At 43.8% G+C, this 144,179-nt stretch overlaps 2 protein-coding genes and 1 long non-coding RNA gene across 4 annotated transcripts; 2 read left to right on the top strand and 1 right to left on the bottom strand.

The window, feature by feature from the left end:
* Window positions 1-45,180: 45,180 nt before the first annotated feature.
* ATXN1 (ataxin 1) lies at window positions 45,181-59,549 on the top strand. The gene is made up of 2 exons (XM_065399574.1): window positions 45,181-47,123; window positions 58,899-59,549. Exons 1-2 carry the CDS (start codon window positions 45,243-45,245, stop codon window positions 59,427-59,429), a joined length of 2,412 nt encoding a protein of 803 aa, XP_065255646.1. The 5' UTR covers window positions 45,181-45,242; the 3' UTR covers window positions 59,430-59,549.
* An 11,385-nt stretch (window positions 59,550-70,934) lies between these two features.
* On the bottom strand, window positions 70,935-130,823 carry GMPR (guanosine monophosphate reductase). 2 transcript variants are annotated; one of them, XM_065398822.1, is made up of 9 exons: window positions 130,355-130,823; window positions 124,787-124,906; window positions 123,900-123,983; window positions 122,848-123,021; window positions 108,368-108,449; window positions 102,220-102,326; window positions 89,049-89,091; window positions 78,131-78,290; window positions 70,935-72,974 (listed from the first exon to the last, which is right to left on the bottom strand). In XM_065398822.1, exons 1-9 carry the CDS (start codon window positions 130,439-130,441, stop codon window positions 72,794-72,796), a joined length of 1,038 nt encoding a protein of 345 aa, XP_065254894.1. In that variant the 5' UTR covers window positions 130,442-130,823; the 3' UTR covers window positions 70,935-72,793. The 2 variants fall into 2 exon arrangements, with proteins under 2 accessions (XP_065254894.1, XP_065254895.1); XM_065398823.1 differs by lacking the exon at window positions 130,355-130,823 and adding an exon at window positions 126,047-126,087.
* An 853-nt stretch (window positions 130,824-131,676) lies between these two features.
* LOC135875162 (uncharacterized) lies at window positions 131,677-134,726 on the top strand. The gene is made up of 3 exons (XR_010561164.1): window positions 131,677-131,799; window positions 133,464-133,606; window positions 134,630-134,726. It is a non-coding gene; the product is annotated as an uncharacterized LOC135875162 (long non-coding RNA).
* Window positions 134,727-144,179: the final 9,453 nt, after the last annotated feature.

The raw sequence follows: 144,179 nt of genomic DNA, 5'->3' as shown, positions 1-144,179 counted from the left end.
ATCCGTTCTCACGGTAACGCTAATAGCACTTCTCTCTCAGTTGGTTGTGTGGTATCCCCACACTGCCACTGTCACAATTAACATTTTTTGCAAGGACTTCGAAATGTGTTGCCATAACAAGGTCGCTGTTCAGCAACCACAGAAATCCTAACAAGGTGGCTAATGGAGTTTTTTGTTTTCATTATTTCTGTATGTTCTGAAAAAGTCAGAAGGTTTTAACCCTGGCTTCAGCCAAGACACGCAGGCATGTTTAACTAATATTTCACTTGTACTGTGACTAACGTACACTAAAAGGGCTTGAAGACCCTCTAATGTACAGTCAGTCAAATTGGTGTCCAAAGTCAAAGAAAAACTTGCTTTCTTGAGCTAAAAAATGCACTTCATGTTGAACAGTCTCCCCCAAGTGCTGCAGTTAATAAGCCATGTTATGTTTTTACTGGAAAACCATGGTTCTAGCCAAGCATTCTTCACATTTTTCCCAGGATTTAGTCATAAAATCACTTTAGACATATTGCAAGTATGAAATGTGCACATATCAGATAAAGGGCAGCAGTTTTGTTTTGCTGTAAAACTCCATGGAAACATTTTTTGTCACTCTCAAATATGTTGCCCCAAGAACCTGCCTGATTTCTCTGCTAGTACATCTTATTGAGTAAGAAAATGCTGAACCACAGATTTCTCTGACAAACCTTAGCTTTGGCAGAGTGATTCAGATATAGAGCAGACAACACCCTCCCTGTGTGTATGGTGGGGATCCGAGTGTACCATGCTTTGCATACAGCATTAGACTGAGCTATACAGGCCTGGGTGCAGATATGTGTTCTCAATCTTGGATTCATAACTATGTGCCAGGAAAAAAGTGAGACACTTAAAGACTTACTGAACTATTTTAAGATTTATTGTTGCAAGAAATTATTTACGCAAGCGATAAAAGCCTCTAACACAGTAGGCAAGCTCACCCTTTCAGAGAAGAGGTTGCATCTCACATCACACTCTAGCAGCCCCCTCTGGCTGATGCTCAGAGCATTGTTGCAGAATCCAGTCCTGCTTGCTTGGAGGGAAACTTCGGAGATTAAAGAAAGGTAAAGGGAGCAGTATTGCCCCAGAGCCAGCTGATGCACCTGACAAGGTTGAGATCAACTTACATAGTGACCCCTCAATACACTGCTCCAGCACGCTCAGGCCTGATACTAGCAATACCAAATTCAGAGTAGAAAGATATTTAAGCAACAAACACTCATAGCAGTAGTGAGACTAGCTGGGATTGTTCTTGTGGGGATGTGCAGCAAAGATGAAGTGGGTATGCAAGTTCATTTGTGTTTTACCCTGGGTATCAGATTGCATTCAGCCTGGATCAGAGTGGAGTGAGTTTTTGCTTATTATAGATGGACCTGTGAATCTGTTTATTAGTTTTAATATCTGAAATATTTGACCACTTTTCCTTTTTGCCAAGGGGACATTTATTGCTTGAATTTACTGTAGCAGCTTGCCATAGAGGAAGAACTTCACTCAGCGGCTATCTTTCCAAATGCCCTTTTTCTTTGTACCTAATCAATCTTGTCATGTTACTAAGAACAACTTTCCTACTGGCCAATCAAGTAGCAGGACATCTTACATGCTCTGATGTGTACTAGGGGCACAATGCTCCCTTTCATAGGTTTGGCTGGCTGGATTCCCATAGATGCTGAGGTCATAGTACTGATAACATAGAATGCTGAAAGGCACTGAGAATTTCAGTCTTAATGTACTCTGTTAACATGAGTATTTTTGGACTGTTCCTGCTGTCGCTCATAATGGTTTTACAGCAGTGTAACTCCATTCAATTTAAGAGTTAGTTCTGATTTGTATCAACATGTCTGAGGACAGAATTGGGCTCTTTATATGGAAGGCAAAGAAGAAAAATCTTCTTGTCAACAATTATAAAATCTATATGTGCACACACACAAAGCTCTACCTTCTCTTAAACAAGAACTGTAAATGCATTGTATTATAGCCGTGCACACCAATGAAATACAAATATTTTAATCTCAGGTGCAAAATTGGTCAATATATTTCAAAGACTTCCTTAAGTGGTTGAAATACTGACCTCCTTTTTGCTTCACGGACACCCACAAAGGAAGAAACCTCTCTCCTATTTTTGGCTCAAAGAAGCCTTTTCATTTCTAGTGTGTGGGCCAGATTTTCAAAAGGAACCTTAACCTGTCTTCCTAATTTGCAAGCGCAACGTTCTGCTTTTCAAAGGTTTTGTGTGGGTGTATTTCCGAGTTTAAGTTTTTGCTCATGCAAAACCAAAGATGTAGAGAATTGTGTCCACAGTTTTAGTGGCAATTTTTGCAAATAAAATAACATAGGACATCTTATAATGTAATTATACTAAATGAATAACATCAAATGACCCTGAAATTACCGCACATCAAATTCACATTTGTGTAGAATTGCTGAGATACGAGCTATCATGCCAGGGGTGGAAATGCTTGTAATTCAGGGAGAAGAATATTTATTTTTGTGCATCTACAAACTAGAGTAAAATAACGCAGGCATTAATTACTTACAAGCAGTGTAGTACTTTGAATAGGACATGAATCTTAAGTTGCTTAATGTTCTTCTACTTGGGCCAATATCTTCAAACTTGGGTGGTTTAAGTTAGGCTTCATATTTAGGCACCTAAATAAAGCTGGCCTTATATTCAACAGTGCTGAGCAGCTGCAGTTCGCATTAAAGTACTTAGGAGCTGCAGTTGCGCCGCACATCCAAAAATCAGGTCACCCTTATTTACGTACCTAAATAAGGATTTAGGTGCCTAATTTAGGAATCCAAGGTTAGAAGATATTGGCTCTTGCATATTGTGAATTCTGCTCTGAATTCTGTAGAGCAGTGCTACTCAGATCTCAGTGGTTCAGGAGCCAAATTATACATGAATATCACTGCTGTAGAGGGATAGATGTAGTCTAAGCCAACATTTTTACAAAATGGAAGCCTCTGTTGTTTGTGTGGGTCCTTCACACAGAAACGGGACAGAAAAACATTCTTAATAATAGAATGTATTTGTAAAACCACAGTAATTGGCATAGGGATGTGAGTGGAGGAAGCACCTGAAACTACTGGAGTAGATTTCAAATTGGTGGTGCCCAGAAGTGAGGAGACCCAAGTTCTGTACATTTTGTTCTTGGAAAAGTGCCTTTGCTTCCCCAAGAAATAATGTTCGGACTCTTGTCGGCACTCTTTAGTATCCCACCTTTACTGTAGTATTGAAGGTGAAGGTGAGCTGGTCGGCATTGTGGATCAGCTTTCAGGTAGGACCAAACTCATCCTTTGTGTAGTTCAGTTAAAAACAGTGGAAAAACCAGGTGTAAATTTGGCCCATTGTCCTTTTGAGCTGAGCAGAGGTTGCAGAGAATCCTTGTCACAGTTCACATTATCTGGGGAAGACTCGATGGAAAAGAATGGGTAGTTTGGCAGTAAGTGACATTTCTTGTTTGCAAGTTGGTGATGTGACACCCTAAGGCTCTCTTTTTGTTGGTGAGTCTGTGATTTGAATGGGGTGGCTTCTAACACAGTATGCCATTGGCCATACCTTTCTATGAAGTAAAACCCCATCAGAGACGAGCTATACCACTTCTCACACTCTTGAGGTGTAGCCTCTGTCGCTTGCTGGTTGTGTGGGCTAGAGTGACTCTTCAGTGTGCACAAATTGAAGAGTGTTAGTTCACCAATATGTATGTATGTATTAGGCAGTATTTAAAGGTAGCATAACAGTGATTATTGGGCACATATGTCTAACAGCCAGCACCCTTCAACTCGTGTGTCGCATCATAGTGCTGGCTCATCTAAATGGTGAGCAGATGCTTCACCCAAGCAGCAGTGGAGTTTACATACCATTTGCACAGCACTGAAGTGTGAGATAACATGACACATGGATTAACTTTTTGTTCAATGACCGGTATGGACAGATTCCATGGTATATAACAAACCCTTCTTACTTCAGCTATGTGCCATTTGTCTTGTGTGGTCAGGTGTCTGACGTTCTGAAATGGCTAAGTGACCTGTCTAAATGCAGGATAAATTTGATTAATAGCACTGGATTAATTTGACATTCCTTTGGGCATGTGTTGTGTTACACAAATATTTTCTCAAGGGAGGCTGGCATGCTTAAAACTGTCCCATGTGTACTTTGGGGGATAAGTGTATGGCATTGATTGATTTCAGGGGACAGGTCCTCAAGGAACTGTGGAAAAATCATGTTTCCCAAATTGCTATTTGTGGCCTAAGCATCTCTGAGTAATTGAAGAAACGTGTGCATGGTCGAGTAGCCAGACAGGTTCCTAGCGTCAGTGCACTTACACGCATAAGTTACTCTAGCTAGGGCAGGCATTGACTTATGTGGCTGAGGTCTGCTTGTCACAATATAAGTCAGAGCTCTCTGATTTTGCCCTTTCTGCGTGCTTTTTTGAAACGTGTGTCCTGGCACGCAGCTCAGTTTTGAACAGGGCAGAATATCTTCAGATCATGGTCAGATGCTATAAAGGAAGAAACATACATTACATGCATACTTTAGTCTCCTTTTTGGAGAGGAGCTGGAAAGGTCTCAGGGCAAAATTTATCACAAAATGCTTACATTATAAAAAATACATATTATTTGCTTCTCTTGCCTACAAGCATTTTCTTTAAAATACTGAAAAAATTGTTTTAATGAAGCATAAAAATTGATTGTCTCTTGCCAGGAGGGATCTTCCTCAATCTTTAGATATTAAAAGACTTCATGAGAACCACAAGAATATCTTCTTGAATCATTTACATTTTTCCCTTTTACAGGCTTATGTAACCATGCAGAAAATCTAATAATAAATGTGCTATTAGTATACAGTGCGGTGCCTTCCTGCAAACTGAGGTGTCTTGTTATTACAAATAACAGTGCAGATATGTTAGTCTCATAGAGTTTCAGTACACAGCTTATTTGAGTAACCTTTATCAAAAGATCCTAGACTAATTGAACTGGTCTTTGCCTCTGTTCCACTGTTGTATTTCATATTTAGAAGGCAGTAGCACTGCTGCATGTTTTAGTTTCTGTAAATTGGGAGTGGCATGAGCATTGGTGAAAGGGATTGACTAGCAGTTTTGTGAGGTCCAGATGCTGGGCATTGTTTTACACGCGCATTCTCTCTCTCTCTCTCTCTCTCTCTCTCACACACACACACACACACACACACACACACACACACACACACACACACACACACACACACACACACACACACACACACTTTGATGCTCCCTCCAGACTTAATCATGACCTACAAGCACTCTTTTTGGTTCCAGCCCTGGCTCCCTTGAACAGGGAGAGTTAATCGTCTGGTGATAGTGAAAACAAGAATGAGACCATCAGATTGATTTTTTTCACTGATGACCTTACTCCAGGCTAGCTCACAAACCAGCCCTGTTCTCTAGTCATCACTCTTATCATGACTGCAAGCTTAGCTTTAAACAAGGTGTGCTGTGAAATAGGGGCAAGGGAGATCTGCACTGTCCTCTCTATCCCTTAGCACCTCCGCATTAGCAGCATCCATTCCACCACTCAGACAAGCACATGCCTCACGGAAATTTTTACTCTTTAACCTGTGCCCTTCCTTCCCATACTAAGACACCTCTGGTTCGATCTCAACCAATGTGCTAAGACCTTTGTAGACCTTTTTCAGTCCAAACAGAGCTTACATCAAAAGAATATTGTGATCATGAAAAGAAGCTTTCAAAAAATTGGAAATGTCGAAACAACAAGTTGCCTGCCCAGCCTTAACTTTGCTCCCTTGTGCATATGCATAATGTTATCATCTTTAATTACAGTTACATACTGTTTCCTCAAAGCTGCTGCCTCCTTCAGTGTGTGACCAAATGGTGCTTTGGGTAAGTGTGGCAGCTCTTAAATATTCAATTTTATTTCTCATGTTCAGTGTGTGTCTCTGTATCTAATTCACTGTGCACTAGAGTCCATAGAGCTCCTGCCTCATTCATTACATGCCACCCAGACTCTGTCGTGAATGAGGCAGTACACGCTTCCATGCCCCAGCCTCATTAACCACACAACCTAGTCTCATTCAGCATCCAACCTGCGCACTTCATAAGGCAGCAGCCTCTAAGGGGCGGGGGGAGAGAGGAGGGATGGGACGTGACCATGTAATTAAAAAAATTAATTTGATTTAAATTATGACACTAGAAAAATGTATGTAATAGTCTCAGTCTATTCCATAGTAGAATTTGGTGTATATTACAAAGCAGCCCACAGTTTGGCACAAATGACATTTTCTACTCAGGGGTTTTGCAGGTCATGATGGAGGTGCAGAATTTGGGATAGGCAACCGCTTGTACACCTAACTATTGCCTTAGCTAATAGACCAGAGGTAGGCAACCTATGGCACGCGTGCCGAAGGCAGCACATGAGCTGATTTTCAGTGGCACTCATGCTGCCCGGGTCCTGGCCACCGGTCCAGGGGGCTCTGCATTTTAATTTAATTTTAAATGAAGCTTCTTAAACATTTTAAAAACCTTATTTACTTTACATACAACCATAGTTTAGTTATATATTATAGACTTATAGAAAGAGACCTTCTAAAAATGTTAAAATATTACTGGCACGCAAAACCTTAAATTAGAGTGAATAAATGAAGACTTGGCACTGCACTTCTGAAAGGTTGCCGACCCCTGTAATAGACAATAAACTGCATCCTGTTGCACCAGAAGGTAAAACCACAACAAATAGCCGATTTGATTGTTACAGTCTCTCATAAAACAGCTAAGGAAAACTATGTTTTTTCAAAGCACTAAAAAAAATTAAAAATCAAAACCTACCTCACCATAGTCATTTCAATCTGGGGCATTGCAATAGCTGATATAGTTCAGTTAAGTTTTAAGGATCTGAATAATAAAACACTACAGGGTTGTTTTTCTGTTGTTTCCTTCTATGTGTTTTACTAGATATTTTAGCATGGTGTTATGGAACCTGGTCCTCCAATTTGCCAAGATGCCTAAAATCCAATGGAGGTCAATAGGAGCTGAGGGCGTTCAGCCCCTTAAAGGGTTGAGACCTTATTGAGTACAGTCTGTGGTGATGCTTTAGGAATAAATGTAAAAGAGTGAGCTATCGTTTAGAGGTAGTTCTGTTGTGAGAATCAATAAAACCATATCCAGGCAATAGATGTCTCCTAAATCCATACTTCTCTCTGATAGTCCTAGACACTTACTCTTATTTCTGTCTCCTTTGCTGTTCTTGCTCCAATGTGTACGTTTTTTCTTATAATGTATTTTCTCTTTTGGTCTCTCCCAGTCTCTCGGCCCTGTGGCCCTTCTCCTAATTTGTAGGTCTTCAGATTCCTTTGTTGTTTTAATTGGAGGTCATTTACAGTAGGTGTAAACTCTGGGACTTGTAGGCTCGCCATTGGTTGAAATGTTCATTCTGATTTGGAAAGACCATCATGGACACATTTCCTCCCCTATTTTCATTCTGTTTTCTTTTTAAACTCGTGATATAATTTGGTTCTGAAAGCTATCGGCAGGGATGTAGTGCAACAAGAAAAACTGAAGTGATGCTTTTTCACAGACCAGTACTCATGCAGGGAATGACTGACTTTGCATTAGTCTGCACTAGCAGGCTAAAACATGGTAGCATTGTTAGGAGGTGTTCGGGATCAGAGTTTTGGTTTAATACATTATGAAGAGGGGAACAATTCACCAGCCACTGGTGCTTCAGGCAGCGCGGTAAGGGGGCAGGGAGGAGGGGGGGTTGGATAGAGGGCAGCAGAGTTCGGGGTGGTGGTCGGGGGCAGCGGTGTGGATAGGGTTCGGGGTGGTCAGAGGGCGGGGAACAGGGGAATTGAATGGGTGCAGGAGTCCTGGGGGGGCAGTCAGGAAGGATGGGGGGTTGGATGGGGCAGCGGGGGGCAGTCAGGGGCAGGGGTTCTGGGGACAGTCAGGGAGAAGGGGTGGTTGGATGGGGCAGGGGTCTGGGGCAGGGGGCATTCAGGAATGAGAGGAGGGGTTGGGTGGGGGTTCCGGGGGCGGTCAGGGGACAGAGAGCGGGAGGTGGTGGTGGATGGGGCAGGGGTCCTGGGGGGGCCATCAGGGAACGGGGAGGTTGGATGGGGCAGGAGTCCCGGGGGGGGGGCCGTCAGGGGGCAAGAAGCGGGGGGAGAGGATGGGGGCGGGGCCGGGCCACGCCTGGCTGTTTGGGGAGGCACAGCCTCCCCTAACCAGCCCTCCATACAATTTCCGAAACCCAATGCGGCCCTCAGGCCAAAGAGTTTGCCCGCCCCTGTCTTAGGGGATGGTATTATGTAATGGTTACAGCAATAAGCAGTGTTTCAGTATCCTTTGGCTTTGTTCCCAGCTCTGGCACTGACTTGCTATGTGACCTTGGCCAAGTTACTTAGACCAACATTTTCAATAATTTTGGGTGCCTGTGGCTTGATTTTCAGAGGTGCTGAGCATCTGCATCTCCCAGTAACTTCACTTGGAGTTGTGAGTGCTATGCCTCTCTGAAAACATAGACCCCAGGGGTCTCAGGTGGTACCCTAAAACTGAGGCACCTAAAATTACTGGAAATTTGAAAGTTTGGGTCTTTAACCTCTTTGAGTCTCTACTTCACAAGGGTGTTGTGACACTTAATTGGTATTATAGATGGCTTGTCTGAAGAAAGTTGTTATATAAATACATTTGAATATTATCAGTATTTTATTTATCATTATTTTGGTATAAAATCAGGAAGAAGAGGCAGGCTTCTCCCTTTGCTTGTATCACAAACGAGAGCATTTCTCATGCTCTGTAATCATCATATTCTTTCTGGAGTGACATAGAAAGAAGCAGTTCCCCCTTCCATATCCCCCACTCATACGCTGTTTATTCATGTTATGTGATGACGAGGCTATATAATCCATACTTCTCAAGTAACGTTAGCTAACACAAGACTCTGTCCCTTGTATCACTGATTATTCGCTCACAGTTCCTACTTTTTAAAAGTATTCTCTTTATTTGTGGCTTTGTTGGCTATGTAATATTTTATTAAGGTCCGGAGATGCTTGTTAAGTTAAGGATTTGGATGGTGGAGTAGTTGTAGCTGATCATTTTGAACCTGAGAACGAGACCTGTGAAGAGTGTAATCTGAGGCCTCTGTGGATTGTTAAATTAAATGAATGGTTTTGTGATAAACAGTTTTTAAGTTAATCAGTTGTCTGAAACTAGGGAAGATGCCTAAGCCAGTGGTTCTCAACCAGGGGCACACGTACTCTTGGGGATACGTAGAAGTCTTCCAGGGGGGACATCAGCTCATCTAGATATTTGCCTAGTTTTACAACAGGCTACATAAAAAGCACTAGCGAAGTCAGTACAAACTAAAATTTCATACAGACAATGACTTGTTTATACTGCTCTGTATACTATACACTGAAATGTAAGTACAATATGTATTAAACCAAAACTCTGATCCTGAACACCTCCTAACAATGCTACAATGTTTTAGTCTGCTAAGGCATGAGAACAGGTCTGTGAAAAAGCATCACTTCAGGTTTTCTTATTGCACTACATCGCTGCCTATAGCTTTCAGAACCAAATTATATCACGAGTTTAAAAAGAAAACAGAATGAAAATAGGGGAGGAAATGTGTCCACGATCGTCTTCCCAAATCAGAATGAACATTTCAACCAATGGCGAGCCTACAAGTCCCAGAATATTTATATTCCAATTGATTTTTACGCGTTTTGTAGCTGCGGCTCCCCCAGCACCTGCCAGTGGTGGTAATAGGGATCCTCTGACCATAGCCCCCTCATTACTAGGCATAACCCCATTGGGGCATGCAGCAGTGGGTCTTCTTCCCCTTGATCTCATCAGTGTTTTCCAGCCAGCTTTATGAGTGCCTGCTCCAGGGGTAGGGACAGAAGTTTGGGCACACCGCATCCTCTCCCAGCTGCAGCTCATTCGCTTACTCTGGCCCCGGGGACGTATATATTTTCCTTTTAAGTATCTTTGTGCTGCATCAGTAAGCTGGACAAAGTGTGGACTTGTAGCATGGCGGTATGGATTCTAAAACTCAGTGCCTTTCTCTGCTGCTCTTTTTTGCTCAGAACCACTCTGCAGCCACTTTCAGGTTGTAGGAATGGACAAGTCAAATCAATTTAAAAAACACCCCGGATTGAGGTCATAGAAGAGTTTGAATTGGTGCCTTTTGTACCCAAAATAGGATCTGGTGCACTTTTGACCATCAGGGACAGATGCTAGATGCAGTATTTCCTCCACTTGAACTCAGAATTGTGTGCCCTGAGGTGAATGGGTGCTAAGCACTTTGATTTCAACACCGTTGCCTCTTTCCCTCCCCATTCAAGATATAACTTAATTCTAATGGTGCTCAGATACCAGGATGATCAGGGCAGTATCAGAACCTGAATAGAATAGAATAGAAAGAATAGAATGCTAACTGGAATTTTGAATAGGTTATGTTCTGTGTGTGACCTGATTTCTGTACAGTTATTCAGGTTTCAGTGCTCCTGTTTGCTTATGCAGCTGGAGGAGAGCAGTCACTATGGCTGACTGACCTCTTGTGCTTCAGTCTTCACTTAGCCAAAGCACATATAGTTCTGTGCTTAGATTAAACTCCTTGTTTTTTCCAGGAACATTATCGTAGCTGCAAGGGGTGATGACTGAAAACATGGGAATTCCATAATTTATGCTCCCCATGCAAATAAACACATACGTGCTGTTCACACCTTCATTGTATTTATAGTGGCAAAGCAATGTGATTTCTCCACAAGAATAATGAACCTGGCGAGGTTGTTTGAGGTCACCAAAGCTACAATGATATTTTACTGCACTGTGCGGGCGATAAGGTTTGTTGCTCTGGGAAGGTTTTTCTCAGGTCAAGAAAGACTAAGGGGGAAAAGCCATCAAAACGTTTCAAGTCTATACGTTTGATTCTAAGTAGTTGTAAGATCAGCCTGGAGAGGAAAGTGAATTCACAAGCTGAGCTGTGTTTCCTACTCTGTTGAAAACATGTTATCCATGGTGGACCAAATTTAAGTAACTAACTGAATTTATCCTACTCTGTTATATTGCGCAAGTCTCCATTGCGATGCACACTAGTAATAATAAATACACTTACTCCTGTGGAAGCAGAGAAAGAACTGATAGGAAGGGGATGCAATGCATGACACTCCCAAGTATCTGTAATTCTGCAGCAGCTATTCAAACCTCTGTCTTTCCTGCAGTGTTTTAGAAACGTGTTTTAATTAAACTGGTCTTCAGGATGGTTTTAGAAATGATCAGGGCCTAAAGGTAATTGGACAAGCTGTTTAGCGACATGAAGGCCGAAGGAGTTACAGTGCTTTGTATGAAACAACCTGAGTTTGAAATCTGTGTCCAAACTTTGAGGCACATAAGGGAAAAGCCCCTTGTGCAACAAGGCGAAGGGATCCCTCTAACATGTAAATCTCCTGTCTCTGACCCCATGTTGGGCACTATAGTCTCACTTGGGTCACTAGATACTTAGGCATGGATTTTACTCAGATACTACAGTTATGAGGCCATTATAACAACCTGGATGGATCTCCTTTTCCAGGTACACTCCAGAAGACTTTCAGGGCTAACAGAAACATGGGGCTGGAACAAGGTAATCTAGTCCAGCCCCTGCACTGAGGCAGGACCAACTAAATCTAGACCAGAGGTTCTCAAACGGGGGGTCGTGAGGTAATTACATGGGGGGTTGCAAGCTGTCAGCCTCCACCCCAAACCCCGCTTCACCTCCAGCATTTATAATGGTGTTAAAAATAGTAAAAAGTGTTTTTAATTTATAAGAGGGGTCGCACTCAGAGGCTTGCTGTGTGAAAGGGGTCACCAGTACAATAGTTTGAGAACCACTGATCTAGACCATCCCTGACAGGTGTTTGTCTAACGTGCTCTTAAAAACCACAGATGACAGGGATTCCACAACCTCCACTGAAAGCCTATTCCAGTACTTAACTATCCTTATAGTTTGAAAGTTTTTCCTTGTATCGAGCATGGGGAAACTGCTTTAAGTTGGTTTTGCAGAAAAGAAGAAAACCAGTGTCCTGATTGTTAAACCCCGAATAATGCAGTGGATGAAGAGCCAGAAGACTGAGGGAACAAACAATGGATAGAGGTAGGGTGCTGTGGACACACAAAAATAAAGCCATAACATCCACCTCCATCCTTAGCTACCCAGGTGATTAAATGCACACACATACCAGCCAGAATTATCTGATAAATGTGCAAGAAGTAGAGGAGAGCATAAGGCCTGGTCTATACTAAAAAGTTAGATTGCTCAGTTACGTCGCTCAGGAGTGTGAAAAATCCACCCCCCTGAGCGGTGTAGTTAAGCTGAGCTAACCCGCAGGCCAGACAGCGCTAGGTCTATGGAAGAATTGCTTAAACAGGGCAGATTTTTAAAGTTTTCGGCATCTTTTCATAACTTTAATTACTCACATGAAATTTGAAATGCATTAAAACATGAACCCCTATATGCCATTGAGTAACCTCTATATGCCAGAAGCAGTTTATTGGAGTGTTTAGGCAATGTACATTTAAAGCACGTTCAAAAATCAACCATAAGAGGGGGAGGTTGCGCGCATTGAATAAGTGACACTGGTACTTTCAGTAAAATTTAGTTAACAGTTAATATATGTTGTTAATTGTTCACAAAATGAAAAAACTAAAGATTCTCTGTAGAAACGTAAATCCCACGTTTTTCCGTGGCAAATGGATTTCTGCGATCCCTGGTTATCACTCTGAGCAAGTCACTGCTTCTGAAGTTTTACTGAGGGAACTTCACACCGACAGCAATGGCAAAATAAAGATGCTTTTCTAACATGCTTTGGAAGGTTAATTTGGCCTCACAACATGTTTTACATTGTGGGGGTTTACTGAACAGCTGCACGTAGGGTTTTAGGCCCCCAAATAGAGTATATTCCCTGCAAGCTAATAAGAGGGCGACCTTGTGAGAACATTTTCCCCACTAGCAAGTTTTCAAGCAAATAATTTCCTGCATTTCTTCCCATGTTTTTGTAAAGTTTTGCCTTTATCCTCCCCAAATGATGGGAATTAAACCTCCTTAATCCCTAGATTGCGTGGGAGATGACAAGAACAGTGTTAAAACTAACCAAAACTCGGATGATTTACTAGGATTGATGAGATAACGAAAATGTCAGGAGTGTTTCACAAACATGATGGGAGAAGATATAGAGTGAAATCTTCTCGTTTAATGAACCTGAAATACTGCATTGACCTGAAAGTGCAGAATAGGTCAGAAATTATAAGAGCATTTTGCATTAAGCAGGCTTTAGACATAATCATTATTATGATCATATATGTGCTGGTAGTGGGACATTAAAACCCTGAAACTGGAAAATAAATGCTAAACTGTCAAGTTCATTTGTTAAAGTCAGTTAGACACTGACACTGAATGATGTGCAAAGAAACCCACTGTGTTCTTAATTAAACTGAACACTGCTACCTGTGCAGCTGATCAAACTTAACCTTAGCCGCTACACAGAATTCTTTCTCTAGGTTTTTGCATTTGCAACCCAGAATTGATAATACTTTGTGTTTTCTATACAGCTCATTTCATCCAGGGATCTCAAGGTGATTTTCCCAATCTCTAAAGTGCAGGTAGTAATAGTGTTCCCTACTTCACAGCGAAGTGGTAAGGCTTAATTAATTAATCTTTCTAAGAAGCACCTAGGGGTTAAAGGGACTTGCCCAAGGCTACACACTAAGTCAGTGGAAGAGCTTGAAATCCCGGGTTCTAATCACAGGACCACACTCCTTCCAAATAGAAACTATTTCAAGTGCTCAGATATATTAAATGAAAACCAACAGGAGTGTGTGGCCAGATAAATAAAAAGAGCTCTGCTAATATCCCCTACATCAGTCAAGGCGTTGTAAAGGACTCACTGATTTTTGCCCTTCATCACCTGTGTGAATCCAAACTGGAATACTACATTGTATGAAATAGTGCTGAATAAAGAGTGTACTTGTTGCATATGTTTACTTATTTAAATATTAAAAAGCTGCTGTCCCATCTCCAGAAGGTTTATAGGCTGCATCAGGCATGCCTTTAGCTGTTTCCCAGGAAACAGTTACATCACCTCGCTATCATATTAATGCAGAGCACACAGGGGTTTCAACTCCCTGCCAGTATAGCAGTCTGCCACCTCCTGTGGCAGGTGAAAGAGCTTGGTATTTAGTTGAATTAAATTAGCTCTGCTGGGAGACCATATGATGTCAAAGTATATGAAAAGCCCCATGTATATGTGTACATGTACACAATGAGATTAACACAGCTGTGCATTTGTTTCAGCAGCATGTACATTTTTTGTACCTCCAGATTGCATTGAAATTGTACACAGTGAATTATGTTGGGTCTGCAGTGTCCAGTAACTCGAATAGGCGTTTTGCCTGAGTCCCCCTCTTCCGGACTTGAAAAAGGGTATGGCAGTGAATTTGAAGAACTCTGTGGCCCTAATCCATCAGAACACTTCACCATGAGCTTAAATAGTCCCAGTGACTTGACTTTAATGGGACTGTTCATAGGTAAAGTTAAGCAAATGCTAAATTGCTTTGCTGGTCCAGGACCTATGTAAACACGAAGTTCAATGAGTTAAAACTATTTTAGAAGCTGAAATGTGCATAGCATAAGGCTATACATGACTGGTTTTCTATTAGAAAATATTGTGTCTGGGACTGGGCAAAGATTTTAGGAATAAAATTCATTACTAGATAAGGAAAAGATCCTCAAACTAAAATCGAGAATCATTTTGTTTATACTCTAGGAGCTGCTATTTACTTTTATAGATTTGTTTATACAAGTTTTTAGGACAACTTGAATTTCTATCCTATTCATCTACCGCACTCCCAGCTGCCCCTAGACAAATCCCTCAGAGTTTTCCTGCAGGCTGTTAAAAATGGAAATAGTTTAAAAGATTATGTGTATTTGCAAAAGCATATTTGTTTTTGTTTTTTTAAAAAAACTTAAATAACTATAAATTAGCTAGGATAACAGATACTAAATAATGTGAATATAATTATATTTTGAACAATTTCAAAACTTACAGGAACATTAATGTCCTCCTATTCCATCATCCCCCATACCTCCTTTTCTCCATAATTTCTTACGGTTTCTGTGCCATTAACCTATCTTCCTCCTCCACAGGGCTGGCTCCAGCATTTCTGCTGCCCCAAGCAAAAAAAAAAAAAAAAAAAAAGCCGCGATCAGCGGCTGCAGTTCGGCGGCAGGTCCTTCGCTCCTAGAGGGAGTGAGTGACCTGCCGGCCCCAAATTGCCGCACATGCCGCCCCTCTCCCTTGGCCGCCCCAAGCACCTGCTTGTTAAGCTGGTGCCTGGAGCCGGCCCTGCTCCTCCAACCCCTCCCCCCCCCACAGTTTCCCTCTGCTTGTCTTTCAGGATATAGGTGTGTTGCTTACCAGTTCTGGCACTCTCTCTGTCTTGCTCGCTCTCTCTCTAACGGATCTCGGACCATACAGTTTTCTGATATAGTTATGAGATTTCTGCTGTGTGATTCTACAGGCTGATGTAAATTGAATAACAATTGTAAATTATAGGCTTCACTTTAAATGCAAAACTAAGGTGCTGCTGCAGCTTTACATTAATGGCCAAGAGCCTTTGCTCTTTTTTACCTTTTTTTTAACCTTTGCAATTTTTGAGAAATCTACCTCTTTGCAGTAGTGCAGCTCCACTGTTGATAGCAACATTGAGAGCAGCAAGTAGGTGACATGAGTGGAATCCTAGCCCCACTGAAGTCAATAGAAGTTTTACCTTTAACTTAATTGGAGCCAGGATTTCATCGATAGTTTTTATTGTCACTCTGTCATTTAACCCTAGAAGGGGTTAAAAAAAATGTACAAATCCTGTTGGCATTTTTAGTGTGTATCGTCTACTGGTTCTAAAGAGGTTTAAATGACATGGCAATGGTGAAGTCATCCACATCTTGTCTTCACTGGTGCTATCCGGCTCCTGAAGATTTCCTAAAAATTGCCATTGCAAACAGCATTTTAGTTCCATCTGCTGGATGGAAATTAATTCCCTTGCTTTGCTGTATGTGTTTGCATATACAGTACACTGAACTACAGCCATGTTTAAGCCCAGCTCTTAAATATGATAGTCCAACCATCAATTACTAACAGAGCTGGTTGAGAGCTGGAATTTCTGTTCCATAGAAATTCCAGCATTTTTTGGGGGGGAGGAAATTAGTTCCAAATTGGAACAAAAAGCCAAAATTTCAGTGAAACAAATTAAAAAATTTTTTGATTCAGGACCATCAAAATGTTTTGTTTTGACTTTTATTTTCAAATACTAAATACAATATATAATACATACATAATATTAAATATAATATAAATATATTACAATTAACATGTCATTGTAATGTAAAAGTCAAAACAAAATGATTCGACATATTCAAAATGGAACATTTTTACTTTTTCCCCATTGAAAATCTTGTTGAAGTCAACACATTCCCACAAAATGTTTAGATTTTGTTTAAACTAATTTTTTTTTTCTGGAAAGCTGTTTTGTAGAAAAAAAACTTTGACCAGTTCAGGTTACTAAATGGCCAATGGAACTGAGATGTGTGTTAGTAAAGAGAAATCACTTATTTCTCTAAGGGAATATGATGGGTTAGGGGGTAAACAGCAGAGGTCAGGAAAGAATTCTTACTCCTTCTGCAGCATTTTTAATTGGCTAGTTCCATTTTTAATTATAGATTTTATTATTTTGCTCTAAAGTATCAGGCATTGCCCACTGCCAGAGGCACAGGACACCAGATGTGCCAGAATCAGGCCATTGTGGGTTATTGCTCTGGAGCAGCATTTGATAATAACTGCACTGGAAGAAGGGAGCTCCAGTTTGCTGGATGAGAACGGAGAGGCTGCCCACACAGAGGGAAGGCTCTGTGAAGGCCTAAACAGTTACGGAGGGGAGCAGATAACAGTCACCCAGGCCAAACTGCTGCTGTGAAGTGGATTTCTTTTATAGAGGGAGTGAAAGTGTTTGGCATCCCAGAGTGGCCAGGTGGGTGCAGGACTGCACAGCTCAGTCTTCAGCTGCACAGACTGGACCGGAAAGCATTAGGGACTTCTGCTCTGGATCTGAATGGAAGAATGTGTAGCCACTGAAGGTGCCTATGGTTTTAGCTGTTGCAGCCTGCTATTCCAATTCCTACTGGTTGATACACACAGTGTGGTGGCCTGAGAATAGGAGTTGAAGCCAGAAACTCTGGAGTTCTAATCCTGGCTCCAAAACAGGAACCTCTATGGCCTTGGGCAAGTTGCTTAGGGACCTAATTTTCAAAGATTCGGTGCGTCCCGGCTCTCCTTGACTTAAGATGGAGTTCTGAAATCAGGCCATTAACCCTTTCTGACTCAGTTTCTCCATATGTAAATTGGGGATAATAACACTTACCTACCTCACAAGGGTGATACAAGAATTAATACATGTTTGTAAAGCAGTGAGAGGATTGAAGAAAAAAGTATTTTTACAAGGACATGATGCAGGAGTGTGCTGATGCCTCCTTGGAGGCGCTGAGCTCCTGTTGGCTTCAGTTGGCGTCAGTTCACTCGGTATTTCCTAGGAGGTACTTGGCACTTTGCATGGTAAGGAGTTGGCTTAACATTGTGAGGATCTGCAAGGGTCCCCGTTAGGGTGTTCAGCAGCAAGAAACTGTTCAGGCATGGATGAGACTACCCAGCAATAGCTTACTCTATTGATGTGAAAAGTGGAGGTGGGGATCTAGAAGCATTTAGATAACATTCTCTTGACGGGACACCATCAAGACTGACAGGCCCCTGATTAGATTTTCCAGCTTTGTTTTAGTTTACTCCTTAGTGACCATGATGTAAGCAGGCACACATCGCAGTGCCCTTACCCAGAATGTCTGCTCTGTTCTTGGGAGCAAGACTGAATGCTAACAATGTGTGTTCAAAAGAAACAAATGCAAAGTTGTTTAGCTGTAAAGGGACCAGCCGCTGTTCATATAAGAAGCCTGTGTAACTGTGAGATCTTGTTACTGTTATCCTCATCCTCCGTCCCTCCCCATTTCCCTCCTACTGTTTGTAGCAATAATCCATTGTGTCTTGTACAAATGCAAGCTGGAAACCCTTTGGGGGCAGGGAGCCTTGTCTTTCTTTGTTCTGTAAGATGTGTAGCACACTTTTGGACGCCAGGTTATTACTAATAATATGTAAATTTGTTGAAAACAAAAACCACACACACTTCAGAAATCTGTATTTCATCAATGTCGTTGTGTGCGGCTTGTTCCCCGGACAGGAGCAGACATGCTGGCGGCGGAGAGGGTGATGGAAGGGCAGTGCACAATGGCTGAGCACCCTTAGCCATAAGGGAACCAACCAGCACATTGGGTCTGGGGGACTATGTAAGCATGCAATTAAACATTGCCCCTATTTCTGAAGAAAAATAGATATTCAGAGGTTAGGCGGGACATTGTAAAAGGAAGAACTCCATTTTTATTACATGTAATATTTGGGGGTTCCCAAGCTGTGAACTAGGACATTGAGCTCCATCTTCAATAGAAGGGTTTCCTTCTGCTTTAGTGGATGGGGGGTGGGGGGAAGCTGTAGACGTGATCTGTCTGGATTTCAGTAAGGCTTTTGACACAGTCCCATGTGACATTCTCATAAAGTGGGGAGGTGTGGTCTAGATGAAATTACAATAAGATGGGTGCAAAACTAGTTGAAAACCCATACTGAAAGAGGAGTTATCAGTGGCTCGCTGTCAATTTGGAAAAATGTACTGTGACAGACCCAGACCAGTGGGGTACAGAAGTCTGGTAGAGGGCAAATATACTGGTCACTGGATGAGTAGTTTTCTGTTCCCTGAGTGACCAGAGCAGGGGCTGCACTAGAGTAATCAGGAACCTGCTAGAACCAGTTAAGGCAGGCAGGCTAATTAGGACACCTGGAGCCAATTAAGAAGAAACTGCTAGAATCAATTAAGGCAGGCTAATCAGGGCACCTGGGCTTTAAAAAGGAGCTCACTTCAGTTTGTGGTGGGAGTGTGAGGAGCTGGGAGCAAGAGGCGCAAGGAGCTGAGAGGGTGTGCTGCTGGAGGACTGAGGAGCACAAGCGTTATCAGACACCAGGAGGAAGGTCCTGTGGTGAGACTCAGGGCTGGTCCACACTACCCGCCTAATTCGGCGGGTAGAGATCGATCTTCTGGGATCGATTTATCGCGTCTCATCTGGACGCGATAGATCGATCCCAGAAGCGCTCCCCCGTCGACTGCGGAACTCCTGCTCGCCGAGAGGAGGAAGCGCTGTCGACGGGGGAGCCTGCCTGCGCCGCGTGGACCCGAAGTAAGTACTTTTAGTTCGATATAGGAAACGTCGACTTCAGCTACGCTATTCTCGTAGCTGAAGTTGCGTTTCCTATATCGATCCCCCGCCCCAGTGTGGACCAGCCCTAAGGAAGGTGTTTGGAGGAGGCCATGGGGAAGTAGCCCAGGGAGTTGTAGCTGTCATGCAGCTGTTACAGGAAGCACTATAGACAGCTGCAGTCCACAGGGCCCTGGGCTGGAACCCGGAGTAGAGGGCGGGCCCGGGTTCCCCCCAAACCTCCCAATTGACCTGGACTGTGGGTTCTTCCAGAGGGGAAGGTCTCTGGGCTGTTCCCCAACCCACATGGTGAATCTCTGAGGCAAGAAAATCCGCCAATAAGCGCAGGACCCACCAAGATAGAGGAGGAACTTTGTCACAGTACCTAGTGTGGTTCCGTAAGGGTTCTGTCCTGGTTCTGGTACTATTTGATATTTTCATTAATGACTTGGATAATGGAGTGGAGAGAATACTTACACAATTTGCAGATGACACCAAGCTGTGTAGTCCATAGAACTAGCTTAACCTTTTATTTTACTCAGCAGCGGGGGTGCTGGAATAGTTTTTATAGTGGGGGGAAGGGGGAGAGAGAAGAGGCTGAGAGCCATTGAACCAAACTGTAAACACTCTATATGATGGAATCTACTTCAAGCCAGGGGGTGCAGCAGCAGCCCTAGTTCCAGCACCTATGCTCAACAGTAATGTAAGGAACCTACAGGCCTGTATCAATTTTAATTTTGTGGAGCCTGATTCTGGGGCGAGAACTCTATTACCCCCCGCTCATGAATTAGTATCAATTGACAATCAACAAAATTATTATTAACCATTAAAAAGGATCCGGCAACAGCAGGGTAAGGTTGCAAGCACTTTGGAGGACAGGATTAGAATTCAAAACACCCTTGACAGATTAGAGAATTGGTCTGAAATCAGCAAGATGAAATTCAGTAAAGACAAATGCAAAATACTTTATTTAGAAAGGAAAAATCAAACACACAAGTACAAAATGGAGAATAATTGGCTAGGCAATTGTATTGCTAAAACGGTTCTAGGGGTGACAGTGGATTACAAATTGAATGAGAGTCAGCAGTGTGGTGCATTTGTGAAAAAGGCTAATATTCTGGGATTTATTAACAGGAGTGTCATATGTAAGACACAGGAGGTAATTGACTCAGTCTACTCAACACTGATGAGGCCTCAGCTGGAGTACAGTGTCCAGTTCTGGGCACCACACTTTAGGGAAGATGTGGATAAATTGGAGAGAGTCCAGAGGAGCACAAAAATTATAAAAGATTTAGAAAACCTGACCTATGAGGAAAGTTTAAAAAAACTGGGCATGTTTAGTCTTGAGAAAAGAAGACTGAAGGGGACCTGAGAACATTCTTCAAATATGTTAAGGGCTTTTATAAAGAGGACTGTGATAAATTGTTCTCCATGTCCACTGAAGGCAGGACAAGAAGTAATGAGCTTAATCTACAACATGGGTGATTTAGGTTAGATGTTAGGATAAACTTTCCGACTGCAAGGATAGTTAAGCATTGGAATAGGCTTCCAAAGGAGGTTGTGGAATCTGGCATTGGAGGTTTTTAAAAACAGGTTAGACAAATATGCACCAGAGATGATCTAGGTTTACTTGGTCCTGCCTCAGCACAGGTGCTGGACTAGATGACTTCTTGATGACCAGCCTTGCATTTCTATGATTTTATGTTACCAGCTTGTTCCCTCAACAATTTTCACAGGAACTGTTAAGAGAAGAGACTGATGGTGCTGGAAAGCATCTACACGTGGGCCATTCACTCGTATCTGCATCAAGTTCTTGGTCCTGAGTCACCACTGTGTTATTGCAGTTTCACACTGGCATAAAAGTGGAGTAAATCAGTGGTGAATCAGACTTCTGGGGTGACATCCAGCTTCCACTGAAGTCAATAGACACATTTCCATTGAATTCAGTGGGACCAGGATTTCACCAAGGAGTGTGCTTTGCTGCAGTTGTATGAGCTTGTTTTGATTAAGTTCATTGTGGAGAAACCCACGTTCTGTCAGTACAGTGCTACAGGACGATGAAAACAGTGTTCTCTCAAAGATCAATTTATCTGGAAGGCTGGCGGGCTGGTGATTAAAAACTTGGTTAAACATGCCACATTGTGGATCTGATGGTATTTAAGTGTAATCTTTACAGACCACAGCTGACATAGGCCACGCTCCTCTTTGTCTTCGTTCAATCTCTGTACAAAGTTGTCTAACAGACACTGGAGTTAACATACATTCTGATAAGAAAGATGATAAAACTATTAAAAACACATCTTGATACAGCTGGTAACTGAAGTCTTGATCCTGCACCATTAAAGTCAATAGTTTTGCCACTGATTGCAATGGGAGCAAGATCAGGCCCTAAGCCAGGAGCCCATTAATGCTTTATACCACACCAGTCCCCAGCTAGCACACAAAAAAGGTGACCTTACAAGAAGACATTAAAAGGGTCAGATTTGTAAAAGCTTCCTATAGGTGCCTGTAAATTACAGGTGCAAATACCTGTGGGCACAATTTTGCATCCACAATTATTTGCAGGCATCATTCGTTTATTTTACACATCTAAGAACTTGATTTGTGGCCACAAACAAGTACTTGGATGTCTGAATTACATTAGTTGTACCTACAATGATTCGGAAGGCCAGCTATAGATCAGTCTCAAAATCAGACCTGTATCCTACAAAGCAGCCAATGAAAAACAGTCACCTTTCACTTGGAGCTCCACTACTACAGGTGTGTCCAAGATAAAAGCTGTCTGGGCCAAATACTGTCCTTGATTATTTGAATGTAGCTGATGGCAGGGTCAGCAAAGAGAATAAAAACAGCGAGATGTGCAGACAGAAAGAAATTATTTCCACAAGCATATAATGTACCCATACAATACCGTGCTTGATAAACAGCGGAGATAAAATCTATTCTCAGGCATAAGATGAGTAGTGATAAACAACAGTCTTTAAAAGTAATGGAATGGCAATTACCTGAGATTGTCCATAATTACCATCATATTTAATAAAATATAGCTTTAATAATTCTATGTGGTCATCAAGCTGCTAGCACTCAAAGAAAATGGGGAATTGGCCTGGCTGGTTTGGAGGACAGATAATGAGATGGAGAGATTTTTCACCGCTACGTTATTGGCTCAAAGCCAGCTCAGGTTGGTAGTGAGTGAAAGTCATTATTGTTTGACGGTCTCTTTGAAGTGAGTTGGTGTTCTCAGTCCAGTTCCACATTCACATAGTAAAAATCATCACCATCATTATGTGTGTGGGAGGGGAGAGAGGAATTCTTTGAAAGTCAAAGTCATATCTTTTATGTTCTCAAAGAGTATCCTGAATGGCAAGCTTAGTCTGTAACAGGGATATTTATACTGGCCTACCCACACTAATGCAAACCTCCTTGTGCCCCAACCCCTTCTAGATGAGCTGCACTGGGGTAGTACAGGGCTTGCACTGAGGGGACTTACACCAGCTTGAAACCAGAGGAAGCATCTCTGGCGTACAAGCCCCATTTTACATGAGTGCGGCTCATTTATGCTGGGGGGCCTGCATTGTTGTAATGAGACAGATGCAATATAGACTGGTCCTTAGTAGAGATCAAGGGTTGAATAGGTTTCTAAGCACTTATACCACCCTGTAATAGCTGAGCACTTACCCAAACTGCTGAACTTTAAGGTGCATCCCCAGTCAGGATGAAAACTGCAGACCTAGTCTAGGAGCAGATTTGTAAAAAGGTTATGGCAGGTCTAGCCTTGTCCAGTAAACCATGTTTAAATCCCATTACTGAGAAGTGTGTAAACTACTTAAAACCAGTGGAGTTCATATGGTGTTCGGAGCAGTTTTGCAAATAGCTAAGCCACTTTTCTAAGGCTGGAGGGCATGGAGTCCGAATTACCTTCTTCTCCCTTCTTCTAGCAGAGGGTGAAGCGTATTAGTGAGATAAGGAAGCTTAGTGCTGTTGCCCAAACTGTGTCTGTTCTGTGGATAAATAGAGGATTTCAGTCTCCAGCACTGTTGATCCAAAACTTTTCATGAGCCCGAAAGTCACTTAGAAAAAAGAAGCAACAAACTACTGCAATTACAAATGAATGTCAAACAACGCGGGAAGCACCTTCCTAATTATTTACAATTTAGCCTTTTCATATGTGCTTATAGAAACAGCATAGATAATGGGTTAATTTTAAAATGTCATTTATCATCACTCATTGTGGATGACTTTGTACAGTTCACTTGTGTCTCCAGCACTCATGGATTTATGTATCATCCTCCAATTTGAGAAATAAAAGCAAAACAGCTCTACCCTGGTATGCTGACTGTATTTAAGCAGTACTGGCTAACAATAAGAACTCCTCAGCCAACTCTGTTGGCTTGAAGGGAGACCAGGAACAAAGCATGTTTATGGACGCAGTCACAATGAACCCTACAGAAACAGCCTAGACTAATCCTGTTCTGTAGATCAGCTCAGTATTTCATACCAGATGGATGTTATCCTTAACGTTTTTTAGGTTTTACTACTGTACTTGAATTTGAAATAAATTATTACATAGGCTCCGTTCTGACTCTGTTGGTGACAGTGCCACTTTAATTTATATTTAAGCAAGAACAAAAGTAAACATATAAGACCAAGAGGGAGTCAAACACATTAAAATCAAGAAAACAAAAATGAGAAACCCTAGAACAATAGTTCAGAACCAAACAAGCAGAGTGCAGAGAAATGATTTCAGACAAGCCACAGTAGGAACAGTACAGCCCCCAAATTAGGAAAGCCACAATTTCTGGTCAATCAAACTAAAATTTGAGTCTTAGTTATGCAGGGACAATTCCTTCCCCTCCTTCCCCCCCAGTCTGTTCATTTGTCTTTTAAGGGATGTCATCTGCATCTTTGTGATTTTTGATCTGAGTGGGATCTCATCTCTGTTGATATGTTCAACACCTTGCATGTAGAACGCTGCAGCTGCTGCTGGTGATCCCAGTGCTAATTTGTCTGCATCTTAACACTGGAAATATTTTCATAAATGAAACGGGCTGTGTGAGAAGGCAAACCTAGACTAATTGGAGCATTCTTTAGAGTCCTTTACTATACTTGATATCTGAAAAGTGTAAGGTCATTGCAGTCCAGTTAGCATTTTAGGTGCATTGTGTATGACTCTTATTGAATAGGAAGGTCCTTTCTATGTGTTCTAAGCAGGCAACAGGACCTGGGTGGTATATTTGAGTTGCAGGTCATGTAATCCACTAGGTTCTTGTTACTAAGTTTAGACTATTGAACAGATGCAGTCATTTAGAGCTATTTGTAAGATTCTTTGGTGTGTGGAAAGGATCCCAATTTTGTTGTGGCATTCTTATGTAAATTAATGGTACAGATTTCCCTGTGCAATGCTGCTGGTAATGCTATATCACAGTGGGACTTTCTCAGTATTCTGATGGCAGGGCTCTCAACCTGTGAGTCATGAACGGGTTCAGGAATATCACATCTTCCTTTCTTTTCTTCATGGGGTGGGGAGGTGTCCGAAACACTTTTATTTTGTAACATGGGATTTCCATGATGAGATGCATTCCTTTCACTTACACTGATGTTCTGTGTTCATTCCTTTCCAGGGATTATACCTGGAATCTAAGAACCCAGGACAGAAGATTTATAGCTACTTCTGCCTGACATGATTTCAGCATGGTTCTGCTGGCTAGCGTAAGTGGGGGCATAATCCAGTTTCATCTGTTAAAAACAAAAGATTTTTGAGAATCTACACTGGTTTTTTAAATAATAGGTGAAACAAGATCATACTCCCACCAACCTAATATTGCTGTGATACTGTTAAGTAGAAGAAGATTTAAAACTAGTTAGAAACTAGAACTGGGTGGGGGACACAGTTTTTCTTCTCCTGAAAGAATTTTTGAAATGTTGAACGTTTTTCCCCTCCCAAATAGGGATAAAAAGTTGAATTTTTGAAAAATTTTGTGAACTAAAAATTCAGGAAGAAAATCTGATCAGGTCAATCGAAATGTTTTGTTTTGGTAATTTCAAAACTTTTCTTTTCAATTTTGTCCTTTTTTTAAAAAGTCTTCTTTGCTGCTATAAATTAACTTAAATTTTTAACTGGAATGTTATTCTGAACTGAAAAATTGAACTTTTATTTTGCAGTACTGAAATGGGACACTTCGGTAATTTCAAAAAAATTTCAGGATTTTTTCAAAATGGGAAATTCATCTTAACTGATTCTTTCCTGCAAGTAGTTTCAGCTTTGACTAATTGGCATTTTCTGATGGACAAACATTTTGTTGAAAAATTCCAAACCAGCTCTATTAGAAACTGGTTGCCCTAAGCCAGTATCAACCCCAGTGTAGATAGGACCTGAGAGATCAGGGCTTATTTCAGTTTTAGCTTCTCTGTTTTCTAAAGCAAAATTGTTTCTGTGTCTTTCCACCTCAGTAGCTTTCTCAACAATAATTGGTGGTTTGGTTGTTTTATTCGCTCTTTGTGTGTGTTTAATGGTTGTTCCATATCTTTTCTAATATGCATCTGTGTTCGAAACAAATTAAATACCATCCATTGCAGTAGTTATCTCATGGCGCTAAGAAAACATAACATTTCATACATAAACACAAGAAGTGGAACAGGAAAAAAAAAAAAAGAGAGAGAGAAGGAACAATATTACTTTCCAGAACCAGAGCTGAGAGTCCACAAATTAAAACCCCCACAAAAAATTAGAGAGCAAAATCAGAGAAGGGAGACAGAAGAGAGCACTCAAAAAATTAGTGTCTCCAGGAACAAAGTGGGTGAAGTAATATCTTTTATTATACCATCTTCTGTTGATGAGAGAGACAAGCTTTAAACCTACACAGAGCTCTTCTCCTGAAGAAGAGCTCTTTGTAGCTTGGAAGCTTGTCTCTTTCACCAACAGTAGTTGGTCCAATAAAATATATTACCTCACCCACCTTGTCTCTCTAATATCTTGGGACTGACATGGCTACAACCACACTGCATAGTGTCTCCAGACACAGTTGTCAGTCAGTCTAGGGCTCCAATGTTGTTTTTATTCTGCAAGTTCCAATTAAGCACAAATAAAATTAATTCCAAAGAACTCCCTACCCGTATTACAGACATGCAAATATGTATGACACATTTCTGGTGATGATATCCACATGTTAACTTGTGGAACTATGGGGTACATTGCATTGCATTTTAGTTCCAAAGTCCAGAGCTGGTGCGAAGCACAGAGCTTAGAGAGAGAGAGAGAGAGAGAGAGGCTGGTCAGGCCTTCAACAGATTACCCCGGAACCGCCATGTTTGGGGTGGACTCCATGGCCTTTTCTGCGGGGAGGCAACCTCACCAACAGGATGATATTGGGGGATTTTCGCAAAAGAATCCTCACAGAGATTTCTTCCCTGTGGGTTCTAGCATGTCAGTGGATCTGTGTTAGTACCTATGGTAGGGAAAATGGTGCTTAAAATTCAAATAGACAATGCACAAAGTTCCTGAATATTTTAATCCCAACGTGGGATAACATAACCTCCCTGTTCTTAGTTGGGTTAGTGCTCATGAAAGTTGTTTAATTGACAGCACTGGAAACTGAAATCCTCACTTTATCCAGATACAGATACAGCATGGTCAGTTATAGTACAAACTTCTCACCAGGCCTTGCTTCTGTCCTGGTCTGGAAGGAACAATTCAAAACCCTGTCTGAAGTGGCCAATGAAATGTGTTGGCAAACTGTGTTTTAAGCATGTCTGTCACTATTAAGGGACTAATCCAGTCTCCCTGACCAGAGTGGGCAGGGACTACCTAGCCTATAGAAAGGTTTTGTACATAGAGGATACACAGTGATGTGATGTGGCATATTGATTTTTTTTTTTTTTTTTTTGGCCTGAGTCTGGGATGGCTGTATTACTTATGAATGCCATCATATATTTTGTTAATGACAAAGATGAAAAGAAGAGCTGTTATAGAAATGCATCAGATAGTACCTGATAGTTCCTGCATAACACAATATCATAACTTTAAAGGTTTGTTTTCTCACAATCTGTTAGGGTTACAAATAAATCCCTGGAAAGGGCAATTCCTGGGTTTTTACCACTATAAACCTCTCATTTCTAGCCCTGATGAGTCATGAGACACCAGACCTTAAACCTACCACTGATCTAGGACTAAACATTATCTATCCTGCACCTCAGACCAGCGTCATTTTGTGGGAGAAAGAACAACACATTTTTCTTTCAGGTTATGTTTTTATAAAAAGTTGCAAGTGTTTGAAGCTGCTTAGGGGTCTGGAATGTTACATTAATGATTATAGTGCAGGCGAGGTGGTCAGAAATGTACAATAAATGCCATTTATCACTTTGCACTGCAGCTTAGCCCATAAATATTGACATCATCAATATTTATTCTTTACACTGTATATGCAGTGCTTTATTATGTATATTATATGTAGCTATAATAGACTGGTTATACAGTTTATGTGCTTCAGCGTGTGCTTGAGACATGAGTCTGCTTCTCCAACAGGAATATTAGTTTTCCTTTCAGGGATTAGGTAAATCCCAAGAATGATGACAACGGAGAGAAGTGGGGCTTTCAAAAATGGAGAGGGGAAAATGTACTTGACACTTGGGAGGACCACGCTTGGAGATGGAAGCACGGTTAGACATACAAATTTCATTTCAGAATGTTGAAATATTGCATTCTCATTCTTTCGAATTTAATCATTAAACCTTCCACTCCTTTAGCGATCCTTTATCAAGGAGAGGTGAAATGAGTCAGAAAAAGATCCAGAATTGTACAAATCATATCCCTATCTCTTATCTGAACCAAATCAGAGCTTCTACTAAAGTTCAATTTGATTGGAATACAAAATTAAAAAGAGACACAAGGTGGATCAAGGTAATATCTTTTATTGGTCCAATAAAAGATATTACCTCACTCATCGTGTCTCTCTCATATCCTCGGAACAATATGGCTACAACAACACTACATAAAAAATTAGATACATTTATATGCTTCTTCCCCTCTCTTACCCCCCTCCCCGACAGCTTTTTCTTTCTACCTCAATCCTTTTCCTGAAGACCCTCTTTAAAAATAGTACAGCTTGCCACTGTGCCACAAAGGTACCCCACAATGTGTTCCCGCTTGGTGCTCTGTGTATTCTGAAGCATTTCACAGAAGTGGAAAGTGTCACAGAGAATGGAATCTCAGTGGTAAAAGGGGTTAATCAAAAAATCAGAGTAACTAATATAAGAAAGTATTATCCTTACTCTAAAGAATGGAAGGGTGACTGAGCAAGAGGGACAAAGATCAGATTAGTAGACCAGGGGAAAATTGGGGCAGAGTATGGAGTCAGGATTGTCTGTTGGGAAGAGAAGCCACTTGGGGATGCAGGTTAGGAAGGAAGGTCAGGTGGGTAAGTAGGTGGAAGAGGGCTCAAGCTCAGGGCTGTATTTATTTGGAAATGGAGATCAAGAGAAGGGTAAGCAAAAACCACTGTTTAAAGGGCTTGTACACACTACCGCTTATGTCGGAATAACTTGTGTCACTCGGGTGTGAATAAGCCGCTCCCTGAGCGACATAAGTTACACTGACCTATACGCCGATGTGGATAGCGCTATGTTGGCAGGAGAGCTTCTCGCAGAGGTGGTTTTGTTATGCCGACAGAAGAGCTCTCTCCCGTCGGCATAGGATAGGGCGTCTTCACCAGACGTGCCACACCTGCGCAGCTGCAGTGTAGATTAGCCCCAAGTGTTTGAATAATTGAAATGAGTTTTAACTGAGGAGTCAGTCTGCCTGGGAGGGAAATTTCTGAGAACTGTAGAATTTTCAGAGACTTGCCTGGTATTAAACGTGCTTAAGCATGCATATTCCTAAGAACTAAGGGGAGTGAAACATGTGGCTTTCAAGCAATACATTCTTTAGTCCTTTTTAAAGTCCCCTTTTTTTTTTTTTAGTCCTTTAATCCTTTTTTAAACAAAATCAGATCGCATTAGTAGTAGTAGTGTTCCTTAGGAGTTGTTGTGTGCAGTCAGTAGCAGCTAAAATATTCCAATATTAGCCCTGTTTCATTATCGCTTTCATCAGTGAGCATGGATATGTAAAGCTCATGCAGTTTTTCTGTTAAAGAATATTCGTGAACCAGCTTTTCTGTCTGACAGCTGCAGGGCAGAAATAATGTCCTTTGCAGACTTACATGCAAGGACTATGTAAAGAAAGTGCAAGGACTGTGCGATAAAAGGGATTCTTGTTTGATTCTTGAGCACTGCAGACCTGTGGAAGTCTCTGGCATGTTAATAGACACAAGGATCAGACAGAGAGTTTTATTACCAAATCCTTTAAACACTTTTTGTGTTGTTACCTTTCTTTCCCCTGCTCTTTTGTGTTGTTTATAGCCTTTATTTTAACTGTACCACATGTGTGGCATGTCAGAGAGAGACTCCCAGCAAAACGAATTAACGAATATTCTGGCCCTGCCATAATTGACAATTAATTAGTCCACTTTTCTGGTCCTGCACTGCCAGAGTGGGAAGCACTACTCCCTGCTGCTTGCTGGCTGCATTGACTTGAGGGGTTGCTCCCCATTCCCCCATCTCCTCAGCCAGCAGCTGCTCACACAGTAGCACCTAGGCCCTCGTTACTGGCAGTAGCTGTGACAAAGGTATGTGTGCAAAAGCCCCATGCAAAACTAAATTCATATCAAAGAGTGGCAAACATTCAGTTACCTACCTTTATCCCCTACCCAACCCCCTCAGGTTGATGCCGCTGATGTTAGTGCACTCCTTACATACGTGGCACTGGCTATCTGCCAGGGTTAGTGTAATTTTCTTTTTTGAATGAATGAATGAATGAATGAATACCTGATTAAGTTAATGAAGCTGATCCAATGGTGGGAGGGAGCGACTTGGCTGCTGAGTGCTCTAGGAGATCTGGCAGCGCATTAGACTTGCATAACGCTTTACAGCTCCATGCTGTGCTCCATATGAGCCACAGGAGAGGGCTGCAATAATTACTCGGCTTTTCGATTGAAAACAGCTGCAGGTAGCTAGGCGTCCCTTTGTCCATTTCACTGGTGTTTGTAAGCAACTTGTCTTAGTGCCTTGGATTCAAGTGGAAGACGGGTAAGATACTCTCCCAGAGGTGGTCACAATGGTGAGAAAACAAGCTTACCACTTAACCAGTTTTACAAAGGGCCCAGTCAGTTTTCCAGGCTGTGATTTGCTGGTTCGTTTGCTCAGTGCAACATATCTATTTTTTAATTTAAAAAAGCCCACTTTCCTTTTTTTTTTTTTTTTTTTTTAAGAAAAATGTATTTATCTTTACTGGATTTCTATGATTTTTCTATCTTCACTGGTCTGGGTAGAACAAACGTTTTTCATTTTTAAGAGAAACTGCTTCCAATTCCCCCAGAATGTTTTGATTGGATTTAATATACATTCACTCTGGTAGTCCTGGCTGGTATGTATTTTTAGTGGTGTAGTTAAAAGCAGATTCCTGGCACTGCATGTTAACACAACATGTTCATTTGTATTAGGTCCCTCATTTGAGAGGGACTCTGATGATTTGTAATCTTGGTTGGAATGTTTTATTTAATTGCAAGTGCGGTCTGTGACTATGTAGGGTGCTGCATTATCATAAACCCAGATTATTGCATTTTGTTTTAATTGATTCTCTTATCATCTTTAAGTTTAGATAGAACAGTAGGGGGACAATTTCACCCTAGTTGTGTTGGCAACAGTACACTAATGATGAATTTGGCCCGTCTTATCTGCCTGTAATACTGGCCATGAAAGGGGGAAGCTCCCTGCAAAGTATGAGACAGGAATAGCTGGCTGATTGTTTTGTCTGAGAGGGCGGGTAGCAGAGCCAGCCTAAGCTTTTTAGGGAGGGCCTGCTAAACAGTTTTTTAGTCAAACGCGCACACACCTCAGAACATAACTGACTCCTGTGATCACACCACTATGCAGAAGGCCAGGATTTGGGGAGGGTTAGTAGATGTTTCTTTAGGGCACACCCAACCTTAACTGACTCATTCAATAAAAAGAGTGGGCGGGGGAAACTTCAGTTCACCACCAGCCTCCTACGAGACAAATGAAGCCCAGCTGCATGTACTGGGGTCTGTGCAGAGTTGCCTGCATTTAAAATTTTTGCCAGTAAAAACTGTCAGGGGCCCTGATTCAGCAGAGCATGTTAGCGCACACTTAAATTGAAGCACATAAGTAGAGATTACGTCAGTGTGCTTCAGTCTAAGCATGCACTTAAGTGCTTTGCTGAATCAGGGCCTAAATAATCAGGGACATTCGACCCCATCACTGGGGAGTTTTGTGTGCATTCTGGTAAATTGTTAGCACTCATTTAGCCCTGTCCAAAATAAACTAAATAAGGCCTAATTAACTGATTCTTACCTTACACCAAGGTAAGTGAGATTGCTCGATGACAGCCCATTATTCATTAATGAACATTGAAGGGGGGTTTCAAGGACATAGAGGGCAGATAGGAGCTCATCTCCTATTGAAAGTCATTGGCATCTAATGTCTCATTTTGCCTTTGAAAACCTCCCCCTCAGACAATACCTCCAGGCTGCCCACATCCCCAGCTTATTCAGAAAATCACATTCTACTTTTGAACAACATCTGCTGTTATGTATAAACTGGCAGCCCCAAATTGGTTGCTTTATGCAACGAGCTAATGGCCTGATGTTCAGAGGTGCCAAATGCCCACAATTCCTATTGATACCGATGGGAGTTGTGGGTGCTCATCTCCTCTGAGAATCAGGCCAGACATTTTTAAAGCTTGTTGTGCCATATGTACATGGGTTTAAAAAAAGGAGACCCATTAATGAGCATGATCTTACATTGCACATGGAATAAGACTCACATGACATATGTAAAAGAAATGTGTATATCCACATGCATATAAAGATGGCAGTTTCTGCATCTTGTTAAGATGGATGGAGCATGGGTGTTGCTACAGTTTTAGTCACCCATGTGAAATTTTCAATGAAAAATCATGTAGGCAGCTCCCATTGTAGCTGGGTATGTTTTATTTAAATGAAAAGCATCAACAAAGTCATTTCTGCTATTCTGCATGTTTATAAATGAACTCTATCCACTCATTTAAGCTGCTAAAATGCCCCGGGAGGGTTGGTTTAGAAGCATAGTAGCAGGGGATTTGTCATGGCAGATCAGACCATTGGTCCATCAAGTCTGGATCCTGCCTTTGGCAATGGCCAGTACCAGATGCTTTAAAGGAATGTTTTAAAAAAAAAAAAAAAAAAACCACACACACTGCAGCTGTCCAATCGTGCAATACTAGAGATTGTCATATAGGTCAGTAAGGAATTATTTAGCCTATCAGTTTAAACTCTGATGCCTGAGATTTGATTATGCGTGGGAATAGAAGGAAGGCAGCCCTTAAAACGTCTGAAGGTAAGATCCCACTGAGGGCACATTTATACACGGGGTGCTCTCTGCTGAAAAGTGTGCTGGAATGAACTGTAGAACGAACTCAGACATTGACAGTGCCTCGGGCCCCAGTGCATTGCAGTCACTAACCTCCAGGACAGAAGGGATTCCCCATGGCCCTTTATGGCAGCTTTTGCTTGTTTCATGTAATGAGTCAAATTCACTAAAGGCATAAATGGGTGCAAGTCCATTGTTGTCAGTTGTAAATTTTGTGGGTGCAATGATGCTGCACAACAAACCCATCTGCTAGAGGCTGCTTATTATAATCCTTCACAAGTGGTTATCTTACACTATCATTTAGCATAACCACACATGTTGTTTGTGCGAAGCTGTTTTAGGTTGTACTATTGATGTGTCTCATCATAGGACTCCCAGCTCTGAAGTCCAGCCTCTGCCTACGCCCCTGGACACTCATCATCTAAGCGTAAGGGGCTGTAGGAAGACAGTAGTTTTCCTTTTTGTATTTCATGGAGGAACAAGGTTTAGACCTGTATGAGCCTGATTCTCTGTTGCATTGCATCCTGTGTAGCCATTTCCAGCTGGACAAAGTGGGTGTAAAAGGCTACCATTCTGTCCTGGAAGGGCTTACGTACATTTTGCATAGTGGAGAATCAGGCCCATTTGGGGCCAATCTTGCTCACACTCAGGTTAATTGGGATTTCATGATTAAATTCAGTGGAAACAAGAGCAAGGTTTTTTGGGTCTCTGTAAAGTCTGAAAAATCAAAACCACAAGAACTGTGCTTTAAATATGATAAAATGATGAAAAAATTCACAGCGGATTTAGTTCAAAGAGCATTCGCTTATAACTCACGATGAGCCAGAACTAAGACTCCAGATCAAAACTCTCTAAGTTGGATCCAAAATGTATAGCTGTGGCCTACTCAATTTAAAGTAGGGCTGTCAAGCGATTTAAAAAATTAATCGCGCTGTTAAACAATAATAGAATACCATTTATTTAAATATTTTGGATTTTAACATTGTCAAATATATTGATTTCAATTACAACACAGTATACAAAGTGTACAGTGCTCACTTTATATTTTTTATTACAAATATTTGCACTGTAAAAAACAAAAGAAATAGTATTTTTCAATTCACCTAATACAAATACTGTAGTACAATCTCTATCATGAAAGTTGAACTTACAAATATAGTACTATATACAAAAAAAAACTGCATTCAAAAATAAAACAATGTAAAACTTTAGAATCTACAAGTCCAATCAGTCCTACTTCTTCTTCAGCCAATCGCTCAGACAAACAAGTTTGTTTACATTTGCAGAAGATAATTCTGCCTGCTTCTTGTTTACAATGTCACCTGAAAGTGAGAACAGGTGTTTGCATGGCACTGTTGTAGCCGGCGTCCCAAGATATTTACATGCCAGATGCGCTAAAGATTCATGTGTCCCTTGATGTTTCAACCACCATTCCAGAGGACATGCGTCCATGCTGAAGGCGGATTCTGCTCGATAACGATCCAAAGCAGCGCAGACCAACACATGTTCATTTTCATTATCTGAGTCATATGCCACCAATAGAAGGTTGATTTTCTTTTTTGGTGGTTTGGGTTCTGTAGTTTCCGCATCAGAGTGTTGCTCTTTTAAGACTTCTGGAAGCATGCTCCATGCCTCATCCCTCTCAGATTTTGAAAGGCACTTCAGATTCTTAAACCTAAGGTTGAGTGCTGTGGCTATCTTTAGAAATTTCACATTGGTTTCTTCTTTGTATTTTGTCAAATTTGCAGTGAAAGTGTTCTTAAAACGAACATGTGCTGGGTCATCACCCAAGACTGCTATAACTGCTATTTATCCGAGAATGCAGGTAAAACAGAGCAGGAGATATACAATTCTCCCCCAAGGAGTTCAGTCACAAATTTAATTTAATGCATTATATTTTTAACTAGCATCATCAGCATGAAACGATGGCCGAATCATGAAGAGGCATATGAATCTTTAGCGCATCTGGCATGTAAATATCTTGCAACGCCAACTACAACAGTGCCATGCAAACGCCTGTTCTCACTTTCTGGTGACTTAATTAAGAAGTGGGCAGCATTATCTCCTGTAAATGTAAACAAACTTGTTTGTCTGAGTGATTGGCTGAACAAGAAATAGGACTGAGTGGACTTGTAGGCTCTAAAGCAGTGGTTCCCAAACTTTAACAACCTGTGAACCCCTTTCACTAAAATGTCAAGTCTTGCGAACCCCCTCCTAAAAATGAATATTTCCAGGGATTTTCAACTTTACCTGAGTATAAATTATAAAAGCAGTGATCTTGGAAATATAAAATTTGTTTTTATGACATGCTTATTACACACTATTTATTAATTATTATTTATCATTACAGTATTCTTATTACATTATGAAAACGGCAACACTCTTCCAAGATCTCACTTTCGTAGCTTGTATCACTTTGAATAAGCCTGTTATAAGACAAGGCTCCTATGTTTCATCAAGGAGTATCAGATGTGAAACAAGCATGAAGGTATTTAAGAAGCCAACTTACAGAGTTCCTCCTACACAAGCATTCAGGTCTTGAGCAATCCAGGCAAACAACACACGTTACAACAAAGCTTAACCTTGTTCTTCATAATAATTTTAAAAACAATACTAGCTGCCTATTTAATTTTAAAAACAGCAAAAAATATCTACCTCCCTTTCCATTTCTTATAAGGAGTCTTGAAGTTTAAATCTCTTCAGTGTGATAGATATGCTTGCTTTGATCTGCTTAGCTCTTGGAAGTCCAGGGGCTCCGGGCCCCATGGTGCCTGAGGTCCCTAGGGACAGCTCTGTCCGCCATTAGGGAATTTTTTCCCGAGAACCCCCTGTAACATTTCGCGAACCCCCAGGGGTTCACGAACCCCAGTTTGGGAACCACTGCTCTAAAGCTTTACATTGTTTTGTTTTTGAATGCAGTTCTGTAACAAAAAAAACTACATTTGTAAGTTGAACTTTCATGATAGAGAGAGAGATACTATTTTTGTTTATCATTTTTTCCAGTGCAAATATTTGTAATCAAAAATATAAAGTGAGCACTGTACACTTTGTATTTGTGTTGTAATTGAAATCAATATATTTGAAAATGCAGAAAAACATCCAAAAATATGTAATAAATTTCAAATGGTTTCTATTATTGCTTAACAGCGCAATTAATCAATCGCAATTAATTGTTTTAGTTAATCACGTGAGTTAACTGCGATTAATTGACAGCCCTAATTTAAAGCTATAGATGCTTATCCTAGGAGAATTAGTGGATGTACAGTATCTATTTCTCTATTTGCTATGCAGATGGAAAGCCATATGTGTAGTTATCCAGTTCTTTGGGTTACAGTAGTTCCTAGAGGTTGTGGCAGGCAGTTTACATACTCCTACTTAGACACGGTCTCTACCCCAAAAAGCTTACAGTAAGGCCTTTACTAACTGACATATAGTGCTGCTTCATTCTTCACAGGATTGGAAAGCCCTGGAGTCCATACCCCCTTGCTCGGAGGGGGCCTCCTCTCTTATCAGTGTTGCCAACTCTCACAATTTTATCACAAGTCCTGCAATATTTGGTGTTGTTTTTTTAATGTCTCAGCTCCTGGAGTCAGATGATTACGTGGGAATCTCAGCTTTCATTTAAAAGAAAAAGTAAGTTTCTAGCCCTTATGGTTCTCAAAGCAGGAGCATGAGAACCCTAACTACTTCAGCCCCCCAAGCAGCAGAAGCTAAGTAGTTGTAATTTACCTCCCTCAGAGGGAGATTTATTCACTCCGGTGAGCAACATAAGTTATTCCAACATAAGCTGTAGTGTAGACATAGGCTTTGTCTTCACTACCCGCCGATCCGGCGGGTAGCAATCGGTTTATCGGGGATCGGCTTACCGCGTCTAGTGAAGACGCGGTAAAATCGATCCCTGATCGCTCTGCCGTCGACTCCGGAAATCCACCTCGGCAGGAGGCGGCAGCGGAGTCGGCGGCAGCGCGGCAGCGGTCGACTTTCCCGCGTCCTCACCGCTAGGTAAGCCGACCTAAAATACGCAACTTCAGCTACGGTATTCACGTAGCTGAAGTTGCGTATCTTAGGTCGGACCCATAGCTGGAGAGAACACATTCCCTTCACAACTTGCTTACTCAGCCTGTGTGCAGAGAACAAGCTTTCCTCCAAAGTAACTCAGTGCAAAACATTCCAGAAAGCGACAGAGTCCTGTGGCACCTTATAGACTAACAGACGTATTGGAGCATAAGCTTTCGTGGGTGAATACCCATTTCGTCAGACACATGTAGTGGAAATTTCCAAAGGCAGGTATAAATATGCAGGCAAGAATCAGTCTAGAGATAATGAGGTTAGTTCAATCAGGGAGGATGAGGCCCTCTTCTAGCAGTTGAGGTGTGAACACCAAGGGAGGAGAAACTGCTTTTGTAGTTGGCTAGCCATTCACAGTCTTTGTTTAATCCTGAGGTGATGGTGTCAAATTTGCAAATGAACTGAAGCTCAGCAGTTTCTCTTTGAAGTCTGGTCCTGAAGTTTTTTTGCTGCAGGATGGCTATTGTGTGTCCAGGGAGATTGAAGTGTTCTCCTACAGGTTTTTGTATATTGCCATTCCTAATATCTGACTTGTGTCCATTTTTCCTTTTATGTAGGGATTGTCCAGTTTGGCTGATGTACATAAAACCAGAAAGGAAGTGTTAACATTTGTTAAGGGCTTTGACATGAGAAATGTGAGAGTAAGGACTCAGAGAATGTACGGCTAAGAATCCATGCTAATAATATTTGAAAATGGCAGTATAAAATTACTGTGCAATAGACATGTGGCTGCATGTCTAAATCTATGCACAGATAGTTGTGTTCTTCTGTTGCTGCCTTCAAAACTCATTGAATGATTATTCATACTCGGGGGTGGGGAAGGAACATCTTTTCCTTGCGCACAGAGATACAGGGTTATGTGGTAATCAGGGCCGGCTCCAGGCACCAGCTTGGCAAGCAGGTGCTTGGGGCGGCCACTCCGGAGAGGGGCAGCAGGTCCAGCTATTTGGCGGCAATTCGGCGGACGGTCCCTCACTCCCGCTCGGAGCGAAGGACCTTCCGCTGAATTGCCGCCGCAGATCGCAATCGCAGCTTTTTTTTTTTTTTTTTTTGGCTGCTTGGGGCGGCCAAAACCCTGGAGCCGGCCCTGGTGGTAATGCCCAAGTAAAACGACTTGGGAAGTCTGCAAACTTTTGAAAATTAAATCCACCTCTAAATTAATCATAATGCAGCAGGTTAATAATAGCACAGTGAGTAACTGCCACTCTTGTGCAGCTCACCAACATCCATCATATAAGATAATTAAGTCTACATAACTAAAGTAATTGTAGTAGAACATTGCCACAGGATAAGTGTGCCCTGCTTAGAAAATAAGGATCTCACCTTCATCTCAACAAATTCAGCACTTGGGTAACAGGAGCAGACAGTTATCCTGTGACAGTGTTCTCTTGTATTGACATTGTTTTCTAAATTATCTCTTTCTGTGACACACATGTATAAATGCCATAAAATAAGTGAATGACTCAGTTGGAACACCTGCAGTCCAGTGTTGTGAGTATACTGCCACTCACTCCCTTTGGAGATTGCTTTCCCTAAACCATCAGCTAATCACAACTCTGACCCCATGCATGCGCACGTACACACACACACATACCATAAAATATTGAAGCATCATTGAGCTATTGGACAGCTCACATCCAATGCTCTCCTGCTTCAAGTTGGCTTCTCTCAGTTGCTTTTTATATTGAGCACAGGAGATCTGACCTGGTGGGGGCGGGGGAGGGACGTTGCTCACTCAGCAAAAATGGTGTCAATTTGCTATGGTGGATTCTCAAAAATGTACTAAGTGCCAACACCGCAGTGGACAATTTCACACACAGACAGTGTTGATCAGGAATCTTTTAGTTCTGGGAAGAGATTTTCAAATTTTATCAGTGTTTTTTTATGTTTCTTGTTAATGGATCGCTGCAGCTGGCCCTCCTGGGAAATCTGCCAGAGAACTGTGAAATTGGTAGGGTTGGACCATAAACTTGCGTCGCTGTTGTTGGTCAGCACTAAGCTACACATGGCAAGGCTAATGAAATGTGTGCCAGTTACAACGATGAATATGTAGCTGGCAGATGTTAGTGCGTAGAGTTTGGGGAAAGCTGGCGTATAGATCTGAGAATCAGAACATAGCTTCAGAGTTGTCCACAACTTGGCCATCTTCTGATCTACACAAGCCCAAACCTGCAGGATGCTGGGCGGCTGACGTGGGCGGCTGACTTCTCTCTTCTCCTGTTGACTTCAATGGGAGTTGAGTGTGCTCGTTACTTTACAGGCTCAAGCCTTGCTTGTCTAATAGGTGTTATGGACACCATTGATGGGGTGTGCAGTTAATTCTACAGGGCTGTATACAGCATACCATGACAAAGTTGTGCCACACTTTGATTCAAGGGTCGGTCTTTTCAATGCACTGTTTGATTATTAAGTGGGATCAAACTGAATTGCTCTGCACTTGGCTGACAGAACATGGTGACTGGCAGCAGGCAGTGCATTGTGTATTGACTTGATGGGTGAATGTGAAACTGCCAGTCGTGGCTTGTGTGGGGAAAATGCAATACTAAAAACTGGTAATAACGTGTATTACCAGGATGGGGGTCTCCAGGGCCTTTTCTCTCTAGTACGCTGGTTTGAATACAGCTTAGGTTGATGACTGAAAGTTGTTCTCTTCTGATGACTGTTCTGTGGCCGATGTGAAAATGAGCTTGTGGCCTCAGTCCTGTTTCTAGTGCATAAGATTGGTACTACCTGATACCCTTGTTAGTAGTCTCAGCAGAAAGACCAGGACCTGGGGCCACACTTGTAACGGCAATTAGATACCTAAAGATGCAGGTAGGAGCACAGTGGGATTTTCAAAAGTGCCAAAGGGTCTAATTCCTAGTGGGAGTTGCAAATCCCACTAGGCATGTATCTACAGCCGTAATCACCTAAATGCCTTTAAAAGTCTGGCTCACGGAGTCTGAACTCCCCTCTGGCCCACAGAGTGGTTTCTTGTGTCAGGGATAAGGCATATTGTCAAGGCATTAAGGGAAGCTTGTATTGCTGTTATGGCCCTTGATGTACCTACTATATGGATATAGAAAGGATTTCGATTTCCAGAGATATCAGTCAAGCTCTTTTCATTAGAAAAATAACTATGAAAATACCATTCTGGTAGGTAGATGTGTTGAGGCCTTTGTGGAAACAGATTACAATTTAGCATGAAAGTGCATATTCTGAGCCCTACTGAACAATCCATTTGGGACCCGCACAGACCTAGATGGGAACTCCTCCAACTTGAGCCTTTCCAGGAATTTGAGTGTGGGCAGGCCGCCAGCGGACACTGGCTACCCAGACACTTCAGCAATGTTCCATGTGCACTAGCTGCCATGGATATCAAAGTCCAGCTGTTCTCGCCAATCTCCTCTGTCCCCTTTATCTCCTCAGCCTTCAACACACAGACACATTCGTATGTACCTCACACACACGCATGGTGGGAGTGATGATCATCCAGTGTTTACTGCTGTTTTATACATCCTGCAAATTGTGATTGAAAACTCTCAAGTTCAATGAGAAAAGGAAATCTAGGAGTCGGGAATGACTTACAATCCAACAAAGTAAACGTGTAAATAATAAATGTTAAACAAAGCCACACCTAGGGATGCAAGCAGGATGGAAATGTGACTCTAGGATAGCAAGTGAAAACGAATTAACTTCATCCTCCACCTCATTCCTTTGGGCGGTCCTTTTGCCCTCTTCACTTTGCCCAAACAGTCCCCGTTCTATCCTCGTGGTTGTAATTGAAATTATATTTAAAATATTAGGCCAAAGCTTACAACTCCTAAGTACCTAAGTAAAAAGCACCTAAGTAAAAAAGGGCTGATTTTTTGCTTCAGTGGGTGCCTGGCATTTCTGAGGATCCTGTCGCTTGTCTATACGATAAGAGTTAGAAGAGTAACTTTTAAGTAGCCAGGTTTGAGAATTTTGGCCAATATTTACATTTCACTTGAAATCTCCTTTCTATTATTATTTTGTAGTTTCCCTCTGTTAGCTTGTTTGTCTTCCATTCTCCAGAACCTGGACATTATGGGAAGCCCTTTTGTTGCCACTGCTTAAGAGCAGAATTGTATGAAATATTTGCAAAAAAGCAAAACAAAACCACGCAACCATGTGAAATTACCAGGTTTCAGATCTTATTACAAAGTCAATACCAGGTTGATCACAAAAAGGTTTGCTAAGACTCCGGGACCTTTTAAATGACTTTGGGCTCATTTATGATTTTTCCCTCATAATCAGAAATCCATAATTCTGCATAAATTCATTGCAAAAGCTCTTGATAATTGGCTGTTTTGATTGAATTTCGTTTTGCGCATCAGGGGTTTACTCAAACCCAAAACTCAGGTGTACAAACCTAAGTAGGGGGAAGCATAACAAAAACTTTCCACAGAGTCCTGCAAAGTGAAACTACACTGAGGTATTTGTAACACTGCCTACAACAAATTCGAGGTGGCAAATCTGAAACTTCCTCAAAGTTCTGGAACTCTAGATCTGGGGTTTGGTTCAGCCTATTATACCCAGAGGGCCCGACCACTTCTCTTCCATATACAAACTTCCCCAAATTGGAGTAGATTTAGACCTGAAGTTTTGCTTTAATCTGTTGTACACAAAAGTGCCAGTTCTCAGTTTCAGATTTGAATCCAAACTTTACCTTTAATTCAGTGTATTTGGAGCTCGGGGGTTGGTTCAGGCCCATCTCGAGAACAGATCAAAGGACAGGCCAATCCTGTCAACTACCCGAGTTCTGTCTGAGGTGGCTGTAAAAATGGAAGCAATACAAATGGATGTGTAAAACAGGTTCCACCCAGCGCCTCGATGCAGCTTCCTGAGTCAGGGAGAGCTTTTGCTTTACGTGCCAAAGTTTGATGCCCAGGATAGAACACTACAGTGAGCTAAAGTTAACTAACAGTGACTGCGCAAATGTAGCATGGCAATTTTATTTTTAGTTAAACTTAAAAATAAAAATCAATAAGTCAAATGTAATAGAATAATTTTAGCTGTTGCCAAAACAGACGGAGCAACGGTTATGAATAACGATAACAACAGTACAAATAAAGGGGCTGTTGATTCTTGCCTGTCCTTATCTAGCTAAAATTCCTACTGAGTCACAGTAGTAACAGATTTCTCTGGCTCACTGGCAAGTCCTTATAGCTGGGCATATCAACTGGTATTGTGCGTGGAACTGTTTCTGAAAAGGCACTCTCAATAAATTTTTTTTTTAAGCTTTGCATATGCTTTAATATAGTCACTTAAAAGCCATTTTTTTTCTTCTTGAAATTTTGTCCCTTTCTGCCTAACATCATCATCATCATACTTGGCACTTGTATAGGAAAACAGCTCAGGGTCTTAAAGAGTATTTAAAGAGATTTCAAGAATTAACAAAGCCTCTCAGGACTGTTGTACTATACCTGTTTTACAGATGGACAAATTGAGAGAGAGAATTTTTAAGTGAGTCATCCACAATCTGGCAGCAAATTAGTGTCAGCACTCAGGTTGGAGTAAAACCCAGGAGGCCCGACTTCTGTCCCCTGCTGTGGGCATTAGAGACCACGCTGTCCCTCGCAGCAGTATTTTTGCCTGGGTTTGGCAGAGAACTGAAGCTAATATAGCTGCTTTTGTTTAAGAACTCTAAAACCTACAAATAACTTGTCCACCTGCCAATGTCAGCTTAATTCTATCTAGCAGTAATTATTGCTATAAAAGCAGCAATGGAGAAGCACAACAGATAGTATTGTGTAGGGGCTATGCAACTAGTGGTGGTGGTTGTTTATTTTGGATTTAAAATGTTCAGAAATGGAATAATCAACTTAAAAAGGAGACTGCCCCGGACCGTAGCATACTTAAAGATTTTCCCCATAAGATTATAATAACTTGAAGGCACCTCAAATTTGGGCACATAAATCCAAATGATGGCCTTAAAGCGAGATTTAATCTCAGTCTGCCATGTCTCCAAAATATTATGCAAGAGTTATACAGCAGGTTTATTGTTCCATGCTTTGTACTAGAACCAAAGCAATGAAGGCAGGGGATATAAAAGAAATATTATTTGCTGTAAGATAAGAAAACTATTATTGATACGTAGTGTTCACATTTAATGTCTGTTACATCATCAGTTTCCACTAAGCAATCCTCTGACTTTGTGTGTCTCTCTCTCTCTCTCATAAGAAATGCGATTCTTGTTAAAAGTTCTGAGCGTGAGGCATAAGATTTCTGAACGCCCACCCTTGCATATCTTTAAAAAAACAACTTAGCAGTACAGATGCCAAGCAATGGCTGGAAGGGCGTGAGAAGAGTTTCATTTTCTGTAAAGTTTTAATTATAAAACAAGGCAAAGCAGGAGTTCATGATATCTGGGGGGAAATACTGTGACTATAAAAAAAAAAGTCAGGGATTAAACTGGTGTGATGTTATTTTCTTTAGAGAGACAAGGTGGGTGAGGTAATATCTTTTATTGGACCAACTATTGTTCGTGAGAGAAACAAGCTTTCGAGCCACACAGAGCTCTTCTTCAGGTCTGGGGAAGGAACATCAAGCCTCACAGCGAGGAGTGGAACAGATTGTTTAGCATAAGTAGTTAGCACATATTGTACGGGACCCGTCAAAATAGAGTGGGCCGTTAACACCTCTGCAGTCACTGGACAAAAAGGGGGGTTAGTGGGTTACAGATTGTTTTAATACGCCATAAATCCAGTGTCTCTGTTCAATCCATGATTTTTAGTGTCTAGCAGAATAATGAATTATTGAGTATTTTCTTTACCACGTAATGAAAGAATTAGAGAGACTTTGTTCCCTATATCAAGGATGGCAAAAATAATCTAGCTAGGGCAGAGGGAAGAGATGACATTTTGCTCAAACCCTATATAAAATCATGAGCCTTTGGGATTCTGTTATCTCTGCTCTAAAGATGGTCGCAAATCAAAACCCCACACCCTGCAACTTTGGTGAGTTCAGATTGGCATCCAGGTTTGCTGGTGGCCTCCATTCTGTCTTAACAGGAAGGGACAGACTGATACATCTCTGAACTCTGGGAACATTCAGACCCGAATTCTGATCTGAACTTTGCTGCTCTGCTTCTTGGCTATGAAATCCTCAACTCAAGCTGTGGCCTCCTAGGAAGAATATTTAATCTGCTTCTTGTTAGAGAGCAATTCCCATTGACTTTGTAAATGCTCTGTCCCTGCACTAGTGGAAATCTGTTTGTTACATACAGCAGCTGTGCCTCATAGTTCATTGGTTGCTAGGAAACAAGGGAATATGATCTAGTAGGAGCTATGTCTAGGGTCATCATCATGGTGTATAGTTTTAAATGCGTTTGTACAGTTTAACCTGTGCAGGCAGATATGCAGCAACCAATCATTTTTCCAGAGTAAAGATCTACATGGTCACTTTCCTCTGAGTGGCCAATAGCAGAGGGGGCTCAAAAAGCACCAGAAACCTCATGAGAAATCTGGCTCCCAGCCATCTTTGGCTTTATGCTACTGCTGTAAATAAATGGCTTGACTGAGTTTAATGCCAGACTAGTAGATGAAGGGCACTTGTGTCTCATTGTAATGAGCTGTGGCATGAGGGGAGAGAAAAAAGGTAACTGCTGTGTTTGCTGTGCAGACCGAAGCGAAATGAAGTCACTGTTGGTGACTCAGAGGCATAAGAGTTCAGAAGTAATGCACCTTACTTATACACTGCTAACAGCTACTTGTTGCTAATGTAAATATTTTCCATGTGAGTTCTTCAGATCTCCCTGTCATATAGCACGTGAGATAGTGCAGTGATCCCATGCTGTACAACACACTCTGGTGGATCATACAATCGTTTATGGGGGTTGGAGGGTGAGAGAGGAGAATGAAATATATATTTTGAAAACACAAGGCTTTTTCACAGAAGAAGAAAGAAGGAGCCTCCGGGTGTTAAGAAATAAGTTACCACTGTTAACTGTTGAAAATTATGTACTTTGAGTTTTGATTTGTCTTAATCATTTTCATGATGTGTTAATTGATATGTCCAGTGTTTAGCTGCTTTTACAGTATAGCAATAAACGGATCCTTGGAGTGCATGCAGCACTAAAGGTCTGGTCTTAATTTTGTAGAGCATTTTTTCCCCCCCAGTGCTAATACCTTGATTTCCCTTTCCCCCTCTTTCTCGTTCCAGAATCCAGAGCAGCTGCTGGAGCATTGTGCTCACAGGGAGATGATTCCTCATGAAGTCACTGGATCCCCTTCAGAAATCAAATGTGACTTTCCATTTATCAGACTGAAATCAGAACCAGCCAGACAGTGAAGCAAGAACAGTGGAGGGGGGACGGCGAAAGATGAAATCCAACCAAGAGAGGAGCAATGAATGCCTGCCGCCCAAAAAGCGAGAAATCCCCACCACCAGCCTGCCCTCCGAGGTGAAGCCAGTGGTCCTGCCGAACGAAAACCACCGCACGGACAACTTAACATGGCTCTCCAGTACACCCAGCAGCCAGAGCAGCATGGGTGGAAGGCACCGGACTGGAGGGAGTTCAGTGGAAATTGGCTTGCAGCAGGGTTTACACAAAGCACCGTCTACAGGAATGGACTATTCCCCACCGAGTGCTCCCAGGTCCGTTCCAGTCTCAACAACACTTCCCACAGTGTACTCGCCCGCACTCTCACAGTCAGGGACGCCTGTATCCCCGGTGCAGTACACGCACCTGCAGCACACTTTCCAGTTCGTTGGGCCCCAGTACAGTGGACCATACGCCGGATTCATCCCCTCCCAGTTGATTTCCCCGACAGCCAATTCCGCAACTTGTGCGGCAGCCTCTGCCACTGCTGTTGCAACCACTCCATCCCAGCGTTCCCAGCTGGAGGCTTATTCCACTTTCCTGGCCAGCATGAGCAGCTTAAGTCAGCAGGGGCACAAAGTTGAGCAGCATCTAGTCAGGACACCTGGATTGATTGCAGCAGGGTCTCCTCCACCGACCCAGCAAAACCAGTATGTCCACATTTCCAGCTCTCCCCAGAGCGCGGTCAGAAATGTGTCTCCTCCGACCATCCCAGTCCATTTGCATCCCCACCAAACGGCGATTCCACACACCCTCACCCTCGGCCCCTCCTCCCAAGTGGTGGTGCAGTACTCGGACTCCGGGGGCCACTTTGTCACGAGGGATTCTACCAAGAAAGCCGAGAGCAGCAGGCTGCAGGCAATGCAGGCGAAGGAAATACTGAATGGAGAGATCGAGAAAAGCAGGAGGTACGGCCTGTCGCCCTCTGGAGATGTGAGTCTAGTCAAAGCAGGCAATAAACCAGCTCCTCATCATTATGAGACCAGACATGTGGTGGTGCACTCAAGTCCTGCTGAGTACAGTGCACGGGATTCCTCAGGCATCAGGGCCTCTGTTATGGTTGTACCGAACAGCAGCACACCTATTACGGAGATGGAGGTACAGCAGGCCACCAACAGAGAAACTCCTCCCTCAGTCCTCAACGACAAGGGAAACCTGCATTTAGGAAAGCCAGCCCACAGGTCTTATGCTTTATCTCCGCAACAGACTATGGGCCACGAGGGGGTGAAAGCAGTCGCCACGCTGTCCCCCCACACTGTCATTCAGACCACCCACAGCGCCTCAGAGCAACTCCCTGTCGGGCTGCCTGCGACAGCCTTCTATGCCGGGACCCAGCCACCGGTAATTGGCTATCTGAGCAGTCAGCAGCAAGCAATTGGTTACCCTGGAAACCTGCCACAGCACCTGGTGATCCCTGGCACCCAGCCCCTGCTTATACCAGTTGGCAATGCAGACGTTGAATCATCAGGAGTAGCACCTGCTATAGTCACTTCATCTCCCCAGTTTGCAGCAGTGCCTCATACATTTGTCACTACCACCATTCCTAAGAGTGAGAATTACAGTGCTGAGTCGCTAGCAACCCAGCCGGCCTACCAGGCAGCCGTGGTGCAGGCCCAGATCCACCTCCCGGTGGTGCAGTCCGTAGCTTCTCCAGCCGCAGCTCCTCCTACACTGCCTCCTTACTTCATGAAAGGGTCAATCATTCAGTTGGCCAATGGGGAGCTGAAGAAAGTAGAGGACTTAAAAACAGAAGACTTTATACAGAGTGCAGAAATTAGCAATGACCTGAAAATAGACTCCAGCACAGTGGAGAGGATTGAAGACAGCCATAACCCAGGCATTGCTGTGATACAGTTTGCAGTTGGAGAGCATCGAGCACAGGTAATGAGCATTGCAAATTGTGGGCGTAGGTGGAAAGATACCAATTCTATCTTCCTGGAAACAACTTACCTTATGGCGCCTTCCAAGAGGGAGTTGTGTTCTTAGTTCTTCATCTGGCACACACCTAACAGCGCATGCCACGTTAGAGATCTCACTGGCCCAAAGTCACCCCTTGTACGGTGCCAGTGAAGTTATACCAGTAATAAATCAGGCCCATTTTATGCAATGGTAGATCTTGTTTTGGGAAACTACAGGACCTGATTCTCCTCTCACTACCAGTTTAAACTCAGTTTAAGTCGGTGAAGTTACACCAGAGTAACGCTGGGGAAAGAGGAGAATCATCTTATGGTTTGACTATGCCTGGGGGAAGGAATCATTTGTGTACTTGTTTCAAATTGTTAGCTCAACAACCCAGATCATATTGCAAATCTGTAGGCATTAGTACTATTACTTCTTTGTATTAGGATAATGCCACATGGTCCCAACCAACATTCAGAGCTGCACTGCACATAGTAAAAGAATGGTCCCCGGTCTGAATAGTGTGCAATCTAAATAGAAAGGATAGACAAAAGGCGGCAGGGGAAGCAGAAGCACAGAAGGGATTTGCCCAAGGTCACAAAGCAGGTCAGTGCCAGACGCAGGAATAGAATCCAGGTCTCTGAGTGTCTAATCCATTGCCCTATGCACTGGGACTGTAGGCAGTGATATTATTGGGAACAGGCCCCATTGTACTTTCTAACCAAAGAAAGGATCAAATCTGAGCCATGATCCTAGTGGTATTAAAAGGTAAAATTACTCAGTTTAAACCTCAAAAAGCATATGCTTTTCAATCTGACAGCTGAGTTTTAGTTTTGACTGATTCCTGCTTCAGAAGGCTCCAGTACCATTCAGTCTCAAATGAAAAACTGTCTCTGAGGGGTAAAGAGGGGACAAGGCTGTGAATTTCCATGGCTTGAAACGTGGAGCTTTCTTGGAATGCTTTCGCTCACACATTGAAGGCACTGAAACGCTACACAGAGTGTCATTCAGATTTTGGTTATGATGGTTGAAGTGCTGCAGAGCTCTCATGCTGTGTGTTCAAGGGAAATGTTAAAAGAAAAATCATCCCAGAACCTAGGCTACCCACACTTCTTCACTTTGCGTCATACTGGCTTGCATTGTAAAGAAGGAAATTGTAACTTTGCAACGGGCCTTTCGGACCCAGAGTTCAATGGTCATAAGCCGTTAATTTGATACTGTCCACTATCCAAGTAGCTCAGATTCCGCAGTGATGAGCAGGGGAATAGATGAGATCAATTAGATAGCAGTTTAGTTCAGAGAAGTATTTGGGTTATTTTTTGAAAAGCAAAACAAATCTCAGTGTAAGTGGTTTAGATTTGGTTTTAAATATTTCTCTGCGGTGTTCAGAACCCAGATGCTGCACAATGGTGGCTGGTCCGTGAGCATCACAAAGAGAGATGGACCAGAAACTAACTGGTTTAGTACAGTATTGCTTTCCAAAATGAGTGAGTTGTAGAAGGGAAACAAACAACATCATTGTTGAGGAGTAGATTAGAGCTCTGAAATTCTTTTGGTTTTAACAATCCAAGGCCTGTGCTTCCATAACTGCCTGCGTACAAGCGGGTTCCTATATATGATCCGCCACTCAGGTAACTGAGCATGCAAATTAGGTGTGCAGTTGTGTTCCCATTTATGCATTGGGGCTTCTGGTATTATCAGTAATCCATATAAGGAGGTGAGTATATTGTTTTTTTTATTATATATGTTTTTATATTAACAGTATCACTTTAAGAGACATAAGGAGGATCCACAGAATTGCTTTTCGTTTACAGCCTTCAAATCCCCAGTGATATCATTGCAGTGTAGGCTTAGAGCCTCACATCTCTTCTTCGGCTTCATGATCAGAAAAACAGTCCCTGGATCAGAACCGGTTATTATAATTTGTTTATAAATTGTTGCTTAGAATAATGAGATTTCAAAGATAGTAATTTCCCATCTGCAATTTTCATCTTGCTCTCATTTCTCTCCCTCTCCAGCCAGACCACTGGTCTCTGCACCAGCAGAAGAGGTACAAATTAGTAGGTAGCATTTATGTCATGTCTTGTTCACAGATATGTCAGTGTAGCCAATGTGTTGTAATGCTGCACACTGGGAAGAGCTCCCTTGCAGAAGGATAGAGTGCCATCATCTGGTAGAAACCATATTCAGTTGCTGGCTATAAAAACAAAACTGCAAGGCACAGTCTCATCCAGTGAAGTGTCAACTTCTCAAGAAGCCTATAAGAATCCGGCTGACGACATTCCAGTTAAAATACTCCACCAGCTGTGTTTCCCACAAGGGATGCTTCCAGAATTCAGAAAGAGTCACGTAGAGATAGGATTAAAATGTGGGTTTAATTTAGGTTTCCTGTAGATTCCAGAACTTGGGTCTCTTCCCAGATCAGCCGTGTCCCAGTATAGCAGCAAGTAATTCTCTGATTTGAATTTGCCTGGTTAGGGAGATGTTTCATCTCAGTGTGTCTGAAGTCTCTGATGACCTCATCCACAGTGTAACTTAGATATTTAAAAGCATTTTAACCTCATTAGTAGGTACACAACCATTACTGTTAGGAAATATACAATATGAAGAGGATTTAGTTTTGTGTTGAGAGGACAGAAGTTATTCTTGCTACATATATATAGAATAGTAACAGCCCCACATTCTGATATTCCTATATGTAGAATATATATTAGCTCCCAGAATACATTGGGGGAGTATATTTAAATAGGAGCTAATTATAATAAAGTATTATGACTGTAATATTTTTTTACAATTAGCTCTCATTTATAAGTATAGGCCCTCCAGTGTATTCTGGGGGCCTAATTATGATATTAATATAATTTAAAATATAGAGTATTAATATAATCTAAAAATAATGTTGTTATAATCAGCTGCCATTTAAATATACTCCTCCCGATGACTTCTGGGAGCTAATTAGAGTAATGGTGAATTCACATCTTCAGAGTCTGTACAAAAATTAACTAATCCTCGCACCATATCTGTGGAGTAGGTAATAAAGTATTTTTATCCTCACTTCGTAGATTTGGAAACCTGGAAAAAAAGATTAAGTAATTTATCTAGAGCTACACAGGAATGCAGTGGAAGAGCTGTCCTTAGAAATCCAGCATCTGTGGTTCCCAATATCATGCTCAATCTGCCTGACCACACTATTCTATTCTGATTACATCATTTCCTATATTTATTTTTATTGAACCAAGCCTGGAGATCCTTCCTTACTTTGTTTTGTGCAGTCCTTGTCACGCTGGAGTCAAATGGGAGTTTTGCCTGAAAAGAGACCTAAAGATTTGGAACATCATTTATAATTCTTAATGTTACTCTGTTAACAGCTCACACATCATCATAGCCTGTCTTTTTCCTTGCTGCAAGGAGCAGCCTTAGAAGGAAACAGAAGATGTACAGTAGTTCACCTGTACTTACACTAGATCAATACATACTGTGGAAGCAAAATAACTCTTCTAAAGTGCTGGCTTTTAAAAAAAAGGTTTTGGTTACTGATTATTGTTATGGAACAATGTGCTGCAATGTTGTCTCCTGAGGAAACTAAAGTACAGTTCAAAAGAAGAAAATGATGAACACATTCTTCACCATCTCTGGTTTTTAGTAGAATCATAGAAATTCAAGATGGCAAAGCCCTATTAGGTCATCTAGTCCATCCCTGCACCAGCGTAGCATTGTTCCCTTAAGTATATTTTAAGTGCTTCATCCAGTCTAGCTTTCCATCCATTTCTGCACACACAAATCAGTCACTATTTCTGTTGCTTTGCTCTCCACTTTCAATTAGCCTTGGCACACGGCAACAGAAATAAGAGGGAATTAGATTGTTTTCTGCTACAGATGGAGCGCGTTCTCTGTCATATGCTCCTGTGATCTGTACTTCATTGTTCTCTGGTCAGAGGGGCAGTAATTGTATATTCCTGTGAATGATAGGGAGGCTGTATTGCATGTTTAAATTTGTTACTCTGTTCTCTTAGCTTCTGAAAGGGCAGCACTCAAGGCCCTGTGTGGCACTGGCAAACAGAAGTTGCTTTCCTTGTGAATCATTGTTTAATTCCCCAGTGCTAGTCAGGTTTGGGATCACAGATTTGTGAAGAGCTCGATCTGTGATCCCTCCAGTGCTAGGGTTGTTTCTCTCTCCAGGATGCCACTCTTCTGACCCCGTCTGGAGAGCATAGTGGCACTAAGATTCCAGAAGTCACTGGGTAAGAAAGGTGTTGTAGGGCCCACATGTTAGAAAGGTTGGAGCAGAAACCACCATACCCATTGTGGATAACAAGGGCCCAGTAGAAGGAGGGCCTGTGTATCCTATGTCCACAGCAGACAACCATTACAAATTTGTAATCCACATACAAACCAATGAAACTGAGGGACGGATACTCTGTCTGGCAGAATTTTGCCACATGATAGCCAGAAAACTCCCTGACTTTCAGCCTCCAGACTTTTTTCCTAGTTGTTCTATCCTGGGGGGTGGGAGGGAGGGTTCCCTTCTTGGGCAGGCAGGGAATTTAATGTTCCAGAAACATTCATGTCTTGGGCCTGCACCCATCTTGGGAGACTCCCAACGGGCAGAGAGAGAGTGTGTGTGTGTGTGTGTGTGTGTGTGTTTGTGTGTGTGTGTGTGTGTGTGTGTGTGTGTGTGTGTGTGTGTGTGTGTGTGTGCGCAGACCCAATGCTTTCGCAGTGCAAGCTAGACCCCTTTCTCCCATGGCAGCACAGTTCCCTCAGAGTGGTGCTGCCATGCTCTTCTCACAGGCTGCTGCCTTCAATATCCTGCCGCCTCCTCAAGGGGAGAGGAGTGACAGTGCAGGGGGGGAATCCAAGTAAGGCTAACCCAGCTTGATCAGCTTCCTCAGCTCACTCCCATTTACTGTCCTCCACACTAGCTCTGCACTGACACCCTTCCTCAGCACTGAGAGGGTGAAGAGGCACCACTCCCCTCCGCACAGCCCCAGCACTGGGCTGGCGGAGAGCAGAGGGCCTTGCACTGCCTCTCTGGAACTGGGTGAATTACACTCTTGTATGGGATGCTGAGCTCCCCAAACCCCTATGGACTTTAATGGAAGATGAGGGTGCTCAGTCCTTCACAGGATTGGGCTCTCATACAGCAGCATAAGCGGAGAATGATGGTATGACACATATATTATCTTAAAGCATTTGTGCCTTTATTTTCCATGTTCCACGTTTGTAGCTGGACTGATCTTTGGGACCATTAAAAGTGGCCAAAGTAGCTCAATCAGGCTTTAATACACAAAGGAGGAAGAAACTTGGCCAGAAACTAGACATTCAGTCCACAAATTAACCAGCTGCACCCCTTGTACTAGGTAGTTTCTACTTTGTTTGTTAAAGGAACTATAGCAATGAGCCGCAAACCTAAAGTTCTTCCATGTCTGCGTTGCTGTGTAAAATCCACTGCAGTCTGAGTGATGAGGGTGACATTTCATCTAAACTGGCGTTCTCAGCGTGTATCACAGGCATTCCAGTGCCAGGGCGTGTTTCCTGAACAACGGAAATTGCTTCCACTAAAAAATGAGTCAGACTGTGAATTAAAACAATTACATGATTTAGATGAAACATTCAAAGATAACTTTTCAAGAGAGTCAAAGAATTTGACTGTTTTCATAAATGATTTTCACAACACTGGGATATAAAGAATCTCAGCAGCACCTTCAGATGTGCTTCAAGAGGGACGTACATTTTATTTTCTTGCTTTATTGTTTAAATGCTAGAAACATGGAGACATGATTTTAAAACAGTCTCGCTTCTCTCCTAAGAAAATACAGCAAGGCCGGGTGACTCAGATGGAGTCACCTTTTTAAAAAAAAATCTTATGCACAAGCAAAAAATGCAGGACATGTTCACTCAAGCCCCACTTTGGGGAGGGACTAAAGTTTCATTGCTTATGAAAATGGGCTATCTTTTTAACCCAGGTTTTTTTTTTTTTTTTTACTGGCAGTTGTCTAAAACAGAGGCAGTTCCTAGTTTTCTTCTTTCTTTCTAAAATGTGTCCCATCTGTAACAAAGAGCTATATCCTGTTTGTTTGAATATCATTACTGAACCACAGAAATACCTCAGTGGTTAGCATCCTGCCATCTTTGTTATTTAAGATCACCACCTGCAATTTTGGAGGGCGGTTTTAATGAATTACATGTTAAGTACATGCTTACATATTAAACCCTGTAGAAAGTAGTTAGACATGTAATGCAAGCATTGCTTACATCCAGCTGAAGATGGGAGTCAGTGAGCAGATATACGTTTCACTGAACAAGAAATACCCCTTTGGGGAGAGTACATGGGGCATGTTTGAGAGAAAATGAAAGAAGACCAAAAGAAATAGAAGAGAAGAAGGAAAGATATAGAGATGAGGTAGTAAAATCAAAGAGAACTAATAGACTAGTAGATTCAAAGTCAGCCGGTTGATCCACATCTAGATATGCACTGTACAGCCAGCAGCTTCCATTCAGGTCATCACAAGCTACTGGTCCCTCAGCACTGTTGAATTCCAAGCCACTTATTTAGTTCCTTGTATATAACCTTGAAAATCTTGGCTCTGGAATACTTTCTATATTCTGAAGTAGCAATGGTTGGTATATACCATCTATAATTCATTGATTGATAGAGTTTAAGGCCAGAAGGGACCATTATGATTATCTAGTCTGATCTCCTGCATAACACAAGTCATAATCCATTGATAGATGTTGGTTACACCTACAATTTTTGTTGTTGTTTGTAATTCTTTATTGACAGACTGCTCTAAAAAGTATTGTCAGACCTGTCAGCGGCATTTGGGATAGACTAGCGAGGAGAGAAGTGGAGATTACCAAGCAATATGCTGGTGTTGGGGCAGCTGGAATAGAACAAAGGATATTTTTGGAGATAATGGAACAGGAGAAGCAGGATTTGGGGGAGGGTTTACATGTGAGAGGAGAAGGAAGGAGGGTTTAGAGTGACAGCTCTCTCTCTCTGCATCACACTTGGGAACATGAGTTCATGACAGCTGTTATTGATACCATGCCATAAATTAGATTGTAAATCTGCAAATCTCAAACCATTGTACAAGGAGGGTAAATATCATTATACTTATTATTCAAATGGAGAAACTGGCACAGAGAAGTTAACTGACCTGTACAAGGTCGCCCAGCAGGTCAGTGGCAGAGCTGGGAATAAAACACATCTCTTCTCTCTCCATCCTATGCCCTAGCCATGCTAGTCTTCCTATAAACATTCATTTGGTTGACATTCAGGAAGATACCAGAGTTGTTCTTTGAATAGTGCCACTGTTAGTGCTCTACTTCAGGTGTGCGTGTGCTCTGGTAGCAATGTCTGTTCTGCTGGCACATGCGCCCTACACATCCTCCCGCCCCATACAGAGGCTATATAGGGCTGGCTGGGTGAACCATCCTCAGTTCCTTCTCAACCGTCTTTGGCCAGAGATGTAGTCTAGCATGTGACTGTTTGCTTTGTACCCGTTTCCCTCTTTTTATTAGTGTTTTGGCTTTATAATTAGCTCTTAGTAGTAATAGGCTTAGTACCTTATAGTTGGAACGTTTGTTCCGTTTTTCTTTTCTTAAAGTAAATAAATAGTACATTTTTGTTTTTTTGTTTTTCCTCTGTTGAGGGGTTGGAACAATTTTTCTTCCATCGGGGATGCTTTCTACCCGGGATTTAAACAGTGCCTCTCTTGTCAAGAAGTAATCCCTGCTAGTGACAGGCACTCCCACTGCATTTGTTGCTTGGGAGACTCTGCCATTCCCAGCAAGTGTAAAATCTGCTCTTCTTTTAAAGTAAGATCCAGTAAAAACAGGGAAATTAAGTATAGATTATTAATGATGGAGCAGGCTTTGGACCCAGGTACAGAGAACTTCCCTGTACAGGGACCCTCCATGCCTGTCTCATCATCATCGAGATCACAGTCACCAAGAACTTCCAAGGGGAAGACAGCACAAAAAATCCCTTTCACCTACCTCAACTGCTTCATCTCAGTCTTCAACATTGTCCAGTCATCAGTTTTGATGGTTTGGTCAAGTCCAGACCAATGGCCAGGTTTAATCAGCTGCACAACACAACCTCCCTTCCTCAATTTGGACACCACCTCTCTCTATTTCATCAAGCATGGGAGGCTGTAACATCGGACAGATGTGTATTGGAGGCCATTACTTAGGGTTATACTATCCAATTTTCGTCCACTCTGCCCTTCCAACCTCCTTCTCCATTCCTCTTTAGGGACCCCTCATGAGCAATTGCTGACACACGAGATCTCATCACTCCTCCTAAGTCTGGGAGCCATATAGCCAATCCCACTTCAGCACAGGGGGAAAAGGTTCTATTCAAGATATTTTCTGATACCCAAGAAAAAATGAGGGTTGGAGGCTGAGACTAGGTCTTAGGCAATTGAACAAGCATGTCAGACATCTGAAATTCAAGATGGTGTCCCTAGCAGCTGTAATTCCCTCCCTCAAAGATGCATACTTCCGCATAGCGATTCAGCCTTCTAACAAAAGATTTTTTCGTTTCACTCTCAATCATAATTATTACCAGTACCAGGACCTATTCTTCAGCCAATTATCCGCCCCAAGGATGTTTTAGAATCATGGAGGTCGTAGCTGCCTACCTCTGTTGTCTAGGATTGGCTTTCTTTCCCTACCTCAACAATTGGCTCCTCAAGGGTTGGTCATATCAGGAGATATGGTTGGCAGTTTGAACAACAACTTCACTAATCCGAAGTCTAGGCCTGCTGATAAAACTAGAGAAATCCATCTTGACTTCTACACAAGAAATTCTCTTTATAGGAGTGCTTCTAGATTCAATAATAGGCAGAGCTTATCTCCCTCTCGACGGGTTCTCTGCTCTAAAGACACTTATACAAAGAACGTAGCTCATCCCTCAAGTTCCAGCAAGGACATGTCTGCAACTCCTGGGACACATGACAGCTTGTGTTTTTGTGACACAAAATGCCAGGTTGCATCTTCAATGTCTCCAGGGGTGGCTCAGGACTGTTCATGTACCCAACAAACAGTCTAAACAAGCAGGTATCTGTACCCATTAAGGTCCTACAGTCACTCAACTGGTGGATGAATCCATCCAAAATTTGTGCAGTAATCCTGTTCAACCAGAATCCTCCTACAATCATATTAACATTGGATGCTTCCCTCTTGGGATGGGGAACACATTTGGGTCCTCACGCAGTCCAAGGAAATAGCCACAACAGGAACAGCACTTGCACATCAATCTGTTGGAACTAAGAGTGGTCAGAAATGCTTTCCTCCACTTTCTTCCTCTACTCAAAAACAAGTCCATCAGTATCATGACAGACAACATATCAATCGTCAGAGCAGAGCACATTCCCCCTCATTCTGCACTGAAGTGATAAATGTGTGGAACTGGTGCATAGCCAATTGGATAGTCATCTCAGCTTCTTACCTTGCGGGTATACAAAACACCATGTCAGATGACCCAAGGAAATAGTTCTCCCTAAATTACGAATAGGAGTTGGACTCTTGAGTCCTCAACAAAATATTTTTAGTTTGTGTATTTCCAGAGGTCGACCTTTTTGCCATGGCAGCCAACAAACAATGAAGGAAATTCTTTTCCAGAGGGGGGTTCAATTGCCAATCTCTAGGAGTTGTTTTCCTCATTACCTGGGCAAAGTGTCTTTTCTATGCATGTCCTCTAACTCCATTGCTCTTAAGGTCCTTATCAAAAATCAGACAAGACCGAGCCAAAGTCATTTTGATTGCATCAACTTGGCCAAGATAAGTTTGGTTTCCTTGTTTCATCAAACTCATCTTTTGCCCTCCCAAATAAACCTCAACTGTTGTCTCACGATGTGGGTCAGATACTTCACCCCAATCTGAACATCCTGCAACTACAAGTTTTGTTCCTCAATAGACCACATGTTCAGCAGAAGTACAAAAGATACCATTAAAGGAATTTACTAGACCTACCTTCAGAAATGGAGACGATATAACCTTTGGTGTAACTGGCACCATCTTTCTCCTATCCAGTCATCTCTTTCGTCAGTCTTGGATTTCCTATTGGAATTGAAATATCCAGGCCTTTCTGTGAGTTCCCAGCAAGGTTCGCCTAGCGGCAATAACAGCTTTCCATGTGCCAGTAGGTTTCTTAGTATTTGCTCATCTGACTGCAATGAAATTCCAGGACTTATCTATCTTTTTCTGCAAATTAGAGCCCCTACACTGCTTTGGGATCTCAACCCGTTTCTTAACCATCTCATGAAACAACCTCTTGAGCCATTAGCTATGTGCTTGCTGCTGCATCTGTCTATGAAGACTGCCTTCTTGGTGACCATCATTTCTTCTTGAAGGGTTAGGGAGATACGGGCTCTAATGGCAGATTCTCCCTTGTTCCCCAAGGAGAAGGTATTTTTATGACCTCATCCAAAGTTCTTACCTAAGGTTTCCTCTCAATTTCATATCAACCAAACTAGTCACCTTCCATTTTTTCCCTAAACCACGTCAGTTTGCTAGATATTAAGCAAGTGTTAGCCTTTTTCTTGGACAGGACTAGGCCATTCAGGAAGACCCCAAGCCTCTTTTTGTTTCTGTTGCAGATAGCATTAAGGGAATGCCTATCAACACTCAAAGACTTTCTAAACAGATTATTGCCTGCTGTGGCTTTGCTGAGGTTACACCTCCCCTAAAAGTGACTGCATGCTCTACTAGACCAGTCTATATCAGTAGCTCTACTCAAAGATGTTCCAGTTGCTGAAATCTGCAGGGCTCCAACCTGGTCCTCGGTGCACACGTTTTCCAACCATTGTGCCCTAATTCACACTGCAAGATCAGATGTGGTATTAGGCAATGCAGTTCTTTCTTCAGTGATGGACCCTTTCCAAAACTCCCACCTCCTTAAAGGGTTACTGCTTGGGAGTCACCTAAAGTGGAGCACCCACAGGGACACTTACTCAAAGAAGTTACTCACCTTGTGCAGTAACTGGAGTTCTTTCAGAGGTGTGTCCTGATGGGTGCTGTACTACCTGTCCTCCACCCTCTGCTTCGGAGCTGCCTCTGTGGCTTTACAGTAGAGAAGGAACTGAGGGCAGCTCGCCCACACAGCCCTGTAATAGCCTCAGTACTGGGCATGAGGATGTGTAGGGCACATGAACTGGCAGAACAGGCATTGCTACCAGAATGCTTCGATCAAAGGTGCAGGGGCGCATGCACACCTAAAGTGGAGCACCCACAGGGACACACATCTTGAAGAACTCCAGTTAGTGCACAAGGTGAGTAACCTCATCTTCTAAGGATTAAGGTAAATGTGAATGGCAGGCTATACAAAATAAATGCACAGTGAATAAAAGATTAATAAATGGTATCCGAACTGTTTATGCCCAAGCTTCATTGCATGTTGTTGAGCAGATGATAAAGATAAGGCTCAAACACTGTTGTGGTTTTGTGCTGTAGATTGGCCAGTCTCAGAGGAATTGTTTGTCCTTGTTAAAAGGGCATTAACCTTAAGTTTAATGTCCAGTGTAGTGACATTACAGACTGACACGGCTGCTACTCTGAAACCTGTCATTATGGATACTGAATAAGCTTTTACAGTGCACATATTTATCAGTCTCTCCAGCTAAAACTAAAGAGCTGACCTTAACTGTATGTGTACTGAGCACATACTATAGTGGATCAGTGTTTTCATATTCATGTTCTCTCTCTCTCTCTCTCTCCCCCCCCCCCTCTCGTTTTCTTCTCTTTCTACAGGTCAGTGTTGAAGTCTTGGTCGAATACCCTTTTTTTGTATTTGGACAAGGCTGGTCGTCCTGCTGCCCTGAGAGAACCAGCCACCTCTTTGATTTGCCATGTTCCAAACTCTCAGTTGGGGATGTCTGCATATCGCTTACTCTCAAGAATCTGAAGAATGGCTCTATTAAAAAGGGCCAGCCCATGGATTCAGCTAGTATCTTGCTGAAGCACTCAAAGAATGACAGTCTAGCTGGAAGTAGACACAGGTATGTGGAGCAGGAAAATGGTATTAATCAGGGAAGTGCACAGATGTTATCTGAGAATGGTGAACTGAAGTTTCTGGACAAAATAGGATTGCCTGCAGCACCTTTGCTCACCAAAACAGAACCCAGCAAGCCCACGGCGACGAGGAAGAGGAGGTGGTCGGCCCCTGAAACACGGAAACTAGAGAAATCAGAAGAGGAACCACCTTTGACTCTTCCCAAGCCTTCTTTTATTCCTCAGGAGGTTAAAATTTGCATTGAAGGTCGATCTAATGTAGGCAAGTAAAGGCTGTTTGGGGAAAGGAAATTAGGCTATCCCTTGTCATTTTTATCCAGATTACTGTACTGTAGACTAAATAACCCAGTATTTACATGTTATCATCTTATTTTAGGTTTATGTTATAACCTTGTTATAGTTGCAGCTGGTATTATGCAGGAGACAGGTGCATATGTTTTTCCACAAGTGTTTTGTCAGTGACTAGGTTTATTGAGAGCTACAGAAGGGGCAGTATCTGCTTCACGCACCCTTAGTGGAAATGAATGTGTTGTCATGGCTCCTGTTTTCTGTCACCTAGTGTAGAGCAGACTCCAGCTGTTCTTTTTTCTGTGAGGTGACGAGACAGGAACTGTAGCAGAGATAAACTGCACTGTATGCACTGTGTGTGTTTCAGTCCCAAGGAGGGATTGCAGCTCCCTGGCTGGGTCGTTAGGAGGTTCTCTCGCGCCAAGAGCACACTAAGAACCCAACACACACACATTATTAAAAAAGGATCAGACAGTCTTTGACACATTTCACAATCAAACCAACTTTTAGTCCAGGCTCTACAGTATATATATTTTCCCCCAGGGGGTCCGACTGCACTGAATTTTATTCATAAAGTGACTGCCACGCAAATGTTTCTTTTCGGCTTGCTAGTGCAGTTCCATTGCCAGAGTGTAACATTCAGTAAGGTTCTATGCTTGCATTGTTACACTGCTAGTTTTTCTTAATGACATAGCCAGGGTGAGGGAAGCCTAAAGTTCGTTGGGTCCCCTAGCTAAGGGGAAACTTCTGGTTCTGTGCAGTGTTAGATAAATTGATCAGGTTATGCCATTGACATTTGCTTCCACAAGGTAGACACGTACTGCCCCTTTGAGAGCGCAGAGATAAATTGTTTGCATTTAGGTTGCAAATCTTTGTCTTTAACTCTAGTACTGTTTTTAGTTCATGACGATGGACAACTGGTGCCACTTTTTTCAAAATTCAGTGTGACACAAGGAATCGGACGTTGAAGATGAACATAGAATGTCTTTAAGCACTTAAAATGCTGTTCACGCTTTCTTGTCGAGCATCCTGGTCTAACACTCAATAAGTACTGTATCTCACTTTAATCTGTTTGAGGGGGGAAAAAAGAATCTATTCAACACTGTTAACTACATATGACTATGTAGAGTTTTCTCACAAGCAAGATGTTGGAAATTTTAATGTGGTTTCAAAGGGATGAATGTGAATTATTGAACTAGTATGTGACAGTCATTGTCCACAAAGGACTACTTAATAGGAGGCACTTTTAAAACTTTAATGCTTGAGAAAGAGTTAAAGGCATATGCGAGCTGACAGATAATAAAAGAATAAGAGAGAGGAAAAAAGAAAGAGGAAAAAAATCATTATTGTCCAGTGTTTTTGAAAAAGATGGACTTTAAAGAATCTTGCAATTTGCACATCTTGAGTTTATCATTTGTGTGGTATTCCTGCAGTTTTTACCTAATAATGTTGTGGGGAAGGGAGGGGGACTGAGAGAGCATAAACAAATGTAGCAATTATTTACTAACCTGCCTAAGCTCTAGGCCATTTTATAGAGTTATGTTCCTTTTAAAGTTCATTTTTGGTCTTTCTGCCATATCTGTCGCACAGAACCAGGTCCTAGCAGGACAACTCGGAGAATTTTTCTTCAGATACATTGAGAGAGTTTTCCAGAAAAGACATCTCTATACATAAGAAGGATTTTATAAAAAAAAATATTATTTTATTATTATTATTATTATTTGTTGTTTTAATGACATTTTCCAGTTGAAATACAATCTTGATTTCAGAGTTTGGTACAAAACAGTAAGAGGGAATGGTGGTTTCAGACAGTTAAGTCTTTTTTGTTCCCAGTAATCTGAAACAAAGGTAGGGCCGGATCCTTAGAGGTGCTGTGCACCTTTGGTTCCTGTCAACGGGAGGTGCAAGTACTAAGCACTTCAGGTGTGAGCTGAAGCCCATTGCATTCAATCCCATTGGTTTCAGTGGGCTTTGGATTAGGCCCTCCATGATCAACCCTTTATATTACTATTACTTTTGTTTTGTAATTGAGTTTGCATCCTTCAAGTACTTTTGAAGAAGCTGTACTAATAGGGAGTTAGGCTATAAAAGTTCTTGATTAGAGATACAGTATCTAAAATGAACAAATTCCTTAAAAATCTCATTTTCCCGCTCCTAAAATACAGTATTTCCAGCTCCTTTATTTACAAAAAATCTGAAAACCCCCGAGCTTTTTGGTTCTTTTATTCATTACTTGAAATTTAGCTCACACCAGAACTAATTGTTTTTATACCATTTTCTGCGGTGCACCAAAAAGATTTAAATAAGTTTAAAATAGCTTGAAACTTTTCTTGAATTTCCTTGAATTTCATTAACCTCTCAGCAGGCTACCAAACAGCTGAGCAGGTTCATTCTCACGGTCACACTGCTTATCTAGTGCTGTACTTTTTTTTAACGTTTCTGCTCAGAGAACTTGCTTAATCTTCCATATACTCCGCTCAGGGCACTTGCAATTTATTGTTGTTTTGTTTGTTTTGTTTTTTGTTATGTTTTAACCTTTGATGGTAAGAGGAATAGAAAGATGTGGGCAGAATTAGATTTTAGTTCACATTAGAACCATTATATATTCATAATACACATAATCAGAAAATCTGAAATAAAACCACACACACACATCTTTTTGGCTAATAAAGAAGCAGGGACTCTTAAACTGACTGGATCTATTCTACTAACACTAACAATAAACAAATAAAAAAAGTTTGGAGCAATAGGAATGTATTAGTTCTGTGATTGTATTTCAGATTTAGGAATTCTGAAATAATTGGTTCCTTCCAAGCAATTGTCCCTTTTTGTGCTTTTGCTTTTTTAGGATGTGCAATACTTTATGTGCCAACGTAGACCCACCCACGCGGTGGTAGCTAGATCTCACACCCTCTTCCACTTTCACCTTTTTGTTTTCTTTCACTGTTTTCTCTACTCTCCTCCTCCCAAAATAAAAGTGTTTAGGGCCTTATACCTCCCTTGATTGGGGGCACAGAATCTGTATGTAGTTAACAGGTGTGGCACACATGGATCGATGGCCCTGGATGGTCCATATTCTTTCAAATGTAAGTCCCTGGCCTCCGCAATATAAAGAAGAAGATCCAGAAAAAGGCTTAGTGGATGTTCCCTCCCACAAAAAAAAAAAAGGATTTTTAAAGGGGGGGATAAGAATTTTGTGAATGTGAGGGACCTGTAAATCGCAAACAGTTCAGTCATGAGTAAATAACATCGTCTCTTACATGAGTGAAAGCAGCCTTCTACAGCATTATCAGTGTCATTTTCTCTTCAATCTATGCCTGTAACTGTTACTTTATATATATAATATACCTATACTTTACATGCACGTGTATATGAATGTTACCATCTGCTTGATGTACAATGTGGGTGAAATTCACCCCTGTGCAAAAAGCCAATACACCACTTATGTCACTAACGGGTGCATTAACTTGGTATTGGCTCTCTGTACAGGAGTAAATTTCACCCCTAAATAGACAGAAAGAGGTGACTACTTTCAGTTGGCTGAATCTGGAGTTTGGCTCCAGTTGCAATGAACTAGCAGGCCCATGACCCCTCATTCACATGAGTAAATCCTTAATCCAATGGGGTGAGTTGCCCCATTGATAGCTCAAAGGAGTAAGGGGATGTCTGCTCTCCAGCAGCATAGTTACAACTCTGCCACACTGTAGTGTACACACTTCCTACCTAGATGGAAGGGGGGTTTCCGTCAGTAGTGACTCCACTTCTCTGTCAGTGGAAGAATTCTAGCCACGTCTACGCTGGGGATTAGGTCGACCTAACTGTGGTACTCAGGGTATGACATTTTTCACAGCCCTGAGCAACATTGCTAGGTCGATCTAATGTTGAAGTGTAGATGTGGCTAGAATTCTTGTGGCTTGAGGTGCACAGTGAAAATAATAATCACAGGCATAGAAATATTTAGGTGAGTTCAGTGTAAAAGGATGAGTCATGTGCCTCTGTACAGTGTCCACTTTGCAATATTAACTGACAAGTCTTTTTTTTTTTTGTACCAGACCTGTTTAGTTTACAATGAAATGCATACAATCACCAAGAAATTTAGTCAGGGCAAAAGAAAAAAATAAACAAGAACCTCTTTATAGGGATTTCTAAAAAAACAATATATCTCTCTATATATAATGACTGTTCCTTATAGTGTTTAACTTAGGCATCGTTTCAGTTTGTCTGGGCCACATCATGGGGAATTTGGAGTTTGATGTCACTTACCTCAAGTCCTTTAGTTGAAACCCAAATTGGATTTTTGTTTGAACTATTTAATGATTTTGTACATTGTTGTTGTGGGGTTTGGGGGGGATTTTTTTTTTAATGTATGTTTGGGTGGGTTCCGTTTTTTTTAACCCTGTCGTCACTTCGTTAAACCATTGTTCTGTCATTTTCTCAGCACCAGGAAGTGACATCACTGCTCTTGTTTCCCTAAAGCAAGGAACATTTAGAAACCTTTCACACCTCTTACTCAGGGATGGGGCTGGCGTATGCGTGGTACACTGATGTGACCAGAAGCAGCACTTTTACTGCTCTGGAGTAGGGATGTACAATTTCAAGGACAAGTTTGGATTTCCTGCATCTCGTGGATTAACTTTGTAGATATCACATAAATTGCAATACAAAGCAGCAGATTCAAAGTGAACCGTAGCTGTTGGTTACCATGAGACTCTCTTGTTGCATAGAGATTAATTTTACCTAAGTATGTTGCCAATATTAAAGAAAACGATGAAATTCTCTGTTAATGCATGTGACTACTAAAATGAAAAAAAAATGTTTCAGGGAGAACGAATCTTAACTATTTAAAAAACACTAATAGTGTTATTTCACTAGGGTTCTTAGTATGTAATGCCATGGGCAGGAGGCCACAGTTCTGCAAACACTTATGCATGTGCTTAACTTTAAGTATCCGATTAGGCCTATGGAAGGCAGGGGGACTATACATGTTAATGTTAACTACATGGATAAGTGTTTACAGAAATTAGTGGCTCGATCGTTTAGAGCCAGATTGTGATCTTAGTTACAACAGCTATACGTTTGGAGTAACTATTGACATCAGTGGAGTTAGTCCAGACTTGCACGGGTGTAACTGAGATGAGAATCTGACCTGTTGTCACTTCTATTATGAAGCATACCCAAAAATGGGAAAGTGCAACCTGCACTCTTCTAAAATAATTTCCACTTCTTCCTTTCCCGTGACTGCGGACAGCACCAGACAACAGCAGAGTACAATCTGTGGACTTACCCAGTGTTGATGTGAAAAGCAAAGGAATTTTAGCAGAGTGTGGTCAGTGCTTTTCTTTTCATGGCTTTTTTTCCCCCCCAATCCCCAAAATCCTGAAATAAAAAAAGAGTCCACCCACAAACATAGAGGTGTATGTGTGCGTATACATGTGCACGCACGCACGCACACACACACACATAAAAGCAAATGATTATGTTCAGTTGATTTTGTATCCTTTTCAAGGACAGTGTTGTGTTTTCTGTTGATAAGGAAATTCCAAACAAGTTGCACACCTCTACTCCAGAGTTAATTTCTTTTACATAGACGACCTCGCTTCAGATGTGTTACCTTACTGATAGGATCTTTTCTTGTAGCACTATACCTTGTGGGAATATTTTTTTGATGTAAACCTAATTTGAGAAGCTTACCAAAAAAAAAAACCTTTTTGGAAGCACTCACATTGAGGAGTACAGGTAATGTTTTAAAAAATTGCACAAAAGAAAAATGAATGTTGGAATGATTCATTCAGTGTTTGAAAAAAAGATGGATCTGTTGAAACAGTGTGTTTCATACCTTGTTTGTAAAAAAAAAAAAAGATTTTTTTTTTAAAGTACAAAAGCAGAGAAAGGTTGAAAGTTACATGTTTTTTGTATATAGAAACTGTCACATTTAGATGATCTGATTTGTATTGGCTCTGGACAGGAAGAATTATATACTTAAAAGGCTCTTAAAGAACAACTATGCTCAATTTTCTGTTCATATCACATAAATCCCAATGTGGGGGAAGGGGGGAATGCTTCACACTGTTTGTTCCTGCGCTGAAAATATATCTTAAAGCACCCTGCATAGTTTAGATTTTGAAGCCATTGTAACTTCTTTACTCCCTCTGGGATGCTGTTCTACATTTTCAGCACTTCCTGTTCCAATCAACCCAAAGACTATAACTTGAACAAGAAGTGTTTATAACAAGGGATCCTCGCTTACCAGTAAATAAGAGTAATATCCAACGAGACATGGCCTTTTGTGTACACACACCCTCCCACCTCATTAAAACAGGGGGTAAAGACATGAATTTCAGTTTTTCCAGATGTGCTCTGAGCTTGGACAGGTTCTTTCTCATTTGATTTAGAGATTCATGTTATTCACAGGCCAAAATGAAAGAATCCTTGAGCCATTTCCAAGGAAAGGGCCCTTTCCTTGGCCAAAGGTCAAGTTGGACAGCTGGGAGCCTACGCACCGCCGGGATAAACAGTTAACTTTCAGAATCCTTCTCTCCCTCCCCTGACAGCCTGTAACGCAAGCTTCAGTTCTGATACCTAATGGTCACATGGGGGGGGAAATAATTACGTTAAAATGACTCCTTGACACCCAAAAGAATGGCCCCAAATGTATTAGAATGAAGTGCATTCAGCCAATAGGTAGTTATACAATAACAGTCTCTAAGATTGCTATAGTTTTACTCGTCGTTATCTGAAAGGACTCAAGTCTTCCACTGAGAATTAATTGGAGGCTTCATCCAAGTTTGGCTTTTTTGTTGTTCATTTGTTTGTTTCTATTCTGAGTGGTCAAAGCTCCTGTGCCCTTTCCCTTGACCATGCTGCAGGCATGCATTGGAAGTGTTGTTTGCATTAATCCTTACTCACTCTTTGAAGCTGTACTACTGGGTTGTGTGAAAACAGCAGCAGCCAGCTAGATCTGGCCCCTGATTTTTGCTTTAAAAATAAAGAGCCTGATGATTCTAGCTTTGGAGACACACACACACTCTCTCTCTCTCCAGTTGAAGTCAGTAGTTGCTGGATCTCTGTAACTGTGGCTGCAAGTGGTTGAATTCATGTCTTCTGTCTGGCCCTTTGGCTACTTAGCAAAGTTACTAATCTTATTAAGGCAGCAGGTATAACTTTTCGCAGACAGTCAGCTAATGTTGCAACTCACTAATGTATGTATTTCTGTCTTTGGCTTTTTTAAAATATTAACTTTTTGTGAACACTGTTCTCTCTGCAGTGTTTAAAAAGGGGAATTTCCAAACTTTTCCATTCAAATTAGCTACTGAAAATAATTTTGTAGTAGCAGTGTCACAGTCTTTGACAGCCAGCAGGCTTGGACGGGCCAACTAGCCATGGCACTTGAGGAAAGTCCTCGTGTGGGTAAGTCTAGTGATTCTACAATAATAGTCTCCAAGGTTTTCATTGCTTGGTATTTCTGAAGAGGGTTGTTGCAAATCACACTTCCAGTGTTGCGCCTAATGTAGGCTCAGAAAAAGGGATAATGCAGCTTTGTGTTGAGGAGAAATCAAGCTGACATGGCCAGTACAAAGGAGAAATAGGGAGGGAATAATGTTTTGCACCTTAATGAAAAGGAGAGAAAATTTTAAGTGCATACAGACATAGTTAAGAGCTTTTATTGTGACAGGAGAACTTTTTTCCATATGCGTGCATACTCTCTGTAATTCCAGTGTAAAATATTGTACTTGCACTAGCTTTTTTAAAACAAATATTAAAAAAATGGAAGAATTCATATTCTATTTTCTAATGGTGGTGTGTCTATTTGTAGGATACACTCGCGTCTGTTTATTGAATTTTATGGTCCCTTTCTTTGATGGTGCTTGCAGGTTTTCTAGGTAGAAATTATTTCATTATTATAATAAAACAATGTTTGATTCAAAATTTGAACAAAATTGTTTTAAAGAAACTGTCTGTATACCAGTACAAGTTTATTGTTTCAGTATACTCGTACTAATAAAATAACAGTGCCAATTGCAAATGTGTGTCTGTCTTTATGCGTTAAGAAAGAATGAGAGACAATTTTCCTATGAAAGAATAATTTGTCCATTTAATTTGTCCCCCTTCAGATTTAGCTTCAGCCACAAGTTTTTATGGAGTTTGTTTTTAGCACTATACATAGAAGTTTGCACATTCCCACATTCAGCATATAATCCTATGCAGTCCGCCAGAGTGAAGCCGTTTATTTCATAACAGACCAGCCAGGGTGCACAATATGATCACTTTATATGAGCAAGTTCATCATGGCAGACATATTCTCTGCACCGTTTTTTGGCTACAAATGAGGAAAGAAGATACCCATTCTTAATCATCTCCGCTGTGGCGCATGCAGTGTTATGGAAATGGTTAAAACTCACTCTTTTTTTAAAGACTTCATGTGTGGTCTTCAAAATTATCACAAACTTTATTTGTCACATAGGAGCTTTGGGCTATTTATTACATATGTTTGGAAATGTTATCCATGTCAGCGGTGTAATAGCTGATGCTGTGAAGTCACATCCAGAGGACAGGCCTAAATGTCTAAATGAATAAAAAAGAACTAAGTCTAAGGCAGATGCGGGGGACGAGGGGACCCTTATTATTAGTGGGCAAGACTGATTGCATTTAGGGCACTTCCAGCATAGAAGTCATGCAGCAGGTGGCAGTACCGCAAGCTTATTCAAAATTCTTAACCAACCAACCCCCAAAGAAAACACATTGCTTCTAGACAGAGAAAACAAGTGCCTTGCTGCAGATGGGCTTTAGCGGTGCAGTCACACTGCCACACCTAGGCCTTGTGATTTTCCCACTCTAACCCAAAAAGCCATATCCTGCAGTGTCTCTGAGGTCAGCTGCAAAATTCCCATTGACTCCAACAGCAGAGGATTTGGCCTAAATGCCCATCAGAGTTTGGCAAGAGAAGCCTGATTTAGCTCTCATTTACACTGGTGAAAATTAGGAGAGACTCCGTTGAAGTCAATGGGTTTATACCAATGTGAAACTGGTGCATGAGAGAATTAGGCCTAGCAGGAGTTTCAGACCACAAACGCCCATGGATTAAAACATTAATCGTGGATCCAGTGACGGTGTCATACTGTGTCTTGGAAGACTTGCAAAAGCTCTCACCTTTCACCATCCTCAGCAAACTTCCTGAAAGCCCTCCTACCTTGTGCTTCCTGGAACGACCCCTGCACACAACACCTGACAGCAGCAAGGGCAAAATCCAACACTTACCCACTCAGGGCGATGGGGGAAGGCACAGAAGTGTGCCAGTCACGTGGTGCTTTCCAGAGCCCCCCTGAGGATGCTGAGCAAGCTGAGGTAGTGGGCTGAGGACAGTGTGTACCTCTTCTTACCACAGACCATCCCCACCCCTGGTCCCAGCACATTCACTGACCACACACAGCACTACCTGTCAGACCACAATCCCTTGGTGCTGTGGTGTAGGCACCACTCCTACAGTAGTGCTCCTCGGCCTCCCCTGCTGTCACACGGGGGACATAGAGGTGCCTATGCCTTGTGCAGGCGTTGGCTTTAAATGTGTATTATCGTACCCGAACCTGTTAATCAGATTTGTTTTAACTAACTTCATTTTTTTAAAGCAATGTGGCACGTTAGCTACATCTTGATGGAGCCAGTGGGGCCAAATTCTAACTTTCCTCTTATGCAGTGATGTCAGTGGTGTTGCAAGGGTGTGGAAAGCAAGTCAGAATTTGGCCCCGTGTCATGGGTAGCCGCTGCTTAAGACACTTGCAATGTAGCGGGGGGGTGGAGGGGGCTCTTTTGGCAGCTGACCCGGTAGCAGTTCATGAAGTGCAGCACAATGCTAAGCCCCTGGGAAGGACACTAAGAACTGGAGAACCTTGTAAAATGATCAGATGAGGTAGCTCAAGTTAATTGCTTCGGGGCCTAATACTGCCAGGTGTAGCACACCCTCAACTTCCAATGACTTCAACAAGAGTTTGGCCTCTAACTGGAGCGGGAGGAGGAGCTGGGTCCTACAGACATTGAGGGCACCTGTCACCTCACCAAACTGGGTCCTGAGTTAGCCTCAGGCCAATCTCTTTGTTCCACCTGTACGCATACGTATTTGTACCGGGGGCATTGTGAAAGGAGCCATCTGACTGAAGGTGTCCTCTGAAGAAACACCCAGTTGAACCACACAGGGTGGGTCTCCGCCAGTTGAACTGCTCTACAGCTGGCTGCCTTCTGTTGCTTATTTCCCTTCCAGTGGAAGCTGCTGGTTACCAAGAAGAGGGTACGGTGCTATTAAAAATAATTCAGCATCATAGTGATGGCTTCTTTTTCCCCCAGCATCACATAGAACCTGTAGAACACACCAGGCTTCTAAAGCCTATGGGTACGTCTACACTGCAGCTGGGTGGTGAGAGTCCTAGTGCTACCTTAGCTTGAGCTAGTACACTAAATATAGCAGTGTGGGTGTTGCAGCATGGACTAGCCACCTGAGTCCAAACCCACCCAAAAACCTGAGGCCTTGGCTACACTCGGGACTTCACAGCGCTGCCGCGGCAGCGCTGTGAAGCGCGAGTGTAGTCGCGCCGCCAGCGCTGCGAGAGAGCTCTCACAGCGCTGTATGTACTCCACCTCTCCGAGGGGAATAGCTTGCAGCGCTGCGAGCGAGTGTGCAGCGCTGCAGGCTCTGATTACACTGGTGCTTTACAGCGCTGTACTCGCTGCACTCAAGGGGGTGTTTTTTCACACCTCTGAGCGCAGCAAGTTGCAGCGCTGTACACTGCCAGTGTAGCCAAGGCCTGAGTCTAAGCTTGGGTGGCTACATCCACACTGCTATCTTTAGCTCACGCTGAGCTAGCAAAAAAGTGTCCACCCACGTTGGACATCACACCTTCCAGCTGCAGTGGATATGTACCATGTAATGCCTCATTATCCACTGGTGGGACCTTTAGTAGTCTTTCACACCTGTGCAAAGTGGGTGTAAAATGCCATCAAGTCCGAATGGCTGCATTTTACATACTATTGTTTGCACAGGTGTAACTGACTCCATAATGGCCAAGGCAGGGGAGAATCAAGGAGTTTTCACTGCAGAAAAGAAGCCGTTCCAATGTGTACATTAAAGATCTATTCTTTTAAATGTGCAGAGGTTTAAAAAAAACTTTACATTTATAAATGTAGCCCCAAAAACCATATAAAACCAATTAGCATCCCAACCTGGGAGCATCTAGGGGACAGCCACACTTTTGAAGTATGAAGGCACAAGTATGGAAATGCACTGGTGGTATGAGTGTATATTCAGTATAACCTCATTCCTTGAAGAAGTTTTGATTTACCTGTATACAAATACACTTTTCTTATGGGTATGTGGCTGGGGGCAAAAGGGGGGGAGAGGGGAGACAGTCTACTCTTAGTTATACCTATGTAAATTCCAAGTAACTTCATAGATTTCAGTGGAGCTACTCTGGGTTTACATCAGTTTAACTGACAGCAGAATTTGGCCCACAATATTTTTATTTATTTTGTAGTAAAGAAAGCATTCGGCTGCCTTTTTAGAGTTCACTACATATAAATTCCAACTTCAGAAGGAAAGTTAATTTGCAGGGCCTGGGAGCCTGATTCTCATTTACACTTAAGTTTCTTTACACTACTCTGGCAGTGTAAATGGGCCTTAAAATCAGCGTACATGTAACCTATGCCCTCTTTAAGGCCCCCCTCCCCCGTAAAATACCAGGGCAGAGTCTTCTTGTAAATGAGAATCAGGTCCACAGTGTTTAATGGAGAATATTTAACATTTAATTGTAAACCACCTGCCTTCAGATGAAGGATCATCTAGGCTTTTCCCATTATGCATAATCTGATTAACACCATCAATGACTGATTTGGGAATTAGATTTGTTACTTAACATGTTCCATTGTACCGATTCTCCTTTATCTTTTCTAAACAACAAAGAATGCTAGAATAATTCCATTTGCTTTCCTGCCTGCCCCTCTTCCCACAGGTCACAGTTTTGCATTCCAAAGGAAGTCTATATCTTTCCATGGAAGGAAAAATAAGACTCTGAAGTTACTTCAGTTTCCAACTGTATTGATATCTCAGTAACACGCTAAAGTAAGTGGCCGGTCATTATTAATTCATTGGTATTCACTCTAATAACATTTGTCATAATGAACTACTGTGGTATTCCTGGGGATTCAATGTGTACTTCCAAAGAAATTTCATTGTGATTTATCAATTAATTACTCTACCATTACAGTTTATTAAAGTGTTGCCCAGAGTCTAAAATATTAATTATTGTCTTCACAGCAACTGCTTTAACTCAAGATCAGACAACTGGCTTCTTGCAACGAAGTCTTCAGCTGGTCTACTGCAGGCCATATTTTGCTCTCGGTTACACCTATGACTTCAAAATAGTTGCACCAGGGTAACAGAGAGATGGATTTGACCCCTTTAGCCTGATTCCCCAGGCCCTGCTCAATGTGTAATCATTTCTACACCCGGGTAAAGCAAGTGTGTATTCGTAGTCGCTTTGTGTCAGCTGAAATGACTATGCAAATCACAAGGCTGTGCAGAATCAGGCTGCTGGTGTTGAGTATTGCTGTGTGTCTACAGCTTCAAAACCTATTCAGAGATTATGTTAAAAACAGGACCCCTGAGACTCTGAGGATTGTATCCACCAAAAAACTGGTACCCTGTTAAATGTTCTGGGTGGGGGTGGGAGGAGGAAGCACTCACTACATTATAATGCCAGTGTCTATGGAGAGGTAAGTCCGTTAATATAGTGATTTAAATACAAAAGGCCTTAAAAGGCACATGAAATGCCATTGATACAGCTCCAGCATTTTTAACATCACAGTGAAAATGCAGCAGCAACGTTGGCTCATCCAGCCATCTGAAAGGTCAAAAAGTATGGCTTTGATCTTTGGTTACACAGATCAACATACTGAACATCAACATCCCCTCCCAGCCGGCAGCTCCTATAGCCCGTACTGCTGGAGCAGTGCTAGCAAGAGGTTGTGGGGATGTTTTAAAACTTGGTAACAGCGATCAGGGTCTGGAAGGCTAACTCACTGTGAACGGAGGCTTCTTTATCAGAGAGAAAAATAAATGGTGAAAAAAAAATAGATTTAAAACAAATAGACGTGACTTTAAAAGATGAGGCTATTGCATCGTGAACCAAAAGAATCCTACATGGCGCTGTTTGATGGCATGTCCTTCTGCTTAACCCTGTCACCAGTGGCAACTGACCCACCTACTTCCACAGCCTGGGGGGTTTGCCCCCATGAAGCTCTAACACAAAACACAGAGGAAGTGGGGAGTGCGGCAGACGCATTTCACAGGTCCCAGTCCTTGGTTAAGAAAACACCTGGCTGTGCTGCTGGGTGACCCGGATAAATGTCGCCCTCCTGCTCAGCTCTTTGAGCTTGGCAGCTCCCACATAGGTGCAGGTGGATCGCAGGCCCCCGAGGATATCAAAGATGGTGGTTTCCACGTCCCCTCTGTAAGGCACTTCCACGGTTCTGCCCTCCGAAGCCCTGCAGACAGAGAGTTGGAAGTAGCGTGGAATGAATTTTTCAACACTCAGCAGCTTATCGTTTTAAAGAACCTTCTGCTCTTTACTGATTGCTGCCCGTTCCTGTCAGGTGTTCAAAGGTTGTGCAGTGCATTGTACCAAAGTCATACCAAGTACTGTGAAGAGGAAGCGAATGCTTCTGGCAAATGCCCAAACAATGCCTGAGCGCATTATGGGCTTGATCCTTCCGTTTTTACTGAAGCAAAACTTTTGTTTATGTAAATGGCAGTTTTGCCCCAGGCTGTAAGATTGAGCCTTACCCCAGAAGACAGACAGGCCAAGGCAATGTTTAAAAATATTGGGGCTAATCCTCCACTGGTATAAACTGCCATAGCTTCAGTGATGTACCAGGGCCCGTGCTATGCCAGGGTTGAGCCCCGGCACCTCTAGGCTTGGCAGTTCATAGCCCCGGCACCTCTGGGCTTGGCAGGTCATAGCCCCGGCACCTCTAGGCTTGGCAGGTCATAGCCCCGGCACCTCCAGGCTTGCAGCTTCAGTTATGAAAGCAGAAAAATTGCTTGAGCCCCGGCACCTCATTGCCTGAGCCCCAGCACCTCTTTCATTACAAATTAAGCACTGAACAGAGCTACCCCCATTGACTTCAGCTGAGGCTCTGTCCCATGCACGGGAAGTGTGCATGGTGCATTACAGAACAGATAAAGATTAGGCTTCTCTGCCAGGAGAGTTTACAATGTACCAACCCAATTCTGCACTCCTCATTTGCACTGCAGGGGGCTTACTCCGATGAAAGCAAAATTAGAGCTATTCCAACCGGGCAGACTGCAGAAAGACTTTATATAGTGTAAATGACTGGCACATAGGCAAACGTCCTGCACTGTCTTTCAAAGCAGATTTTCTTTATTCCTCAGGAGGCAAAAAGAAAGAAGTTGAAGTCTGTGGGCTTAGGTCAGGGAAGAATTTGGTCTTGTGATTTTCACACCCATCCTTCCTGCCTCACTATCCCACCCTTTGCAGTCCCTGCTGTAATGGAATGTCCCCAGATGTCATCTGCTCTTTGTGTTCCTTTGAATAAGATGATTGGGCAACACGAGGCAAACATCTTCTTTGGGGCAAGGCAGAGGGGCTTAAAATGTGCATTATCCTGTGATTGCTGGGAAAAGGATCTTGTGCTTTAAAGTGGTTGGAAAGCTTCATTTGTGTCCAAAATCCTAAAGCCACTTCATAGTTAACGTGTTCAGAAAATGATCAAGCAGCAGTTGGTTATATAGCATGTTAGGAGAGTGCAACAATGTGTATTTTGGACAATATTTTACTATCTGTTAGGGTTTAGGGTTGGGTGTTTTTTTACAACAGGGTAGGTCAAAGATCATGATTTCAAATACGCTCAGGTTGTAACACCTCCAGAGAGCTACCACTACCTGGAGGAAAGTTTGCATATACTTGATCAAACTAGATTCTCCAGGGACCGACTGAGAAAGAAAAGCTATTTAACCAAAAATCCTTGAGTTTAACCTGACTCAGGGCCTTCTTTCTGCTCCAGCAAATGGCAGGACCTCTGGTCCAAGGAAGAAATAGCCCCATCAGGAGTGAGTGAGATGCCGGTCTCCATCCTAGAGAGGTGATGGCTGAGGAACCATGAGCCTAGAAGTGGTGCCCTTGGTGTACCACTAGGGGAAATACAGGTGCAGTTGCCCTGAACTGTGACAGGGTTCTCAAGGCAAAATTTTCAATTTTGAGAGCATAAATCCAGTGGCCTGATTTTCACAGTGGATGAGGGCTCCCAGATCCACAGCAGCTTGAATGGAAGTTGCGGGACTCAGCACTTCTGAAAATCAAATCACTTCTGTTGGTGCCTCAACACAGACTGATAGCTGGGATTTTCAAAGGAGTGCAAGGCACTCAACGCCCACTGAATTTCAATAGGTTTGGGGTAGCAGTTCCCTCTGGCGGCTTTGAAAACCCTAAGCAAGCCCTTGGCTTTAGGCACCCAACATTATAAATGCTGAGGTTAGACTGGACACTTTTTAGAGATGGCACTTTGGGCCAGATTTGGCTTTGGGCTAGAATTTGTGGTACCTCAGTGGAGTTAGTTTAGCTTTACACCTATGGAACTGAAGGCAAAATCTAACAGCCAGTGCCAATGCAGCAGAGTATTAGGCTGCTTGGCTGGATTCCAAGGTTTGCTGCTAGCAGGAATCCCCCGTACACAATTATGTAACCTACTACTTACGACACAGGAGTAGCAGCCTCTTATTGGCTATTGAAACTTTCAGAGGCTGAGCCCTCTCCCTCGTCCTCAGTTGCCTGGGAGAGTCGGAGAAGCTTGTGTAACACATTCCCTGAGGACTCTAAGCCTTCATAAATTAGGGAGTGGAAAAGAGGGGAGTGTGCATCTAACAGGATGGCAGCTTGTGCAGAATTTCTGGCAGGGGCTGAAAGCAACTAACCTTTATGTTTAAGTAGCTAAATTTCCTTCTGCACTCTTTATCCCTATGGGACACTGGACTTCAATGGTGTTATCAATTTACTCCACTGTCAGAACCTTAGCGATGAATCTTGCCCCCAGTTACACACACACACACACACACACACACACACACACACACTCTCTCTTTCTCGCTCTCTCTCTGTTGTAAGCAGGGGGTGGAATTTGGCCTTTCAGTTGCCACCCCAGCACCAGCATGTTGGCTTGCATTACAACAAGGATTTTCAAACTTTACCAACAACCTTCACCAACATCAGTGGTGGCCTGTCACTAACTGAATTGAGCCTCCACAGATTTGCTTGGGCTTGTTTGGGTGGTCTGTTCCATTGTGAAATGGTCATTAATGACACACTGTGCTGAACAATGTAATGGTTTAGACCTGCCCTGCTGTATACACGCTCCAGTCACCGACATAAAAAAGAGGGCAAAAGTAGAGTTTGTAATTGCAGCTCAGATGAAAGGCTGCCAGTGCCTGTGTGTAACTGGCAGCTGCCATTTTTAAATTATAAGATAATTGCTAGTGCCATCCACTCGGACTGTTAGTTCCAGATGCTTTGATGCCAAGCGGTGGCATGGGGGGAAAAATTAACAGCCTCTTGGGACTGGCATGAGATGTGATCGAGTGAATTACAACTCATGCAGGCATGCAGACTGCCTTGTGCAACATTTCAGCTTGTCCTAAACAGGGCCAGTCTCTTGTGCAGCATTTTAGCTGCAAAGAAAGACTCCCCACTGCTATTTGGCAGTGTTAGGGCACCCTAGACCTTGGGTCAGGGGGGACAAGTAGGGACTGCCTGGTTCCCCCACCCAACAGGTTGGGGAGGTGGAGTGGCTGATCGCAAGTAGGGGAGACTATATTACACTCAGCAACGTCCAAAAACTCCATCCCTGCCCAGGAGCAGAACCACAATTCTTCTCCAGGGCTCCTTCTGGGGAAGCACAGCTGTGTGCTGCCCCCTATCCAAGGCACTGAGCAAAGGCTTAATCTAGCCTGTGGTTTCTCAACTGGGAGGTTGCAGCCACCCTGCCCTTCCCATACTGCTAAATGGGAGGGGGGTAGGGGAGGGGGGGAAGAGCCTGCCTTGATCCAAATATTACCCGCTGGCTATGCCACTTGTATATTTTTATTTTTGCAGGATTAACCCTTTAGTGGGGACTAAATCGCACTGCATGCTTTCTCTTAGCTCTCTTCCCCCCACCCTCCCCTCTCTATTCCTTTGTCCTAAAGATGTCTTTTTACTTCTCCCCAAAAGGTTTCCTTAGGAAGTGGAGTAGATGCAGCTGTGTTCAGTATTTGGCCCAGATTATTGGACCAGTGAGTGGGGCAGCTCTGTCTCCTCGATGGGTCTGATTTCAGCCAGATCAGAAGGCAGAAGTGCCATGACCATGTCTGTGTTCAGCTCTTCCCCGATGGCTGCACTTTGCCTGCCACTAACTTTTTTGCTCTCCATTATTACAGGCATTTTGTTGCAACCCAATATATGATACTGAATAGCTCGGGAAATTTAGGCCAATGCCGCTAGACTTAAATGCCTTAGGGCGAAGATTGTATCTTACCTGCCTTCTGTAAGTACTATGTATGTCTATATGGCACTTTCTACATCTTTAAAAACAGTTGATAATAATAATAATAATATGCAGAAGTTCTGAAGACGGATCCAAGCTGCTAAATTTAGGCTTGGACCAAAGTTTGGGAGGCGTTTGCATCCTGGGTTGTGGCTTGGCCTGCTGCAAAATTAAGGGCTGTGCCAGAGTGGGGATATGTCTGTGAACTCCATTTTGTTTGGTCACCCCATTTTGTTCATTATAACCTTCCTTCTGGAGTGTGACCTTCGTGGTGTATTGTGAATTCCTTTGTGGATTAGAGTATCCATTTTATGGTAGGGGCTGGCTGGACCCCTCATGGAAAGACTATGTATGCGGAGGTATGACAGCACCATCAACACTGAATGATTATCCCCTACTGGAATAATGGGTTTTCTACTGGTATGGCCATTGACTATGAATAACTCTCTACACAGAAGCCAACTGGGGGAAGAAGGGGCCTGGAACCCACAACTCCCCCAGTTAAGTGCACAAGAACAAAAGGGGGACTAAGATAAAAGATGGGTGATTCTCTAAGGATGCTCATCAAACCCAGGATTCACAGCAGGGCTGATATCAGGGTGAGAATGTTGTTGTTGTTTTCCATAGATCTGTAACTCTCTAGTGCTTTCAAGAGTAAAGTGTCTGTGATTAAAAAATTCCTTTGTTAAGAGTGCCTTCCTTACCTTCCTGTCACATTGTCCCTGAAGACACCAGAGCTCCCACAGCCAGGTGCATTCTGGGGGGACTTGAGTAAGCAATGTGGGGCTCAGGCACTGGTTCCAGGAGGGGCTCAAACAGCTGGACTGCCAGGTTCCACTGCCCAAGAAGGGTGTCAAACAGGTAGTCTGTACCTCTGTTTGTGTGCCTGAGACACCCAGCGTTAGGAACAGTGCCCAGTCACTACCCGGACCCAGGGATCTTGAAAGCATATGGCCCCAGGAGTTGGGTCTGTTTACAACAGCCTGGTGCTCATCCAGAAGAGGGAACAAGCCCAGGTTGTAACAGGAGCCAGTTGCAAAATTCAGATCCAGAAGTAGGTTTGGTGGTGGTTCCAGCCCATAGCGAAATCTGAGTATAACTTGTACCTGTATTCAGCAACTCCTCCTACATGCTTCTTCATGGCCGTATCAGAGCTCATCCCATAGAACAGTTTCACCTTCTTGCCATTTTTTTCTAGAACCTCTCCAGCACATTGATCGTGGCCTGCAAACATTCCTCCAAGCATAACAAAATCAGCACCAGCTCCTGTGATCAGCAGAGAATGGGGGGGGGCGGGGGGGGGGAGAAGAGAGAGAGAGAGCAGGATGAAAGACAATGCAAAAACAGCCATGCAGCCAAAAATGATAGCCAGCCCTGAATGCTTCAGAGCAGGGAAACCACCTTAACTGTAACAGACACAACTGAGTTAAAAGACATTCTTTACCAGCGGGACCTATACACGCCAGTGTTGTATTCCCTTGATATTTCAAACAAGGAGCATGCTGAAATACTGTGATACTGTACACCACAGAAAGTGCTCTTTTTCACTTCCGTGTTCTCACTTTCAAATTCAGTTTAGTGCTTTTAACTCGCACTACAATCCAAACACATGGACAAGATGTCAGTCAGCTGCACGGCTCCCTAAATCCTCTCCCATCAGGTCATACACGTGAGTGGAAATACACATTTGGGAGGACACAGAAGAGGAACGTTCACCTTTATTTACTTTGTAGGCTGATTTCTGAAGTGAAAGATGTGATGGCTCTGAAATTTTTCCGCCCCGCACTCCCCCAGCCATGTAGTCATTCAGTGCAGTGCGGGGTAAACCGCAATGGGTGTGGGGTGAGTTTGTGTTTGGTTCAGATTACTGACATTGTAAACTCTTTGGGGCACGGACATTTTCTTTGTCCTGTGTTTGTAAAGCACCTAGCACACTGGGGTTCTAGTCCATCACTGGGCCTCCTCAGCGCTAGGGTTATACAAAATATAATAATAAACACCCTATTATCTGGAGGCTTATCCAACTCCCACGTCTCCCTTGGGTTTGCAGATCATGAGGCCTGTTCCACTGTAGTCAACAGGAGTAGGATGAGGCTTTGGGAATCTCAATAGGTTCTCTCAAGAGATTGGCCAGTTTTCCCATCTGTGCTGAAGTTATACCATGAACAGCCTCCCCTAGGGCTTCCAGTCTTGGTTGGAACCAGGACGTGCAGAATTCCAAGAAAATGAAAACTCATTTTTAAAACTGAAGCAAATGTTTTTGAACCAGGTAAAAGGGTTCAGATCTTGCTGTTTTCAGAACCTGTTGTGATCCATCCCTGAAACAAAACACTCTGTGGTCCAAGCTGACTGTTTTGTCTGTCTGTGTGGAACGGAGTTACAGGTATAGACAGCACTGTCCTCTGCTTCCCAGCTCCTTTACATTGCCCACAAATAACTGGCATTGATGCAGAACCTGATCTCACAGAGATGAGCCAGAATGAAAATGCCACATCTAAACAATTCCAAACTTTGGGAAAGTTTAAATCCAGATACAACCTTTATGACTGGCTCCCATCTCTGTTGAGCTAAACCAAAATATTGCCCCCCCCCCCCCAAAAAAAAAACTTGGGAAAATTTGGATCCTTATCTGATCTTCACCGCTCCTCTATCTGTATCATAGGATGAACCAAAACCGTAGAGACAAACTTGAATTTGGGAATATTTTGATCTGGAACCACATCCAAATTATGGAGTCTGGGTTCATTTCGAATAGCCCTAGCAAAGTTTAGTCCAGCTACAGGGCAGCTCTATGAACAGTAACACAGAACCCAGCTGCCTTGGTATATAACCCTTGCTCCATCTGCCCCATTGTTTATTCGATGAGAACAGTTTGTTCATGTTAAAAGGTATTTTAAAAAATTACATTTGTGCCAAATCTCTGTAGCATATGTAATATTTATAGTCAGGCACCCATTCAGGGTCTCCTGTCACTTCAGCTTGCTGACAGGCTGTCCCTGAGTTTTGTTGTTTCAGATGTCTGTGAGATTTAGAGGCCCAGTTAGAAACTAATCTGATACTTTTCCTAACCTACCAAAACCAGGATTAGTGCCCATCTTCATCTCAGTCATTCTAGATCACTTGTGTGGAGCTTCTCTTTACTCGGCATAACCGTACACCGTCTTTGCAGCAATGGCACTGTGAGAATTCTACTTTTTATTGCCACAGTTGGACTAAAATTACGTGGAGGCCTGGATTCAGTCCATCCAAAGGGACCCCAAAACAAAGCAAAGACAAACTTGCCAAAGTGCTTTTGGTGCTCCTTGGTCTCTGCCCTGCCAATGCTGCCACCTAGTCCCCAGTCCTCACCCTCTCTCTGGTGATGGCTTCCCCACCCCATCAATCCACCCCATCAAACTTTCTGGGGCCATGGACCTCTCACAACAAAACCAAATTTCAAAACTGCAGCATTTCTAGGGCCCTCCAAAATTCATGGCCGTGACAAACATGTCACAGGCCATGAAATCAGACCTCCCCTGTGAAATCTAGCTACTGGAGGGGAGGTGGAAGGGCAGGGCTGGGGGTGCCCCAGCTGGGGGGCTCCTACCATACTTCAGCTGCTAGTCCTGCCCAGGCCAGGGAGGGACAGGACTTCCTCTTCCTCTGCACAGCCACTTTTGGGGGGAGATCAGACTCACCTCCATGAACCTCCCCCGGCTGCAGGAAGCTCTGCGGCTGCTGCCTTCAGAGCCCAGCTCCACCTCCGTCAGGGCTGGCCTTACCATGAGGCGAACTGAGGCGGCCGCCTCAGGTGCCAGACTGTGGGGGCGGGAGGGGGAGCCCCTAGAACCCAGAGTGTAGAAAATTGTGTCTGCTGCTGGTGCATATGTATTCTCTCTGCTCTAGATGCACAGAGATGGTGGAGTGCTGTGCTGGAGGAAGGAGGGGACAAGAGACATAACAGGCAGGCAGGAGAAAAGGTGAGAGGGAATAACAGAAAGCAGCAGGAGCTGCAGGGAGAGAGAGGAGGAGGAGCCTCTTGTGTACCTCTCTAGCACCCCCAGGAGCCTGGACTGATTAACACCAGCTTCTCAGGGAGCTTCCTGTTTCCTGCTGCTTCCCTGAACCCACTTGAGAACAGGCAGTCAACTGAAGTAGTAGGAGCCAGTTAGGCCCTTAAGACGCTGATATCTTCTCTCACTCAGGCCCTGCTACCAGCCTGCTTATTTGTCCCCTTCAATTGAGTGTGGAGAGCCACTATAGCTGGCACAGAACAGCAGTCATGAGTGAAAGAAGAAAACGCCCCTCCGGGGCAGCATTCAGAAAAAGAAAGAAAGCAAATGAAGCTTTTCTATCTAAGCTGGAAGGAGCTCTCCTGAGATACATAGACACAAATGTTCATGGTGAGCCTTCCGGCCTCAGTGACGATGTGAGTGGTGAGGAGATGCCTGATCTTCCAGTTAGAGTGCAGGTGACCTGGCAGCTACTGCAGCATCCATATCTCCATCTCAAATGGATGTAACCATGCACATTCCTAAAGAAAAGTGTAGATCAGAGAAGAGTGTGGTGGAAGTGCGAAAAAAAGCTGCTGCTAAGTTTAGTTCCTTACGTCTAGATAATCCAGGTCTGTGGACCCACTTGAGCAGTAGCCTGAGGGACTTCCTTGTACTGCATGGGCCACAGCAAGTGAAAAACTTCCCCAAAGACAATGAAAATAGAAGTTTCCATCCAACACATTACTGGCGTGAAATCCCCATTGGTGACAAAGTGGAGAGGCCATGGCTTATGTACTCAAAAACCCAGAATGCTGCATACTGCTTTTCTTGCAAACTCTTCCAGTCTAATGTTCCAGCCACATTGGGTTCTACGGGAACAAAGGACTGGAAAAATCTGGCTAGAAATCTGGCATGTCATGAGAAGGCAGCAAATCACCAGAGAGCATTCCAGAGGTGGAAAGAGCTTGAGATGAGACTAAGGTTAAAGGCCGCCATAGATGATCAGCATCAAGCGAAGATTGCATCAGTCTCTCTTTATTGGCAAAATGTTCTGAAAAGGCTCATTGCCATTGTGAGATTGCTTGCTACCCAAAACCTAGGAAGACCTACACCAGCAATGCAGGGCACTAGAGATAGTGTTGAGACACGATGACATGCACGATATTGATGCGAGTGATTTAGATGATGAACTGAAAGCCCTTTCAAGATACATTTCAGCAGGATCAACTCCAAAGGCTGTTCTGGAATATATGTGCACAAATAAGATGACCACCCTCTTTCCAAATACTTTTGTTGCTCTCAGTACCTGATTTACCATGGTGCCACTGCTACCATTCCCACGGTCCAAAGGGGCCCCGGCCCGGCCCGCTCTTTCCTCCCCCCCCCCATGGGGGCAGAAACTTAGTGCTGCCGGCTACTGCTGCAGCAGGGCAGGCTCTGCCGGCAGGCAAGCTCCTCCCCCGCCTCTTTCCCCAGCGTGCTATGTTCCCCCCCGCCGCCGAACAGCTGGATCAGCTGCTTGCTGGCAGGAGGGAGGAGGAGGAGTGGAGTCACAGCACGCTCGCTGCTCCGGGGAGGAGGCGGAGAAGAGGCGGGGGCAGGACCTTGGGGAAGGAGCTGGAATCGGGGCATACCCCCTCCAGCCCCCTGCCGTGAGCACCCCCACGACCCCAGCCCACACCCCCAACCCCCTGCCCACCCTGACCCCTACACCCCCTCACACACTCCCAGCCCCCTGCCCTGACTCCTGCACCTCCTCACACACACACACAGCCTCCTGCCCTGACCCCTGCCAGGAGATAGTGTGTCAGCCATTCTCTGTGCAGACAGCATCACACTTGCCCTCTAGGGCTCTGCAACAATCACATAGCCTTATCCCACCACCTAGATTCTTAAGAAATGCATAGGGGAAACTGAGGTACCCACACATTATTCAGAGAAAACATTAAGAACATTCCCACTTTGTCACACTGGAGGAGGGGCAGCTCAGTGCAGAGAGAGATGAAGAGAATGGGCTAGAACCAGGGAGAAGGTAGGTACCCGCTCTATGTAGACAGGGGCGGGGGGAGTATCCTGTTTACCCCCTCCCCAGCCCTGCTGCACTTGCAGTTTACCCCTGGCCCCTCCCTTGCTCCAGGGACCAACCCTAGCTCCCGCTCCACTGTGCTTTTGCCCCCGGCCCCTTTTACAATCATTCCCCGGGGGGCTCACAAATATGTTTGGAGCTGGGCCTACAAAAAGTTAATCCGGCCCTGCTCTGTGCACACTTCTAACACTTCCTGTAACAGTTGCCAGTGGAGAACGCAGCTTCTCCAAGCTGAAGTTAATAAAAACACATCTACACTCCACAATGACACAGGAGAGGCTGGTCGGCCTTGCAACCATCTCACTAGAACATGAGCTGGCCCAGACGGTGGACCTTCAGCAGGAAGCAGTTCAAATCTTTGCAACCAAGAAGGCACGGAAAGCACCACACCACTTTGATTATTCAAACAGATAAAAATGCCAGTGTTTACTATGCAGACAAGAAAAGTTACATTTGCTGTTCAGGTGTTTGAAAGTTAAGTGTTACTTAAAATTTCTGAACAAGGCATTTTAAGTTGTTAGTTCTCCTTTATTGGGGTAGGTAGCAGAGCAGTACTATGAGAGGAGTAGAACAGGAAGAAGGCAGAATTGAGACCTTTCAAAGTTTTGGCCCAAGTGAGGGGACATGGGGGTGCCATTTGAGCTCCCTGCCTCAAGTGCCAAAATGTTGTGGGCCGGCCCTGACCTCTGTGAACCTCCTCCGTCTGCAACTCCCTGCACCCCCCCTTTTGAGTCAGGACCCCCACGGTTACAACACCCTGAAATTTCAGATGTACACATCTGCAAATGTGAAATTGACTAATTTAAAAACCCTCTGGCCATGAAATTGACCAAAATGGACCATGAATTTGGTATGGCCCTGAGTATTTCCCAGAAAACAGCAATTCTGGTTCCCTCACAGCTCTAATTTAAAAAACAAAACAAAACAAAACAAACAAACAAAAACACTTGAATCATTGAGAATCCGTTTAAATTACTGGAATAAAAATTTACCAACTTGATCCACTTTTGCATAGTTTGCCATGGTTCCTGTCAGGGATGGGCAGTGTTTCTGCAAACCCAGCCCAGAACTTGGCCTCATACCCTCCAGAACATTTAACTAAACTAGTTGAAATACACATTCTTACCACCCTGCAGCTCCAACCCCAGAAGTCCTTTTAACATTTGTTTTTCCCAAAGTGCTTTTGCTTCAGTACTTTCTGCTTGGCTTTTGTGTTGCTATTGAGGACCAAGGCTTTTCAGAACACTCTACCCCTTTTGCGTGGAGGTGAGGGCTATGTTTGTTCGGCTTGCTCACGCTCTGTAGTGACCAGAGGTGCTGGTGACAGATTACAAACCTGGCTTTTTGCTCTCTCACGATCACACACAGCTGGAGTCTTTGTTTTCCGTGCACAATGTTTCTGTTCAAAAGCCCATTTGTCAGGAAAGGGAAAGTGCAACAACACAGTAAGTACTTTTCATAAGGACCCAGACTGCAAAGAAACCACTGTACAGTCTGTCTGCTAAATCCTCTATGCAGAGCAGATGTTTTCTGCTCTCATAGTTTCACTTACCCCCTCTATACTAATGACGCTCAAAACAGCATCTCCATCCCAACTCTTCCCTCTCCATTTAGTCTCTACTCTCATATTTCATCCCATCACTACCCCTCGGCAGGAAGGCTGTGTTGTGTCTAGGACACTGGACTGGGATTCAGGAGCCCTGCGTTATGTTCCTAGTTGTGCCACAGGCTTCCTGTGTGATCATGGCCCAGTCACTTAATTGCTCCGTGACTCAGTTTCCCCCTCTGTCAAAGGGAATGATACTTCCCTACCTCACAAGAAGGTTTATGGAAGCCACTCATGTTTGTGAGGCACTCAGCTGGTGCAGTGATGAAAACAGGTGATAAAACAGACTGAATTCCTTGTTCTCAACCTTCTCCTCCACCTCAAATCCTTTCCCTTTCTTTTTCACCACCCTGAACTTTTCACTCTTGACTCAGGCACCCTGGTCCAATACCTCAGCGTCATCTTTGACTTCTCCCTCTCATTCTGTGTTCACGTCCAGACTATGACTGGATTCTGTCAGTTCTCCCGAACCATCGAGACACTCCAGCTCTTCTTCTGCACCCTTAGCATGAAAACCCCAGCTGTGCCCTGCTGGTCATTTCCCACATCCCGTTGTAATCCGTACTCCCTCACCTTGCTTCCCCCCAGTCTAACTGAACGGCTGCTTCAAGAGGCATTTTCCAATCACATTGCTGCACTCTCAGAAACCATTCACTGGCAGACATGGGTGGCGTATGACCCCGCCCTTCAGGGAGGCTAAGCCCCCGCCCCGCCCTGCCCCTTCCACCCGAGGCCCCGCTCCTTCCACCCGAGGCTCCACCCCCAACCACCAGGGCCCTGATCCCCCCCCCCACGCCTGGAGCCCTGAGGGGCCCCCCCAAGGCCAGAGGAGCCCCAGCCCGCCTGCCCCAGCCACTTCGGGCCAGTGCCCAGCCTGATCACTGGGCTGCCAGCTGGCCTGAACTGCACCAGACTGCCAGTGCGACCTTCAGACCCCAAGCTCCAGGTGGCCGGCTGGCACTGAGCCCCCGCCAGCTTCAGGGAAGAGAGGGAACGAGGGCGGGGCCTCAGGGCAGAGCATGGGCGGGGCCACGGCCTGGGTTAGGGGAGGCTCAGCCTCCCCGGCCTACAATACCTGCCACCAATGCTGGCAGACCCTCATCTTTTGCCTTTTAGTCTGCTTGTCCTTACCCTGAAGGCTCTGCACAGCGCTGCACCTCCATTCATTTAATTTCTTCCTATTGCCTTGCTGGCTGCCTCCTCAATGCCCCTTTGCCTCCTCCGGTCACACTCACCTTTTTTGCTTCCTTCCATGCCCCCCTTTACGCTTGGAGCTTCTTCCCTGGCACTATGCACCAAACAACCAGCCTGGCTGTTCTTTCAGATGCCCATTCCAACTGCTCCTTTCACAATGTCTTTCAACAATAACCATGTATTGAACACCAGTGATCTCCATGCTGCCTTCAAACACTTCCATCATCAGGTCATCCAGTCTGGTGTGCATCTGGGCTGTTACGTTTGTCTATTTTAGGCCCCAATCCTGCATTCAAATCTACTAGCACGGGCCCCTGGCCATACGGGGGCTCCCAATCGTCAATTTATTAACTATAAGGAGATCACCCTAATCTGTGTCAACTCTCAGAACGATACAGCCCTAGTTGTTCAGCCATTTTGTCCAGCCTGCTGCCAGTGCAGGATTGTTGCCTATCATGTAATCTCAAGTGTTTCTCAACCCTCCCCCTCTTCGAGAAGCAATCTGGGGTCTCACTCGAGGGCTCTAATGCCCCAATGCATATCCTGACTAGCCAGTTGCCACGCCCACATCTGCACTGCCACAGGTTTCAGAGAGCAAATTTCTGCTCCGGGCAGCCCAAAGAAACCCTTCGGACTCCCAGCGAATTACAAAGATAAACAGTTAAACGTTTTGAAGTAATTTCCTGTTGTTCTAATTTCTGGAAAGATTCCCATTGAAATAAGAGCTTTTCCACTGGCCAGGTCTCTTCCCCTCCAGCTTGGAATGCAGTGAGGTCATAGTCCTCAGCTTGTAACGTCCTTAACAACAACCACGGCAGGAGACTGAGCAGGGTCAGGCTGAAGAGAGACTGGCAGAACAAAGAACTAACTGCACGGGGGTGACTGTGGAACAACTGACAATAGAATGCCTCATGGGAAATTCTATCCAATCCATTCATCGACACAACCTACAGGAGTGAGTCTCCCAGGCCAGGTCGACAGACAGATCCCCCTCCCCCAGGCTTCGGAGCCTGACCTCCAGGCTGAGCTGCAGCTTCCAAATGCTATCTACACAGCTATTTTAAGCCCCAGGCAGGCTGGGAGCCTTGCTCCCCGCTGGCTGTGTAGACATACTGACGGCGGCCCTAGGTTCAACCCAACTTTGGGCTGTCCAAAGCCAGCGACAGCTGCCACCATTCAACCATGTCAGAATCACACAATTCTAACAGCGGTCCCCATCCCTCGGTCATGTCACTCATGATGTGATCTGAGGGTCCTGTGATAGTTCCGAGGATTCCAAGCAGCAAGTCGATAGTACCCAGCTGGCAGCAATCAGCTGGAGTGCTGGGCCTGGCTGCTCACTTCAGAACTGAGGCTTCCTGACTATGGGTCCCAGATCACAAGGATCCTGCTTTAATCCTCCGTTATCATCTGGCTAGTCTAAAGATAGGAGCTATATGCAATCCTCGGAGCTGGAGCTGGATTTCAACTCTCCCAGCACTCGCACAAAGTTTGAGTTGGTGCAGATCTGAGGTTTTGGTTTAGGCCTCTAATTTCTACCCTTTGAAAATTTCCTGCCAGGTAAATATAAGAACGGCCATACTGGGTCAGACCAATGGTCCATCTAGCTCAGTATCCTGTCTTCTGACAGTGGCCAAATCCAGGTGCTTCAAAGGGAATGAAGAAAATAGGCAATCGTCAAGGGTTCCATCGCCTGTTGTCCACTCACAGCTTCTTGGCAGCTAGAGGTTTAGGGATACCCAGAGCATGGAGGTCACATCCCTGACCATCAGTGGCTATTAGCCAAGAAGGACCTATCCTCCAGGAACTTATCTAAATCTTTTTTGAGCCCCCATTATAGTTTTGGCCCATACCAACAAGTTCCATAGGTTGACTGTGCGTTGTGTGAAGAAGTACTTTTTCGTTTGTTTTAAACCTGCTGCCTATTAATTTCATCAGGTAACCCCTGGTTCTTGTGTTATGTGAAGGGGAAATAACACTTCCTTAGTCACTTTCTCCACACCAGTCATGATTTTATAGATCTCTATCCGATCCCCTCTTAGTCGTCTCTTTTTCAACCTGAACCAGTCCCAATCTTTACAATCTCTCCTCATATGGCAGCTGTTCCATACCCTTAATCATTTTTGTTGCCTTCTCTGTACCTTTTCCAATTCTAATGTACTTTTTTTGAGATATATGCTGTATCACAGTGCCTGCCATGACACTGGCATCACAACATGCTGACGTAGCAATGACACTCTGTGTTGTCCTGTTCCACCCTGGCATTGCCATGTTGTAACACCCCCAAAGGTATTTAAGGGTGTCTTTATGCCCTTCCAGCCCAGTGTGGGGATGCGCTCAGCCCCATCAAAATCAGGACTGCCCAGCTCAAACATGAACCAGCGTCCACCTTGCTGCTAGGACTGACAAGCCCCAACTGTAATTTCTGTGAACAACGGAAAACACGTAAGGCAGATTCTGCTCGCAGTCACACCAGCGTAAAGCTGGAGTAACTCCACCGAAGCCACTGATCTCAGTGAGAACAAACTATGTCTCTTAATAATTAACTGGGATATACTGAAAGCTTGCTCAGCCCCAGAGGCTTAGTAAAAATAAAATCCCCACTCTTCAGCTGTGTGACTGACTCCCAACAACTTACCCCGGACATCGAGTTTGCCTGCAATCGTTGTTTTACGGCATACGCATTGTACCTTCACTTGTCAGCCTGTTCTCAACAGCGAGCAGCTGGGCAGAACAGAGGGTCAGCGCAAACTGCATGTGTGGCCATGAACCAAAACAAAGCCTAATGTCAGGCCTGCCAGATCTGGCAACGTCCCGGTGAAGTAATGGTGAAACCTAGTTGGAGGTAACCCTTATCTTTCAGCTACTGTCTCTGCAGGTCATAAAAGTCCAGCCTCAGTTACCCCAATGGTCTAGTTTCTAAATAGGACATTGATCTGTGCATCTTTTTGGTCTGTATAATTTGGACTGTATAAATTAGATGTAGGGCCAAATTCATAGTTTGTGTATTAACTTTAGTGGGGTTACCCCAAGGATGAAGATAGCCTGGTGTTGATTAGATATTTAAGGCCAAATTCACACTGATGTAACTTTACTGACTGCATGGGAGTGTCATCGGAGATTAATTTGGCCCTCTGATGCTGAACACGACATAGTGTACTTACCAAACGCTTTGGCGACATCTCCTGGACAGCTACAGCCTCCATCCTGCAACAAGCAAAACAAAATAGAAGTCAGTGAACAGCAGAGAGCTCACATTCATTGGTGCCCTCAAGGCTAATACCAAACCTGTAATAACACAGCAAACCTTGGGAACCAGCATGGAAAATTCAAATGTAATGATTAGCATGATTAGGTGCCAGTGGAAATGACAAAGCTGTGTGCGCATTTAGGACACAACAACTGGACAGGGTTTTTAGGAACCCAGATTATTCATTGTAGTTCCATTATTTTTTTAACCTTATTTACTCTGCTACACATTCTGCTAATGATACTTACTGGTAAAAGCAGAATCATACACTCCCTGTTGCAAACCCCAGACGCATTGCTACTACTGAGGTCTATTATAAACCAACAGAGACATTTTAAATGTTGGTTTACTGTACATTGAGGGGTCACAGCAGAAGGCAATGTGCTAGCAGAAATAGCTTTTTGATGCAATAATCCACAAGTGAGTTGGGTAATCTGGCTCTAGTACAAGATATGATTCTCTCATCATGTTCTTCACCATATGCTATGGGCTTCGTAAAGCAGAAGCTTGAGGTTTTTCATCTTCGACTTGAATGTTTCATTTTCTGTGCAATGTGGTGGTGGCAGTGAGTGGAATGGTGGTTGGGGAAGAGCCATGTAGGTGGAGGAGGGGAGGAATGAAGGATTCTGGGGCAGTTCTGTGTATGTTAATGTAGGCCATGACCTGTAAAGTGCTGAGCACTTATTGCAAGGTGCTAAATGCCCTTCAAGCTGATTGATGAGTATGTGACCTGAGGGAGCACCTTACAGGATCCACCCTTTCCAGGTAGGCCTAACAACTTTCCTGCTTTTGATTTTGTTGTGCAAGCTGCTCCAAAGCTAGTATTTTTACCTCATTTTGCTTCACTTTTTCCCCATCTGCAGCAGTTTGTGCTTGTGTATGACCCGTGCAGCTGAGCACAGCCAGAAACCCCCATCTCTGCTGCATTTTAGAACAGACACTGGCAGCAGTGGGCGTGATAAGCCTTGGGTGTGCACACAAGTGTTTTATGGGCTTTCCAAAGGAAACTGAGCCAGTGGCCTAAGTTGGTATCATGGTGCTTTGATTGCCCAGGGGGAATAGATCCTGCTGATGTTTGGGGGGTTTACTCTGTTTGCTGATAGCAAGAGAGACACTGTGATAGAGGTTAAGATAGCTGAACCTCTTGCTGTCAGCTCCTACAAGGGAATGCTTCTGGGCTGTGAGCAACGTTTCCTCACTGATGGGCCCCATCAGTGGCTTCCACTCCCTCTCATAGCCTGCCAGAACCCAGGAGACAGATCATCTACGAGGAACAAGGTACGGCATTTGCCTAATTGTTACTGTCTGTCTGAGAATATGAGGCTAGTTTAGCAGCAACAGCAGTTGTGTTTATGGGCTATACCTATTCAGTAGCTTTGTGTCTTATTTTTGCAACTATCCCAACTGCACAGGTGACAGGGACCTAAAACCTCACTTAAAAACTTAAGTAATAGGGGCCTTAGTGTATAATTATCATTTATTAATTTTATAATTCACTTACAGTGCAATAAAATTTCACGGTGTATAACAGACAGAGTAAGATTAATGCCCCAAACATCTGAGCATACAATCTAAGATAAAGAAAAATACTACTACTACTTCAGAACTAAATGGTGCTTTTCATCAAGAGAGATCTCAAAGCCATTTACAAAGGTGCGTAAACATCATAATCCGCATTTTACAGAGTGGGTAACTGAGGCGCAGAAAGATGTGATAATAAATAGCTCTAGATACACTGTGATAGAACAAACAAAATGTCACACATAATTAGGGTGACCAGACATCAAGTGTGAAAAATCAGGACAGGGCGTGGGGGGTAATAGGAGCCTATATAAGAAAGAGAGCCAAAAATCAGGACTGTACCTATAAAATCGGGACATCGGGTCACCCTACACATCATAACCTGTGTTAAAAGAACATTACTAAGGTTGCAAAGTCAAGCACTCCAAAGTTGGGAAATACCAGATTTAAGGTTTCCTGTACCACATTTTGTGCATATGCACTATGATACAGTCTTTAATTACATGATCACATACTATTTTTTTCCACTGGACCCAGTTCAGTCAGTCCCAGTTCTCCCACATCCTGGCTCCTCATCAGAGCTGTCTCCCCTCCCCCTTTACCTCAATTTCCTTGTCCCACTGGTTCTCAGTCCAAGTTTCCTTGCCCACCCTGCACTCCAGCTCCTCATCCAATCTCAGTTTCCTCCCACCTATTGGCTCCCAGTCCCCCCTGGCTCCCAATCCCAGTCTCCTTGCCCAGCCAGTCCCAGTCTCGCCTTCCACCCCAACTTCCAGTCTCAGTTTCCCACTCTGCCCCTCCCCGCCTCCATTCCTGTTCTTCCCAACTTCCTAGGCTTCTTTTCCCAATCTGCTCCCTCTGCCAGGTTCAGCTCTTGTCTCCTCTGTCATTCAATCAGAAAGCTCCTCCTTCACCTGCCTGGGCCCCAGAAGTATGGAGGAGGGGGTGTCATTTAGAGCAAAGGTTAGCCAGGCTCCCTGCTCTTAGATCAGGTGCCTGGACTGTCATAGCACACAGTAGCCCAGGGCTACAATTGCAGGGCAAATCCCAAGCCCCAGAGAGAAACAGGCTCAATGCTGATGGAATCTTCTGGGAATTTAGCAGCTAAAGTCTCTACTGAGCATGTGCAAAATTTGATTTTTCAAAGGCTTATAATAACTTAGCCAAATTTTTGCAGCTTTCGCGGGGACAACAAATGGCACGCCTGCGACAAAGGCCACCCCCTGCTAAATTTTGAGTTCCTGGTTCAAAACCTGGGGGCGCTATAATTTTTCACACAAAAAAGTTGCCAGAATTTTTTTTAACAAGGGCAAATAAGCATATTTTTTCCCTAGCCTCATTCTCAGAAATGGCTGAACCATTTTGTCTGAAATTTTCCTAAACAATTCAGCCTGAGGCAGACCCTAGCATGGAAAATTTCCCTCCAAACAGTTATACTTTGGCAAAGTTTGAAAACAGGGTATTATAATGGGAAGTGTCAAGCAACTTTAATAATAGAGCAACCTAATCAGCCCCGCCTATAGCACCAGCAAAAATATATATCTGCTATACTACGTGAAGAACACACATGATATACACAATACAACAGTATATACATATGGCACAGTTAAGCATGGGCAAAATGGAGTGGCAGCAGCTGAGTGAAGAATACCTAAGTCATCCTGCTTATGTAGCAAGTGATGGTTCAGGCAGGCTAACGGGTCTCTACCACATGATGGGGCAGCATGAGAGAATGTGCATTGCCTCTTTGTGGGGGCACATATAATATATGCCTTCGTCTATAGTAGAAATGCACTTCATTTTCAAGATTGCTGGCTTATTAAAGTGTATGTCTGCTTTTCTATGCAGGACAATAGTTTTCTGACCTAAAAGAAACAGAAACTTTATCCCAAGCAAAGCCATGAAGAGTGAACTTGCCTGCTGAATAACCTCCTTGCTGCAGCTTACTTCTTCACTTTCATAAGACCAATGTGCTAATGCAGCAGGGAAAGTGAGAAAGGAGACAGTTAACCTCCTAGTGTAGACCAGGCCGGAGAGCCATGTCGAATGTAGCAGCGTTAAATTGAATTAACCCTGCACCCGTCCACACAACAAAGCTATTTAGTTCGACATAGAGGTCTCTTAAATTCGATTTCTGTACTCCTCCCCAACGAGGGGAGTAGCGCTAAATTCGACATGGCCATGTCGAATTAGGGTAGGTGTGGATGGAAATCGACGGTAATAGCTCCGGGAGCTATCCCACAGTGCACCACTCTGTTGACGCTCTGGACAGCAGTCCGAGCTCGGATGCTCTGACCAGCCACACAGGAAAAGCCCCGGGAAAATTTGAATTCCTTTTCCTGTCTGGGCAGTTTGAATCTCATTTCCTGTTTGGACATTGTGGCGAGCTCAGCAGCACTGGCAACGATGCAGAGCTCTCCAGCAGAGGTGACCATGCAATCCCAGAATAGAAAGAGGGCCCCAGCATGGACTGATCGGGAAGTCTTGGATCTGATCGCTGTGTGGGGCGATGAGTCCGTGCTTTCGGAGCTGCGCTCGAAAAGACGGAACGCAAAGATCTACGAGAAGATCTCAAAAGCCATGACAGAGAGAGGATACAGCCGGGATGCAACGCAGTGCCGCGTGAAAATCAAGGAGCTGAGACAAGGCTACCAGAAGACCAAAGAGGCAAACGGACGCTCCGGATCCCAGCCCCAGACATGCCGTTTCTACGAGGCACTGCATTCCATTTTAGGTGCGGCCGCCACCACTACCCCACCACTGACCGTGGACTCTGAGGATGGGATTTTGTCGAGGGCCGCTTCCTCGGAGATGTTAGCGGACGGGGAAGATGAGGAAGGAGATGAGGAGGACGAGGCAGTCGACAGCGCTTACAACGCTGATTTCCCCGACAGCCAGGATCTCTTCATCACCCTCACAGAGATCCCCTACCAACCGTCCCCAGGCGTTAACCAGGACCCAGAATCAGAGGAAGGATCAGTCGGTAAGTGTTTAAAACATGTAAACATTTATTTTGAACAGAACAGGAATATTAACAATATTAACAATGGGTTTTTCATGATTAGTTTGCCCTAGGCGCTTAACGTTTTAGCCCTTGGCAGTGCAACTACTGCAAAAGAATCAAACAATGTCCGGTTTATGATGATTAGTTTGCCCTAGGCGCTCTACTTTTTAGTCCTTGCCAGTGCAGCTACTGGAAAAGAAGGTCTATATGTCTGGGGATAGAGCTAAAATCCTCATGGGACATCTCCACGAAGCTCTCCTGGAGGTAATTGGAAAGCCTTTGCATGAGGTTCCTGGGGAGAGCGGCCTTATTGGGTCCTCCGTGGTAGGAAACTTTTCCACGCCAGGCTATCATCAAGTACTCCGGGATCATTGCCTTGCAGAGCATGGTGGCATACGGCCCTGGTTTTTGCTGGCTTTCACGCAGCATGCGGTCTTTCTCTGTCCCAGAAATCCTCAGCAGAGTGATGTCGCTCATGGTGACCTGCTTTGAATTAGGGGAATGTTACTGTTGGGACTGCTTGCCTGTTCCTTTACAGAACTGTAACCGGCGGTTTACAGCCACGCGGTGGAGGCGGGAGAGGGGCAGCATACAGGGATCTTTCCCGGGGACAGCCGCGAGGGGGTGGGACAGGGGCAGAGTTCATGCTTGCCGGATTGCCGGCAGCAGGAACTGGCCAACGCTAGGAGCATTGCTTTGAACGTGAAAGGAGGGCACTGCTATAATTTAAGTTTTAAGCAGCCAAAAGTCTACGGCTTACCATGTCAGCCTGCTACCCGAATTCCACTGTCCTGCCCCGCTTGTCTGATCTCCAGTGCAAGACCCCAGGCACTGAATGCGAAGGCCGAAAATTCGACCTTGTCCTGAGTGCGCATGTGATAGGTGCTGTGCATGGTCTTCTTCACAGAGAAAGACTATGTTCATTGTTCACAAAAAATTATCTTTGTGAGGAATTCACTCCCTTTTTCCCATCCCACAGCTACGACTGTCTCCCGACCTACCCTGGCATCCCCCTCCCAGAGGCTGGCGCAGATTAGGCGGAGAAAGAAAAGGACACGGGACGACATGTTCTCAGAACTTATGGGCTGCTCCCGAGCCGAGGCGGCCCAGCAGACCCAGTGGAGGGAGAACATGCCCCAAATCCATCGATCACACATTGAACGGGAGGAGAGGTGGCATCAGGAAGACCAGCAGGCGACTCAAACGCTGCTTGGACTAATGAGGGAGCAAACAGACACGCTCCGGCGCCTTGTGGATGTTCTGCAGGACCGGAGGCAGGAGGACAGAGCCCCGCTGCAGTGTATCTCTAACCGCCCTCCCCCGCCACAAAGTCCCATACCCCCCTCACCCAAAGTCCCAAGAAGGAGGGGCGGCAGGGGCCGTGAAAACTGTCACTCCACCCCTGCAGACTGCTCGAGTACCAGAAGGCTCTTATTCCCCAAAATTTGATAAGTCCTTTCCTTCCCGCCTCACCCAAGCCCCCGTCCCCGTTTCATCCCCTAACTGTGTAGTTGCTAATAAAAAATACGTTTCTGTTAATTACTGTTTCCATCATGTTCTTTTACAGGAGAGTCTGTTTGAAGGGTGGAAGGGGGTTGGTAATTGGAGAGGACAGTCACCTTTACCAGCGTACAGACACGGGAGCAGGTTCAGCAGCAGGTCAGACACACATTGCAGTCACTAGGCACCCTGGTCAGTCTGGGAGGTGGTTTTCATGTTCTGTGTGGGGGTGGGCTATGTGACTTTGTGGCGGGGGAGGGCGGTTAGAGATCTTATGCAGCGGTCCTTATCCTGGATCACAGAGCCACGCAGCAGGGGATCTGTAACCGTCCTCCCCCGCCACAAAGTCACATGGCTCCCACACACAGAGTCCCGAAAAGGAGGGGTGGCAGGCTCCGTTGAAACAACCAGTCCAGCACTGCGGACCGCTCTAGGAGCAGGAGCCTGTCATTCCTCGAGTTTATAAGCGTTCTTTCCATCACTACGCCCGCTCCCCACCACAGTCTGCGTCCCAGTTTCAACCCTTTACCGCGAAACCCGTAATAAAGACAACGATGTTCATTAACAAAGTTTCATGTATTTTATTTTTAAAGGTGTGTTGGAAGGGGGGGGGGTGAACGGGGTATGTAGCTGCAGAGGATAGTCAACATAAACTGGGTAAAGAAACGGGGGCAGGTTCAGCTTCTCTTTAAACAAAGTTAATAGTCACAGGTTACCCTGCTCACTGAGGAACCTAGCTTTCAAAGCCTCCCGGATGCACAGCGCATCCCGCTGGGCTCTTCTAATCGCACGGCTGTCTGGCTGGGCGTAATCAGCAGCCAGGCTATTTGCCTCAACCTCCCACCCCGCCATAAAGGTCTCCCCCTTGCTCTCACAGAGATTGTGGAGCACACAGCAAGCTGCAATAACAATGGGGATATTGGTTTCGCTGAGATCAGAGCGAGTCAGTAAGCTTCTCCATCTCCCCTTGAGACATCCAAAAGCACACTCCACCACCATTCTGCACTTGCTGAGACGGTAGTTGAACAGTTCTTTTTCAGTGTCCAGGGCGCCTGTATAGGGCTTCATGAGCCAGGGCATTAGCGGGTAGGCTGGGTCCCCGAGGATGACTATAGGCATCTCCACATCCCCAACAGTTATTTTGTGGTCCGGGAAGTAAATACCTTCCTGCAGCCGTCTAAACAGACCAGAGTTCCCGAAAACACGAGCGTCATGAACCTTGCCCGGCCATCCGACGTTGATGTTTGTAAAACGTCCCCTATGGTCCACCAGTGCTTGCAGCATCATTGAAAAGTAGCCCTTTCGGTTAATGTACTGGCTGGCCTGGTGGTCCGGTCCCAGGATAGGGATGTGAGTTCCATCTATAGCCCCACCGCAGTTTGGGAATCCCATCGCGGCGAAGCCATCTATGATGACCTGCACATTTCCAAGGGTCACTACCTTTGACAGCAGTAGCTCAACGATTGCATTGGCTACTTGCATCACAGCAACCCCCACGGTAGATTTGCCCACGCCAAAGTGGTTCGCGACTGACCGGTAGCTGTCTGGCGTTGCAAGCTTCCAAAGGGCTATGGCCACTCGCTTCTGGACAGTCAGGGCTGCTCGCATCCGGGTGTCCTTGCGCTTCAGGGCAGGGGACAGCAGCTCACAAAGTTCCAGGAAAGTTCCCTTCCGCATCCGAAAGTTTCGCAGCCACTGTGATTCATCCCAGTGAATGCAGCACTATGCGGTCCCACCAGTCCGTGCTTGTTTCCCGGGCCCAGAATCGCCGTTCCACAGCATCAACATGACCCATTGCCACCATGATGTTCATGGCGCGGGGTCCCGTGCTTTGCGAGAGGTCTGTGCCACTCTCAGACTTCAGGTCCTCACCGCGATGCCGTAACCTCCTCGCCCGATTTCTCAGCATCTGCCTCTGGAAAAGGTGGACGATAAGGTGCGAGGTGTTGACAACGGCCATAACTGCAGCGATGGTCGCAGCGGGCTCCATGCTCGCAGTGCTGTGGCGTCCGCGCTGTCACTCACCAGAAAAGCGCGCGAAATGAAATGATTGCCCGCCGGCACTTTCAGGGAGGGAGGGCAGGAGTGACGGTTGGATGACGACAGTTACCCAAAACCACCCTCAACACATTTTTTTCCCCAGCAGGCATTGGGGGCTCGACCCAGAATTCCAATGGGCAGCGGGGACTGCGGGAACTGTGGGATAGCTGCCCACAGTGCACCGCTTCCAATGTCAACGCTTGCCCCGTTAGTGTGGACTCAAAGTCGAATTACTGCCCTTAGTGTGGATACACACGTTCGACTTTGTAATATCGATTCCACATATTCGATTTAAGTAAAATCGAACTACTCTCGTAGTGTAGACATACCCTCAGACAAAATAGCAGGGGGCCAAAAAAAGGTCCATGTCTTTTTGACAGTGTTTCCTCTTTTCTTTCAGTGGATTGTGAAAGATTCATTTCTGAGATGAGCTTTGGGTCTTAAAGTTTAGTTAAAGCCAGAAAAATAGGTGGACCAAACTTCATCCCTGGTGCAACTCAACTGGTAGACAGGGAATGAATTTGGCCCACCATGTAAGAACTGGCACCTTCTCACTCAACGTATCTGCCCCGTGAGTCATATCTGCTCACTGTATTGATTTAAACAAGTTTTAAATGCAGTTACCATTGCAGTGCTCATACAGCTATGGGAGAGTTAGCTGGGGCCTGTTCTGTTCATATAATGCACCCACCACTGGGATGTGACTGGTCCATTCCATTTTTAAGATATCCTTCACTTTGTAGGCAAACAGCACCAAAGCCAGCTATACCCCTACCTAAACAAGACTAGTTCATGGATGAAGAGCAAATGGCTGAAACAGCACTGGGAGGTGGAGGAAAACCATTCCAAAGAACTAACAAGTGTCAGATCATTACCCAAAATCAAGGGTGTCTGCCTGCAGAACATGAAGATGGTATGTAGCTTTGGAATACTTTGACATTCCTCGCTGATACCAGATATCAAAATAACCACAGCTGCTAACAATGTGTCTTCCACTTACATTCCACCCAGACAGATGCAGACTTGGCCCTGGTGATCCATGTACTCGTCACCTCCAGGCTTGATTATTGTAACATGCTGCACCTGGGGCTGTAAACAAGAGCTGTGAAAACCCTCAGGTGGTTCAAAACGTGGCAGACCCCCTGCTTAAGCTTCCTGAGTTGATGTGAACACACCATTCTGGTTTTCCAGTCACCATCCTAATGCCTGATTGAATGCTGCAGATCAGCTAAGGCCTTGGCTAAACTTGGCAATTCATAGCGCTGCCGTGGCAGCACTGCCGCGGCAGCGCTGTGAAGCGCGAGTGTAGTCGCGCCGCCAGCGCTGCAAGAGCTCTCTCGCAGCGCTGTAAGTACTCCACCTCTCCGAGGGGAGTAGCTTGCAGCGCTGCGAGCGAGCGTGCAGCGCTGCAGGCGCTGATTACACTGGTGCTTTACAGCACTGCGCTCGGGGGGGGGGGCGTTTTCACACCCCTGAGCGCAGCAAGTTACAGCGCTGTACAGCACCAGTGTAGCCAAGGCCTAAGGGTTCAGAGGTGAGATCCTCACCCTCAGTCTCATCCCTTTACACTGGATCCCAGTGGTGTAAAGGGACCCTAAAGGCCTCGGTTCCAGCTGGAGGATTCCCCTGGCTCAGGTACTGTAGCACACAGCCACAAGGCTATCCTCCAAGGACTCCCCCATACGTCACAAGCCCTAGCTTAAAGGGTTTGTCGGGGGCAGGCTGCAGACTTTCCAGGCAGTGCTGCTGCCCATATGGTAGCCTAGGCTCTCATAACTAACACAGGTGCCAGGTTTAAAGTATAGAATAGAATATATGGAGATATACCTATCTCATAGAACTGGAAGGGACCCTGAAAGGTCATCGAGTCCAGCCCCCTGCCTTCACTAGCAGGACCAAGTACTGATTTTGCCCCAGATCCGTAGGTGGCCCCCTCAAGGATTGAACTCACAACCCTGGGTTTAGTAGGCCAATGCTCAAACCACTGAGTTATGCTGGAAGCTGCTCTGGCCCCCAAAACTGCCCAGGATCGGGAGTGTGCAAAGGTGGCTGAAAGCCATGTTAGAACTCCCTCTGCCTGGGATGAAGTTCTGTGCTGCATCTCTTAGGTTATGTCTACACTACAAGTTAGGGCTGTGATTCCCAGCTCATGTAGACATACTTGTGGTAACACAGGCAGCAGCAGTGGTGACATGGGCTAACCGCCCTGAATACATAGCCAGAGGGTTAAGGTGGATTTGTACTCAGGATGGATAGCTACTGCCTGTGCTACACTATTACTCAAGCTAGCAGTGTGCTAAAAGTATGTCTACTCGATCTGGGAATCACACCGTCTTCTCAAGTGTAGGCACAGACAGAACAGAATCTCCCCTCAAGTCCTGATCTTCAAAGTTTTCAGTGGGTTGAGTCCACCCTATTTTAGGGACACCTCTGTCTCTCTGACATAAGCCTGGGCTTTCTCACAATAAAATAAAGCCTCTCTATCTTTTTGTGGATAGGGGAGAGAGAACTAAAGAGAAGGTAACTATTTTAAGTGAGTGGATTTTGCAAAACACTCAGTCAGATATCACCGTGATGAGTGTCGTATAAATGTATACATTACATTACATTAGAACAGATAGCTAAGAAATATGCCATCAACAAAATTCATAGCTAAATTCAGCCAGTAGACCCTTTATTATTGGTAATGACACAAGAGTCAGAAAGAACCCAGCTGCAATGCTTAGATCCCAAGCAGAGTGTACCGTGCAGCAGTTAGGGGGGAAATATTTCCTTTTTTTTTTTTTTCCTTAACAGAACATATCTGAGCTTGAGATCAATGAAATGGATTAAATATGGAGCCCTACAATCTCATTGCACTAAATGGGGTTGCATGGTCATAACTGGGAGGGGAATTTGAACCAATCACTGTTCTGACTAACTGTACTTCAATTACTGTAAAGTCCAAGTATTAAAAAAAACCCTATTATAGTGCATCCAAACACTAGATTCTTCCTTGCCATGCCTCCAATTGTATCCATTAACAATCTCTGTACAAGGGAACTCTTGTGTGTAAATTAATGAAAAGACTCCCATTCCCCATTGTCTCTTAGTAACCGTAATCTCTCCAGCAATTTAAGGGAGCCAAACTCAAATACTGGCAGAAGAGATGACAGGTTCTTGTGTTTTTGACTGCTGTCAAAAGCCTAAAGCCTTTGTTCTCCAAGCATATGTCTACACTTTGAGCTGCGGGTGTGATTCCCAGCGCAAGGAGACATATTTCACACTAGCTCTCATCAAGCTAGCATACTAAAAATAGAGTGTAGTCATTGGTGCGAGTGGCAGGAAGGACTAGCCACCCCAAGTACTTCCCCAGCCAAATCCCTAGGCACATACTGTGGTCAGCTACCCCCTCGCACTGCTCACAATGCTGCAACTACACTCTATTTTTATCATACAAGTTTGATGGGAGCTAGTGTGAGCATGTCGCCTCAAGATGGGAATCATAATACCCCCAGCTCAACATGTAGACATATCCAAGAGGCAAGTGAGCAGTGTTTAAGTGGATAGAGTTTATTAAAAAAAAAAAAACAACAACAAAAAACAATCTAGAGTTCAGGCCCCAGCCAAACCTTGGATCTGGGCCCAAATCAAAACACCTGATCCAAGACTTTAAGGAGTTTGAAATATGCATCTGGATCCAAATTCTGAGCCCATCTCTATTAAAAAATAAAATTCTTTAGAATGGTGAGTGGAAGAAAGGGATCATTGGAAAATCAGGATGGTTCTGTAAACATCACTGCTTTGATACCACCTATTAAATTCTCAAGACTTCTTGATAGTGGTGTGGAGTATGAGCTGCTGCAATTTGACTGAGGCCTTGGCTACACTCGCGGCAGCGCTGTGAAGCACGAGTGTAGTCGCGCCGCCAGCGCTGCGAGAGCTCTCTCGCAGCGCTGCAAGTACTCCACCTCTCCGAGGGGAATAGCTTGCAGCGCTGCGAGGGAGCGTGCAGCGCTGCAGGCGCTGATTACATTGGCGCTTTACAGCGCTGCACTCGCTGCGCTCAGGGGGGGTGTTTTTTCACACCCCTGAGCGCAGCAAGTGCAGCGCTGTGAATTGCCAGTGTAGCCAAGGCCTGAGTTTTGTGGTGGTAATGACTTGAGGCTCTGGGGAATAAGAATGTCTCCTCTTCCCAGTAACTTGATACTCTGAAATGTTCTAACTTGAAAGGGTCTGTTTGTATTTCTTGGAACTGGATGTGTAATAGACTGGGGGCAGGGAGGAGGAAAGCAAGTACTAGTTAAAATCAGATCTTTATCCCTTTTTTATTATTCATTCATACATATTTTTTCTCCTCCCCTGCTCACCTATATGGAGTTCACAGGAGCAAGTAGAAATACCAGACCATATATAAAAGTAATTCATAATTTGATGAGTTATGGAGTTTTACTGATGTGTTCATGGCAACAGCAGAGACCAAAACAATATGTATGAAAGTCTGAGACATGTGGCTCTGCAGTCACCCCTCCCTAACATTTCAACTTGTCTTGGTGGGGTGAGGACCCCTGCAGCTCCACTGTCTGAAAGGCCCTGTTGTCAGTACACAAGCTCCTAGTAGGGTGGCTGCCTGTGACTCTCCATGTCCTGCTCACTGGTAACAACCACCCTTTTCTTTCACCCATTCAAAGGGATCTTCCTTCCACAGGGACAGTTGTTTGCCTCCATATCAAAATGTTAACTTTCTTTTAATTCTGTTAATTTATTTCCCAGACTTTGGAGTTTTGTAATTTTCTACTGGGAGATGCGGGGGGCTGAGAAGGAAATTTTCTAAAGCACAAATAGGGATTAAGTGCCCAATTCCCACTGAAAGTCAGCAGGAATTGGGTATCATTTGTACTGTTGCAAACCTCTGCCTGATTAACTAAGAACTACAAAAGAGAGTTTAATGAAGATCCTTAGTTCAGTGTTCCGGGCTGTTTATTTAGCATTCCTGCCCTCATTTGCAGCGAGTGGTGTTTGGCAGACTATACTCACTTACAGAAATGATATGCCCCTTCAGGCCATGGGCAGAGTCTGCACACTCGATCACAGCACTCAGCTGAGGGTAGCCCACACCTGTCTTAATCCGGGTGGTGCACACAGAACCTAGATGAAAAGAAAATAAGATCAAAAGAATGTAGCCAACAGGCTAGCAGAAAAAAATTTCTGTTGATTTTTATTTCCGCAACAGAAAATTGGGTTTTAGCCTAAATGAATTTTTTTTTAAACAAAAAGTGTCTGCCTTCCATGGAAAATTTTAACTTTTCATCATAAAACAGAACATCTGAAAACTGAAATATTTTGATTTTGAAACACTGCCACAGTGGCTCATGGGAGTTGTAGTTCAGGTGCCTCATATCCCCATTCCCTTTTATGGGCCAGGCTCCCAGGTTGGACTTCCTTTCCCATAATGCACCACCATTCCCAGGGATTCCCATGATGTACTTCCCTCTAAGAGGGAAGACCATGTCTTGTGGGAGATGTAGTCCAACCAGGGAATCTACTCTACAGAGAAGAATGCTAGCATGAAGCACCAAAACTACAATTCCCATGAGACACCACAGCTGCATTTTTGAACAGATATATTTTGGGTCTTTGAAGAAATAATGTGATATGCTAATTTCTGCTGAAAATTCAAAAATTTTCAGAAGGAAATTTAGACAATTTTTTTTTTCATTTTTGTTGAAGTTTTCCACAGGAAAAAACCTCCATCTTTTTAACTATCTTTAGTACCCAGAACAGCAACATCTGGTTGATTAAAATAGCTGAGGACATAAAAAAAATGAACAACCAACATTCAAAAAATAAGTTTCAGAGTGGTAGCCGTGTTAGTCTGTATCAGCAAAAAGAACAAGGAGTACTTGTGGCACCTCTAAGGTGCCACAAGTACTCCTCAAAAAATAAGGTGATCAAAAGAAAACTGCCCTGTGTAATATAGTAGGAAACAGATTCTAGTCATTACATCTAATTATTAAAAAATGTAAATCTCTAAAACAATAAATGCTCAAGTTATCTTTGGTGTAACCCCAGTGAAGTGTCTTCAACGTTGTTGTTTTTTTTTAAATAAAGTAAGAGTCAAATAGAAAGTGGCCATCCTGACAATTTGGTGTTGTCATTTAGGATTCAGAGAATGCAACTCTGCATGATGAGCAAGAAAATGTCAAAGCTGTTATAAAGTAGATTCTAATCTCCATTTTTGTAATGCAGTCAAACAAACCCAGATTCCAACGCCCTAATCAATATATACAAGCAGAAGGGAACTATTGGAAAAATAGGAACTTCCATTGATCTTTCACAGGAGTAAAGATATTTAAACAGTGACTGATTTTTCTGAAAACTGGTTGGAAAATTAATTTAAATATAACCTTCAGTGGTAACTATTTAGCTGCCTCAAGCTTTATAATTTATCAAGGCAGTTTTCTTTGAAACAGGATGGCAGCTTGTCTGAGTAAAAACCTCAAGATTTTATCTTTTGTGAGTGAACTTTGTTACGTCTGCTCCTAGGCTGGATTACAACTGAAGATCTTTCTTGACAGGTCTCCCAGCAGAGAGTATAGTGCATTCACTGTTAAGGCTGCTACTCTGAAACCTGTCTCCACTTAGATGCCACAGACTAATTATTTCTGTGATGATTCACCTGTACTGTAGTCATTACACCTCAACATCTCTGCTGTTTGCATGTAAGGTATCTTATGGTTCTCCTACATCCTATTTTTCTGGACACAACTGCAAGTCTTATTACATCACTTGCTGCTCTCAAATTATCTGTTCACAGAATTCATTACACGAGTTAAAAGGCTTCACCTGGCTGTCCCTGGATCTTTTAATCAGTGAGTGCTACACTGGTCAATCCGAATGATACTTTCAAAATTAAGCCCAGTTTTATCAGTTTTTACATTTCCCTTTGCTTTGCATTGTGGTCCAGCGGCCAAGCCCTGAATTGGGCCTCAGAAGAACTGCATTCTGTTCCCAGCTCTGCTGCTGACCTGGTGCAAGTCACTTTGCCTCTCTGCGCCTTAGTTTCTCTATCTGTAAATTGAGGCTAATGATACTTACCTACTGTGTTAAAGTGCTCTGAGAGCTACCAATGACAAGCGCTGTATGAAAGATAGGTATTATTAGAGCAACTATTTGCTGTTTTTCTGCTTTCTGTTCAATGCTCTGGATGATTTTGTCTAAGTGTTTTCTAATGGTCTGCAATCACAGCTATTAAAAAAACAAAATCAGACTTCTATGAGAAGGGGAAAGGTAAATGGGAAGACACAAAAGGACCAGGCACGCCCTTGTTCTACAACCAACATCCAGTGACTCAGGGTTTGCCAACACTGACAAAAAAAAAAAAAAAAAAGACCCATAGCAGCGAGTGCCAGAGCCTGAGCTCACAAAACTCACACTATGGAGCTAAAAGTAGCAGCGTAGACATTTGGGCTGGAGTTGTAGCTCAGGCTCTGAAACCCCTCCCCTCTCCCCTCCCCTCCCCCCCCCCCCCCCCCGGGGTTTCAGAGCTCAAGCTCCGGCTGAGCCCAAACCTATATACTGCTATTTTTAGCCCCATAGCAGGAGCCCTAGTCAGATGACCTGGGCTTTGAGACTCATGGCCACAGGTCTTTTCTTTGTAGTATAAACATATCCTCGAAGACACAGGCCCAAAGGGGTAGGAGACAGAAGAAGAGGAAAGAAATTCTAGCTATATATCCCAGATAGCAGTACCAGGGAAGGGAACAAGGAAAAATAAAAAGACTCATGAAGTCCTATGGGATGCTCTCACACAGATGTAATTTACCCTAGAAAGTGCTACAGTGATTGGCACCTAAGAAACCATTAACAAACACATTACAACTACTAAATATTAATGCATCATACTTTGTACTTAGTGCTTTTCCATCCTTAGATCTCAAAGCACTTAGAGGTGTGCAAGGCGGCAATCTGATCTTAATATAGTTTTATAAATGATTTAGTGATTTACACTATGTTTATTAGGCAAGCGATGAAATAGGAGTGCCTACCCTGAACAATATATCCTCAGGAAACTTAACTGAGATGATTCAGCCTGTCTTTTTTGTAACAGGATGCGGCAAGTCTCACCAGCAGTCCCGAACATAGCATTGCCATTGATTGTGCCGACACCACCATGCTTCCTCTCATCCACACATCTTTAGCTCAGAATAACTCAGTGAAACAGATTCCAAAGCCAGAAGGGACCACTGTGATCGTTGGCCCCAACCCTCCTGTATAATACAGGCCCTAGAACTCACCCAAAATAATTCTGTTTGAACTAGAATCTCCCTTTTAAAAAACATCCAATCTTCTACTTCCAGCCACTGTCATTGCTCTGTCTGCTAGACTGAAGAGCCCATTATCAAACTTTTGTTCCCCATGTAGGTAACTACAGACTGTGATCAAGTCACCCCTTAAATTTCTCTTTGTTAAGCTAAACAGATTGAGTTCCTGTCACTATAAGGCTTGTTTGCTAATAGAGTCAGAGTGCTTAAGGCCAGAAAGGACCCAGTCTGGCTTCCTATATATCACAGGCCACGAACACCACCCAGCACCCTAAACCCAACACCTGAAATGAGACCAAAGTATTACAGTCCACAGGAGACTAGACTATGATGTGCCAAAGGCAGAGAATAGGAGGGACTGAGGTGCACCAAGGCCCCTGCAATGGCTGGGAAATGATTAAGTGAGATATACCCAGAGAATCCTGGCAGTGACCCGCACCTACACACTGCAGACAAAGGTGAAAAAAAACCCAGTCACTGCCAACTCTGCCCAGGGGGGAAATTCCTTCCTGCCCCCAAAATATGGTGACGCTGAGCATGTGAGCAAGAACCAGCCAGCCAAACACCTGAGAGAGAGAGAATGCTGAGTGCCACCTCAAAACCTCTGGCCCTCCCCATTCAATGTCCCATCTCCAGCCCTGGCCATCTCCGATGCTTCAGCGGAAGGAGATTAAAAAAACCCAACAACACTAGGGAGGAAAATATCCCTTCCTGACCCCTGCAGGTGGCTGGCTGAAACCCTGAAGCATGTGCTCTTAGGACCATAAGCCATAAACTGGAGGTGAGCCACAGGGCTGCTGAGTTGTACCCCCTACCATCACAAGCAACCCCATCATACAATTGCACTCATAAATTTTTCCAGCTCGCTCTTAAAACTAATGTCCCCACAACTCCTTGGGAGGTGTTCAGAACATCATCCCTCTGAAACCTCCTCCTAATTTCCAACCTGAATTTGTTCATGGCCAGTTTATAGCCATTTGTTCTTGTGCAAACATTGTCCTTTGGCTTAAATAGCTCTTCACTCTCCGTGGTATTTACCCCCCAACGTATTTATAGAGAGCAATCATATCCCATCTCAGCCTTCTTTCTGCTAAAGAAGCCAAATTGTTCCAGTCACCTCTCATAAAATAGGCCCTGCATTCCCCTGGTCATCCTAGTAGCTCATCTCTGCACCTGTTCCACTCTGAATTTATCTTTAACATGGGTGATCAAAATTATACACAGTATCCTAAATTAGCAGTGCCTTGTACAATATCATTAATACTTTTCTAGCTTTTCTGGAAATGCTTCACCTGATACATCCTAGGATTGCATTTGCCTTTTTCACAGCCGCATCACATTGGTGGCTCAGAGTCATCCTGTGATCAACCTACACACCCAGGTCTCTTGCCTCTCCTGTTGCTTCTAAGTGATAAGCTCCCAGCTTGTAGCAGGAATTCTTATTAGACCTAAGTGTATTTTGTACTATCGAATTTCATCCCATTTCTGTCACTCCAGTTTTCAAGATCATCCAGCGCTTCCTGTCTAATATTCCGATTGCCTCCGTATTGATGATGCCTCCCCCCTTCTGTGTGTCATCAGCAAATTTGCAACTCCTACTTTTTGTGCCAAGATCATTAATAAAAAAAATAGTAAATAAGATTGGTCCCAAGACCAATCCTTGAGGAACTCCACTAGTAACCTCCCTCCACTCTGCTAATTCCCTTTGCAGCACAACCTGTTGCCTTCTCCCCTTCAAGTAGAGAAAATCCATTGCATTTCCCTTATCAAAAATAATCAGTTATTTTTACAAAGAAGGAAATCAGGTTAGTCTGGTATGATCTATCTTTGGTAAACATCCCCTTTACCATTTACCTCCGTTAATTTAATTATTCTTCACTTCACAATTTGTTCTAAGGCAGTTTGCATACTACTGAAATCGGACTTACAGGTCTATAAGCACGTGATCACTTTATTCCCTTTCTTAAATATAGGTAGGATGTTAGCGATTCTCTAGTCATATGGTTCTTCCCCCATATAGACAGATTTATTAAAAATCCTTGCTACCAAAATAGCAATCCTATGCACCAGTTCTTTCAGTATTCTGGCATGGAAATGATCTGGTCCCCCCAGTTTTTGCACATCAAGGTCTTTAAGATTTTCCTCCACCACATATGTGGTAATTTTCATGTCTAGACACTCATGTCATCAGCCTTCCTGAACATGTTCCATATTATCATCCTTACTGAAAACCAAGGCAAAGCATTCATTTAGTTTTTGGCCCATACCTAGATTATCTTTAATCTCTTTCCCATCCCCACTAGCATCCCAACCTCATCCTTCCTTATTCTTTTTATTTAGATAAATAATAATGTTTTTTAAATTTCCTTGGCAAGAGTTAATTCAGCTTGACTTGTAGCAACTCCCACATTTTCTAATCTCCACAATGTAGGGTTTTTTTTGTTGATATACCCCTATTTTCCATTCCTATGTGCTCTCTGCTTACTCCTAATAACCCATTTTGAGGTGATTTATTCATCCAGCTGGGTCTGGAGCTTTTGCCTACAAGTTTTTCGTTTGCTTGGGATGCAAATTTCAGATAGTTTTCATATAGTTGAAAAAATTCCAAGCCTCTTCCACATTTAAATCCTTGAGCTCTTCAGTCAATCATTCTTGTGGCTCTTCATGCATATATCCTGCCCATTATCTCTCACATATACTGTCTCTGAGAACGGGGTCTACGACTCTGTTAACATGAATGGGCCCAGGCACCTTTAAAAAGTGCAATCCTGTGCACAGGTGAATGGCTGTGGCATATACGTTCAGTTCATCTATGCAACAACCCTTCCACCCACGTCTTCATTTTTCAGCCCAGATATGACTTACCAGGTCCGATACCCACTTTAATGATATCTGCTCCAGAAAGAGTAAGTTCCTCCACCATCTCTCCTGTCACCACATTACCTGCCTGAGACAGAAGCAACAATATTACACACGGGAGATTTTAAAGCCACATGCAGTAGAAAATAATGATGATACTGCTGGTTTTTATTCATTTCTTATACTAGCTGATATACCAGGAAGGGCAAACAGTTAACTTCACTCATTAGGGAACTGTACTTCTGTTATCATTACAATATTACCAGGTTGTCCACTGTACATTTCATATAAATTAGACAGATAACACAGGTACCTCCTGGATTCAAATCAGATTAGTGATTGGCCCAAACATCTCTAACTTGGATGTTTGGAACCCAAGCCCAGTTCCGGATTTTAATTTTGTGGCTGGTCTCTTGTTCAATAATGGGTTGCATTAAAACCCCATCCAGTGAATCGTTTATTCATGAAGGGCCAAATCCTCAAGTCATTTCCCACAGCAGCAAACGTCCAAAGAGTATACATGCCAACACCTATGGGAAGTGCATGCATCCTTAACCAGGCACAACTCTTGCATGTTGCTTGCATTAACCTTGATTCCTGCATGCCTTGCATCATCCATTTGTGATCCTTGTGCTAGTATGGGTTGTTCATTTTAGGGAGGATCTGAATTTAGATTCTGAGAGGTTAAAAACCACTTAGATCACCTTTAAATAAGGATCCTTACTAAAGCAGTCGTTTGTGGCAGCACTGATATGGAAGACCAGGGAGCAAATCCTAACTCAGTATTTACTCAGTCCTTATTCGGTCACAATGCCTATTGAAGTCAACAGAAATTGGATAATGTAGGGTGAGGCCCATTCTCTGTTTGCTGCTCTTGGCTTGTAACTCACTATTTATTTATTTTTAATGCATTTCAGTTCTCTTTTAGTAAAACTGAACTAGTCAGAAACCCACCATTTGAGACACTTAACAAACCAGCAACATTGTGGGCAGCAGATTGGGGTGTAGGAAACACTCAAAATCGTATGGAATTGATTTTTTAAAATAAGATAAAAAAAGATGAAAGACCAGCAAAAAATACAGGATGTAGAATTGGCTCAGTGCTCCAGCAAAGTGCTGCTTCTTTCCTGTCCTGCAGCCTCTTGCTGTGCTTTATGTTGTGTGCTCTTGGGTGAGGTGGAAGGAAGTGTGGCACTTGCAAGATTAAGAACGCGCTTTGTATCACTAAAGCAAATTACCATGTGCACAGTGTGATACTTGGTATGTTATGGTATATGAGTGCCTAGCTGTAGGTAACAGGTTTCTTGGTGTGTCTGGAGTGGTTGCTGGATCTGTGGAGGTGAATGTAGTGACCCGTGGGTTTCTGGTATATTCTATAGGTTCCATTGTTGAAGCCAGTCATGATGTGCAGGAAGTTGATGCTGGTGTGGGAGTGTTCTAGAGAGAGTTTGATGAATGGGCGGTGATGGTTGAAGTTGTTGTGGAAATCTATGAAGGAGTTCTGGTTGTCTGCCCAGAGGATGACAATATCACCGATATATCTCGGGTATATCATTGGTTTTATGTTTCATTTTTCCAGAAATTTTTCCTCAAGATGGGCCACGAAGAGGTCAGCATACTGGGGAGCCATCCTAGTACCCATGGCTGTTCCCAAGTTTGGGGAAAGTATTTATTGTTGAATGTAAAAGTTGTTAAGGGTGAAGCTGAAATGGTTGAGTTTGGTGTTTGGGGGGGAGGGGATATCTGAGTGTTGTCCATTGTCTTGTAGATATTTGAGACAGGCAGTGATGCTGTCATGGTGAGGGATGTTGGTGTATAGGGAGGTGACATCCAAGATGGCAAGAAATCGTTGATGTGGAGTTTCGGGAGGAAGTTGGTAGTGTCCTAGAGAAAGCTGGCCCTTCGTGCAGGGAGTGGTTTGAAGATGGTTTCTGTGAGTTCTAATATCCCTTGAGTAAGAGTTCCATGGCCAGATGTGATGGGTCAACGCAGATTCCCTTTTCGTGTATCCTGGGAAGCATGTAAAAGGTCCCTGGGGTGAATTTGTGGGGGATGAGGGTGTAGACTCTCTTTTGGAGTTGTTTGGGGAAGGAATTGATGATACCCTTAAATTCTTGAGTGAACTGTGGTGTGGGGTCGTCTTTACGTTCTTTATAGTACGTGATGTCAGACAGTTGTTGGTTGGCCTCATTGACATAGTCATCATGGCTGAGGACTATGACAGTGTCTCATTGTTTGCTGGTTTGATCATTATTTGATGGCTGGATTTCAGGGACTGTATAGTTGTCCACTTGGCAGTGGAGAGATTGTGGTGGATGTGATGTTTGTTAAGGATGTCACTGTTTATTTTTTTCCTGAAGCAATCAATGTAATGTTCAAGTGTCAGGTTTTGTCCACTAGTTGGTGTCCAGTCAGATGATTCATTTTTCTTATGACTTAGGCCTGGTCCACACTAACCCCCCACTTCGGACTAAGGTACGCAAATTCAGTTACGTTAATAACGTAGCTGAATTCGAAGTACCTTAGTCCGAACTTACCGCGGGTCCAGACGCGGCAGGCAGGCTCCCCCGTCGATGCCGCATACTCCTCTCGCCGAGCTGGAGTACCGGCGTCGACGGCGAGCACTTCCGGGATCGATCCGGGATCGATTTATCGCGTCTAGACAAGACGCAATAAATCGATCCCAGAAGATCGATTGCCTGCCGCCGAACCAGGAAGTAAGTGTAGACGTACCCTTAGTGGGGACATGGTAGTTGTGGGCGGTGGTGTCTTTCTTGTGAAAGAATTCTTTGAGGCAGGGTTGGAGAAAGAATTCTTTTAGTTCTCCACATTACTATGGTATCAGGTTCTATGGTGGGGGAGAAATTCAATCCTTTGGAAAATACAAATAATTCAGCTCTGGTTAGGGGTGGTCTTAATAGGTTGATTATATTGGGGTGTCGTGTAGAATCCATGTGGTGGGTCCTGGTGTCATGGTTTCTCCCAGAGGTGGTGTTTTGTAGGTTGCGGAGTTGTAGTTAATTCCACTTTTTGCTTTTATTAACTCACATTGACTTAGGGAGGAGCACTGCCATCCTGAATGAAAGCTAGCCAAAAGACCACTGGCAAATGGCGATGGATGAAGGTGAGAGGATGTGCCTAGGAGGTACAGCCTCCTCTAGCTCTATCTCCCTACCTCTAATTCTAGGCCAAACACCGGATCACAACTGTGTCCCTCGTGGCAAGATGAGCCAGGAACCATTTGAGACAGTCCCACCATGACTATCATAGTAGCCATGATATTCTGAGCAGATCCAAGACTAAATGTCATCTTTGTGGACAATGAAGTCACCAAACACAGTTAACTCAAAGAGCTAAGTATGCACAACTCGGGGGAGATGTTCTAGGAGTTTTAATGTAAAAACCAAGGATGGGAGAGAATTTACAAACACCACACATTCAGGATGAATATCAGAAATAAATAAATAAATAAAAACTTACTGGCAGAGACATATATTAGGCCACGTAATAGTCTTCCAATGAAAATGATGGAAATCCTATCATTTGGGACATTTAAAACTAGATTGGTAAACATGAACTAGATTTCCCTTTGTAAGGAAAGGATCCTCCACCATTTAAGCCAACAGGAGTTTTGACATTGACTTCAATAAGAGTAGGATCAGGCCCTAACTTCCTGATTCTATGCTGCTAATAAACAAAATACTGTAATAATACCCTGACACTGGGAGGCAGTGAGATCTACTGGACAGGGTGCTGGGGCTGGAACTCAGGAGGCCTAGGGTCTATTCCCAGGTCTTTTCCTGTCCTGCTGGATAACCTGAGGCACATCACTTTGCCTCTCTGTGCCTTAGTTTCCCTACCTGTCGTGTGAATAATGATACTGAACTGCTGTCTGAAGTGCTCTGAGATCTATGGATGAAAAGGGCTATGTCAGAGCTAGATATTCAAAAGGAGGAGAAGACAGCACGCCAAATTGATTATAAAAACATATCCCACTCTCCCAAATCTCATTACGCAACAGCCATGCTTCCAGTGGCACATAAGGCAAAGGCCAATGAGGAGCCCCGTGGCATACAATGCAGCTGCCTTGCACAGTACATCACAGACTCACAGCTGAACCTGTTACATGACCCATGGGAACAAACATTCCCTGAGACCCTGGTTCGTGTTACAGTTTTGTTCTGCACTCCTAGTGCGAGCCAACTGTAGGGGGTCATTCTGAGGAGAGTGAACAGGGCAGCCTGCAAGGTCCTGGGGATCACTTTCAGCTATTAGAACACAGTTATTTTTAGACCTATTAGTTAAGGGCTGGAGCTTTCACTTCGAGCCCATAAGAACACAGAGAACACTGCGGGGGTAGAACAGAAGCATAAATTCGTATCTTCAAATTGCTTTTGAGGATGGGATAGAGCTGACTCACAGACTTTGCAGGCGGTCGGGGCATTTGAAGGGTTAGGAATGTATGGAGGCTTTCAAGAGGAAGGAATCGCCCTGAATTTGTTCACAGGCTTTTAGGAGTAGAAAAGTATCTCTGTGTAAGAGATTAGAAAAGCAGTCACCCTCATGTAGGCTCGTGTCATTCAGATATAGTGAGCCAGGACTATAGATGTGGTGTTGTTACTAAAACATGACTTATAATTAGGGTGACCAGATATCCCGATTTTATAGGGACAGTCCCGATATTTGGGGCTTTGTCTTATACAGGTGCCTATTACCCCCCCACCCCATGTCTCGATTTTTCACAGTTGCTGTCTGGTCACAATAATAATAATTTTAATGACAACAGTAGAGAAACAGAGAGCAAGAAGGTAACTGAGAAAGGATATGATTAAGGCATTTGGACTGGGACTCAGCTCTAGGTTCAACTCTTGGGTCTGCCACTGATTTCCTGTGTTACCGTGGGCAAGTCACTTAATTTCTCAGTTTCCATCTATAAAATGGAAACAGTAATGTTTTCTCTGTATATTTAGATTGTAAGCTATTCCGGGCAGGGACTGTCTCTTATGTGTTTGGACAATGGGGCCCCAATCTCAGCTGGGGTCGCTCCATACTACTGGAATATAAATAATAATATTGTGAGCTACTCCTTTGCTGTTCATCAGACATAAAAAGGCATTCATTCAAAAACTGAAGTCAGTCCCTCCACGGCCCAATCCTGCCTTCTTTGCATACCCACAAACTCCTATCAAAGTCACTGAGAGCTGTGTGTGCAGGGTGGATAAAAATCAATGATTTTTTTTAATCATATTTTTTTTTATTTAAATCGGATTTTTTTGATAAAATGCTTTTTGAGCAAAAAACCTATCTAAAGATAGTTTTACTTAAGATGCATTATAGCTCAAAGGTATCTCATCATGGAATACGGATTATAAATTCTAATTCTATAATATGAGACAATATATTCATGTAATGTTTACGAAAAGTTTTGTAAATGAGTTCCAATAGTTCATGGATTAGGGACCCCAATTTTATGGGGTTCCACAGGTTTCTGCATAGATTTTAGGTTAATCTTTCTATCTACCCAATGGGACTCAGTGCTCAGTCTAGAAGATACCATCAGAGATGCTTAGCTTTGCATTTCTCAAACTGTGGATTTGTGTCTCCAGAGATAACATGCTTGTTAACAGCAAAATGTTTATAAATAAATGAATAATATATAGAGGTCAGAAATAACAGCCCTCAACCCTACTGTCCCTCTGCAAATTTGTGTACACACAGTCAATCCCTTACCTCTTTAAAAGTGCAAAGTTTCAAAAAGATCAATGAACAGAAGATTGTTGGGGGCGGAATAGATCTGGACAAGGAGAAGAAGTCTGGAGATAAATGTGAGAAGCAAGAGACATATGCTTGTTGTGTTAAAATATTATAGGTCTGCTGTTGAAGAAAAAAAATCCAGAATACTTAACGCTGTTGTTTTAGTTAAATAAAACGATTTAAATGTCTATCTGGTGATGTTCTCCTCCTAATACAGCATGGCAAGAAAATCCTCGCACTACTAATGATTAACCTGTTGAATTGGAGATAGTTCCCCTCCCAATGACTTCATAAATATCTGCTTCAATTACCTTTGGTAAATGAAATAACCAAACAATCATTCATTTTCTGATATAGCTGTAAAACTAATCTGAAAAGTTTTCAAAATAAATCACTGTTTAAAAATGTATATGATGAAACCTACATCTATCTCTGAGTTGTGAAGAATATGTATTAAGGTTATAACAACCAACAAGAATGCATGTAGAAAACTATGATTAAATCAAGTTGTCATAACTATAAAGGGAAGGGTAACAGCTCTCCTGTGTACAGTACTATAAAATCCCTCCTGGCCAGAGACTCCAAAATCCTTTTACCTGTAAAGGGTTAAGAAGCTCGGGTAACCTGGCTGACACCTGACCCAAAGGACCAATAAGGGGACAAGATACTTTCAAATCTTGGGGGGGGGGGAAGGCTTTTGTTTGTGCTCTTTGTTTTGGGGGGGGTTGTTCGCTCTTGGGACTGAGAGGGACCAGACATCAATCCAGGTTCTCCACATCTTTCTAAACAAGTCTCTCATATTTCAAACTTGTAAGTAAACAGCAAGGCAAGGCGTGTTAGTTTTACTTTGTTTTCTCAACTTGTAAATGTACCTTTTTCTAGAGTGTTTATCTCTGTTTGCTGTACTTTGAACCTGAGGCTAGAGGGGGGTCCTCTGAGCTCTTTAAGTTTGATTACCCTGTAAAGTTATTTTCCATCCTGATTTTACAGAGATGATTTTTACCTTTTCTTTAATTAAAAGCCTTCTTTTTTAGAACCTGATTGATTTTTCCTTGTTTTTAGATCCAAGGGGGTTGGATCTGTATTCACCAGGAGTTGGTGGGAGGAAGGAGGGGGGATGGTTAATTTCTCCTTGTTTTAAGATCCAAGGGGTTTGGATCTGTATTCACCAGGGAATTGGTGAAGGTCTCTCAAGGCTACCCAGGGAAGGGAAATTGCTTTGGGATGGTGGCAGCGGACCAGATCTAAGCTGGTAGTTAAGCTTAAAAGTTTTCATGCAGGCCCCCACATTTGTACCCTAAAGTTCAAAGTGGGGAAGCAGCCTTGACATGGTGGCAGAGCGGTGGGATCATTTTAAACCAAAAACCAGTAAGATTTTTTTTCCCTTCTAGCTGCTTGGAAAGCAGAGCTGAAGGTAGATGCATATCTTATCTCTCCTTGCCTGAAGGCAGAGGTGTTAAGTTTTTTTTAACAAGGGTCTTTGTTAAGAGAAGGGTTCAATCAATGAGCAAACAACTGGTAAAAGGAATTTACAAGCTGAATTGTTTTTTTTTCTTTTTACCTCCTCGGGAATAGCTAGTTAGAAAGTCTCTGTTACCTCAGCAGCAGCCTGAGCTGAGTGCATCCCAGTTTCAGTCAACTGCAGAGGGGTGTGGCCCAGCACAAGAAAACAGGAAAATGACTACCAAAGAAGTAGCTAACAAAATAGAACTGGCCAAACTAGAAGCAGAAGAAAATGAGAAAACACATCAGAGACTGCTTCAATTAAAAAAACTCGACAAAGAAGCTAATGAAAGAGAAGAAAAAGCCAAAGAGGAGGCCCATGAAAGAGCTATGGAGCTGAGAGAAAAAGAGATGAAGCATGAAGTGGAATTAGCACGGGCTAAGCCGGATACACCAGCCAATCCTAGCAACCCCTCTCCAGGTACCCCTTCCCATCCCAGAAAATTCCCCACCTACAAGGCAGGCGATGATACTGAGGCCTTCTTAGAAAATTTTGAAAGGGCCTGCCTTGGATACAGCATCACTACAGACCAGTACATGGTAGAGCTGAGGCCGCAGCTCAGTGGACCCTTAGCAGAGGTGGCGGCTGAAATGACTAAGGAACACATGAACAGTTATGAACTTTTTAAAAACAAGGCCAGACTCAGAATGGGGCTAACACCCGAGCATGCCCGTCGGCGGTTCAGAGCCCTAAGGTGGAAACCAGACGTGTCATTTACCCGACATGCCTACCACATTGACAAAAATTGTGATGCCTGGGTATCAGGAGCAAATGTTAAATCTCTGGAAGATCTGGTTTCCCTAGTAAAAATGGAGCAGTTTTTAGAGGGTGTTCCTGAGGAAATAGAAAGGTACATCCTAGATAGGAAGCCCAAAACTGTAACCGAGGCGGGGGAGATTGGAGCCAAATGGGTGGAGGTGGCAAAAAAGAAAAAAAACAGTAGCAGTTGGAGCGAATATCAGAAGGGGCAAGCCGAAACAAAACCTTACCACCGGGGACAACCCAAGGCCCCACCCACATCCCAAGGGAAACCCCAGACGCCTTCTCACCCCACCACACCAGTCTCCACCAACCAACATCGCCCCGGTGATACCTTAGCAGGGCGATGTTTTAAATGTAATGAACTGGGACATATAAAGGCTCACTGCCCCAAGAACCCCAACCGATTACAGTTCATTACACCACAATCACACCAAAGAACCCCAGACCCAGATGCCTCTCTCATACCCTCGGAGCGAAGGGAAACCTTGAGAGTGGGCGGAAAGAAGGTTATCGCTTGGAGGGACACTGGGGCACAAGTGTCAACTATCCACCAATCCCTAGTGGACCCCAAACTCATCAACCCAGAGGCTCCAGTGACAATTCAACCCTTCTTGTCACAGTCTTTAACCTTGCCTACAGCCAAGTTGCATGTCCAGTACAAGGGCTGGTCAGGAATGTGGACTTTTGCAGTCTATGACAATTATCCCATCCCCATGCTGCTGGGGGAAGACTTGCCCAACCATGTGAAGCTAGCCAAGAGGGTGGGAATAGTCACCCGCAGCCAGGCTAAGCAAGCTTTCACCCCCATCCCTGTTCCTGAGCCGTCCACCAGGGCCCCGTCTGTGTTACCAGAGACCCAAACAAAGGTGGTGGAACCGGATCCCCTGCCAACGACTGCAACAGCCGTAGTGGATCCAATCCCAGAGACCCAGCCAAAGCCAGTCCCAGAACCGGAACTGGCAACGCAACCAGCACCAGAACCATTGCCAGCACTGAGTCCAGCACTTGCAAACCCGTCTACAACTCCAATGCCAGAGGGCACCAGCGAGCCTGAACTGGCAGAAGCAGCAGATAGCCCTACCCAAGAGGCTCAGCCAGAGCCTGAAATACCACATAGTGCACCAGCGGTTCACAGTCAATGGAAACAGCCCCAGCACCTGCATCGCTTCCAGAGGGGCCAAGCCCCAGTCCACAGTCCAAGGAGGAACTGATGTCTCCAGCATCAAGGGAACAGTTCCAGGCCGAGCAGGAAGCAGATGACAGCCTTCAGAAAGCTTGGGCGGCGGCACGGAGCATCCCACCACCTCTCAGCTCTTCTAACCGATCCCGGTTTGTTGTAGAACAAGGACTTTTATACAAGGAGACTCTTTCTGGTGGGCACCAGGAAGACTGGCATCCTCAAAGACAGTTGGTAGTTCCCACTAAGTATCGGGTAAAGCTCTTGAGCTTAGCCCATGATCATCCCAGTGGCCATTCTGGGGTGAACAGAACCAAAGACCGGTTGGGGAAGTCCTTCCACTGGGAGGGAATGGGCAAGGACATTGCTAATTATGTCCGGTCTTGTGAGGTGTGCCAACGAGTGGGAAAGCCCCAAGACCAGGTTAAAGCCCCTCTCCAGCCCCTACCCATAATTGAAGTCCCATTTCAGCGAGTAGCTGTGGATATTCTGGGTCCTTTTCCAAAGAAGACACCCAGAGGAAAGCAGTACATACTGACTTTCATGGATTTTGCTACCCGATGGCCGGAAGCAGTACCCTTAAGCAACACCAGGGCTAAAAGTGTGTGCCAGGCATTAGCAGACATTTTTGCCAGGGTAGGGTGGCCCTCCGACATCCTTACAGATTCGGGAACTAATTTCCTGGCAGGGACCATGAAAAACCTGTGGGAAGCTCATGGGGTGAATCACTTGGTTGCCACCCCTTATCACCATCAAACCAATGGCCTGGTGGAGAGGTTTAATGGAACTTTGGGGGCCATGATACGTAAATTCGTAAATGAACACTCCAATGATTGGGACCTAGTGTTGCAGCAGTTGCTTTTTGCCTACAGGGCTGTACCACATCCCAGTTTAGGGTTTTCACCATTTGAACTTGTGTATGGCCGCGAGGTTAAGGGGCCATTCAGTTGGTGAAGCAGCAATGGGAGGGGTTTATGCCTTCTCCAGGAACTAACATTCTAGACTTTGTAAGCAACCTACAAAGCACCCTCTGACACTCTTTAGCCCTTGCTAAAGAAAACCTAAAGGATGCTCAGGAAGAGCAAAAGGCCTGGTATGATAAACATTCCAGAGAACGGTCCTTCAAAGTAGGAGACCAAGTCATGGTCTTAAAGGCGCTCCAGGCCCATAAAATGGAAGCGTCGTGGGAAGGACCATTCACGGTCCAGGAGCGCCTAGGAGCTGTTAACTATCTCATAGCCTCCCCCACCTCCAACATAAAGCCTAAGGTATACCATGTTAATTCTCTTAAGCCCTTTTATTCCAGAGAATTAAACGTTTGCCAGTTTACAGCCCAGGAAACAGATGACGCGGAGTGGCCTGAAGGTGTCTACTACGAAGGAAAAAGGAATGGTGGCGTGGAAGAGGTGAACCTCTCCGCGACCCTTGGACGTCTGCAGCGACAGCAGATCAAGGAGCTGTGCACAAGCTTTGCACCAATTTTCTCAGCCACTCCAGGACGGACTGAACGGGCATACCACTCCATTGACACAGGTAATGCTCACCCAATTAGAACCCCACCCTACCGGGAGTCACCTCATGCCCAAACTGCTATACAAAGGGAGATCCAGGACATGCTACAGATGGGTATAATCCGCCCCTCTAACAGTGCATGGGCATCTCCAGTGGTTCTAGTTCCCAAACCAGATGGGGAAATACGCTTTTGCGTGGACTACCGTAAGCTAAATGCTGTAACTCGTCCTGACAACTATCCAATGCCACGCACAGATGAGCTATTGGAGAAATTGGGACATGCCTAATTCAGCTCTACTTTAGACTTAACCAAAGGGTACTGGCAAGTACCACTAGATGAACCCGCTAAGGAAAGGTCAGCCTTCGTCACCCAGGCAGGGGTGTATGAATTCAATGTACTCCCTTTCGGGTTGCGAAATGCACCCGCCACCTTCCAAAGACTTGTAGATAGTCTCCTAGCGGGATTGGGAGAAACTGCAGTTGCCTACCTCGATGATGTGGCCATTTTTCTGATTCATGGACAGAACACCTGGAGCACCTGGAAAAAGTCTTCGAGCGCATCCGACAGGCAGGACTAACTGTTAAGGCTAAAAAGTGTCAAATAGGCCAAAACAGAGTGACGTACCTGGGGCACCAGGTGGGTCAAGGAACTATAAATCCCCTACAGGCCAAAGTGGATGCTATCCAAAAGTGGCCGGTTCCAAAGTCAAAGAAACAGGTCCAATCCTTCTTAGGCTTGGCCGGATATTATAGGCGATTTGTACCACACTACAGCCAAATCGCCGCCCCGCTGACAGACCTAACCAGAAAGAAACAGCCAAATGCAGTTCAGTGGACTGATGAGTGTCAAAAGGCCTTTCACCAGCTTAAGGCGACGCTCATGTCTGACCCTGTGCTAAGGGCCCCAGACTTTGACAAACCATTCCTAGTAACCACAGATGCATCCGAGCGGGGCGTGGGAGCAGTTTTAATGCAGGAAGGACCGGATCAAGAATTCCATCCTGTTGTGTTTCTCAGCAAAAAACTGTCTGAGAGGGAAAGCCACTGGTCAATCAGCGAAAAGGAATGCTACGCCATTGTGTACGCGCTGGAAAAGCTACGCCCATATGTTTGGGGATGGCGTTTCCAACTACAAACAGACCATGCTGCGCTACAGTGGCTTCATACCGCCAAGAGGAATAACAAAAAACTTCTTCGGTGGAGTTTAGCTCTCCAAGATTTTGATTTTCAAATACAACACATTTCAGGGGCTTCTAACAAAGTGGCTGATGCACTCTCCCGGGAAAGTTTTCCAGAATCAACTGGTTAAAAATTGTTCTTGGAATGTGGAACATATTGTTAGTTTTTATATAATCAGTAGTATGTCTAAAGGTGCATGTGTCTTATTAACTCTGTTTTCTCCTAGAGCTCCAGGAAGAAATCACAGCCAGTGTGGAACCGGCTGTCCAACACTATCTGTGATTTGGGGGGCGTGTCATAACTATAAAGGGGAAGGGTAACAGCTCTCCTGTGTACAGTACTATAAAATCCCTCCTGGCCAGAGACTCCAAAATCCTTTTACCTGTAAAGGGTTAAGAAGCTCGGGTAACCTGGCTGACACCTGACCCAAAGGACCAATAAGGGGACAAGATACTTTCAAATCTTGGGGGGGTGGGGGGAGGGGAAGGCTTTTGTTTGTGCTCTTTGTTTTGGGGGGTTGTTCGCTCTTGGGACTGAGAGGGACCAGACATCAATCCAGGTTCTCCACATCTTTCTAAACAAGTCTCTCATATTTCAAACTTGTAAGTAAACAGCCAGGCAAGGCGTGTTACTTTTACTGTGTTTTCTCAACTTGTAAATGTACCTTTTACTAGAGTGTTTATCTCTGTTTGCTGTACTTTGAACCTGAGGCTAGAGGGGGGTCCTCTGAGCTCTTTAAGTTTGATTACCCTGTAAAGTTATTTTCCATCCTGATTTTACAGAGATGATTTTTACCTTTTCTTTAATTAAAAGCCTTCTTTTTTAGAACCTGATTGATTTTTCCTTGTTTTAAAGATCCAAGGGGGTTGGATCTGTATTCACCAGGGAATTGGTGAAGGTCTCTCAAGGCTACCCAGGGAAGGGAAATTGCTTTGGGATGGTGGCAGCGGACCAGATCTAAGCTGGTAGTTAAGCTTAAAAGTTTTCATGCAGGCCCCCACATTTGTACCCTAAAGTTCAAAGTGGGGAAGCAGCCTTGACACAAGTCTTTCTGACTAGTGATTTAAATCATTATTTAAATCAATTTGATTTAAATCAAATCCACCCTATGTGTGTGTGCAAAGAAGGCAGAATTGGGCCACACACATGCATCTTATCTGGTCACTTTGGCAGTGGGCCTATTTGTTAGGTGATGGTTACCCAGGTCCACATGGGCGCTCCAGCACAATCTTCCCATTTACAACAAGCCAGAACTCAGCAGGCAAGAACGCAGAGTCACTTTTTCTTTCACGTTCTTCCCCCTCCTCCCTGTCCCATTTTCCACTGCGGCTTCATCCCATGTGGGCCGGAAGAACATGGGCTCCCCTAAGTTGCATGAACATGCAGCTCCATTGTCTGCTTCAAGCAGGATCAGCTGGTTATAACCTGTTTTTTTCCAGCTATTTTAAGGGTGTGGTGGAGGAGTTTTGTGCCTGGCATGAAAGAATGGCAATGTCTTGCCCATGCAAGTGGTTTCTTTTGTGTTGGTTTGAAGAAAGGCCAATAGCTTTAAGAGACAGCTAATCATTCTAATACCAGAGCCTTTGCTGCTCTCTAAGGAACAAATTCAGCTCCCTGCCCCTTGGCCAATGAGGACCACTAGCAGCAGAATTGGTGTGGTTCTGCTGCAGGCATAATGCTATCAAGAGTGTACATACACTCTCCGCATGGTGCCCTGTTCTACACAAGCTCCCTACTCATTAGCACTTATGGGACAGGAGGGATACAGCATAGGTGTACTGAAAAGGGGTAGGCATGCCATGGTGAAGTCCCCTCAGTGGCTACTCCAGTCACTGGACTGACACCTCCCCTTCCGATTCATGAGTGCCTAACAGTCCTCTGGCAACTACAGCAACTGTTGACCCAATCCAGCAAAATTAGGAAAGTATTTAATCTATGTTTAGATGCCTTTGATGTAATTTAGTAGCTGGAAACAAGGAGGAGTCAGCACCATGTGACCAGCCAGCTCTGCACACACTACCAGCAAGTGCTCTGTGGAACTCAGCTTGGAATCACTGACATGGAAGGCGAAACTACAAAATTTATGAGTAAAGGTCAGAGTCAGTGTGGGAGGTGGGTGGAGGTTGGACAAAAACTTAATCCGAACTCTGTCCACAATCCTGAACTCTAACCACAATCTCAGAGTAAACGTTGAACATTTCTACTACCCTGATTAGTAGTGAAAAAGTGACAACACTGACATTTTATTAAACTGCCATCATTTGGCTTCCCAGTCAACACCCTTCTGAGATGAATGGAGGCTGATCAAACCATCACAAGCTACTTCCTGTGTCCTTGGGCTCAGGAAAAGAGCACTGTATTTGTTCATGTGGGGAAGTTTATCTTTGCAACCACAAAGACAGGAACTTAGGGTGAGACTTTCAGCAGAGGTAAATCAGCAGAACTTCAGGCCCCTCTATTTTGTTAATGAGGACTTAGATCCTGCAGAAATAGATGGGGCTGCACCAGAAGTGCTAGTGTGGCATAACTACCCAGTATCAGGAAAATTTGAGCCCTGCTTAGGACGATAACCCCAATACCCCTCTTCTACCCACCTACCATGATGGTGTGATTTGGAAACTTGGCATGGACAGTTTTCACAACTTCCACAAAGTGCTCTGAATATCCATTGGCCACATCCAGGCAAATGTACTTGATAAGGGGAATGGCCTCCAGGATACTTGTCAGCTTGTCCAAATCAGCCTTCCCACTGCCTGAGCTCACTGCTACATGCTGGAGAGACAGAGAGAGAGAGAGAGAAATGATCAGCAGCTCTTAGAGATCAGACAAGTGCACAGTTCTTGCATCTGTTTCCACCCACCCTGGGAAAGCTTCCATAGAAACTATCCAGTGCTCTGCTATATAAAACCATACAGAAATAAATACCATAGCTGGACAAATCAATCAATCAGTTACCTACACTTTGTTTTGAGGCTCTTCTTCAATACAGCAATAGTGGCATATTATAAGCCCTATTTATATTTAAACTATCTACAAAATAATGTGAAATGTATAAGTGGACTCTTTCATGGGCAACCATTATCATCTGAGTTGCCCAGATCAACAAAAACACAGAACCTTAACCAGTTTGTATACTGAAAGGCAGAGTTGCAAACTTTGGGGATCCCTTAGAGAATAGGGCTCGGACCTGTCAATTCACTCAATCCTCCCTTAATCTACCTCCTCACTATGTCCTCATAGAAAAAATAACTTCCACAGCTGCTGGCTCACAGAACCTCCTGCAGAGATCCAAGGCTACAGAGACGACACTACTGCAATCACTATGCAACACAAAAATGTGCTTTCAAGCTATCTATAAGATACGTAACTTAAGTGCCAAAGTGTTCAGACAGAGTATATTCGTTTGGGCCTACCTCTACTCTAGTACTATATATGAAAAAAGCTGTTGAACCTAAGTGATAGGTTGGCCTTCAGACAAGCCCCTCATAATGAAAATATCATTTAAAAATGAGCCACAGGTAATGAAACACGTTGTGCAATGTCAAGAGAACAATGCCATGGGTATTATTTTCCATAAAGGAATAACTTTCATAACCGTGCGTGGGCTGCTTTAAGGCAGGGCAGAATGAGTTTATAATATGGGAATATACCTCAAGGCATTCTGGGTGATTGACTGCAAACAGTTTCCATTCTTCCAGAGAATAATGCTTCTGAATAGCAGTGAACATTGCATGCTAGAAAAAGAAAAGAAACAAGCAAACTGATAGTAACGTCCAAGTTAGTCATCTCTCCTTCTCCCATTCTGCAGCTGCAAACTTAGCACTCTGACATGTCACTGTGTCTTACTTTTATATTAATCTTGCTTGAAATAATAATGAATTAGGGCTTGATCCTGATTCCTCTTCAGTGAGAGTTCACAGTGCTTAGCACCTTGCAGGATCGGTGTCTAAATAAGCAAGAATCCACCATTAAGTATGCAGTTGTTCAGTGTATTCTCAGTTTCTTGCTCACTATGGATGTGTTGTGAGTCATGAGGCTAGAGGCCAATTAACTAATGAGTTCTGATTGCAGTAGCTGTACTACTAGATAACCTGCATGATCAAAATCTTTGCAGCTAATCAGATTTCTCTTACATAATGCACTATTTATAAATAGAAACAACAGAGAAGCAATTACAAGGTTGTAATGTCACTAAAGGGTTCTGATAATATCAATTCTATCATCTCCCCCACTGGGGGCTGACCTCAACTAGCTACAGCCAGGTAAAAATTACCTGTGCCTTGTGCCCACTAGGATTTTACATGCAGAGTGCTATCTTGGGTTAGGTATCTTGATGTGAAAAAACCCCTCTTTCTGCAGTGAAGACACTGTCTTAAGTTTTTACCATCCTGTTCTTGATTTTATCACAGCGGTTCCCTTTGCATCCTAACTCCCAATGCACATATCTAAAGTATGTAATTGCCTTATTACAGGACATTCTGTCACCAAACAAATGGTTTCCCAGCTTTTGCAGAGAAAGATGAAAGTCAGCACTTACTTTAGTCATCACCTTTGCCATTTCAAACGTGCCCACGGTGTCCATATTTGCCACCATAATGGGGATCCCTGTGTATGTTTGTTTGGAGTTGCGGAATGTGAAGGTTCGAATGAGATCTACCTGTGAGGAATGAATGCAAATTCTGGTAAGTACCTTTATACCAACAGAGATTACCCCCAAGCTGTCACAATTATATACAGCACAGAGACAACAGGAGTTTTGCCACTGATTTCAGTGGGAGCAGAATTGAGCCCAGCCTCTCACTCATCCCCGCAGTACTCTTGCTCTTACATGTGCCATTGTTTTCTTCCATTGGAAGCATTCCCACCTCTGCCTCCCAGCTGAGAATGAAAATGGGAGGGGGAAAGGAGGTAGGGAAGAAATTAAAATGAGAAGTGATAGGAGCTGATGGGAATAGGGAAGGGTCAAGATGATTTTGAATTATTTTATAAATAGGGCCTTACCAAATTCATGGCCATGAAAAACATGTCACGGACCATGAAATCTGGTCATGTGTATTTTTACCCTATACTATACAGATTTCACAGCTCTGAAGGCAGTGCCCTGCTACCAGCAGAACAGAAGTAAGGGTGGCAATACCATAAAGTTGTGCAATGCTCCCTTATAATGTTGTTTGGCTGCCTGCTCTGTCCACTGCTTGTAAGATTCTGTAGAAGAGCAGCGACTTTACAAGGGAGCATTGCACAAGTTCCTCTTCTCTGCCTCCTCCCTCTTCCTCCCGGCGATTCCTCCACCGCCAAACAGCTGTTTGGCAGCACTTAGGACTTTCTGGGTGGGGGGGAAAGGAGCGGGGATGTGGTGTGCTCCGGAGAGGAAGTGGAGTGGGGGTGGGAAGAGGCAGGCCTGGAGTGGAACAGGGATGGGAAGAGGCGGGCCTGGAGCATCCCCCAGCAAAGTCAGCGCCTGTTCTTCTCCAGGGAAGCTGCCGCTGCTGCTGCGAAGGTGCTTCCTAGCATCCTTGCCTGCAGCAGGCTGGGCCTGGGTGCGGTAAGCCAGGGGCACTTCCCAACCACAGTACAGTATATAATGCCTTTTGTCTGCCCAAAACAAAATTTCCTTGGAACCTAGCCCCCCCACATTTACATTAGATCTTATGGGAAAATCGGATTTGTTTAACATCCTTTCACTTAAAGTTGCATTTTTCAGGAACATAACTACAATGATAAGTGAGGAGTTACTGTATAAAGAGCATCTCCCTTATTTAGCATTCCCCAATAGAAAATGTTAACACAAACGCACAATATTAAGACATTGGGTTAATCTGTGAAGTATCTCCCCACATACTGCTGAGACTCCTTCACTGGTCTCTACATTTTCCATTCTTCAGCCTTCACCAGAGAGATGCTTCAAAGAGCTGAAAGGAGGTAAAATGCCCACCACCAGATACCATAAGAACACCTGATTTTGACAGTTTGCTTACAGGCTCTTTGGCGCTCTAAGTCAGGAGTCATCAAACTTTTTCACAATGCAAACCACATTATTATTTCAGTAGCACCTAGGGGCCCCAGTCACAGCGCAGTACCTTTTGTGTTAGGCTCTCCAAACATGTAATAAGGAAAAGAAAGGTCCTTCCCCGAAGAGTTTACAATCCAAATAGGAGCTTACATCTTAATAGAGAGATTGCCTTGTGGATCAATTCCCATTCCATTGACTCCCAATTCCATCATGTAGACCCACCCAGCCTCCCATTTTCAATCACATAATATTCATATAGCAATTTCTGCCACATCCCACATGGAAAAGCTAATATTAGCAAAGCATTTAATGTATTTGTACTTCTTTTAATGCAATTTAGAAGCTGGGGACAGGAAGAGATAGAGCACAGTTTGAGAACCACTGCTCTAAACTAATATACAATCCAAACGCCCATTCAAACGAACATGAAAAGAGGAGGAAAGGAAATGCTCATATGGAGAGCACCAAGACATAGGGCAAGATGTGAACCAGTGCCTGAACCACAAGACCTTTCTTCTTCCAGGGAGCCTCACTTCCACTTCTTATTCCAGCTCTGAAACGACCCAGGTAGGTGCTGCGTGTCTTTCTCACATTACTCTAGATGTACAATGACATTTCCAGGGATAACGCTGTATTGACAGGGGTGTTGTGGAGGAAGCTTGCAATCCCTCCACCAATGAGGTTCTTTTTCTGTGTATCTAGAGAGAAGACTTCAGTCTCCAGGGTTGTTAATCCAGCAACTTTTCACCAATGGGAAAGTACACTTAGAAAAAAATGTAAAACCAACACACACACACAAATTATCTACTGTGAACAGGCTGCCCCATTTTTCCAGGAATGAGGGCACCAGTAGCAGCCACACTGCATCGTGCAGATTACCATACCTTACAGGAAATGAGTTTTGGCATTAAGGTAAGTGGAGGAACAACTCCCTCAGTTTCATGCAGCTCTCCAGCCTTCTTTCAGTTTACAATTTTAAACTAATGGCTAGTCTTCCTGAAAGATACTGGATTGGCAACGATCAAAATGGAAGGACCCGAAAATAAAATCCAGCACAGGCAGCAGCAGTGTAAGCTTCCCAAGCATTGTCCAATAAGCATATCTCAGCCTGAAACTGGAGTGACCTGTAAGAGTGCAAGAGTGGTGCAGCCTCCATACTATGCTGTCCCTGGCCCCTCTCCTAAGAGTCCCAACATGGGGCTTAGTGCCAACTGTGGTTTTGTCATGTGCCACCCACCCATCAGAGATGGGAGCTGAAATTAATATTGGTCATATCTGTAATATTAGCGATATTTGAGTTTGGACAAATATCCATCATACCCTGCGTTATTGATGTTCAAGGTACTCAGAAAAAGTAGTCATATGGTACACAGATCAATGCTCCATTAGCTCTGCCTGATCCTAAATTGTAGTGCAGGCAGAAGGGAGCACTGATCAATGTGTACCTTGTTCTTAAAGACCCAGCAGATATTGGGCTCTCTCCCCCCTCCTGATCACAGTGTGGGGTGAAAGGAGGAAAAGGGAGAAAATGCATTGTCTCCTCCCTGGGGATGGCTAAGAGGAATGCACCATTGGCTCAGCTCCCACCCCCCGCGCTCTAGTGGTCAAGGTGAAAGAAGGACCCATTTCCCTCAACTATGTTGTCTGTGCAGGGAGGAGAGAGAAGAAGAGATATCAGACAGTGGCCAAATCCAGCAGCACAGTTGGGCCTGCCGACTGCCAAACCTGAATACCCCTCAGGTGTGCCCAAATGCAAATGTTGGGACCCATGCACATCTCTGCTTCCCCCAAATAACTGGATTCACTTCAACGACGATTGAATTCACTTCAATTCACCACGGATTCACTTCAACGAGGACACCCACAACCATCTGATGCTAACAACTTCCAGTTACTCCCAACCCAAGTTTGATTTCAAATCCATGCCCTATGGGTGAATGATTCTATACCCTAGGAAGCCCCTGGCCCATGCAACTCCCCCTCCCTACCTGCACCTTTTTTTTCAAAATCTGAATTCAAGCTTCTGAATTTTGATTCCCTCTCTCTAAAAGGAGGGAGTAACTCCAGGAAGCAAAGACAAGGCAAAGTAACAAGAATAAAAGATGACACTGCAGACCAGCCAGGGAAAGGAATCTATGTACACCGCCCAATTTGCCATGCTGTACTGCACTACACTGTCCCTCTGTGAAGGTGACTTACTCTCAGCTATTAGGTAAAGTGCTGTCTGTGTAGAATAGGACATTCGAACTGCATAGCCAGGTACTGTTAATTTAAACTTCAAAGCATCAGCTTGTTGGGTATCAGGCACTGTAGTAAGCAGCCTCTGTTCCCTGGCCAGCGCTATTTATTTATACTCTTGTTTTGAAGCAGGACTGGGGCTGTTTCAGATTTGGCTCTCACAGGTACTGTCAGTTTCTGTTGCTACAGCCTCAGTGATGGTGTCCAATTTCTTAACCTTCATCAGCTTTCATTAAGCCCTCATGACATGCGCTTTTTTCACATGAAATGCTTTTCACTGCTCACCATGCTCTCCCGAGGTAACCCTCGCTTACCAGCCCTGGTTCTTCTAGCATTTCCCCTTCACATCAACCCCTCCTTCCCCCATGCATAGACAGCTAATATACAAAACCCTGCATTAAAATAAATAAAAGAGGCCCTCGACCTCACAGCCCACAGCTCCACCTGTTTGCCAGGCCACTGCATTTAATTTTAAAGAGGAATCTCCACGCTGCTTAAGTGAACTACTGAAAATGATCAAAGGTGGTCCTTGCTTATGAGGGAAGAACTAATAAGGGCAATGAGTAAATTAGCCCAGGATACCATTATTACTGAGTTGAAAGGGAGCACTGCTCAAGTTATTATCATACTGACAGGGACTCTTTAGCCTTATTCCTGTATTCTTCTTGGTGAAATGCTTCTGCTTGGATTAGCTCTCAGAATGCCTGCCCATAACAAATCCAGCCACCTCTACTTTTGACTCCTTTCCCTCCTGATCCTCTTCTTCTCACTATCTCCTTTGCCCCTTGTTGAAGGCTAAATCCTCCCTCCCTTCCCAAACCCAATGCAATACCTGTATTAATCACATGGTATTTAACATCTGGGGTGAATGGTGTCACAAGATGAGGCGGCCATGTTTGTTGTGAGTTCCTAGCGATGCAGAGTTTTGTGGGGTTTCCCGTAATGAGTGTTAAGGTTACTGAGACAGAACCATGCAGACGTTATGGAAATGCTTTGACTGGCTAATAATGATCCTCCGTCGGATGACTGAGAGCTGCATATGCTGCAGTTACTGAGACCCAACTCAGCTGTGGCGATGCAGTTACACACCCAGACCTGGTCAGACTGCAGGGATTTACATAACGGAGAAAGACGCGGCCAGTTAATAGGTTGCCAGCTGAACAGGATCCCAGCCCTCTGACAGGCAGAGCCAATTCAATGGCACCACGGCATTAAAAATCTCGCCTCCTGCTCTGTTAATAACTGGGGCTTCTTCATCAGCTCATTTTGTATTTATGGTCACGTGCACCCCCCGGTGTGCTGTTGTTTTACTTGCCAGATTCAAGGGCAGGCCTGTTCGCCCTGGGACGCATGGTTTGTAACTGGACCCCCGGGGAGGGGGAAGTGTCCCGCTGCTGGCTTAGCAGCGCACACGTTCCCTGCGCGCTGCAGGGGAATTACACTCTAGGTCACCTTCTCTCCCCCGCCCCGGGGCACTGCAAAAACCCGCGGATGCACCAGGAAAGCAGCGCCTGTCGCGAGGCGCAGGCTAAGGTCCGAGCACTCTTTAGTTTTCAAGTCAGCACTGAGATCAGCAGCGCTCCTTGCACCTCTCCGCGAGCAGCGGGCGCCTTTCCAACCAGGGCTGCACAGGGGCCGGCCGGCCGGCCGCTCCCCCCACGCTGCAGAAAGATCGCCTGCAATGTGGCTTCAGCTAAGTGACACCCCCCGACTGTCTGTTAAAACGGTGTGCGGGGGAGGGTTCCCCGGGTAACCCTGCGCAGCCTGGGAAATAAAAACAACCGCGAGAAAGCGGCTGCGAAGTTAACGCTACAGAATGCCCCCCCCCCGCATGCTCGGTTTGAATGCCCCCACCTCGGCTCTGCTTTTGAGGCTGCTTCGCTTAGGTCTGAGCAGGACGTCATGAAAGTCCAGTTTGAGATCCGCTTCAACGTGGGGCATCTCGCCGGGACTGTTGGGGGGCGCCCCCTCTTCGCGTATGCGCTTTCTTGCTGCCGCCGGTCCGCGTCTGGTGCCGAGCCGAGCCCGCTCCCTTTGCAAGGAAGGTTTTTAGAAGGCGCGCCGCGAAGAGCCCGGAGCTGGTGCTCAAGCGCCCGAGCTTTATTAGGACAGTCACACGGGGCTGTTTTTAGCACGCGCCGCTGCACGCACGGCACAATGGCAGCTGCTCCTCGTCCTCCCCTGCACCTTTCGCCTGCCTGCCTGTGTCTGGCTCAGCGGGTTGGGGCTGGGCGTGTTGCTACAGCGCGCTGCCGCAGGGCGCTCCGGATTCAGCCGAGTGGGTCCGTGGGTAGGAGCGAGGCGTCACCCACCGGAGACTGCCTGTGACAACTGGCAAGCTGGAGCCGTGTCCAGTTAAGGGCGAACCCAGGGGAAAGGAGGAAGCTCCCAGCACATGTGACCAAGCTCTAGCTATATATAGCTGTCTGCTCTCTGGGAAGCAGGGGCTCAGTTGTGTGTGTTACTCCAGCTGTGCTGTAGTGCACCCCCCCAGCGATCCCGTTATGAAACGTCACTTGTGTCACTGAAGGCTCAGACTTTACTCCCTTCCCTTATTTGAAGCTGCATTCCTGGCAGAGGAAGACTGGGTGGCTGTGGTGCCCATTCTCTGGTATCACCACACAAGTGCTGCTTGTTTTCAATGGAGCCAGTCATCCGGTGGATCTTGTTCAGTGTTTCTTTAACATTTTTGCAGCTCCTTTGTTTAAGATTTCAGACAAACTGCGTCCCTAGTTCCTCCAGCACTTGGCATTAGGGCCTGACCTAATTTCCTCTGTTCTGAGACTGTCATTCAGGTTTAGGCCTCAGTGGTTGGCTAGTCTCTTGTCCTTCCTTCTGACTGCTGGTTTTTCCCTCTTTGACCTTTCATTCTGTGCCCTCTGCTGTAGCCTTCACACATGAGAGCAGCGCTGAGAGTATAGTGTATGGCACTTAAGAGAAGTGAGGGTGTGAAACTCCTCCTCCCCTGCTGGCTATGCTTGCTGAAGCCAATGCTCTATGCATCCAAGAGAGGAGAGTGACCTGCCAGTGGTGCACAAGCATAATTAAGCTCTCGGCCAAGTAATGGTGGAGGCCTGGACGGAAGCCATCCTCTTGAATCTGGAACCCTACAAAACATTGAGAAGCTCAGATCGGGACCTGACCTTTGCAGTTAATCCCTATCTCTTTATAAAGGGCTGACCAAAACCTGACCGTCCCTGAGCTGTGGTGAAATTCAGAGATGACCCAAGCTTTGCAGCTCAGGCCCATGTCTATTTACTAGGCTGAGTTGTGTAACTCATACCTGACAAGAAGTGATGGTGAGTGGAAGTTTAGGAACTGTTTCACAAACTGATGTGGGTTTGTTCTGTTATAGCCTTGCAGTTATAGAGTAGAAATGTAGATGAAACCTGGCAGCTGGTTAATTACAGCATATCAGTAGCGCCATCAGTCATTTGGAGTTTCTTTTGTACATACACCCCAATTTTGGTGGGTATGGGGAAGTAAGGGAGGGTACTTTTGGCCCTCTCAAATATCAATTAGGCTGAAACTTGGCTTATTTATTCTCTATTTATTTAAAATATTAGGAGCTGTTAGACAAGTTTAAATGAAAAAAGCTCCATAGCAAAGAAATTAGAATTTGGGCCCATTCTGCTTCCATTAAGTTAGGCTGCGTCCAGGATTAACTGACTGAAATTCTATGACATGTAATACAGGAGGTTAGACTAGTTCATCGGAGCAATCCCTTCTGGATTTAAAGATCTATTAAACTCGAATCAATGGCAGTTTTGCCACTGACTTTGGTGGGAGCAATATAAAGCTTATGTTGCCCATAGCTGGAGAGTGGAACATGCTGTTCACCACTGGCTTCTTTTTCCAAGCAAAAAGCAGATGTGTTGCAGAGCCACATGACACTGCCTTCTTTATCTCCAAATTGCACACAGCCCAGCAGATCCCCTGCCCTCAGCATGGCTCTTATGGCAGTGGTTGCTGGTGTGTCCCAGATAAATCAATATTGCTGAGCACTGTGGACCAAATTTTCAAAAGTAGCCACTAATTTTGGGTGTCTCCATTTTTGGGGTGTCCAAGGTGAGAGAGGGAAATACAGGTGCAGCTACACTGAAACTGTTGGCTTGTCTACGCTGCCCCATAATTCAGACTAGGGGGTGTGAATAGCAGTGCACACCAAAGTGCTGTGCTGTAACTCTGCCATGTGGACACTGCGGGCCATAAGTGCTGGAAATAGGGGTGCTGCTGCACCCATTGGCTTGAAATAGTAATAACAACCCAAATACATGGTTTCTGCCATCAGCACCCCCACTGTAAAAATTGTTCCAGCACCACTGCTGCGGGCGCAAACTTAAAGGTTCCTAGTTCATATTAGTGTAATCCTCTTCAAACAGGATTACATTAATGTGAACTATGAACCTTTTATTTCGCTCCTGCAGCATCCACACAGAGGCATTTCAACTCAGCACTTTGGTGCACACTGCTATTCACAGCCCCTGTAGTCTGAACTGTGGGGCAGTGTAGGCATAGCCTGTGACCCATATCTTTTAGAGAGGTGTCTCACCTCGATTTAAAGACTTCACATGATGGAGAATCGACCACATATCCCTTTGTTTGCTGTTCCAATGGTTAATTGCCACTGTTAAAAAATTGTCCTTTATTTCTGGTTTGAATGCCTTTTTCTCTATATTACAGAACCCTTTAATATTACATATTTTCACCCTGCATAGGTACTTATAGACTGTGAACAGGTCATCTCTTTGATAAATTAAATAGATTGAGCTCCTTTAGTTTCTCACTTTAAGACATGATTACCAAAACTGTAATTATTTTGTAGCTCTTTTGTGAACTCTCTCCAATTTTAAAGTGTGGACACCAGCCAGGACACAGTGTTCAATTAGTAGTGGTCATCACTGCTGTTGACAACAATAATATCACCTCCCTACTCCTACTTGATATTCCCCTGTTTATACAGCCAAGGCTCAAGTTAGCCCTTTATCTTGCGAGTGGCATGATGGAAGAAAACTTCTGAACTGCTTTATCAGAAAAGATCAATGGTCAATCTCATCTAGTATGCTGTCTTCTGACATTTCTCTATGCCTCATGCTTCAGAGAAAGGTAAAAAAAATGCATCATAATAATGTGCAACACTATGTCTCAGAGAGAATCATCTTCCTTACTCCAGCTGGTGATTAACTGAAGCTGGAGTAGTACTGGCCCTTGTGATTTTTAGCCTCGTTGGTGTAACTACACATGCTTATTTATTTCATAGTAAAGACGAGCCTAACCACAAATTTCAGGTCCTGATCTGAAGTCCTCCCAGAATTCAGGGTGTTGCAGGCTTGGGGTTTTGATCTGTCCCATTTTATAGACAGGGTCAGTTGCAACATTCTGATCTGAATTATCCTAAAACTGGGTGTGTGTAGGTCTAGGAGGTTGGTCGAGGTGCCACTTACATTTATATCTGTTTATTTTTTAATCTTATGCAGTTTTCATCAGTTAATCTGTTGACAAGTATTTTCACAAGTTAATTATATACTGCATAAAAAGTACTCCTTTGAATCCAATTTCAGGTTGTTTTTAAGTGAGCAAATTAACCTCTTCGTCAGCCAGTTGCAATTCCAAAATATTGAAAAATGCATGGGATGGCAATCCTAGCAAAGTCTGAGTGCTTCAGAGCTTTGGAGACTCCTGAGCACTGAATGACTAATGAGAATGTCAACAGAAAACCATGCCTTGATTGTCACAAAAGATGCATTGAGATACTTCTCTTAACTTATTTGTAAAATTGTGGACTTGGTCCTCACGTCAGGACCACAGTTGCCCACTTTCACACGGTAAATAAGCACCCCGACTTTCACAATAAGCCAAAAATCAAGCTAATCCCATTACAAAACAAGCCAATCCCTAAGAACCCCAATACTCTGTGTGACTAGATCCCCCCGGCGTGCAGTCTGGGACCTTGGTGGGCCCACTGTGCACCCCTGACTCTTTCCCCACCTTGCGCCCCCTTGCCCCTGCTTGCCAATCAAAAAAAAAAAAAAAAAAAAAAGCAACAAGCTACAAGCCAAAAACTAGCCAACAAGCAATTGCATGTCAATTAAGCCAAAACCAAGCCCAATTTCTGCATTTTTTTTGCAGGTTTGACATGTATGGTCACGACCTGTGCTCAGCACAGGACATGATCGGCTTTAGACTACCGTTATGCATATCCAGTCTTGGGGCTAGCCAAAGCCAAGTCTTTGCCAAGGGGCATTACCGGAGCAAAGAAATGGTCTGGCCAATTCTTTCCATGGCCAACCCCCTGCTATGGAGATTGCAAAGGTTACACCTGGGGATTCCCCCATCCTTAGATGGCTGGGTAAGCCAGCTTTACAACCCCTTTGCACTGGTGAAGTTGTCCAAAGGGGTCATAGAGCCAGGACCTGGACCTACAAGTTTACAAGACTACATGGTGAGGAGTAAGTCCTTTTGCTTATTATACTAATTATATTATATTCATTTATTAACTCTGTAATTACTACACATCGCTTCTTTCATCTGAGGATCTCAAAGGGCCTGACAAACATTTTTAATTAATTAAGCTACACAGCACCCTAGTGAAGCTTTATACCCATTTTACAGATGAGAAAGGTACAGAGGGCCAAATGCAAGGATGAAGTAAATCATTGTCTACGCTACACATTGGTATCCTGATTATGATCTCACAGTGGTTTTACACCAGTTGAACTCTATTGACTTCAGGGGGTTATGCCTGATTTATACCAGTTGGTGGAGAAGCAACCCCAACATGTAAATTCATCAGATGCAAGTGGCAAAGCAGTGTAATTTGCAGTGATTTGGCATTCAGTAGGTATGCAAAATGAGTGGTATTTACACCAAGTTGGCATGCTGTGGACAACAAATACAGCAGGAACAGATTCCTATGTACATCAATAGGAATTGTAACCATGAAACCAGAGTGGAATTTGGCCTAGAGAAATTAAGTTACATGGCCACGGTCACATAGCAAGTCAGTGGAAGAGCTGGGACGAGCAGCCAAGAGTCCTGGCTCCTAGTCCTCTTTGAGGGGATGAGCACGCAGTAATTAATTTTCATGAGCTGCAGCATAATCTATGTAACATCTTTCTCACCAAGTAATAATTTGGATTCTCAAATAAGAATAAAATAAAAGATTGATTGTTGGAATAATGTTCAGTCTCAGAGCTAAACTAGTGATGATCTTAAAGACAGAGGGGCTTGGACTGAGGTTCTGAACACAGAGCTCTGCAACCCTGAACCCCTCCTGCCACCTGCTCTGCAGGTGTACGACTTTGTGTCAACACATCCCGATGTGGTGATTCTGCATCGTAACTTCACAAGATGAAACATCTGCCAAATCAAACATAGAAACGTTTGAGTTCAATGCAGCAGATTTGAATGTATATTTGCACCTAAACCCATTCCTAGAAAGCCCCTAGGAACTTATATCAGTGGGATATGCATGTTGGGACAGGATAATATTAGAGTCAATGTACACTGTCAGGCTGGAGGGAATTTTGCATCTGTGGGTGATTTTACAGTACATCAGTGACCCCCAAACTGTGGGGCGTGCCCCTAGGGGGGCATGGAGGAATGTTCAGGGGGGCATGGTGTGGGACAGGCCAGCCCCAACAGGGGGCAGGGAGGGAGCTCTGCCCCCAGCTCCACTCCAGCCCTGTCCTAAGCCCTGGCGACAGCTCCTGGCCATGGCCCCTGGCTCCCAGCCATGACTGTGGCCCTGATCGCAGGCCCTGCTCCCAGCTGCAGTGCTGGCCCCACTCCCGACTTTGGCCCCTGGCCCTGGATCCCAACTGTGGCTCCCAGGTGGAGTGCGGACTAGGTAAGGGGAGGCCAAGGACAAAGAAGTTTGGAGACCATTGCAGTACATACTATAATATGAAATTAATTAATGATAGTATAACAGCCTTAAGTCTGAATTTCTTTTTCTGCTATGTTGCTGTCTGCCTCTTAATATTGTTTTAATTTTTTATAATTTATAACAACATGCTGTCTGCTTTTATACTATATAGTATTTATACAAGATTGTTGTCTGCTTTTATATTAACTCATTTCCTATGGAATTATTTTTCTTTCATGGCTTTTACTGAGCTGTAAATTCAGCCTCCAATCTTCGTTTTCCCTGAGCAAGGCAGTTACAAGATTTCATGGTGCATTGAGAAAGAGATCTGCTTTCCTGTACTCCCATGATGGTCAATCCACTGAGGGAAAAGAGATTAAAATACTGAAAGCTTGTTTCCATCCAATCCAAAATCCCGGTTTGGTTTGGTTTGGTTGTTTATGAATAAGGCTCCGGACACAGACTCTTTTAACTCAGATTATTTTTTCTATGGGTTTGTGCCCAGTCTCTGTGAAAATGAGCACGCTACGCTGTCTGTTTGAAACAAAATAAATTAATAGTAATTCATTAATAATAAAAGCATTCTGGAACTAAGTAGCACATTTTCTGCATCTTGTGCCTTTTCCTTTATATTTTTGCTATGTGTGAAAATCTTAATACAAGTTTAAAACTAAAAAGAAGATCTTATCAGAGGAGTCTGTGCAGTAATCTCTATTAATGTTTTTCATCAAAGTTTTACCCTGCATTATAAAAAGAAGTTAATTTGGATGCCCAATAGCCCCACCTACTGACAACAGATACCACATTCTTAAAATGGATTATTATTATTACAAAATGTTAGATGTGTACCAAATGCCTGTTTATAAATATTACAATTAAGAAACAGAACCACCACTACCACCCATATTAATCGATAGATGAGTATGAGATTTCACGCCCACAAAAGTCAAAACAATTTATAATTAAATTTCTCACAGAAACTTTAAATCTCCTCCCTCTTTTGACATGTATTAGGATGACTAGTGGTGGACCAAGCAGGCTTGGTTTTGCTTTTACAGAACCTAGGTTGCATTTTGTCTTGAGAAAACCAAAAACAAGGCTGGCTTGTATCCTTGTTCCATTTTAAAATTTCAGGGAGTGTAGATAAAAACTATGGCATTTTATAATCACATAACACATACCACAACAACACATGCTATCTCAGGGGTCAGCAACCTTTCAGAAGTGGTGTGCCGAGTCTTCATTTATTCACTGTAATTTAAGGTTTTGCGTGCCAGTAATACGTTTTAACGTTTTTAGAAGGGCTCTTTCTATAAGTCTATAATATATAACTAAACTATTGTTGTATATAAAGTAAATAAGATTTTTAAAATGTTTAAAAAGCTTCATTTAAAATTAAATTAAAATGCAGAGCCCCCTGGACTGGTGGCCAGGATCCGGGCAGTGTGAGTGCCACTGAAAATCAGCTCGCGTGCCGCCTTTGGCACGCGTGCCATAGGTTGCCTACCCCGTGCTATCTTGTTACCAGGTCTACACACAGACTGTGGGCTTGTCGATTTATTGCATAGTCTAGACGTGGTAAATCAACCGCAGAACACTCTCCCGTCAACTCGGAGTGAGAGGTGCAGGCAGAGTCGACGGGGGAGCATCAGCCTTCGACTTACCGCAGTGAAGACACCGCGGTAAGTAGATCTAAGTACGTCAACTTCAGCTACGTTATTTACATAGCTGAAGTTGCGTAACTTAGATCGATTTCACACCCCCCCCGTGTAGACCAGATTAACACTAATTTAGTTCCCATTACTATTCTCTAGTTCCTTACCCATAATTCCCTAACAGCAAAGGTAAAACTATTCTTAAAACAACCTACCAAAATGCTATCCATCTCTGCCCAGAGTGGGTAAAATCTTATTAGTTATTTTCATTTTCCTCACTCATCCTGATAAAATGGAAAGAATAGATTTTGTGCCTGGGCTTGTAAATGTTCACAACAATTTTTGCAATGTTGCTTAACACTAAAACTTATTAGCACATAAGCCTTTTACAAGTGCACAGCTATAGATACTAGCCCACACCTAACACCCTAGTCAGGCCATTTAAACATTCCTGTCATCAAACAGTTACAGATCATCACGTGACACTTAGGCCTGGTCTACACTACCCCCCAAATTCGAACTAAGGTACGCAACTTCAGCTACGTGAATAACGTAGCTGAAGTCGACATACCTTAGTTCGAACTTACCGCGGTTCAGACGCGGTCCACACGCGGCAGGCAGGCTCCCCGTCGACTCCGCGGTACTCCTCTCGCCGAGCTGGAGTACCGCAGTCGACGGCGAGCGCTTCCGGGATCGATTTATCGCGTCCAGACCAGACGCGATAAATCGAACCCGGAACTTCGATTGCCAGCCGTCGAACTACCGCGGTAGTGTAGACCTGGCCTTAGAAGGTCAAGTGCATTTCTGGTGGCTCGGACCCATGGTGTTGCTCTCCACCTTTTCCCAGTGAAAGAAATCCTCTTTAGCTGTTCTCTCCCTCAACTTCACACTTACAAAAATGTCATAATTGGATAATATTAAACAAAATTAAATACATGTAAATAGTAGATGGATAAATGCATCCCAATAAAAATAAGTTAAACGAATTGAAATTGCTGGGTGGAAACACTGGGCTATATGTTGTTAATGATTTGCTTCATCAAATCTTATCAGTAGGTGGTAATGGACAATAGAAAACACAACTTATTGTAGTGCTTTTTTCCCTCTGTTTCCCGGCAAGGTGTCTGTTATTTTATGTATTGATTGCTTCTCATCTATCTCTCTCCTGGCCTCAGTTGCTACATAATAGTGTTGCTCTCTGATGTTAAACAGTTCCCACGTTTCACCCCACAGGTGGCTGTATTTCAGTGAAGGCTGAAGTAATTTCGGTGTATGGTTTGTGAAGTGCACTGGGGTCTTTTGGGATGAAAGGCGTGATATAAATGTAAGATATTATTCATCTGCTTTTTCCAGTACACACGGTGCTAATATCTTTTGCTTTCTTCTCGAGTTCCCCAGATTAAATTGTCAAGAGTCTCAGTAATAGCCTGAACTTTTGCTCCAAGCAGACTAATAATCACAGTTCTGTTAGCTCAATCCTTATAAAGAAATGGCTATTCTCAAGATGCACAATTGATTCGCCTACTGTCTTTCTCATCCACATCCCTTGTATTTCCTGTGTGCAGCCTTAGCCCTTGGATGTAGCTCAACTTCCATTTCCCCCTTGCCATGTCAGCTCTCCTTCAGCTCAACATAAAGCCTGAGTTGGTCCTGAAATAACAAGGACCAGAGTGAGGATGCTTCATCAGGCTTCTGAGTCCTTTATCTCCTTTTCTTCCATCTGCTGATTTAGAAGAGGAAAGGCTTGTCCTGTGTAGGCAAAGCACTGTGAGAAACCAAATAATCAGCTCCTTCGGCTACCCAAGAAGCGTCTCGTTCTCTTCACAAACAGAAAGGGGCCACATAAAATCACTTCCCTGAGCTGTTCTGCACAGCCCTGTGGGAAACAGAATAATTAGCTCCAGTTAGCTGCCAAGCCAACACCTCTTTTTCTTCCCTCCAAATCCCCTCCCTTGACCCCACTTTATTATAGCTGCAGCCACTACTGTAGTAAACACAACTGAAAAGGGGATCTGTTCCAAACCACATCCCGAGAGCTGCCTCCTGGTCTTTTACAAGGGAATGTCAAGTGCCACTGCTGGCATCCATCCAGTCCAAAAGACACTTCATCCTAAGAAGCCTGGGATGTGCTAGTCACTCATAGGGCTTAAACGGTTAACACTGGACAAGGGCACCACCTCTCCTCCACCACTCACTATCTTTATTTCCTTCTGTCCTAAATACACTGACCTGATTATTTTCATCAGAATTCAGTTCCTGCTAGTGCCTCTTCTATTCAGGCCTTAGTTACCTTTCTCCTTTCCGCCCACACACGTTGCTGTAAGCTGTTAATACATTGGCTAGCAGAGCAACAGCTTTTCAGGAATCTATGATCTATAACAGCCCTGGCTGGGAAAAAGTGCAGTTGCAAACTTTCAGTGGTGTATGTGCCTTCCCTGACATCTGGTGGTGGGGTGAATAAATGGATGGTTGAAAAATTTGTCTAGTTCACTGGTCACAAATTGATCTATGCATGAATCATAAATATTACACGATTCAGCAAAAAGACCCTTTCCTCGGTAGATTATTCTCCTATTCTTGTAATGTCCCCTATGTTACCAGACATTTGCTTCTTTCTCCCCTAACTTACATAAATATATATCCGGCGTAACTCTGTTGAAGCCAGTGGAGTTACCCCTATGTAAAACTGATATAGGTCAGATCAGAATCAGACCCATTTTCTCTGTGCTCTGCTTTTCGCCTCCAAAAGTTCAATTAGAACTGGTCAAAATATTGAAAAGAAAAGGTTATTTTTGTCAAAATAGTCTTTTTTTCAAAAATATTTATTTTTATGAAAAACTGTCAACTTTTTTTGCAATTTTTTTCCCCTTTTTTCAATGTTTTTTTCAAAATGTTACAAAAATATTATTGAAAACATTATCAGAATGGTTATCTACATTTTTGATTATTCAATACTAAAGTTTTGGTGAATGAAAACAAAAAATATATAACCATTTTGACCTTTTTTATTTTAAAAAATTGTGGGGGAAAAAATAAAAACAAAAAATGGGTCCATTTCAAACACTTTGAAATGAAAACAACTTCAAAACTGTTGTGCAAATAGTTTGTTGGAGGGTTTTTTTACCAGCTCCAGTTCAGGTACAATATGGAAAACTGATACTAGTTTCTTATTCTCTTTATCAGCTCTTCTTCAACTGAGACTTTAAAAAAATAGTATGTGATGAATGACTGATGATACTTTTGTTACCTTGTTTAATACAGATGAGTCCAAACCAAAATTCCAGATCTGAAGATCCCTTAAACTTTGGAAAAGTTCTGCCCTGGATCAAATCTTGGTGGCTCGAGCTCATCTCTACTCATTACATTTGTTCTGTTTTGAGCTGCAAATCTTTCACCTCTTATCCCAGGAGCAAGAAGACAGTATTTTTTGTTTACTTACACTTTATTACTTAAATTTCATGTGGACCTGTGTATGGATAAAAAAATTGTATTGCTGACCAAACTAGAAAAAAAAATTGCATCAAGTTTTTGTGATTGGGAAATGTAGATTTTGCCTGCTATCATAAAGAGAAGAGAGAGAGAAACAGACCAAACAGCAAACGTTTTGTCTGCTCTGAAGTGTAATTCACAGAGGACAGCCCCATTCCAAAGGCCACTGGCTGGAACAGTGCTTCCACAATGTTCTTATTCATTTGCTAAGGAATAGGGAGGCATAGAAAGGACAGAGTGGGATCCTGGTTCCTGAGAAACATGGCCTAGATCATCAGCTGGTGTCGGCGTAGCTTCACTGAAGGATCTGGACCTTTATAAATTTTTATATGTATATATACACAAACACACACATTTAATCTGCCCTTGAATAGGTCAAACTTGGTCCCCTGGCAGATATACTTATTCAAAATCGTGGTGTTATTTTGACTATGAAATGCCCTTGACAAGCTTATAACCTCGGTTTAAGAATTCTTATTGCATCTTTGGAACACTTCCAGGCTTCATCTTATCAGGATAAGAAGATGTTAGTTCACGCCTTGCTGTCATCCAGGCTTGACTGTTGTACTTGACTGCTGATCAGTATCTCTTCCCTTCCTATTTTTTAGTTTTTCTTCTGCTCCTGCGAAATTCTGCAGCTAAATTCAGAAATCAGACTAAACTTGCTTATGTTACTGGTCCTGAACCTTCAGCTCTGACTGTTACACAGCTGGAGAATTACTTCTCCTATGCTCACAAAATGTACAGTCCTCTTTGCACCACGCTGGCAGAGCTGGTAATTGCCATAAGCCCCACAGGCTATACTAGAGGACGATATAATTTGGAGTCCTGAAATGTGCAGCTACCAGCAATTACAAGCATCATATACATAGTAGTGCAGAGCCCTCATTAGTCCATACACCAGAAGAGGTAGGGGGCCTTACTTTTCCTCATCTCCTCAAAGAAAGAAAAGGGGAACTAGGGTATGTTGCAAACCTTCTTGCATCTCAGGCTGTATCCAAATGCCAGCTGCCACCTGCCCACTTCCCTTAAGTCAGTTGCCAAGTTGTGATGTGAAATGAGATAGTTAAATTACCCAGTGAATCTGCTGCTCCTGTTTCCTGTCTGCTAGGTTCTGCATGAGGCACCAGCTGTAGGCACCTAGGTATTGTGATAGGGAAGCCACCAGAGGGCACTTTTGCATTTCCTATTAAGGCCCTGCCTTTCAATGTGTGTGATCAGAAACTCAGCAATGCTGCTTTCTTGCCAGCATGAGAGAATAATAATTAATACCAAATGGCATTTATATAGCACCTTCCTTCCCTCTGAGGAGCATATAAAAACATCCTTGTGATAGAAGAATTCAGGTGATCTATTAGAGCAAGCGCTGAATAAGACTAGAGTCGGTCAGTTCAAAATGGCAAAAGGGATTCACCTGCATGATCACAAGTGGCAGGAAGATACTGATGAGAAAGAAAACCTGGGGGTAATAGAGATTAGAAAGTAACCATAAGTCAAATGTCTGGCAGCAACTATTAAAAATAATGTCTGGCAGCAACTATAAAAAAAACACTATTAAAAAAAACTATCCTCAAATAATGTACAATAGTTGATGATACATTTCATTTCTATAATGCAATTCATCTGATGATCTTAATACACTTTACAAACATTAGCTATTTAATCCCCACAGCACCTGGTGAGATAGTTAAGGGATAGCCTATTTGGTAAAATATTCAGGGCAAAATTTTCAAAACTGTGTGCCTGCAGTTAGACCGCTAAAGCCATCTTTATTTAAGCACATAAATAAATGGCTGGATATTCAGAAGTGCTAAGCATGTGCAGATATCAGAGTTAATGTAGTAATAGTAACTTCATAACAAAGATTTGTAATTTCAGTCTTTCAGCACAGGCAACATAAAGATTGTCCGTGTCTGTGTTCACAGGTGCCAACTTTCCATTGTGACCGGGGGGGGGCCTTGACCTTGGCTCTGCCCCAGGCCCTGCCCCCACTCCACCCCTTCCATCAAGGCCACACCCCACCTTGCCTCTTCCCGCCCTGTTCCGCCACCTCCCCCGAGTGTGCCACGTCCTCTCTCTCCTCCCCAGCAGCCTCCTGCACACTGCGAAACAGCTGATTGCAGCGGGGAGGAAGAAGTAAGCGCTGATTGGCAGGGCCCACCAGCAGGCAGGAGGCACTGGGGGGGGAAGGTGCTAAGAGGGGGGCTGCTGGTGGGTGCTCAATACCCACCATTTTTTCCCCATGGGTGCTCAACTTGACCAAATGTCTACAATTTGATGTCTAGACGCTTCCCTGTTGTTTTTCTCTACTAAAGATGTTCTCGGGGTGTAAATTTTGTCTTTGGCAGTGCTAGGCCAGAAAGCAAATCCTTGCTCTCACATTTGTAGTTTTCTACTGTCATGTGTCCCAAGTTTATGTTTGTTCATTTCCAATCTCATTGATCATGGAACCACTAGTCTTTCATCATTACAGATCAGACCATCTGTAATTGTTAGTACCTCATGCACTTCTTGGTCTGAATGAATACGAAAGGATGAATCTGTATATTTTGTACTACGTATTAAATGAAGTTTTCAGTGTCCAGTTTAATTTGTCCACTTAATATGCCAATACCCAGATCTTGCATCCTGGATACTGAAAAGCTGGGCATTAGCTAATTTACTTGTT

This window comes from Emys orbicularis, chromosome 2 (assembly GCF_028017835.1).
Source record: "Emys orbicularis isolate rEmyOrb1 chromosome 2, rEmyOrb1.hap1, whole genome shotgun sequence".
Taxonomy (NCBI): Eukaryota; Metazoa; Chordata; order Testudines; family Emydidae; genus Emys; species Emys orbicularis.
The sequence above is the reverse complement of the archived record's forward strand: the minus strand, read 5'-3'. Positions and strand labels throughout refer to the sequence as shown.

Coding starts and splice junctions, on each gene's coding strand:
- ATXN1 (XM_065399574.1), top strand. CDS start 45,243: ATGAAATCCAACCAAGAGAGGAGCAATGAATGCCTGCCGCCCAAAAAG. Junction 47,124..58,898: donor TTGGAGAGCATCGAGCACAG/GTAATGAGCATT, acceptor CTCTTTCTACAG/GTCAGTGTTGAAGTCTTGGT.
- GMPR (XM_065398822.1), bottom strand. CDS start 130,441: ATGCCCCACGTTGAAGCGGATCTCAAACTGGACTTTCATGACGTCCTG. Junction 108,450..122,847: donor TTCCAAATCACACCATCATG/GTAGGTGGGTAG, acceptor CTTCTGTCTCAG/GCAGGTAATGTGGTGACAGG. Junction 78,291..89,048: donor AGATGTCGCCAAAGCGTTTG/GTAAGTACACTA, acceptor TGCTGATCACAG/GAGCTGGTGCTGATTTTGTT.